The sequence below is a fragment of the Aethalodelphis obliquidens genome, unplaced genomic scaffold (genome assembly GCF_003676395.1).
Source record: "Aethalodelphis obliquidens isolate GAN/ISIS:26980383/991018 unplaced genomic scaffold, ASM367639v1 scaffold124, whole genome shotgun sequence".
Classification (NCBI taxonomy): domain Eukaryota; kingdom Metazoa; phylum Chordata; class Mammalia; order Artiodactyla; family Delphinidae; genus Aethalodelphis; species Aethalodelphis obliquidens.
In genome coordinates, this window is record NW_020838068.1 from 1,096,980 (window position 1) to 1,241,158 (window position 144,179).

Consider the following 144,179-nt stretch of genomic DNA (forward strand, 5'->3'; position numbering starts at 1 on the left):
GGAGGGGAGGTCCCTGTGAAGAAGGAGAGATGGAGGCCGAAGGTCCTCAAGTTCTCAGCGATGGCCACCAGGTGGCACTGTCCACCCCGAGTAGCCCGGCTACGGTCCAGGGCTGGCCTCAAGAGAGACGGAGGTGGGAGAAGCAGCCTGGGGGCGGCCACGGAAGGGGCAAGGAAACTGTCACCACCACAGCCGCGTCTGTTAACTCAGGAAGTCCCTAACCCGGAATGAATCCCTCACAACATCCCTTCTTGACAGTCATATGCCGTCAACAGTCAAGCTGGCCATAAACAGAAGAGTTTGTAAATCAGCAAAGGTCTGTGTGTTCACATAGCCATAAACCATGTGGACAGTTGTTTGCATAAATTCCCGATCTGTCAAAATCAAGAGAACAAATCCGAGACAAAAGTAACCAGGCCACCAAGCCCCCTTCCTCGGGGATGAGAGTGGAGAAGAATTCCTCAATTAGGGACTCGAAGGTGGAGAACGTCTCCCTGCAGAGTATCTTTTTGTTCTCTCTGCCATCCCTTGGGCATCCCAAATGATCCCTTTTATTGTAGCTTTTGCTCACTTCAGAATGGCCTCAGTTCCTCATGATAAAACAAGGGGATCTCAAGTGCTGGTTGCGAGGGAGGGCATGACGGGGTGGGATGTTCATGATGGTGGTCAGGATGGGACATTGGCTTCTGAGAAGTGAGAAGGATGCCTTGGGGGGACGGCTGGTGGGTAGACATGGAGCTCGGGAGAGGGGTCCAGTTGGAGCCGTGGATGCGGGGTCCTCAGGCTGCAGCTAAAGAGTGGTCAGAGACACAGGTGTGCATGCAAAGAGAGAGAGGGGACGGCACCTTAGAGAAAGCCATCCCTGAAGGGCTGAGTGGAGGAGAGGTGATTACGGGGTGGCCTAGGGGGCGCAACCGGGTAAGTCAGGGAAAGGACGCCTGTGTCAAATGCTAGAACACACGCTCCACAGTAGAGCCCGTGCTCAGCCACGATCCCCGAAGGCCCAGGGCAGAGCTGTGTTCAGGGATGGGGATGAAGGCAGCCAGTGGAGGCTGAGAGGCGAGAGGGGCAGAGGGAGCGTAGACTCTGGGTTATGGAGGGAAAGAGCGGAGGAGACCGCGTGGGAGGTGGGCCACTCAGCCTGAGAAATGCCTGTCACTCTGGAGACTGAGGGAGCAGCTGAAGGTACAAAACAAGAGCGGGGATACCTAGTGAAGGAGACCCCTGAAAAGCCAGGAAACGGAATCCAGAAGACGTGGGAGGACGAGGAGGGGAGCGGAGCAAGACATTTTAAACGACTCCAAGTTGGCCACAGGCTGGGCCAGGTGCAGTCATGGGGCCCCCAACTGTGGTTCCCTGAGAACTGGGGACGCGCACGGGGGCTGAGGAAGGATAGGGACGGGGGGGATCCTGAAAGGGGAGGCTGGGCAGCCCTGATCCTTAGCTAGGCCAAAGACCAGCCCTGCAGCAGGCCAGGGTAGAAACAGGTAGGCTTCCTGGAGACAGAGCTTGACGGTGGGCGTGGGGCTTATGGGTGGGCTTCATGTATGTCCCTGGGCCGGAAGTCACTGGCTCTGCCACCAACTAGCAGGTCCTTTTCTGTCTCCTTCGTTTCCCCAGCTGCAAAGGGACCAGCTTCATCATGATGCTCTGGGGGACCTGGCAGTTAGGACCGTGGCAGAGAGTCTCTCAAAGGCCCATCTTTAGTGGCTCGTGGGCCCCTTTAGAAAACTGAAGACAGCGTCAGACTCTCAGATACGCAGTGCAAACTTCTGCATAAAAATCCCTGGGTGTGGGGCTTCCCTGGTGGCGCAGTGGTTGAGAGTCCGCCTGCCGATGCAGGGGACACAGGTTTGTGCCCCGGCCCGGGAAGATCCCACATGCCGCGGAGCGGCTGGGCCCGTAAGCCATGGCCGCTGAGCCTGCACGTCCGGAGCCTGTGCTCCACAACGGGAGAGGCCACAACAGTGAGAGGCCCGCGTACCGCACAAAAAAAAAAAAAAAATCCCTGGGTGTTTGTGGATTCCCTAAGATCCACCCGTACACCCAGGAACCTGAGGTTCTAATCATACTCTAGGAAGCAATCACACCCGATGCCCCACCAGCTAGAAACGTGTAATAAAGGGAAACAGAACGCTCTTTCGGCAGCAGCCACGGCCCGCACACAGACCAGCTCCTAATGAGTCCTCCTGTTTGCTGATGGAGGACACTTGTAATAGAGTTTAATGTGGAAGAACAAGGTGCATTTAACCAAAGCTGTAAACATCTGTAATTCAATTTAAAACTATAGGGTGCAGTACATTAACATTTAACAACCGGACACTCAATCGGCGTGAAGTTGGGTGAGCTGTGTTTATTAGAAAGCAGGCTCCAGGTCGTCTTTTATCAATGACAACAGAAGCAGAAGCCCTCCGTGGCAAGTCCCCCACCCCGCCCTACGCGTTAATTAAGTCTTCTCCAAGTCTTCCACCCTGTGGAAAGACACCGACTGCTTTGGAAAAAATCCCCTGAGCAGGGCAGACGTGCTCAGCACCAAAGTCTGTTAGGCTTGTGCGCTCGGGGAACTGTTTGCCCCAGCAAAACAAATCTTTTTTAAAATGTGAAATGAACGATTAATTCAGAATGAGCAGCGGTTTAACCTCTATTCTACTTGACCGCTGCAGAGTTCACACTGCTGAGCCCCACCTCCTTTCAGAAACTCCCAGACACAGCTTTCTCCGACCATCTCCGACTCCTCTGAGCTTGCTCTGCTCTGGTCCCCGTCAGGCTCTTCGCCTGCTCTCCAGACCAGACTTGCGGGCAGGGGAGTACCCACCGCTCGGGCCTGGTACCTTCCCTCCTGGCTGAACTGCCTCTCTCTGGAGGAGTTTGCTCACTGCCAGGGCTTCAGCTGTGACCTATATTCTGAGGACACCCCCATCCCCCCGGGGTTCCAGATCCGCATTTCCCAACAGTTTACATCCTTGCTACTCCAAGTGTGCTCTGGGGACCAGAAGCATGGGCATCCCCTGGGAGCTTGTTAGAAACACAGACTCCCAGGGCCCATCCAGACTTCCTGAACCGCGAGCCACAGTTTAACAGAGACCCAGGTGATTCACGCACACGTTAAAGCTTAGGGAGAACTAGTCTATCCTATCCATCTGGACACTTCCCAGAGCCCAAATTCAGCAGGTCCAGGCTGAAGGCAGATCCTTCCTCCAAAACATGAAGTCCTTCTTTGTTTTCCAACCCAGCGAACAGCTTCTATCTGGTGTATGGGGCGGGGGTGGGGTGTGTTATGCTGGGTTGGGGGGAAGGTCAACATTCCCAGCTAGTGGCTGCCTCATCTTATAACAGGCTCCCTCCTGCCCAGGGATACTGGAAAGACAGGACGCTCTATGTGGAAGCCAGCCTAAACTTCAGGGCCAGCCAACACAAAAAGGCTCCCTCCAAGGTCCACATGACAGGGCTCGCCCTGTCAGGTCTCTACCCTGTGCCCTTCCCCTGTTGCCACCAGCATGGCTCAGTACTGCCAGGGTCCCTACTCCAAAACTGAGAGTCCCTCTCTTAGGAGAGCATCAGGCCTGAACCCTGATGGTCCCTCTCCATGGAGAAGGGCATCTTCGGAGCCCTGTGAGGGCCCCACTGAGTGAGAAACAGAGGGCAGCAGGAGCTCGTGGCTGCCAGTTCAGCTGCTGGATGTGATGGAAGTGGGGTCCTTGGATGGTACCCTCAGTAAAATTCTTTGCTTCCTGGGCTGGGAAACAGCTTTCATGCATACTGTATTAGTCAGAATTCTCTCCACTGCAATCTGACTAGCTTGAGCAAAACCAGGATTTAGATAGTAGGAGAAGTGGGTAGTTTATTGAATCGAAAGAAGATCTAAAGGAAAAAGAAGAGTCTGGGGGATCTTAGGGGCTGGGAGCTGGGATTCCGTGCTCCCAGGACCCTGTCCTCCCTGCTGCTTTCTCAGCATCTCCTTCATTCGCCAAGCCTTCTCCTCTTGGCAGGAAACATCGCTGTAGGTGGTTCTGATAGGCGGCATCCCAGCTTAGCTGCCCAAGGGAAAGATGCTTTCTTTTTCCTGAGAATTCTGATCTGCCTAGACCCGGCCTCATGCACGCTTTGGCCCATTTTTTTGTGGCCTGGGGCATGAGTCCCATTCTTGGCCCAGCCTAGGTGGTAGTCATGCGTATCAGGGGCTGAGTGATGAACAAGGCCGTGAGTAGTCCCTAAAAGCTTCAACTGGTTTAGCGTTCTTATCCCAAGTGAGTCTTGGGCACATCAATGTGTGGGATGATGGCTATGCGCTAAAAAATAGGAAGTGCCCCATGTCATTTTCACACTGACAAATGTGAGGGGGAGGGTTAGGCTTGGCTTCTTCTTCTATGCCCTGTGAGCTAACAGAGACATGATGAATTAATGAAGAGGTGACCTTAAAGAAATCCCAGCCCTGTCCTCCTACCACAGCTGCTTTAGTTCAGGGCCTGGGGCTTTGACTCGGCAAGACGGTTGCATTCGGGGAATACCCCTTTCCCTCTCCTTTCCTCCTGTGAAGATTCTGCCATGCATGGCCTAGGCCGAAATCCACCACCAAATCTGAGAGTAGGTGCACTCTGCCTGCAAGTACCACTGCATTCCATTCTGCGCAATGGGTTCTTTGTTCTAACTACTTAGATGCACAGGCCATTTTCCATGTTGAAAACAGCTTGTCTATAGTTGTTCCCACAGATGCTTTATAGCAAAACAAACTGAAGAACTTTTCCTAATTTCTATTTGAATGATGTGTATTCCTTTACTTATCTTTAGAAATGTCAATACAGATTTAGTGGTGTATTTGATAGAAAACAAATAAGTAGACCCATTTTTAAGTTTATTATGACAATCATATCAAGGTTTATCATCCCGAAGAAGCGTCAGGTGCAAGTCATCCATTGCTCCCAGTTCTGAGCAGGGCTTGGACAGTTTGCCTCTAAAGATAATAGTGGGACAAGCTCTGCTTAGATGTTGTCAAGAGCTTCCATGATTCCCTTGGGAAGCATTTTCAGTAGACAGTGATGGTCTTGCCGCCTCCTTTGATACCCTATGTCAGCAGGTCCCCCACTCACGCACCTCAGTGTGGATTTATGCAGCTATGACCAGAGTTTAGGAGAGTCTGAATTGAATCACTGAATAGCAATGACTTGTTGGACTTAATCTACAGTTACCAGCTCTTCAAAGCTTGTGCTCTTCTTGGTGGAATGCATTCACTTCCATATGTGATGGCACGGAGCTCCCACTGAATTTAAGGGGGTGGGTTTGGGGGTGATCGAAGTTCAGTTCTGCAGAGGCCTGGAGATCTCCTACTCCATGGCCCTCTTCCCACCATCGCCTCTTCACACACCCCAACTCTCCACTCCCACCCGGCACTCCCAGGGCCCCACCAGTCCAAACAGGTCCTTGTGCAAATCAGGGAATCATCCTCATTCCCCAAAACACCATATAACCATGTTCTGCCGGAAGACTGCCATGATAAAAATATGATAGGATGCTTAGGATAATTATGATATGAATGGTATACTAACCTTATATCCTCCTGTCCTAAAGAGATGCTCTGGGAAGTTCCTCCTCAAAAACTGCGCAGTTTATTCACTACCTTAGAAATCTGGCAGAGAGGGAGGGAATGAGACGCAGGTACAGGCTAGAGAGAATGACTTCCTCTTTGTAAAGTCAGGTTATTTTTGCTTCTGGAAAATCATTACCTGCTCCCGATTGGTCCCTTTCCAGTAAACTATCATGGGTCTTTGGGAAAGTTACTGTAGAGCTAAGTTTACGGACAAATATTTACTTTTTAAAGTTATTGCAATGAGAGCCTTAAATAGTAAAGACATTTTCATTTTGAAAATATGGACTGGTTTTAGCATGTATGTTAACATAGTGTACTTGTATAGCTATTTATAGTGTCCAGAATCTTCCAATAGTCATTATCCCATTACAAGAATTCTATGAGAGGTTAACTCACCTTTGTATAAACATAGAGTCTGAGACAATTAGGGGATGAGAAACTCAACCAAGTTCACATGGCTGTACAGAGGGGCACAACTCACACTCAAGGTTGTGTTTAAAATATATAATTTACCATATATACACGGTCCATTACAAAGCCAAACAACTTCTGTAGTGTGCACTAAAAATCCACCCAGACCACACTCACACATCAAGAAGTGTGTCCTTAACAACACAGCTGATAGGATGACTCTGTACCGGAACGGATCCACCTTCAGTGAGATCCTGGATGTCATACAGGCCCACAGAGCCACTTCCCATGGATCTATCTGCCGTACGCATCACTGCCTCCCAGCCAAGCTAATTAGAATTCACATGCAAAGCTGAGTCGGGCAAGGCACTTTATAACAGAAGCGTGTTCAGGACACAATTTTCCAGCCCTGCTTATACTTCCTACTCTCCTACCATTGGGGAACCAGGCAAAAGACTATGCTCTCACACGAGTGGACATTCAATTAGAGTTGGTAACCTCGGCACACTTCCAAGAGGTCCCCTTCTTCCATCTGTCAATCGATGGCAAACCCCCGGCTCCTTTGGAAAAGGGTGAGTGAGAACTTCTTGGAGAATATAAGTCTCTATACCAGGATAAGCCCCCCTGCCAAAGGGGTGGAAGCCCTTCAGAATGAAAGATGTTCTACTTGTCCAGTGGCCGTGGGTGATAGTGGGTAGAGAAACGGGCACTGGGGTATCCAGATAGTTCACTGTCAGCTTAGATGTCAGACTGCCTCACAGTCTGTCTCTCTGCCCTTGAATCACCAGAGTCAGTGCATCTATTTAAAACAAGAGATGCTATCTCGAGTGACCGCTTGCAATAAGCACTTTGCACCGCTCTGGGTGCCCTGGCAATGTTATCTGATCCTTTGAAAACCAATTAGTACATATCTACCATCTCACACTTGGGCCTATAATGGCATTTCCTCTAGCTATATACTATGAGCTTGATATCACAGATACAGGAAGGGTAGAAGATTAAAATTCAGATTAAAAATTATAAAACCCAGAGAAACAAGAAGAAACATGAAGGGGTTTGGCTCAGCAGAAAATCTCCTTGGATGGTCTCAGAATCAAGAGCCCTCACCGCTCAGGACTCAGACCCAGAAAATCTTGTTCTGGGAGATTTGTCCAAGGGCTGCAGCCCCTGCTCTTTTGCAGAGAGGAGCCTTGTACCTCTCTGAAGGCACCTGGGATGCCGCTGGAATGGGGCTCCCACCACACAGAAGGCACAAGTGAAAATACAAAAATAAGGACTTTGTATCCAAGGTTTCATAAATAACTGGGGTGGCGGATATTAAATACGATGCACAGTTACAGTTTGTTCTCCTCAAAGAGGATCTGGGCATAGACGGTGCTGGTGGGAATGCCTTTGGCAGCCTGGTGGGGCTTGATCAGCTCCAGCTCAGCATAGGTCAAGTTCTCTTCGGCAATCTTTGGCTATAAGACAAAACACAACACAATTTGAGCTGACTGCCGGGAGTTCAACATCACACATACATTCATCAGGCATGTATTTTCATAGCACTTTGGGGATTCAAAGGGAAACAAATGGACAAAAAATTTAAAAGGAAATGTAAAACCTAAATAACATAAGATAGACCTTGTTATCTTATACAGAACACTATGTCTTGCAAAAAACACTATGATTTATTTTTAAGTTGTCACAGAATACTAACAAAAAATTGATTAAACATGAGGCCACAAAGTAAACTTTAATTCTGAAAAGTAAAAATAATGTAACTACAGTCTCTCATCAAAAGGATAAACTAGAGGTAGAGACAGAAACAAAAAGTCCCCAAAATTGACAACAAAAGTAGAATGCTACCATCTAGAAGTTTTAAGTAACTTAACCTGTATAAAACTGAAATTTCAGCATATCTTGAAAATAATGATGAAGATATTACATGCCAGAACCTAAAGAATGTAGTACTCAGAGAAAAATCATATCCTTAAATATCTATATTAAACAACATGAATTAAATGGATCAAGCATCCAACTGAAGTTAGTAAAAAAAAGAAGAACAAAATAAAGAAAAGCAGAAGGAAGAATGAAAAAAATAAACACTAGACTGTATAAGTCAGAAAATAGAAAACAGAAGAATAAACAAAAATATCCAAAAGCTTGTGCTTGAAAAACACCAATGAAACAAACAAAAAAATTAATGCCGATAAAAAGGGAAAAAGCAATAATGAATCAAATAGGAAATGAGAAAGGAGGTATAATAAAATGAAAGAAGTTTTAAAACTTCAACTTTGTTCAACGTATTGCAAAAACCTTGAAATACAGGATAAAATGAGTACTAGTCCAAAAAAATATAAATTATGAACATTAGCTCCAGAAAATGTCAATGTACTAACTACCATCAAAAATAAAGAATGATGGGCTTCCCTGGTGGCGCAGTGGTTGAGAGTCCACCTGCCGATGCAGGGGACACGGGTTCGTGCCCCGGTCTGGGAAGATCCCACATGCCACGGAGCGGCTGCGCCCGTGAGCCATGGCCGCTGAGCCTGTGTGTCCGGAGCCTGTGCTCCGCAACGGGAGAGGCCGCAACAGTGAGAGGCCCGCATACCGCAGAAAAAAAAAAAAAAAAAAAAAAAGAATGAAAAGAAAGGAACAGAGGAAGGAAGGTCAGAAGGCAGGGAAGAAAATATTGTCAAAAGCACCAAGCACAGGCAGTTTGATGACAGAATTTCTAAGAGAGATTCCCTTAAGGAACAGACAATTCCAATATAATTAAACTGATCCAGAGCATTACAGAAAACGAAAAACTTCACATATTTTAGAACAATTTCATGTATTAGTATAAATTAGCATAAATCAGATTTACTCAGAGACTATGAAAAGGCACACTAAAGATAGATAATCATGTTCAGGTTGACTTTTTTTCCAGGAATGCAAAGATGGTTCAATATTAGAAAAATCTATTAATATAATTCACAGTAGTAACAGAGAGAAAAACCATATGGTTATCTCTATAGATGCTGGAGAGGCATTTAATAAAAATTTTAAAATTTTTGTTAAAAATAATTCTTGATGGGCTTCCCTGGTGGCACAGTGGTTGAGAGTCTGCCTGCCGATGCAGGGGACACGGGTTCGTGCCCCGGTCTGGGAAGATCCCACGTGCCGCAGAGCAGCTGGGCCTGTGAGCCATGGCCGCTGAGCCTGCGCGTCCGGAGCCTGTGCTCCGCAACGGGAGAGACCACAACAGTGAGAGACATGCGTACCGCCAAAAAAAAAAAAAAAAAAATTCTTGATAATGTAGTCATGGATTTTTTTTCTTACCATGATTAAGAAACAATATTAAAATAAAGAATAATTGGTGATCCAACTTCAGTCATATTAAAAATAAAGCTGCTATAATTAAAACACTGTGGTATCAACAAATGAATAGACCTCAGTGGGACTGATGAAAACATTCAGAAATTAACCCAAATATTATTTTTCAATAAACGGTGTTGGGATACTCGGGTAGCCATTTGAAAAAAATCATATCCTTTATGTCATTCTTTACATTAGATAAATTCCAGATGAATTAAAATTTTAATATGGAAACTGAACTCATAAAAGTGTTAGAAGAATGTGTGGGGAAATTTTCAAAAAAATAATCTCAGCATATGGAAGGTGTTTCAAAGTCTAACACAAAATCCAGGAGGAACAAAAAAAAGATATGTAAATTTTCATGCTGTATATTGCAGAATATTCTCTAAATAAAGTCAAAGGACAATTGAAAACATGAGCAAAATATTTGCAACTCATATGAAAGGGCCTTACAATTTAACAAAGATAATGGCCAACAGTCCATTAGAAAATTAAGCAAAGAACAAGAGACAGGACCAGAGAGTGCACAGGAAGAGAAACACAAAGGCTCTTACACATATTAAGTGTGACTCAACCTCTCTCAAAATCAGACAAGAGAGATTTAAAATCACTTAGACAGCAGTTTTTGTCTTTCAAGTTGACAAACAAACTAAAAGTTTTCCAAAAGAAACAGAAACAGGTCCTCTTGTATATTGTTGGTGGAAGTGTTTATTGGTACAAGCAAACAACTGCAAACACTTCAGTGGACATCAACAGGAGCCTGATGCATTCATAATGGAGTACCCGGTACAGTCTTTAAAAAGAATGATGGAGCTGTGCATGTATACTGTATGTTTTCCTATCATTTGTGTAGTGTATGGGAGTATATATACATGTATACATGTTATATACTCAGAAAACCCTTGGAACTCGCCTGGAAGTCAAGAACCTGGTCTCCAAGCTTCCCTCTGGGGAAGTAAATGGGGTGGCTGGAGAGAGACTCAACCTTTATTGTAGACATTTGTTGGTACCTTTCAAATTTTCTAGATGGTACATTATTTAAACAGCACATTAATTAATTTTAATCCACAATTAGAAAAATAAAAGCTGGTCACTAATTTATAGTCGTAAAAGACACATCACTTTCATTTAAGCAGCCCTGCTTTTGTGTTTTGGCTGCTTTGGCTGTGTTGTCATTGTTTTATTTTTTATTTTGGGGGCTATACCTTGGTTAACGCACCAGAATTCAGGACAAATAAATCGTACACATTCGATTTAAGTTTCTTAAGAAGTATGCCAAAAGCAAAAAGCCTCTTTTCTTTCGAGATAAAGCATCACACTAGAGGACAGGGAGCAAGAGACAAAGAGAGAATGTAAAGAACTCCTTACGGCCAGTACTGACTGGTCAGGGGCGACCGCCGAGCGACCTTCAAAATTGTCTGGCCCTTTTTAAATTTCAACGTTAAGGACAATTATAGGGATCAGAGCCTCCTGCTTGTCTTTTGATACCAAAAATCTTTACGTTGTTTCTTAGTCATCCATATCTTACCAGCCAACAAAAATACCATTTACATCTTGCCTTTCGGTTTAATTACATTTCACATTATAACGATTCCATTTAGAAATGCCATGTGTCCTCAAATAAGCACGCAAAAGCCAACTCATGTAAATTTTAGGACCAAGATTTATGAAATCATATTGTCCAGGTGTTTTATTACATTACTTTGAAATTGCATTGTTTTCTAGCGTAGATTATCTGTTTATTCTTAAGTTATTCCATTACGTTTGGATATGAAAAATAACACTAGCTTTCTCAATACAGGTCACCAGGCTGGTTTGGCTGATGTGTTGTTTTCATACATTTTTATGATGTTCCTATAGTAAACATAATTTAATAAAGCCAAAGCACACTAAATAAATAATTGCATCTAGAAAAGCAATAAAAACAAATAAAATTAGTACTTTCATAAGTGGAAAGGTACTTCAATTACTGCTACAAGCAACAACCCACCATAAAATATGTAGAATCATTTCCCTTATGCATATTTCTGGAATATAATAATTTGATTGAAGATATGAGGCAGCACACAGGAGGCTCTGAATTGTGAAGTGTATACAGTTTCCAACAGGAGATGCATAATATTAGCCCTTGGCACCTTTAAAGAACGTATGGTTTTTTTGGCATGCATCCTTGGCTATCCCCATCAACCATGTTCTTAATTACATTTCCCAGCTTGTTTAACTAGAAATAAATTCCTAACAGCCACTGAAATGGGCAAAATGTAGACTCCTCACCAGTTTTCACCCAGTTACCTTTCTTTGCACTGACGCTTTAGTGGAAGGTTTAGGTGCATTAAGAAGTAGCTTAGAGAAAATGAATGGCGTTATCAGTGAGACCAGGTAAGACTGTAGAACTGGTAGTAAAACTGGGAGCCAGGAGCAGAATGTAAAGGTTAAAGTGGGCAATTGCAATGAGGCAGAGGCAGGGTGAGGGACCTGCTGCAGGGCCCCACCTGTATGTCAGGTGATGTCCACCATCTTGCCAACACAAACCTGTTTGGATTTAAGATAAGGAATCACTCCTAATGCGTATGGCAATTCAAGAACTGGAGTACAGTGAATGGGTCTCCGAAGGTGAATCAAGACATACTTCTGTTAGTTCCCTGACAGCTTCTGGCCCTCAAATGACCCTCTCTTCAAGCCCCCGTCCTGTTCCTGGTGGTGCAGGAAGTACGTGCGGCATCAGCACTCAAGAAGACCAAGTTTAATACCCTTGAACTGGCTGTTCACAAACACGCCTGCAGCAGCTCTCGATTGCATTGGAAAACACAAAGGAAACTGTGGAAGGTACGGCTTCCAGGCCTCAGACGTGAGCTTTACACTTAGGTCTGCTGTTGCTGTGTTCCCGGAAACAGGAGGGGGCTGGGGACCAACAGCTGGAAGTTCTGGTAGGGTCCTTTAGAAGAGGCTCCAGAACTTTCTATACATGTGAGAAGCAATAGTGCCATTTCCTCTTTCCCAGGACTGTTTGGTTTTACTTTCTTTTCCCTTTCACCCAGCCTGAAGAGACTCCTGGCCCATTTCTCCTTCTATTCCTCCAACAGAGGCCTGGTATTTGTGTCAACTGCTTGGAGTCTCGTAGGTTCTAAACCCCTTTGTTTTATGTGCCTTTAATCTCACTTTTCATACATTTCCTCCTAGTCATGAAGAATCCACTCCCTAGTCTGGAATGGGATTCTATGAGCAAGGGGGGGGTGGAGGTTCGGATGTAGACACGTGTCACTGCACCCAAGGAAGGTGAGAATAAAAGGAAATGCTCCCGGTTCAGTGAAAGTGTTCACGGCAAGGAGGTGAGGAGAGAGGCCGTCACCCGGTGGCTGCCTGCAGAGCGTGGGTGCAGGAGGAATTGGGTCAAATGCCAGCTGTGGGACCTTGGGCCAGTTCCATCACTGGCACTCAAGGACCTACCCTGCCGATGTAAATGAAGATTTAAATGAGATGATGTATGGAATGATTCTGGCACCACTGGGCCTACCCCAGGGAAGACGCTAAACGCGTGCCTGCTGAATGAATAAATGTTCTGGTGTCATCATTTTTCTCTAGAGTGTCAGCTCAAATACCCATTTGTGTACCTTCTGAGATCTTCATGAGTTACCAACAACTATGTGAACTAAGTAGTCCTGGATATCTTCTGACACATAAGGAAGAGATTCTAGGAAATTAGTTGTTATGGGCTGAATTGTGTCCCTGCAAAATTCATATGTTGGAGCCCTTACCAGCAATAGCCCAGAATGTGACTATATCTGGAATCAGGGTTTTTAAAGAGGTAATTCAGGTAAAATGAGGTCATTAGAGCGGGCCCTAATCCGAGATGACTTGTGTCCTTATAAGAAAAGGACATTAGGACTCATATACATACAGAGAGAAGACCATGTAAAGATACAGGGAGAAGATGGCCATTTATCAGCCAAGGCCAGAGGCCTCAGAAGAAACTAGCCCTGCAGACAACTTGATCTCAGACTTCCAGCCTCCAGAACTGTGAGGAATATTTGTTTAAGCCACCCAATCTATGGTACTTTGTCTGACAGCTGAGCAGACCGAGAGATTAGTCAGGATGGGGACAGAAGAGAAGGAAGAGGGAATGGGCTGCCTTAGTGGGAGAGGACTGGGGTGTGTGCATATAATAAGTCACTGCATTTTATGTCAACATGGGAGGAGAGCCGTCCTCTCCCCCTATTCGGTGAGGAGCAACATTGGAATAAAGAGGCTCTAGGACTCTCTCATATGGCACAACTCCCACCCCTCAAGACACACACACACACCCCTCCCACCCCCGCAGCCCTGCCCCCCACGGCGTAGCTGGACCCTGGGCTGCAACAGACCTAGCTGCATTGCTGGGCCATATACCTATTCGCTTTTAGGAAACATGGGATGGGGATGCTGGCATTTATATCCTGCTAAGAAGGGCGCTTGGCTCCAGCCATGAGAAGGAGGCTACTGCAGGCAGCAACCGAGGCCCAGGCACGGCTGCCTCCATGTGAATAATGGGCTGCAAGACAGTCTTGCCCTCTGAACTGAATCCAGGGCACAGACAGAGCCCACGCTTATCCTCATCTTTACAACTGAGCAAACAGAGCTCTGGGTGTGGAGCAGTCAGCTTTATCGAATCAGGCTGCTTTTGCCCGAATCCCCGTGCACCCACCTGCCCCTCCCCAGCTCTCCCTGAAGCCACTGCTTTTGCTGCCATTTCTCATGCAGCTGATATAAGGAGGAGCAAACCTCAGGAAAAGACTTGGACGAGGTTTAGCAAGTGTTGAGTAGAAGACAGATTGAAATCCCACAGAAAAGGGCTCCTTGATCCAGGGAAGTGATAATACATCTGTGCGCTCAGACCTTCTTGGGCAAGGTGTCTTGTCTCTTCCCAGTGAAACATAAATGGAATTAGTTTTGGGACTTGCGGCAAAAAGAATGGAAACCAGGTTCCACATGCTCAAGATGGGGAGCCTCTTGGTCTCGGGAAACCAAGGCCCCGAGGTTTAGGTAACTGAGGGTTGAAATTCACTCCATGCTCAGCTTTCCCAAGAGGGTGCAGGGCTGTTCCAACAGCGCTGGGGAGCCCTTCTGCAATGTCTATTCAGAAGGAGCACTCTTCTATAATCTACCTAAAAGTGCCATATGCACTAGCAGTGGCCCCAGCCTATGCCCAGATATCTTGTTGTAAAAGACAAATAAATGACAATGTTTCAAAATAAAATGAAATACATAAAATAAACCATGATTTTGGAAATTCCTACTCCCAGGGCTAAGTGGAAGTGGCCAGATGGTGTGGGGCAGTGACCTGTGATCTCCGGTAGCTCTCAGCAATCATGGCAGCCTGGAGTCTGCTGCCTCTGGTACGGAGAAAGAGGACCCAGCCCGCTGTGGGTGTAGGATTGGGTGGGGCTCAGGATATGGGTGTCATCATGAGCCAGAAGCAGGGCTAGATTTATTCTTTCACAGTACCTTCCTCTCGGATCTTTCTGGTGTGTTGTTTGGAATATCAAAGAAGTTCTTTAGCAATACATGTTGTAGGTTGCAAGCCCCCAAGGGAAGACACTGATATACTTTGGACATCCTGCCACTGCTAAGAGTGCCAAGGCTTATGCTCTAGATGCAAACTATCCCACGTGACTTTCTTTCAGTCTTCCTCCCAGGTTCCCCTCCTGTAACGTCCCAAGCAGGCGAGGGGAGCTCAGGTTTCAATTTATGCTGGATCCCTCGGCATGGAATTCCCTCTCCCCTCATACACAAGGTGGACCCCTCCTTCTTCAAAACCCAACCAAGCCCTCGGTGAGGCCTCCCGGACACTATCTTTTGCCACATCTTCTCCACACCCCTGCCCAACCTTGTGAGGTCTTCTGAGATTGCACTGGGATCCACCATGACATATTCTCCATCTCTCTCTCTCTCTCTAATAATAGTTATCATCAAATGGCTCACTGGCCAAAGAATGAAGAGATTTTATAATAAATTCTTATTTATTTATTTACATAAATAAATATTTAAACCTTTCTAAGCATGCTCCTGAGCTATGTTCTCCAACACAGGCAACACCCCATAACCCCCCAGCCCACAGGTTCACGCACGCACCGTGCACCCCCAGCCCTAGGATTACAGATCTACTCACACCTCTCACTATGCCTTCCAGGGACATCAAGGAGATTTTTATTTCACTTTGCAATTTAATTTTCTTAAAAGACATGCAGTAAAAGTGACTTTTTAGGGGGATCGTTGTATGCACCTGAACACAAGTACAGGTTTCTGGGCCCAGGACACAGGACAGTCCCATCACATGCCCTCACGCTTTCCTCTGAGGTCATGTCCTCCCTCCAACCTGACCATGGGGGGCAACCTGATCTGTGTTCTGTCACTATGGTTTTCTCTCTTAGAGAATGTCATATGAAAGACATCATACAGTGTGTAACCTTGTGGGATCAGCTTTTTTCTCTCAGCATAATTCCCTCACATTTCATGCAAGTGGCTGCGTGTATCAACAGTTTCCTCCTTTCGATTGTAAGGAGTATTCCATGGTGTGTCACATGCCACGCTTTGCTTATACATTCACCTGCTGAAGAACATTTGGGTCATTTTAAGTTTTTGGTGGTTATGAATCGAGTTGCTATAAATATTCTTGGCAGCCTTGTGTGTCATGTGTCATTACTCCAGGGTAAACACCCAGGAAGGGGGTTGCTGGGTTGCATGAAAAGCACGTTGAACTTCAAAAGAAACTGTCATACTACCTGTCCGAAGCGTCTACACCGTTCTTCCCTCCCTCCAGCGATATCTGAGTTTTAATTGCTCTGCATACAGGACGGCACGTGGTGTTGCCCGTGTTTTTTACTTTAGCCCTTCGAGTAGGTGCCAGTGATCCAGTAATTACTATTTCACTGTCCCCGAGGGACTCACCAATTCTAGACTTGCGCTCAAGTTCTCACTGACGGCCACTGAGCCAGATTAAATGCCCACACAGCACGACATCCCCTCAGAAGAACTGGGAAAGGATTATCACACAGACCAGTTTTCTGATGCAGTGATGGAATCTTCTGGACACCAGGCGTAACAAAGTGAGTATGCAAGTTTCAAAGTCTGAAACACCATGTCTCCCATCCCCTATCCTTCTGTTCTGCCAGTGAGGAGACGCTGCTACAGCAGACGACGGCCTCCAGGCTGGACCTCCCACTTCTCATTTAAGCCCCACTTACCGCCAGTTTTAGGGTGATGATTATGGGACATTATCTATGGGGAAGGATTTACTGGATAAAACTAGCACCAGAAAAGTCGAAGGCAGAAGTTGTGTAACTCCTGGGAACACACCTCACTTCGAGCTCCTAACTGGAAGTTTCTTGAGTGTTTCATTTTGTAGGTGTGTTTCTGGGATTCAAGCCAAGAATGAACTTTCCTACTAGGAGAGAGAGAGATTTAACATTCTATGCAGACTCCTGCAAAACAACACTTTTTCACAGAGATCACAGTTGGACGTGCGAGTTGAATTAAATTGCAGGAATAAAAGAAAAATGCAATTGCAGCCACTGCAAGTTCTCCAATGTCAGAAGTTCAATTGGGTAATACCATTACCGCAGCAACAGATCAATAACTAGGACATGGGATGTTTATGCTAACGTCACCTTAGAGTTTAAAAATGTGATTGCAGTTCTACTGAGTTGCACGATCAGGAATCTATTTACCCAAGAGAGAATTACATATTATCCATATTATCAAGGGCAGACTTCCTCTTCCCCCTTTGAGATAAGTGCTCATTTTTTATTCAACAGAGGAGTACCTGCTAAAACAAACTTTTGCCTCCCAATATCCGTACACATGCAACTATGGCCACTGGGGTGAGGAATGCTGTGCATTCAGTGAAGCTCTATCTGATGGAGGGCCCTCAATGGATACCTGTAGGTCCCAACTCAGGAAAGAAAACTGTTGTGGTCCTTATATGTCCTGTAAGAATCAACATGCCTTGGAAATGAACTTGACTTAATTTTGAGTTCCAAAGTTCTGCTGACTGTTTATGTTTATATGTTTATTTATATTTAAACATATTATAGAAAGAAAAAGTAGAGTTCCCTAGTATGCACATTAAATTAAAATAAAGAATCAAACTGAACAAACAAGACACCTTTCCAAGACAGAGATGTTAAACTGTGGTATGAAGGACACAATCCAGAAGTGACTTTGGGAGGCGACAGAGGATGGGGGTTGAGAAGTGGTCCTTCCGAGACAGAACTCAGGAAATGTCAACTAATCTTCACCAACTCAGTCAATCCTCACATACCAGCCCTGAGGTATGTGAGGTGGAGCCAACGGCCATGCCCACTTTACAGAGGGGCAAACAGGCTTTAAAAGGCAGGTACATCACTCACAGTCCTGCAGCCATTGCTGGATGGGGTCTGGACTCAGAGCCAGGCAGGCCTGCCCAGAATCCACCCTCTGCTCATGGGCAGTGCCCCAAACTTACAAGTACAGGGCCAGCCGCAGTGACTAAGGCTCTGGTGTGGACGCCTGGTACCCAGGTGAGCCAACCAGGCAGACAGCAGACCTTGAAATCCCAAGGGGGAAAAGAGTAACCTTCCAAAGACAAGGGGGAAGCTTCACTGGCACAAATCTCAGGAGAGTGTGTTTTCAGAACAGGTCTGCACTGCTCAGCGGGCAGGTGAGCTCCAGCTAAAGGGGAAGTGGGGCAAAGAGAGCTGCCCCGTGCTCATGAGAGGCGTGGCGTGGTGTGGAGGGACAGAGTACTTGAGGGTGCGGCTCCAAGAGCAGACACGTGGTGCTGACACTGACGAGAGGATGATGAAGGAGGAGGGAATCCCTTCAGGTGATCACTTGTCTCACTCCACAGTCTCACCCACAAAGGACTCTTAACCTCCAAGGACGGAGCAAGTGTGCCTCTTACCAGCATGGGATGGAAGTGACAAGGGTGCAGGCTCTGCTTTGGCCAGACTGTGTGTGAGGTGGCAACAGACTCTTGATTAGAGGTGCCCATTGAACAGGCAGAAATGTGAAGCCAAGTGTCAATGGGGTAGGACTGGAAAATCCAGGGGAATTTTCCGAGGTACCCGCAGGAGCCACATGCCAGGTCTGCTCTCACTGTCTCCTTGGGGCTGAGGTCAGTGGTCCAATGGGACCTCTCCCTCAGAGCTGGGAGCTGGAATCCAGCTGCATTCTCACAGCCAGCAGGCAGCTGTGACTGCTGACTTAGATGCATCTTGACAATCTGAGCCAGGACCCAGAGACCAGGACCCTTCGTTTCTGTGCACGGAGATAGAGGCACTCTCTGAGGCCCACTTCCTTTGTTGTTTCAGCCATCTATAAGCCTTGCAATTATATCTGCCTACCTCACACCCAGCTTCCCTTCCACATGGTTACTCGGTGACTAATGGCCAATAACCCAGTGTTCTCTAGGACTCTGGAAGGCTTAGAAAGTCTCTGTAACTCAGCAGAGAAGCCTTGGATGGAGATGAAGATTTTAAAGTCTTATCCAGGCGTGTTGGCACCTTGGGTTGGATGAAGTCATTCGGAAATCATGAGCTGAGCAAATTCACATCATGCTCCTGAATCTGGAGAATTCAAAGGCTGTTTAGCAAAGTGCATTACCAGAATGAATCTGACATGACGGAAAGTCACATGCCCCTGGCTAATTGCTCTGAGGACAGACAGAAGTGACCAGCTTTAGAAAGTGCTGAAGCTTTGCACTGAAAGGCCTGAGGCATTACAAGTCATCAGACAGATGGATATCTCTAGATTTCACCAACATATGTTTTGGAAGCTAAAATGTGATTATAGATAACGCTCCTGGGGAGGGTCCTGATACATGAAACTTTCCACAGTGGCACAGTGAGAGCTCCATGATCTAATACAGTCACGTATTTTCTCTTCCCCGTGGACCATAGATGTATGTTTCCCCAGCTGCCTTCCAAAATTACTTTTCCTGGCAGTATTATTCAAGAGAATGCTTATGCTTTGAAAAAGAAAGTGTTTGGTTACCTACTACATAGGAGTCCACTCTGAGAGTCTTCAATCTTGAACACTCTTGATCTTCTAATCAACTGCAATCTTTAACACTTTTCTAGATTCATCGGATTGGGCAAGGGTCTGTCTAGGGGTACTTAAGAGCATGGACTCTCGGAGACTGAAAGACTGCTATTTACTGGCTGTGTGACCTTAGGTAAGTTACTTAACCACTCTGTGCCTCTGTTTCCTCATCAGAGGCACGGGATTCATAAAGTGGGATTAATAATAGTACCGATCCCATGGGGTTATTTTGAGGATTAAATGCATTAATATATGTAATGTACTTAGAAAACTGCCTGGTAGCTCAACAGTAAATGCTACACAAGGGCTCAACTATGACTATAACTTTTATCATAGAAACGAACAAGTGTTGCTTTAACAATTTCCCTTTGAAATATTTAGAGGCAGAGAACTGAAGATATTCAGAGGTCATTTGGAAAACATCATGTACCAGATGCTGCTGGATGCCATGGACCTCAGAAACCAAGGCAAAGAAATGGGAGGCTTGGGCTCAACAGCTAGCAAGTGACAAAGCCAGCGCAAGAGCTGGCCTATAACCACACCACTCAGGTCCATGGGAGTGGTGACTTTGTCAAACTTATCCATTGCTGCACCCAGTGGTGTGCAGGGAAATTGCCGAGCAACTGGCCCTCCAAGAATAAAACTCTCTTTTGTAGCATTTGCTGATTTACATGTGTAAATCCTCCCGCAATGGCTGATTTCAAGATGCCGAAGAGATCTGTTTTCTCTAGTGGACAGGAGTGCGCTGGGGCACGCCATTGTTTATAACTTAGCTCCTAGGAAGATACCTGACCCAGGTGCTACCTGGCACACAGGAGTTACTAAATGCTCATTTTTAAATGAATGAGTGAATGAATGAATAAGACAAAATGAAAGAAAACCAGTCTGACACTCATTAAAAACTGTTCTGTGGATATCCTTGGTCCCAGGAATGTAGGGAGGGGATGCTCTGAGAAATCATGGGCAGAACCATGGGACTCATTTCTCTTTCAGCCTATCTAGGGTTTCCATGAGGACAGTCTACTGAGAAGTAGGATGCCTGGGTTCTACTACTTGGAATCATATAAAATTTGCATATGGCTTTCAACTTTATGGTTTTAAAGATAGATGATAGATAGATAGATAGATGATAGATAGATAGATAGATAGATAGAAAGATATTCTACACTGGGGAGGGTATGAGGAAATGTTCACTCTCATCCTTTGTTGGTGGGAGAATAAAATAAGAAAACACTTTTGGAAGGTAATTGGGCAGAATCTATCAAAATTGAAAATGCAGATATACTTTCCCATCGTAATCCCATTTCTAAAAATCTCTCCTATAGAAACACCATTAAGCAAATTTGTATTTGAAAGGATATTCACTAGAGCACTGATCCAAAGAGTTAGAAATTAGAGTTGGGACTGATTAAAGAAACAATGATGCCATAACACTTTGCAGTCATGAGAAGAATGGGGTAGATCTATATGTACTGATACGGAAATATGAGCCTGATATATTGTTAATGAGAAGACAATTCAACGTGTGAATATTTTGTTTAGGATTGTTTTTAGGGAACACACAGAAATGGATTTGTCATAATCCGTGGACAGGACCTACAATGACTGTGGGTCAACTGTATATACGCTTTGGGAATATACACATATATATGGATTTAAGTTTACATGTACATAGAAAAATACTTAGAGGAATATAAGCCAATCTCCTAACAGAAGCCACCTATTAGGAGGCCCAAGGAAGAATTTTACTTTCTGTTTTAACAAATAGAGATCCTGAATTGCCAGCCTCTTGCACCCCACGCAGAATTACCATTACAGCTTTCATCATGAAAACCCATCCAGTAAAGTCAGGACAGAAAACACCCTCGACCCAGTGGCCTAGGACTTTACTGAGTGCTTTTGATGAGAGGCAGCAGACCCCAGAGTCCAGCGAGGAAGAAGAGGGACTGGGGGCCAAGTACCTGGTCAGATCCAGCTCTGCCAGGTCCATGGGAGTGGTGACTTTGTGGGAGGGGAGTTTGTGCTGGTCCTACTTCCCTATGCCTCCCCTGCCTCATCTATGAGATGGACACATTACAATGCATAGGTCAGAGTCATCCCAATGTCCATGTTGGTAAACACTGGGATAGTGCCTGCATGGGCAAGTGCCATCAAAGGGAAGTGTGGGTACCATCACCATCATCACCTTCATCATCACCATCATCACCATCATCGCCATCATCACCTTCATCATCACCATCATCACCTTCATCATCACCATCATCACCATCATCACCACCACCATCATCATCGCCATCACAATCACCATCATCACCACCAGCATTATGTTCTAGACACAATGTACAGGCAAGCATTAGGAGCAAATACAAAATAGTAGGAGGTATGCTAGCTTATTTGTTGGATTCATATGTAATATGGGCAATGGGCACATATGATTGAATTCATAGTTCGTATTCATCATCTTTCTATGCACACTGTAATCTTAATTCACAAGACTGTGTCTTATTGCATCACAGGTACTTGTTGGAATTTATAAATTCAGCTTTAGGAACTTCTAATAATAAATGAGAATTGAATCTGGCTAGGGAAACAAAATCCCTTAAATGTACCATTAGTTTGTCATGACCTCAGAGTTTCACACAGAAATTTTCTTCCTGATATTCTGGATGCCCGCCGTGATGTTACCGATAGGTTGATGATGTTTTTCTTCCTTTTCTTTTTTTCCAAAATGGCGCTTCATTTCTATATTCTCTATTTGAGACTGAAAAAGTCTTTTAAAAACAACTCTGGGGCTTCCCTGGTGGAGCAGTGGTTGAGAGTCCGCCTGCCGATGCAGGGAACATGGGTTCGTGTCCCGGTCCGGGAGGATCCCACATGCCACGGAGCGGCTGGGCCCGTGAGCCATGGCCGCTGAGCCTGCACGTCTGGAGCCTGTGCTCCGCAACGGGAGAGGCCACAACAGTGAGAGGCCTGCGTACCGCAAAAAAAAAAAAAAATGAAGTTTTAAATGAAATAGGCTTTAAAAAAAAAAAAAATCAAATGTGAGCACAAATGATATTGTTCCAGGAGATTACAAAAATAAAATAGAGTGAAAAAGTTAAAAAAAAAAATTTCCCAGCAGTGCAATGATCCCAGCAATGAAGTGCCCAATAAAGGCAGCAAATCAGCTGAGCCGAGATGTAAAACAAGCTACCGCTCTGAAGGGACATTCCCTGCAGACACACAGAGATGGCCCTGCCCCAGAGTGGGCCCAGGACCCCCGGGAGCAGGGTGGGCCTGTGCAACCAGGCAGGGTCACTCAGGGGACTGGACCCGCTGGGCTTCCGGGCCTGCCTCCAGCCTGGACCATCCTCGGGCCCAGCTCACCCCTCTGCTGCCTGTTCACCTTTGTCAGGGGGCTCCAAGGCTCCTGTCCCCATAGCGCCTCGTACACTGCCTGTCCACACTGAGTGGGAGACTGCAAAATGATCCAAGGGAATCTGTGACGCAGCAAGTTAGAGGAACACAGCTCCCAGGTGGTCAGTTCCGAAATCACCTCCCTCCTGAAAGCACAAGGCCACACCACCCTTCTAGAACAGGGCAAGGCAGACTCCCTCTGCATCACTTCTAGAGGAGTCCTGTCATCTCCCAAAAGGGGGTTCCCAAGGAGTGCTTAAGGTGCTACCAGTCTTAAAAGACTCCTGAAAGTAACGGCTTCACCTGGCCCTTTGTTAACAGCATCAGAGCCTCAACCAACCTCCACTGGCCTGTGATGAAGCTGAGAAGCATCCGGCCCTGTAGCTGCTTTTAGAGAGCGTGAAGCACAGAGGGGCCTCGGCACGGACCTCGTGGCCTGCGGGGAAGTGACGGCCCTGCATCAGGGCTGAGTCTCTAATATGAGATGTTCTCACTGCCACTTTGGGGAGGCCTGATCTCGCCTCCTCGGTGATCACATCCCACTTACGAAAGGCCCAGCCACCTGCCCTCCCCCGACTGAAGGAAGCCCATGAAACGAAATGACTTCTGTTTTCCCGACTCTCATCCCTTCCGAAGCCCGGGCATCTATTCTTCCCTCCAGTTGACACACGTAACTCCCCGTGACAATAATGGGATGTGCATGTGTACCGAGGGGGGCATAGAATTTTTATCTCTGTAAAAATGGTACTAGCGTGGTACAAGCAAAGTTTTTGTTTTCTTCCCAAGGCTTTTACTTGGGGAGATATATTGTTCATGTGCTGGTGGGTTTTTCCTTCTTTTTAATTTTAAATCGAGATTATGGACATATTTTATGCAGGTTAATATATGCTTTTCATGCAAAATTTAACTGAAACCAGTGCTAGCACACTTAACGACAACAAGAGAAATTCTTCAGCTTATTATAAACATCCTTCAAGAAACCTGAAATGCGTGTCCTCTGGAAATAATTTTGCTGGGATTTGGGTTATTATTAAAATCCTCTCAGAATTCTATCACTGGTGTCTAATGTGCCTCAAAGCCCTTTTCTGCTACTGATCAGAGAAAAACTCTTTTTGGACTTGCAAGTACACTGTCGATAGTGAAAACTGAACTGGAAGAGGGGGCTTCTTTCCTGACACCAGGCAAACACTCAATAGGGCTGGCATCTCAGTCCTGGGCTGACCACTGGGTGCAAGGCCCACTCCTAAGACAGGTTCCCTTCAACTATGATGGAATGAACCTCGTCCCTCTGTTTTAAGTGCTCTGATCTTTCAGATTCCATGAGAGGAGGCAGGTTTACTGCAGACTTTAAACTCAAGGGAATCCCAGACAAGAAGGTCTTGGTCACACATTCCCTACGTGTCAGAATTCTCTACCTGTGACTGTGAGGGGTCCTAGGAGATCATAGGACAGCTACACACAGCTGAGACGGGGATGAGCTATCCAGGAAAGGTTTACAGGAATGAAAGGGAGTCACAATACCCTTTAGAAGCAGATTCTCATGTTTAATTCTCTCTTTGTGGATAAATAAGAAAACCCACCATTCTCCTAAGTGGGCTGAACTGTCTCACTAAAATGTAAATACAACTGTCTCCAGAGGTGGCCGGGGATGACTCTGTCCCACCAGCCATGACCTAACCAGAGCTGGCTACTGTTTTTTAAGTTACTTAGAGCTGCACTTCTTAAACTTTAATGTTCACCAGATTCATCTGGAACCTTACTGAATTGCAGATTCTAATTCAGTAAGTCTAGGGTGGGGCCTGAGCTTCCATGCTTCCAACAAGCTCCCAGGCAATGCCCAGGCTGCTGGTCCGTGGACCTCACGTTGAGCAGTGAGGACTTAGAGCTCCTATCTCAGATCTCTGCCCTCAATTGTTCATTCATTCCACACATAGTCTGCAGATCCCAGGTCACCCACTGGGGACAGAGTGATGGGCAGGTTGTCGATGACTTTAAAACTAATGCTAATCAAAATTTAAAACTTCTGGGCATCAAAGGACATAGCAACAAAGTGCAAAGGCAACCTACAGAATGGATGAAAACACTTGCAAATTGTATATCCAAAAGGGGTTAATATCCAGAATATATACAGAACTTCTATAAACACAACAAAAAACGAGCAATCTGATTTTAAAATGGGGGAAAGACTTGAATAGACATTTCTCCAAAGAAGATATACAAATGGCCAACAGGCACATGAAAAGATGCTCAACATCACTAATCATTATGGAAATGCAAATCAAAACCACAATGAGATACCATCTCACACCCATTAGGCTGGGCTACTATATTAAAAAACAAAACAGAAAATAACAAGTGTCGGTAAGGATATAGAGAAACAGAACCCTTGTGCACTGTTGGCGGGAATGTAAAATCATGCAGCCACTATGGAAAAGAGTATAGCAGTTCCTCAAAAAATTAAACAGAGAACTACCAGGTGATCCAGGGATTCCACTTCTAGGTACATATCCAAAATATCTGAATGCAGGGACTCAAAGAGATATTTGTACATCCATATTCACAGCAGTATTATTCATTGGCTTGTCATTTTCACCTGGAGTCTGAGGGTCTGCTGGGAGTTGGCATGTGCGGTTGAGATGAGGGAGATGGAGCCTACAAAGCACCTAGCAGAGGGTTTGGCACACAGTAGGTGCTCAGTAAATGAGGGTTCTCGCTTTTTGCCAATGAGTCAGTGGAGGTGGCAGGCAGGTTGTTTCCTTGGGGTGAGCGTGTGTCAGTATCACTCTGGAAAGAGCGGCTGGGTGACTGAAGGGCTCTGTGGCCTGTGACCACTCCAGGAAGGATGCTTTTATGGATTTTGTGGCAAAATGCAACAATTACAGAATTAAACACCTAAACTGGTGCCAGACCCCAAAGAAAAGATGTTGCCAAATTATTTTCTAAATTACCCACTAAGGCCTGTGTGAGTCGACAAGTAGCTATTGACTTTAGTTTCGGCTGCCATCAAGACTTATTGATGTGAGAGAGGAATATTGACCAAATTGAGACCAAGGTCAATGCTGGCCTCCTGGGAAAATAAATCTTAATATTAACCGAAAACTGCAGACGCTAGGCCTGGTATTTTTGACTCTAAACTGCTGGTCAGACAGAGGTCCACTCAAAGTCAGCTCTTTACTTCACTGTGTATTGTTATAGGTGCAAACTGGTCTCCAAATGGACTCGTTTCTGGAAAATTTGGTATAAAAATTTCAAGCTTTTTCGTATCTTAAAAGATCAAAGGACAATTGGTATTTAAGAACTGTCATGGGTGATATTTCCACAAAACAAAGAATCCATTTTGAAGTGCAGATAAGTGCCCCGACTTACTTTCTGTGAAAATTAAGAATTTCCTATGTTGACTCTCCATCCAGAGGGGCATACCAGCTCAAACAGACAAAAACTCAACCGTAAAAACCTGCAGTTAAGACCAGTTATTTTTGAAAATGCTGTTGAATCTACTTTGTTTATAAGTGGCCCCAAATTGCTTAAGGCAAACTGCTTTTATAGCTGTGGACTCAAAAAAGTTGTCCATTCAAGGCTGCTGACACTGCCCCATCTACTGGGTCAGCAGCACTGTCTTCATGGGAGATGAAACACTACCCCCTGTGGGTTGTTGGAACTTACTTTTCTGAAACAGAGTGTTTGTGTGTCCTCACAGGCAAATCTGGGAGTCGGGGGACTTATTGTGAGATGACATGCAAAATATGTCCACGTGGTCCATGACACGCAAAATGCGAATATGATGACATGCAAAAAGTGCTTTTTCTTATATATCCCTGGGATATATCAATGGAATGTCAATAAAGAGCGGTTTCTGTTGTTACCAGGGGTAAAAGATTGGATTAGAAACAACAGGCCCTGAGCAACTTAGAACGTAAGATGGGGGAAATTTACAAAGTATAATCATTCTTGAGGTTGTTGATGAATATCAGGATTAAGAATAAAAGATCTGGAAAAGATACACACATACACACGCAGATGTGCAGTGATATGGACAGCCGGGAGAGAGTGAACTCAGACTATCTGGGGAAACTGACCTCAACGGATGGGATGAAGGATGTTCCAAGGAAAGTTGATAGTTTTAGCCTTTGTGTTCAGTTGAGTTTCCCAAAGTCTACTGAATGACCAGAAATCTATTAAAATCAGCAAAAATTCCACTGCTACATTTGAGGACAAGACAGTGTAGTCAACAGAGCAGAACTGATAAGGAATTTCTGATGATATGAACCAGACGGAATCACACTGTATGAAAAGCCCTTCAGGACCCACAACTCATTGCAGGCAAAAGGAGGCTTTCTTTGGAAAACAGAGGAACCATCCTGTCTAGGAGAACAGCAGAAACCTGGGCACAGACTAGGAAGGTCAGGGGCAAGGCTGAGCCATGAGAGGATGTCAGAATCATGCACAGAGATCCAGGTTCCACTCTGAGACAAGGCTTCAATTAAGCTGGTTAAAACCTTACACTCTGGCTTCAGAAGGACAAAGGTTCAAGTCCTGACTGCAGCCCACAAGCTGCATGACCTTGGGTTAGTCGTCCATCTGTCACCTTACTGACTCCGAGTCTCACTGTGCCCATCTACAAAAGCACAATGACAGAACCTACTCCACAAAGCTGGGGTGCAAAATCCCACATCCCCATCCTGTTGGACACTGCTCTGGTGTGGAGAACACAGCAGTGACCAGAGCAGACAACCTCCCTGCCTTCATGGACCTTGCATTCTGAGAAGAGAAAGGCAGGTCACAGATACATGTACGTCAGGGTGCCTCTCATGGGGAGTTCCTTCAGAGGGTGGGTGGTGTTTTATATAGAGTTTCAGGAAGGCTTCTCCACTGAGCTGATATTTGAATAGAGACCCTAGGGGGTGAGTAATAAGCCACAGACATAGCCTGGGGAGGACGGTCCAGGCATATAAGACAACAAAAGCCCTACCAGAACATGCTTGGTATGGTTAAGGACTAGCAAGGAAGACAGAATGATGGGAGGGGAATGAGAAAGGGGGACAGTGGTAAAAATGATGTCAAAGAGGTCATGGGGGCTAGATCATTATAGGGCTGCGCTGTCCAATATGGTAACCAATAGCCAAATGTGACTATTAAGCTCTTGAACTGTGGTTCTGAAATGAGATGTGCAGGAAGCATAACATACACACTGGATTTTGAAGGCTCAGCAGAACAATAAGCATTAAAATATTTCATTAATAACTTTTATATTGGTTATATGTTTAAATGATAATATTTTGATATATTGGGTTAAATAAGCCATACTATGAAAATTGGTTTCACCTGTTTGTTTTTACGTCTTTAATGTGGTTACCGGAAAATTTAAATTACATGTGGCTTGCATGATATAAGGCATTAGAGGCCACCGTAATGAGCATGGCATTTATGCTGAGCAATGTGGGAAGTAAACAGAAATGCACACCAAGTGCTTAGCATATTTCCCAGAACAGAGCGGAAAATGTTTAGGAAACTAGAATTCCATTCACAGACAAACTACTCAAATGTAAAGGCAAATATATTTAGGGGGGAAGACACTGGATTCAAGAAAAAGTAATAACAGAACGAATAAAAGTTAAGTTTAAATAATTGTTTGGAATGTAGTGATGACGTATAATGAAACTGGCAAGTAGTGATTATGGAAATATGAAACATAAAGTTAAATAAAAAAGAATCTGACAAAAAAGAATGACAGATAAAATTGGATCCATTCCTAAATTCCAAATGGATCAGAGAAAAACAGGCAAAAAAAAAAAAAAAAGGAAACCATGTAAGTATTTCACTGTAGCCATCCTGGTAGATGTGAACTGGTTTTCTGCTTCTAACCTCCATTCCATGACACCAATGAGATTAAATACTTTTCATGTGCTGACTGGCTATCTGTATGTCTTCTCTGGTGAAGCACATGTTTAAGACTTCTGCCTATTTTTTTGTAGTGTTGCCTTTTTCTTTTTTATTGATTTGTAGGTGTTCACAAATGCTAGGTAAGAATCCTTCACCAAATATACACGTGGCAGGTACACTCTCCCCATAGGTGGCTTCCCTTTTCAATCTTGTACTGATATCTTTCATCAGAATAGACCTTCTAAATTTTAATGTAATCTGAAGTTTTCAATCTTTTCCTTTATGGCTCATACATTACACGTCTTGTTTAAAAATCTTTGCTTGCCCTGACCTTATGTAGATAAGCTAATTTTAGGAAGTTTTATTTTTACCTTTCTTACTTAAGTGTATGGACCTTCTCTAATTAATTTGTGTGTGTGTGGTGTGAAGTCCAGTTTATGGATCATTGTTTTTCATGTGGAGATCCTACAGACCCATCACCGTATACTAAAAATATAACCCTTTCTTCACTGCACTGCAATGTCACGTTTGTCATAAAATCAAGTGACAATACATATGTAGGTATGTTTGGGGCTCTTTATTATGTTCCTTTGGTTTGTCTATTCTTGTGCTAATACCATTACTTACTATACAGCTTAACTACTATGGCTTTAATATAAATCTTGTGAATTGGTATATAAATTCTTCACTTTGTTCTTTTCCTTCAAGATTATCTTGGCCCTCTGCAAGGCCAAGATAATCTTATTATCTTACATACACATTTTAGAATTGGTTTGCCAGTTTCTCTGCCTCTCTCTCCCTTTCTCTCTTTCACACACAAATACACAGCTGCTGAACAAAATTGGCAACAAATAACAATACGATTACAAACTTAAAAGAAATGAAATCTTCATGCATCCATACTGATATAAAGAAATCAGTGAATAAGTCAATGAGGAAAGGGATCCAGCTCTTCCTTACAGAAGAATTTCAAGTAGTAAATGGAGATGGATTGAGGAAAACAGAAAATCACCATCGGTTCACCATAGTGATAAGGGCTGCAAGCAAAATCCATGGATGAACGCTAAAATGAGTAGACGAAAGTTCAAGGAAAAAAGGCTATTTGCACAGGCTTGATGTATCTCCCCTAAAATACCTATTAATTACTGTGCTGGTGGTCTTCATATGTGTCCACAAAGTCTCTGAGACCCCTCCCTGAATTCAGGAGGTGCAGCTTCACTCTCCTCCCCTTGAGTGTGACCTGGACTTAATGACTGGCTTCTAACAAATAAAGTACGGAAAGGGAAAAACAGTGACTTTATACTGAAGGAACCTGGTAGACCCACCTTCACCAAGTGGTCACGGTCAACATCATAGCACGTCCGCTCCATGGGACACTATGAGAAAGGCATATCTCCTCTGTGTTGTTCTTCCCTCAAATCCATAACCTCATTTCTAATCATCAGAAAACCTCAGAGAAACCCAACTCAAGAGACGTTGTAAAAAATGCAGCTACTACTCTTTAAAAGTGTCAAGGCTGTAGAAGCAGACAGATGGAGGCGCTGGCCCTGATTGGAGGAGACTAAGGAGACAAGACCACGAAATGCGACGTGACGGCCTGGATGGGATCCTGCACCAGAAAAAGAACATTCGTGGAAAAACTGCTGAAATCTGATCCAAGTCTGGAGTGCAGTTAATGGTAATGTGCTGATGGTAACTTCTTAGTTTTGACAAATACACCATGGCTATGTGAGAAGTTAACCTTAGGAGAAGCTGGGCGAAGGGTAGACGGGAACTCTCTGTACCATCTTTCTCACTCTTCCATAAAACTGAAGTTGTTTCAAAATTAAAAGTATAACATGTTTTCTGGAAAGTTCTTCAGCAATCTCTTCAGAGTGGTTATCAAGACAAGTTTATACAAGCTGGTCCACTTTCTATTTTATACCTTTCTGAGTGCGATTTTTTCCCTTCTTTTCAAAAAAGGAGCATTGATAATGAAAAGTAATTCCATTTGGATTTTTAAAAATCCACTCTGTGGGAACTAGCTATGGAGAAAAGCTGACTCAAAAGCTGGCCCAAGAAGAGAGAATGCCTTTGCTTGGGAACAAAGCCCCAAGAACGTGGAGCATGTTTTCAGTCAATAAAGGTACTCCTTGGACCAGCGTTGTGTTTAGGGCTTGAGGGGACAACACAGAGACTGTGGTTACTCACCAGGGCAACTTTCCTTTGTGGCTTCAGCAGCTTCGGTTTATGGAACGGGGCAGCGATGGGAGCTGTGGAAGCACATCAAAGGTTTAGTCTGCAATTCCTCCCAGGACTCTTAAAACCCACATATCACGAGCACCACGGACAGAGAGCCTCGGACATAGGGCCACTTCCTGTCCTCGTGGAGGAACTCTAGTTTCTGATCCAGGTAACAGCTGGACTGGTGCCCCTCGGGGGAGGGTGATCCTCTCCTAACCTTTGGATACGTCATCCTCTCCTCTCAACAAGGTCAACAAAACCACAGCATAAAACACCGCCAGCTACAAAGAGGTCAGATGTGCAGGTGAGAACCCGGTGCACTTGGTAAAGGCTGAGGCTGGGACCTTCCCTGGGGCTTCCTCCTAGTTGCATGCTAACGCTGACAGCGGTGACCTTTGACCCTCACAGCTGCCCTGGGAGGTCAGCAGGGAGGGTCTTATTGTCCCCATCTAACAGAGAAGGAAACCGAGGCTCTTATTCTAACATCATGTAACTACCTAGTATTTAGATGAATTGGGACTTGAACTCAAAGCCAGGCTCAACCACGTGGCTCTCTGAGTCTCATTTTCTTCTTCCGTAAAGTAGGGCACCATCTATGCTGACTGAATGAGGTGATACAGCAGTACAATGTCTGGCGCAGAGCAGGGACAGCTCCCTTCCCTCCCCAGATCCACAAGTGTCATGCCTCGCAGGACGCTCACGCCTCCCAGCCCCTTCTGTCCACCCAGTATACGTACAGTCTCAGCACCACTGCCTTCCACCACAGGGCGCAAAGGGTGCCAAGGGGCCATCCTGGGAAGCCCCAGTTGAGGGATAAAATGGATCCTGTCTTGTTCTTATTCACCTGGGCAACCCTTGTATTCCTAACTGTATATCAAATCCTTTGATGTAGGACCTTCTCCTAAATTGGCCAGTTATTTTAGGAACGATTTATAAACAGTTTTACTTCTCACCTCAGGAAATGTCCATCTTCCTCATTTATGTTGCTCTAAGTCGTAACTGGAATCAAGTAATAACCCTCATTTTAATCCCCAGAACAAATCCATAATAAATTACACACCTGGTTTTTATCTTTAGGAAAATCATAGAGCCTTCTTTCCCTTGAATGAACCGAGAGGATGCTGACACCCCCTTGGCCCACCCTGCTATGTGCAGAGAATGTTAGTACTTCAAAGGGAAATACACTGTGGAATAGCCTGTAGAGGTTGACCCCCGCTAAAGCCATGCGCGTCCAATGGCAATGCCCCCAGCCCACCTCAGGGACGGGGCTCAGTTATGACCAGAATCTAGGTGGGGTTCTCCAGACCATATAATCAGCGATGTCACATCCTCCACCTGCCTACCCTCCTGTTCTGATCTCACATCAGACCCCAGGTGCTCTCCACATGGAAGACTGCTGGCTGGCTTCCTACCTTTGGCAGGGACTGCGGGAGGAACGTCAGCTTTTTCCTTCCGCCTCTTGCCCTTCTTGGGCTGCAGTGGGACCAAGCTGGTCACGCTGGTGACAGTCTCCCCTGAGCTGGAGAAGAAAAAGGTCCTGGTGAAGGCAAAGGCAGGCTTGTTCCGGGGAAAGGAAAAGGAAGCAATAGTCTCCGGGTACCCCATGTACCTGTGTGTAAGGCAGGGCACTCTTAGAGCCGGACTGGGATCACTCTGTGCCTATCTCCAGGATGTCTGGACGTCTGGTACTGACCCTTGGCTAAGGACGATGAGTTGAGCTAGTTAGGGATTTGTAACATGCTGTGTAAAGTTCTAAAATCTCTGGAAAGACCCAGGGCCGGCTTGCCTACATTGTTTTGGGATGTATAGATTGTCTGTATAGACTGTTTACACCTGGTTAATGGGTTTACACAGTCTGGCTTGGTTACATCACCAGTAGGATATTAAGATATCACTAAAAACTTCTCCTTGAGCTCCCCTAAAACCAACGTTCCTTACACACATCTTTGTGGCTCACAATCCAGAGACAGAGCAGCACCTGTGCAAGTGAGAAGGGACCCTGGCGAGTTGCAGCTGGGAGTCCCTAGGGCGCCCCATGACTGTTCACACTTTCTCCTCCTGCTGTATGTACCTTCACCTTTAAGGTAAAGACTGAGTTAGACCTCAGGAGTGTTGTGAGTGTTTTCAATTATCTGGGGGGTTACCTGTGTAATCACTGTAGTATCAGATTCTATGTGTTACCGTTACAACCCGAAGTAATAGGTAAGCCTTACATTACAGGTAACAAAACCAAGATTCAAAGATGCTAAGTGACTTGCTCTAAGTGACACTGTTTGTAAGCAGACAACACGAAAGCTGCAAACCCAGACTGGCCTGATGTGAAACCTGTTCTCCTTGCTACCTGTGGGGTGGAGTCCAAGCACTTCCTTGAATGGCCATCGTCTTATTTCAAATGCACCCTATGGCTCCAGCAACCCAGAGGGCAGCCTCTTTTAGAATCTCTCGTCCTCAGGCACATATTCCAGTCAGGTAGGTACAGTTACCAAGATAGGCTTGGTAACTCCCTTGATCTCCCTAATACAAAGGATTTCTAGAAATCCATAAGATATGACCTAATAGTCAAAATGAATGAAGGTGGTAAACGGTTTTCACACAAGAGGAAAGGCTCGTACCTAGGAAAACATGCTAAAACTTCCTCAAGAAAGAGAAAGCCAAATTAAAATGTACTGCACTTTCTTTCTGCACATATCAGAATGGCAACAAACTTAAGGCAAAGCACTCTTTTGGCAAGGGTGTGAGGAATCAGGCACTCAGAAGTATTGCTGGTACAAGTGTAAACCCTTCCTGATGGAGAGTAATTCGGCAATCAGGATCACAGGCGCTATCAGAATCACAGAGGCTTATACTCTGTGACCCGGCAATTTCATTTCTGGGAATTTATTCTGTAGATATCCTTGCATGGCTACGAAATGTACATATAAGTCATTATAGTCCTGTTGGTAATAGCAATAGATTAGAAACAACCCAACTGTCCATCAGCGGGGGACTGGTTAAGGAAATTATGGTGAATCCACAAATCCACACACGGGGTCCTTTGTAACTGTAATGAGGGATGAGGAAGCTATTTATACAGGGATAAGAAAAGACACATTGTTAAGTGAAAAAGCTAGGTGTTGGACAATGTGTAAAATGTGTCATTTCTTTTGTATAAAAATACAGAAAAATAATATATATTAGCATTTATGTACACAAATAGAGAAACTTTGGAAATATTCACAAGAATTTAAAAATAGTGGTTCCTTAAAACGGGGGTGCTGAGGAAACAAACAGAAGGAAGATTGGACAAGGAGAATTATTTACTATTATTATTACATATTACATAATATAATAATAATTAATAATTATATAATATAATATATTATTATATAATAATATGAATTATTATTACATATATTTTTAAATTAATTATTTAACTTTAAATTTTAATTATTAAAACATGTGATTGTATAATCTTTGAAAAGCAGTAAATTAAACACTAATAAATATTTACATATATTTAATAAAAGAAAACAGACTATTCTAATATAGTCCTGGAGTTTTAAAAATAAACAAAGACTGAGTCACGTTGTGGGGAAATTTCCAAGAATACAGTTCACACTGAGAGTCCCCCAAAGATAGCTTATTTTTATTGGGAACAGAAATTCTAACTGGCCATGGCTTTAGAGTACAGGGTCAACTGTGTAAATTTACAAATAGCCAAAAGGGATGTGTGTTTACAAAACTCTGGCCACAAAGAGAAAACCAGGGATCAGAAACCCTCAGAACTGTTTAAATACACAACCACACATACAGCTTCATTTCCTAGCTTTTTAAACTCTTGAAATGTTTATTTTTTCTTTCCATTATAAATTAATGCACGTCCATGTTTTAAAATGGTAATTACCAGCATAGAGACGAAAGAAAATAAGTCTATCATAACCAAAACATGATCTTCATAAATATTTCCAGCCTTTTTCCTCTTCCTTGTTTTATTTTTTTAAAAAGACTTTATTTTTTAGAGCAGTTCTATGTTCACAACAAAATTGAGCAAAAGATACAGAGATTTTCCATAGATCCCTGACCACCCCCATTAGGAACATCCCCACCAGAGTGGTACATTTGTTTTAATTGATGAAACTACCTTGACACACATCATCACCCAAAGTCCACAGTTTACATTAGGGTTCACTCTTGGTGGTGTACATTTTATGGGTTTGGACAAATTTATAATGTAGCCATTACTGTAGTATCATACAGAATAGCGTCCATGCCCTAAAATTCCTCTGTGCTCTTCCTGTTCATCCCTCCCTCCCCCACCTCTGGCAACCACTGATCTATTAACTGTCTCCACAGCTTTGCCTTTTCCAGAATGTCACATATAGTTTGAATCATACAGTATGGAGCCTTTTCAGATTGGCTTCATTAACTTAGAAATATGCATTGAAGTTTTCTCCATGTCTTTCATAGCTTGATAGCTCATTTCTTTTTAATGTTGAATAATATTCCATTGTCTGGATGTACCAGGGTTTATTTATTCATTCATCTACTGAAGGACATCTTTTTTGCTCCCAAGTTTTGGAGATTATGACTAAAGCTGCTGTCAACATCCATGTGCAGGCTTTTTGGGGACATAAGTTTCAACTCTTCCTTGGTTCTTATACATTGTCTTTTTTAAAATAATATTGGGGCTTCCCTGGTGGCGCAGTGGTTAAGAGTCCGCCTGCCGATGCAGGGGACACGGGTTCGTGCCCCGGTCCGGGAAGATCCCACATGCCGTGGAGCGGCTGGGCCCGTGAGCCATGGCCGCTGAGCCTGCGCGTCCGGAGCCTGTGCTCCACAACGGGAGAGGCCACAACAGTGAGAGGCCCGTGTATTGCAAAAAAAAAAAATAATAATATTGTATTACAATTTTGCATCCTTCTTTTTACTTAATCTACACTTTCCATATTGTCACATCCTCCCACTATTCCAGTGAGAAGACATGCCCATAGTTTACTTAGCCTTCCCCTGACATCTAAACATCTAATTTGGTTCCCAGTTTGATATACAAATAACATTGCTATAAATATATTTGTGCATAATGGTTTTCCATTCTTAGACTTTTGTTTTTGGATTCTTAGACCTGGAAATACTAGTTCACAGAGAAGGATCATTTTAAAGGTTATTCAATACCCACTGTCAAAAAAAAAAAAAAATACCCACTGTCAAAATGATTTCCGACAAGTCAGTACTACTTTATAGCCTCTTGGTCAATGGATGAGGGCATTTATCTTTTCATCCTTTTTAACATCAGATTTATCAGTTTAAAAAATTTCTCACTTAATGAAGAAAAATGTGATATGTCCTTTTACTTGCATTTCTTTGCTTGCCAGGAGGAACATTTCCCGTGTTTGTCTGTGTTTCCTTATTTATGAATGATGTATGGACACCTTCTCCTATTATTTAGTAGGATTGTGAGACATTCTTATAGATTTGTTTGCATCTTTGACATCCACCTGACATGCTTATTGCAAACATTTCCCTACTTCTGAATTTTGGCTTTTTGTTAAATGCATGGTCATTTGTTTTTGCTAAAATCGTTTGATAGTTTCTTTTTGTCTATTGCCTCTGAGTTGGGATTATCTTCCCCAGTTGCACCTCACACCCCGCAAAATCAAATAATATTTCCCCTTCCTCTTCTCTTTTCTTGGCTCTAATTCTTTAGCTCTTTAATATAAAATGAAAATTTTGAGACATCATAAACGTAGGCCATTATGCCCAGGGCTTTCAGTAAGCTGAAAAAATGTCTGCTTTGTCATCACCATTCTCCTTGAAAACAGTAAAACTGCACTAAACTAAATTTAGTTCTACTTCATACCTCAATCATGAGCACTCAGATACAATGAGTCACCACAATGACATACGACAGACAGTGATTCCCTCAGAATCTTACGTCTCGCGTTGAGCCAGCAGGGCTGGTAGGAATTTTTGACAAAGTCCGTCTTATGATTCACTTACGAGAAAAGTTATTCTACATCTTGGGTTGCAACAGGACTGTATTTTGTGTCTGACACAAGGGAGTGGGCATTGCTGGAGCCAGTCAAACCAAGGAAGATAGAAAATAGGCCGGAAACTCCAGCTAAATTAGAGAGCTGTGTGATCGGAAAGAAGTGCTATTTGTGGGGAACAGGGCTGTTTTTCTGGCTCCAACAAGGGTGGGGCAGGAGGCGCACATGTGGGACCCTTGTTGTGACATGTACAAAGTTCCGGCCTGGCCGCCTCTCACAGGAGTCTCTGTCCCACAAAGACTGGGCACCTCTGCTCTGTGGCACGTAGTGGCTGGATCTAGCAAACGGGCACTGGACAGGGGCAGAAAGCCTGCACTAAATCTGGTTCCACTCTGACTAGAGAGGTGATACAGGACAAGTCACTCACTTCCCTGGGCCGCATCCCCCAACCTGTAAAATGGGAAGATGTACCCTTGATATCTATCTCACTGGGTCATAGTTAGGGTCAGATAAGAAAGCTCAGCCTCAATTAGATGGGGCATGAAATGGCTAAACAGCATGGACCCTAATCTCCAGCGTGTAGATGCAGTAGGGGGGTAGGGGCATGTCATGGTGTTACCCAGGGAAAACAATTTTGCTACTTGGGTATCTCATGATGCCAAGTCTTGGCCCTGAGGGGAAGCACAAACTTCAACTTAAACCTTGATCAGAAAATCTTTCTGCCGAGGGAGCACAGTGCACCCTCCTAGAGCCACAGACGCAGCAGTGCTGTACCAGTGCCAAGCAGGACAGAGCAGGCGAGCAGGGTGTAGAGAAAGGCTGAACCCCTGAGCAATGGGTGGCCACTCCAGGACACTAGGTAAAGCAGGCAACCTGGATTTTACCAGGCACTGAACAAATTGTGAGCAATCGTATTTTGCAGAAGCTAAAGTTAATAAGAGCTATGTCTGTCTACCCTGTGCAAAGCACTGTGAAAAGTGCCTGATATCCATAATCTCTGACCCGCCCAGATGGGAAAATTAAGCCTCAGAGAGGTCCAGGCAGGAGATCTGGGATCTGATCCGGGTGGACCTGCCTCCTTGGCCCTGAAGCTAGGACTCTGAGCCCAGCCCAGACAACAGAGAACAAGAGAACTAGGGAAGGAAGAAGGCCAATCAAGCCAGATCTACAATGGCTGCTCTAGGCTTAAGCCAGCTCCCCAAAAAGGTACCGGAAGGCGACATCAGCATTCCACTGCACTTTCAGTCTATACTAGATCCAGGACTGTTACAGCTGCTCGAAGCCCTGCCCTGGTGGGAGGAAGAGGGGCCATCCTGAATGCTAGGGTCCTGGAGGCAGGAGCAGTGACTGGTGCCCAAGACCAAGGGCCATCCTGGCCCAAGATTGGGCAGAGAAGGAGGGGAGCACATGCCTGTCCCTGGGATTGTCTGAAATAAACAGTAACAGCGGCCCAAAGGGAGGTGGGTGTGGCCAGGCCAGCCATGTGGAAATTCTGTGCCTCTACAACGAAGTGTGTCTGGGAGCAGAAAAAAAAACACGATAGTATAAACTGAGAGGACCCCACCAAGGAACATTTTTAAAATGAAGAACCAAACACCCAGGCACACCTTGCTTTCATAAGTGAATGTGAGCTCAACGTGCCCTCATACCGAACCACACAGCGCCTGTGCATAAGGAGTGCCACCCCTCCATCAAATAGCTGCCTCACTGGGACACACCAGAGGAGCAGTTAACTGTTCCCACCGAGGAGCATTCAGACACCCCGCCTTCATCCCCCAGGTGCCTGGTGTTTCCCTGGATCCAGGACAAGCTTTGTGCCTCCACATATGAACTATGCCCCCTTGGGGTCTGTTCAGCCCCGTTTCCGGCTGAATGAGCAGAGGATCCTCATCCTGGCAGAAAGCTGTCCGTCACATACTGCAGAGGGATTCAGTGTGGCCTGAACTGGGATGGCTGGGATGCCAAGTGTGGTCTGTCGGGCAAAATATCCCGACCCAGAAAGCCCTCCACGAGCAGGACTGAGGAAGATGTGCCAATCTGGCCCTGCCAGCATCCTTCTGGGCCTGCCCTCCCTGAACCCTTCCCGCTCCCACACCAGCTTTGAAAGTCAGTGTTTCCGTTGATTCATTTTACCTTCCGAAGTGTCCATGTGCTTCCTTTCCTCCAGCCTGCACACCTCAGTTCAGACCGTGAGAACTCACCAGGACCCCCAGAGGGCTTCCTCAGTTCCTCTCCGAGCAGCTCCAGGCTGCCTTTCCAAGACTGCCCGCAACACACTCATCACCCTATAACCTTGTAGCTTGCAATGTCAAGTGTGGAATCTTGCAAGAGGAACGCAGGTCTCAACAACTATGTTAGCATCTCACTGTCGTTTACAATGACAGGTCCCCCGCCCAAGGTAGCTGCCATTGATAAAGGCCAAGGACTAGTGCAAATAGGGCGAATTTCCTGACATCTCGCTCTAGGCTTTTGAAAGTGCTCCACGGGCTTTCCTTGCCACACGAGGTCAATCAACAGCACGTGCCAAGGAGCTGCCTACAAGTTACAGAACTTCACTTTCGAGGCAGACGAATGGTGCCTCCCTTGAGATGACTCTTTCTCATAAATGAGTAACACGTGTCAAGCACGTAGAACTGCATCTGGTACGTTGTGTCACCTATGACTATCTTACCAGCATTATGATCATCATTATTATGGAATCTGCTGTCCGAGTTCTTGAATGGGGACTGGACGGACACGGCAGGGTTCTCAGAAACCTGTGCCAGAGCGGGCGCACCGAGAAAGGACCTGCAGACCCCGGGGGACCTGATGCATAACTTTCTGCTGCTTTCATCCTATGTATGGCATTTTGTGAAGAGCACCAGTATAAAAGCTGCTCCTTCGTGAGGCAGTTGCCAAGGCACTCCCTGTCCACAGCCTCCCCATGGCCTTTCATCATAAACGGTTGACATCACCTCAGAGGTTCTGCCGGGCCTCACCGTGAGAGCTCGTCCTTCCTGGTCCCTGCCAGTTTCACAGAGTCTGCACAAAGGCTTGGAGGTGGTTTAGTCTGTAAGTTTGAAATCTCTGAACACTAACTGGTAAGGTCAGGAGGTGCTTCCTTAATATTGGGTGGGCCAAAAAGTGCCTTCAGTTTTGTAAGTAAAAATAAAAGACACATTTTTCATTTTCACCAAGAACTTTAGTGAAAAACGTATTCACCCTTTTGTTCCACTACCTTCTGCCATTTTTCAGGCAAATTCATAATTCCATCTTCCCAAAACTTTTTTTTTCTTAACATCCTTATTGGAGTATAATTGCTTTACAGTGTTGTGTTAATTTCTGCTGTATAACAGAGTGAATCAGCTGTACGTATACATATATCCCCATATCCCCTCCCTCTTGTGCGTCCCTCCCACCCTCCCTATCCCACCCCTCTAGGTGGTCACAAAGCACCGAGCTGATCTCCCTGTGCTATGCGGCTGCTTCCCACTAGCTATCTATTTTACATTTGGTAGTGCATATGTGTCCATGCCACTCTCTCACTTTGTCCCAGCTTACCCTTCCCCCTCCCCGGGTCCTCAAGTCCATTCTCTACATCTGCATCTTTATTCCTGTTCTGCCCCTAGGTTCATCAGAACTTTTTTTTTTTAGATTCCATATATATATATGTGTGTTAGCATATGGTATTTGTTTTTCTCTTTCTGACTTACTTCACTCTGTATGACAGACTCTAGGTCCATCCACCTCACTACAAATAACTCAATTTCATTTCTTTTTATGGCTGAGTAATATTCCATTGTAATATTCCATTGTGCCACATCTTCTTTATCCATTCATCTGTAGATGGACACTTAGGTTGCTTCCATGTCCTGGCTATTGTAAATAGTGCTGCAATGAACATTGTGGTACATGTCTCTTTTTGAATTATGGTTTTCTCAAAACTTTTTATCTTTCTGAGCAAAAAACTGTCCCAGGTGCCTTTTACAGTCTTCCAGGGAATTGAAATTTTTTCCATTAAGATAATTTTGTAAAGTAAATGGAAATCCGAAGGTGCAATGTCTGGTGAATACAGCAGATGAATCAGAACTTCCCAGCCAAGCTGTAACAGTTTTTGCCTGGTCACCAAAGAAACATGCGGTCTTGCATTATCCTGATGGAAGATTATGCGTTTTCTGTTGACTAATTCTGGTTGCTTTTCGTCGAGTGCCGCTTTCAGTTGGTCTAATTGGGAACAGTACTTGTTGGAAATAATCGTTTGGTTTTCTGGAAGGAGCTCATAATAGAGGACTCCCTTCCAATTCCACCATATACACAACATCACCTTCTTTGGATGAAGACCAGCCTTTGGTGTGGTTGGCGGTAGTTCATTTCACTTGCCCCATGATCTCATCGGTTCCACCTTGTTGTACAGCATCCACTTTTCATTGTCTGTTACAATTTGTTTTAAAAACAGAACGTTTTCATGATGTTTCAGTGGAGAATCGAATGTGGACATATGGTCAGGAAGGTTTTTTTCCCTTAACTTACGTGGAACCCAAACATCAAAGCGATTCACATAACCCAGCTGGTGTAAATGATTTCCACCCTTGATTTGGATATGTTGAGTGCGTCGGCTGTCTCCCACGTGGTATAATGTCGATTGTTCTTAATTATTGATTTGATTTGATCGCTATCAACGTCAGCTGGTCTACCCGACCGTGGAGCATCGTCCAGTGAGAAATCTCCAGCACGAAACTTCGCAAACCACTTTTGACACATTCAATCAGTCACAGCACCTTCTCCATACACTGCACAAATCTTTTTGTGCATTTCGGTTGCGTTCTTACCTTTCTTGAAATAATAAAGTGTAATATGCCAAAAATGTTGTTTTTTTGCTTCCAACTTCAATATTAAAAAGGCTACACAAAAATCCACCAATTTTGATATCTTTTTTTAAATGCATGCTGATATGACAGCTGTCACATACGATCTAACAAAATTGTTTCAAATGAAGTTAAAGACAACTAAGTGCTACTAGAGCCATCTTACGGAAAAAACCGAACGAACCTTTTGGGCCACCCAAAATTTAGCGGTTCTATGTAGTGTTGGTCTTAGGTCATAAGAATAAAAGCAAGGAGAGGTCCCTGGGATTACCTGCTCAGCATCCACTCCCTGCCCCCTAGGGCTGAAGGCACATGTTTGGGTGGCACTGACCCCCACCCCCTGCTCGGCACAGTTTTATCCTCTGGCCTTACTGCTTGTTTCAGGTTGGTCCCATAACAGTGAGTTCAGTTGTGTTTGTTCATTAGGAAGCAAGATGACTCCTTCATGAGGCCAGGGGTGAAAGCCGTGCTGCCACCGTTCCCTTCCCAAGGGGAGCTGGCCTGGCCTGAGGACACATCAAAGCCTGGAGGCAGCACTGCCCAGAGAAGGGCTGGGAGCAGAAGCCACTGCCCTAAGGACCCTGCGCCCCCCGGAGCAAAGCCCACCCACTGCAGCATCTCCAGTCAGGTGAGCCAGCCAAGTCCCTTCCTGGGTAAGACCATCTGAGCTGGCTTTTCTGTTACCTGGAATCAAAAGGTCCGTAAATAGTAGAGAGGGCTAGCTCTTCATCTAAGAGTTGGCAGTTTTATTCATGTTCTTAATCTGGGGAGAGTAATTTGTACCTTGCAGGGTTTTTATGAGGATCAGAAGTAAATCCCATAAAGTGTTCAGCTGCAGAGGTATTCGGGCGCTCCCTGAGTAACCATGAGGAATTAGTCCGCAGCCGGTATTATCTCACTGAATCCTCACAACGACCCTGAGCCACAGGGACAGAGGCAGGTTTGTGCCCATTTTGTGGAGGGTGAAATATTCCCAGAGAAGCTGAGTGACTGGCACAAGCTGCTGAGTGGCACAGCTCAAACTGACACTAAAACCAAGTAGATGTTTGTCACGTTATTCCAGGAATAACAACCGGGTCCCATCACACAGGCCTGTCCTCCTCATGCCTGCCTCTGCCTAGGGCTCTGGAAGGAGGGAGCTGAGCCTGAGCCCTGGGGTGGGGCGAGAAGACTGCACAGCAGTGATGTCAGGGATGCAGGAGGAAGGTCAGGAGACACACGCCCAAGTCTGCTATCCCTGCCCTCGCCCCCTTGCTTGCTCAGCTGAATGCAGACAGAGGCTCAGACACCCACAAATCCATGCCTATGACCAGAGGGATGCACTTTTCAAAGTCAAGGGATGCAGGGAAGCTGCAGCCACCCCCAGCATTGATAGCCAAACCCTTCCCGCTTCTCCTTCCACTGCCTTAACATTTCTGCAGCATCTACTTCTTGTTCATTTGTGTGAATGCCAACACCAAAGCTCTCACAGTCAGATCCAAGCTTCCCAGCACACCTATGCTAATGTGTGAGCCCTGGAGCCAGGTGGCCTGGGCTGGCAGCCCTCGCTGTTCTTCCTCTCACTGGCCAGGAGACCTCACCAACATCGACACTTTTTGTATTGGTTTCTCATCTATAGCATGGAGGTAATCACAGCACCCACTCATGGGGTTGTTGTGAGGCGGGAAGAAGATGGTGTGTGTCCCATGCTTAGCACTGTGCCAGGGCACGGCATTTAATAACAGTGTGGCTCCGTTATTGTTATTACTATGATGACTGCCATCCCCTGGCATCTGGCCCTGCCACCAACTCCAGCCTCACCTCCCTGCTGCTCTGCCCTGAATCTGCAGGGTTCCTCACCTCCATGGACTAAATCCCTTCATCCGCTGTGCTTTTCTCTCCCCAGTTCTGTGTGCTGCCCTCCCCCAACCCTCTTCTCCTGTAATGTTCTAACTCACCCTTCAAGACTTGGCCCAGATTTCACCCTCAGGAAGCCTTCCCTACCACCCACAGACCCCTGGGACAGGGTTAGGAGCACCTCCTCTGGGTGTCCGTGACAGCTCCGTGGGCATCCCACGGGTGCTGCCACGGTCTTGTTTCTCTGGGTCTCCCACTAGAGGCAGACCTCGGGGCATGGGCTGTGTGTTATTTCATCCTTGTCTATGGGCCTTACAAGCTTACAGAAGAATCAATCGTAAGTACTGACTGAATAATAACAGAACCATTTGCATAGAGCTCACCATTTACCTGTTGGAAGCACTTCATACAGACTAACTCATGAAATCCTCCCAACACACTATATGCTAGGACAATTATTGCCCTCATTTTATCAGAGAGGTTGAAAAATTAGCTAAAGGCATACAGCAATCAGTGGCAGAGCCCAGATGTGAACTGAGGCAGCCTGGCCACAGAATCTTTAACCATCACAGCAGATTGCCTTTCACAGAAGGAATTAAATGTTTATAACACTGCTACTATTCAATATTATACAAATGAAGCAAGTAGTTACATATCTTAGTTTTGAGCATATATCTTCATATTCTCTTTGAAATCACATCTTTGCCTTCACTCTAAATCCTGAACAAATCACTTATTAAATCCCATACTTCGACTGTGGGAGTACGTTTAAAAATCTCTGATCGTTCAGAAAAGACTGAAAAATGCTTTAAACTAAGCTCATAAAGTACAGTAAAACTGTGCCTGTAATTTATTCAACATGTAAATAGTCTATGGCCCTGACTCTTTATCCTTGAGAAGGTGTGTGCACCAGAAAACATGAAGAAAGCTTACACAACTTCAGCTGTAACTGCATCAGCACAGGTGACACAATGTCCATTTTAATTGCTCCCATTTGCAAAAATTTAGTATCTCAAACCCATAAGAAGAGGTCAAGCAAAAGGTCAGGAAACGTACTGGCTGCGAATCGCCTTTTAGGTGCCCCCGTCCACCCTCTTGACAATTTTCTTGTACTTGAAGAAAGGCACCTGAGTGCACTGAGGAGGTATCATGGTATGAAAACACATTATAACTCTATGAAATTGGTGGCATTTCAACTAAAATCTGGTTTTCCGGGACTCTGGGGTACAGTTTCATACCTACCAGTTGAGCTGCTCTCAGGGCTGCTTTCCCCACGGAGGGCACGCTTAAAATCTTGCAGAATCCTGAGACGCTCACTAAGGCCTGGGTCTCTGCTCCGGGAGACAGCACTCTGCCATCAGAAAGGAACTGTCCCCAGCCCCAAAGGTCAAGGCCGCCCCTCCCAGGAAACGGCAACTTCCGACTTCAAGGATGACACACATTCGAGATGAGACTTGTTTTCCTTCTGTTTGAGCTTCTCTCAATAAATCATGGAAGTCCCTAGAGTCCCCGGGTTCTGCCCCAGTCACTTGGCAAGGTCCCTGTCTCAGTGACCACAGCCTCAGCGCCAGCATGTGGCCTCTTCCTGAGGGTCCCTCCCCTGCCTGAGGGTTTCTGTTCCTGGCATCTTGTCCTGGTCCTGTGCTCTCTGCCCATTCTCCCTTAGGAGGAAGTGGTCAGAGGACAGAGAAGGACATTTGTCCCGATCACAGCTTGAGACTCCAGGGCCCGGCTGCCCACTGCCATAGCACAGATGAAGGAGCCAGGATCTGGGAGCCCTCTGGCACAACAGGGACGGAACAAACAAAAAAGTGCCTGGGCTGCAGAGGCAGAGAACAATTCAGGTCAAGGCCAGTTAAAATGGCAAGGATTGACCAGTTCACAAGTGAGGCCCCGTGGCAGGGAATGGGCTGCACTAGGTCAAATCAGCATGAGGTTCTAATAGAAAGATGAATGCAAGTCAGAAGGGCACCGCTACCAGGTTCATGGGGGCAGACCTGGCCCCTGCAGGGTCCTGGGGTGCAGTGGACTAGAAGAGGCAGGCTTTTCCAGAGGCAGATCTGTGGGCTGACCCAACAGGAGATACGCCAACAGGGAGCACTCAACTCAGGAGCCCAACCAGTTTCACTGACAGCACCAGCGGGTAGAGGGGGCAGCATTTAAGCGGGACTCTGTGGTCATCTCTGACCTCTGGCAGGCATCGCAGTGCTGGGGGAGACCAAACTCTAATGCCCACCAGGCTGGGGTGACATCTTCGCTGTACTTCCAGCCTCAGCACCAGCTCTGAATAGGTGCAACTGCAGGGGAAGGCCAGGGAATGGAAGGAAGTGGAGCCCAAACTCCCACACCGCTTGCTAAGAATGTAAGGCCAGATGCTAGACCACAGCATGCAGATCCTGAGAAACACTGGCAGGCTGGTCCCTCCACAGCCTCTGATCACCTGAGCCATAACCTTCCCCCACACCTGAAATGCTGGCCCTCGGAGCCTTTTAGGGGCATATGCTTTAAAAAAGAAACAAACTGCTTTACTGAAGCATAATTTACTCCCCATAAAATTCACTGATCATAAGTGTACAATTCAATAATTTTAGTAGATTTATAAAGTTGTGCAACCATCACCACAATACAGCTTTAGAACATCCCTGTCACCCCCCAAAACTATAAATAAATAGTTATTTATAGTTAATCCCTATTCAGCCCTAAGCAACTACTAATCTACTTTCTGACTCTATAAATTTCCCTTTTCAGGACATTTCAAATAAGTGGAATCACACAATATGTAATTTTTTGCATCTGGCTTAGTTGACTTAGTACAACGTTTTTGAGGTTCACCGCTGTGGTAGCATAGATCAGCAGTTTCTTACTTTTTATTATCAAATCGTATTCCAGTGAATGAACTACTAAATTTTGTTTATCCATTCACCAGTTGATGGATGTATTTAGATTGTTTCCAGCTTCTGGTGATTATGAATAAAGCAGCTATGAAAAGCTGCATGCATGTATTTGTGTGGACATATGTTTTCATTCTCCTGGGTAGATTCCTACGAGTGAAACTGCTGCGTCATATGGTTAAGTCTATGTTTAATGTTTTAAGAAATCACCAAACTGTTCCTCCAAAATGGCTACACCATTTTACATTCCCACCAGCAATGTACAGGGTTCCAGTTTCACCACAACATGGCCAACACTTGACATTGTCTATCTTTCTACGATAGCCATTGTAGTGGGTGTTTAGTGGCACCATGTTTTGGTTTTATTCACACTTCTCTAATGACTAATCATATTGAACATATTTTCATGAACTTGTGAGCCATTTATGTATCTTCTTTAGGGAAATATCTATTCAAGTCTTTTTTGGCCATTTTTTTAAATTGAGGTATAGCTGCTGTACAATATTATGTAAGTTTCAGGTGTACAACATGGTGATTCACAATTTTTTAAGGTTATACTCCATTTATAGTTATTATAAAATACTGGCTATATTCCCTGTGTTGCACCATATATCCTTGTACCTTATTTATTTTATACATAGCAATTTGTACCTCTTAATCCTCTTCCCTCTCCCCACTGGTAACTACCAGTTTGTTCTCTATATCTGTGAGTCTGTTCCTTTTTTATTATATTTACTGTTTTTTTAGACTCCACGTATAAGTGATATCACACAGTATTTGTCTTTCTCTGTCTGGCTTGTTTCACTTAGCATAATACCCTCCAAGTCCATCCATGTTGCTGCAAATTTCATTCTTTTTTATGGCTGAGTAGTATTCCATTGTATATATATACCACATCTTCTTTATCCACTCATCTGTTGATGGACACTTAGGTTGCTTCCATATCTTGGCAATCATAAATAGTGCTGTTATGAACATAGGGGTGCATGTATCTTTTCAAATTAGTGTTTTTGTTTTTTTCGAATATATACCCAGGAATGGAATTGCTGGGTCATGAGGTAGTTCTATTTTAGTTTTTTGAGAAACCTCCACACTGTTTTCCACAGTAGCTATACCGACTTACCTCCCCACCAACAGTGTATGAGGGTTCCCTTCTCTCTACATCCTTGCCAACATTTGTTATTTGTGTTGATTCTAGCCATTCTGACAGGTATGAGATGATATCTCATTGTGGATTAATTTGCATTTCTCTGATGATTAATGATGCTGAGCATATTTTCATATGCCTGTTGGCCATCTGTATGTCTTCTTTATCCATTTTTAATTGTGTTATTTATCATGTTATTATTGAGTTGTAAGTGTTCTTTATGTATTTTGTCCTAGCATCATTTGTTGAAAAGACTACGTTTTCTCAACTTTTTGGAAAGACTTTGTGAGGGGTTGGTATTCTTATTTTCCTTTAATACTTGGTATGCTTCACCAGTAAAGCAAGGTGGGCCTAGGCTTTTCGTGGCTGGAAACTTTTTAGCTAACAATTTAACTTCTGGACTTATTATATGTTTATTCAGACTATAGCTTTCTTTTTAAATCAGTTTTGGAAATTTGTGTTTTTCTAGGAATTTTTCCATTTCACTTATGTTGTCTAATTTGTTAGAATAAACCTGAATTATCAGGATTATAACCTTTTAATTTTTGTAGGGTTTGTAGTGATTCCTTTTTCTTTTCCTAATTTTGGTAATTGGTTATTTTCTCTCTCTTTTTTATTTTCATGGACAGTCTAACTTAAGGTTTGTCAAGTCCATTGATCTTTTCAAAGAACAAACTTTTGGTTTCATTGATACTTCTTTGTGTGTGTTTTCCATGCCATTGATTTCTGTTCTAATCTCTATTATAACCTTTTTTCTGCTTACTTTGGATTTCACTTACCCTGCTTTTTCTAGTTTCTTATGGTGAAAGCTTCTATTGATTTTAGACCCTTCTTCTTGTCTGATATAGGCATTTAAAGGCCATAAATTTTTCTCTAAGCACTACTTTTGCTGCATCCTATAAGTTTTGATATGCTGTGTTTTCATTTTTATTTAATTCAAAATATTTTCTAATTTTTCTTTTGATTTCTTCTTTGACCCCCATATTATTTAAAAGTATGTTGTTTGAAATTCAAAACATTTAGGAATTTCCCAGATTTCTTTCTGTCACTAATTTCTATTTAATTCTGTTGTGGTCAGAGAACAGACTTCATATGATTTCTTACATAAATAAAATACTAATTTTATAAAGATTTGTTTTATGGCCTAGCATGTGGCCTATCCTGGAGAATGTGCCAAATAAACTTGAAAAGAATACATTATGCAGTCACTGGGTAAAGCATTCTTATTTGTCAGGTAAAACTGCTTCATCTTCTGTGTCCTGGTTGATTTTCTCTCTCAGTATTCTATCAATTATTGAGAGTGGAGCATTGAAATTTCCAGCTATTACTCTAGAATAATTGAAAATTTTCATCTTTTAATTTTCTGTTTTTGCTTCATGTATGTTGAGGCTCTGCTGTTTGGTCCAATACAATGTGTTAAATTATCCTCATATGTTGATCTTTTATAATTATAAAACTTCTTTCTTTGTCTCTAGTAATATTTCTTGTCTTAAAGTATGTCTTATTAACTTAGCTACCGCCTCTCTTATTGTTCCTACTCGCATGGTGTATCTTTTTCTATCCTTTGGGTGCCCTCCACTCTCCTCTGCACATGCATGTTGTCTCAGCCAGAGATATGCTTGACCCAACTGTGACCCAAACCTCAGGCTAGCAGAACCACTGGGCCTCCCTGCTCAATACCGCTAAGACTGCCACTTCCACTGCCAACACTGCTGAACGTGGGCTTTGCACACTGCTCCAAGTCAAGTGAGCCCCCTTCTACCACAATAGAGAGGCTGATGGTCCTCCCAGCATTTCCTGCCATAAAAAAATCTCCTCACCAGCCAAGCTGGGAGGGGAGAATATCAGAGCTGCCCAAGGCCAAAACTCCACAGAGTACCACTGCTCCTCTCAGCAGTTCAGCAGTTTTTCAAGTAGAAAAGCCTCTCAGGTTAATATATACCTCTGGTCTTGCCAAAGTTCTAAAATGGTTACTTTTGTCAATTTTGTTAAGATTTATAGTTGCTTTTTCGGGGAGAGGATTTGCTAATCCCCTCACTCAATCATACTCAGACATCTCTCCTGGGGACGTACACACATACATTTGCACTCACGAAGGCAGGGATTTCTGTCTCTTTACTTCACTGCTGCTTCCCAAGCTCCTAGAACAGTACCTGGTAGACGGTAAGCTCTCAATAAAATAACTTTGCATTTTGATATGAGTAACAGGATTTCTGAGGATCCCAAACTCAATAGCAGGAACACAAAGCAGTCCAGTATAGGGACTGTTGGGACTGTAAACAGGATCCCCCAGAGATATCAAATACAATTGTTAACTGAAACTTTAACAGAGGTAATTGGACATTCACATACAGTCACAAGAAATAAAGCAGAGAGATCTTATGTACACGTTACCCATTTTTTCCCCGAAGGTTTCCTAAGAAACAGCTTTTTGTTTCATTGATTTTCTCTATCACATTGCTGTTTTCAATTTCATCAGTTCCTGCTTTGATCTTTATTATCTCCTTCCTTCTGTTTGCTTCAGGTTTATTTTGCTCTTTTCCTAATTTCCTGAGGTGAGACCTCAGAATGTTGATTGGAGGGCTTTCATCTCTTCTAATATAAGCGTTTAATACTATAAATTTCACTGTTAGCACAGCTTTAGCTGCATACCACATATTTTGTTACGTCTATTCTCATTTTTGGTCAATCCTATGTATTTTTTATTTCCTTCTAGACTTCCTCTTTGACCCATGGATTTTTTTTTAAGTGTGTTGTTTAATTTCCACATGGTTAGAGATTTTCTTGCTGTTGTTTTATTTCTGCTTTATGGTTTAATTCCACTGCAGTCAGAGAACACATTTTATATGATTTTAATTATTTTAAATTTGTTGGGATTTGTTTTATAACCCAGGATTTGGTCTAAGACAAGCCATATCTTATGGTGAATGTTGCATGGGGGATGGAAAAACATGTGTTCTGCTGTTGGTGGTTGGCGTGTTTGATACATATCAATTTGGTCCTCTTGGGTGACTGTGTTGTTTAGGTCTTCAAAATCCTTGCTAATTCTCTATCTAGTTGGTCTATCTACTGCTGAGAGGGGATGTTGAAGTTGCCAATTATCATTGTGGACTTATCTATTTCTTCTTTCAGCTCTTTCAGTTTTTGATTTAGGCATTTTGTGGTTCTGCTATTTGATATGTACACATTTAGGATCTTTGTCTTCCTGGTGGATTGACCCTTTTATCATTATTTAATGTCCCTCTTTATCTCTAGTAAGTTTCTTTGCTCTGAAGTCTATTTTATCATGTATTAGTATGCCCACTCTTGAATTTTTTGGTAATGTTTGCACGGTATACCTTTTTCCATCCTTCTATTTCAATCTTCCTATGTCACTGTGTTTGAAATGAGTTCCTTGTAAAGAGCATATATTTAGGTCATTTTTTTTTTAATCCACTCTGTCAGCTTCTGTCATCTGATGTATTTAAACCACTTACATTTAAGATAAATAGTATGTCAGCAATTAAGTCTGCCATTTTATTATTTGCTTTCTGTCTGTTTTCTGCGGTTCTCATCCCTCTGTTTCTTTGTTACTTGAACATATTTTAGGATTCTATCTTTATTATTCTATACTGTTTTTGAATGTACTTTTCATAATCCTTTAATAATTGCTTTGAGCATTGCAATACACACATGTGACACCACAGCCCACTGGTAAAAATGTTCTATCACTTGAAGTAAAGTGTGGAAATCTCATTTCTATTTAGGTCACTTACCCTCCTCATTTTTACATATCATAATGCTCTTCTTGAGTATCAGATGGTTTTATAATTTTTTGTTTCAATCATCAAATATTACTTTTTAAACTCATGAAGAAAAGAATAGTCTACTTATGCACCCATATTTCTGCTCTTTCAATTCTTCCTTCTTCTTTCCTAATGCATCACGATATTTCCTTTTATTTCAAGAATTTCTTTTAGCCATTCTTTTAAAGTAGGCCTGATAGTGAAACTAAAAATTCTTTTCGTTTCCCTTCATCTGAGAATGTCTTTATATCCCCTTCATTCCTACAGGATAGTTTTGCTGAATATAGAATTTGTGGGTGACATTTCTTTCCTTGCAGTATTTGAAAAATGGGCTGCTTCTTTCTGCCCTCCACGGATTCAGATGAAATATGCACTGTCATTCAAATTTGTGTTTCCCTGTAGGTAATGCATTGTTTCTCTCTGGTTGCTTTTAACATATTTCTCTTTGCCTTTGTCTTTCATCATTTTCTTCTTACTACCTTTCAGAGTCCTCCTTTGTCTGTCTCTTATATTATTTCCAGAATTGATAGTTGTGCTTATTAGCAGGGAAGAGCAGAGAGAAATTGATCTAATCCATCCTGTCTGGACCAGAAGTCTCAAAATTTTAAATACTATGAGTTTGCAATATCTACCATAACTCCATAACTATTGTTACCTGTAAGGTGTGTCCCATCAGCTAAAAGGCTAGCATCTTAGCACATGTATCACTAATGGACGCATTCTGTAGAGTAGGACATAGGACAAGCAGGCGTTGGTGGAAGGGGATCAGGAGTGTTTGTGGTCAAAAGGCATCAAAGTGGTTCAGTCCACCTGCCAGCTCCTTCCTAAACAGGGGAACAGTCATTCAAGGGCAGGTGTCAAGCCTCCTCCAGCATGTATGTTGGGCCAGCCTGAGCCACATGTTTGCTGGCCCCTCTCAGGGTGACAGTCAGAACATGAAATCTGGAAACATGCAAGTGCATGCAGAACACACATTTTAGGCCAATTTTTGAACTAATATGCAGACGTTAAGGTAAAGATATGAATTTAACCATTTTTTGGTAATATCAAAAGAAAGTAAAATAGCAAAGAGTTTTACTTGAAAACAAGAAGAAAATATTCCTACCTGTTCTGAGGGCATTTCACCAAATAGTGTCTCACTGCGAAAGGAAAAAGAAATAGAAGATGGTAAATAAATGCTACTTTAGATATATATTCTCCAGGAATTCCTAGGAAATGTAGGTGGCCAGGTATTGCCCAAACGTTGGCACAAACCACCCCTCAGGGCTATTATACTTCTCTTTGGGTGAGTACAGCAGAGTCATGGCAAGGACACCACAGTGACTTGATATTGTTCCATACCTGGATCAAGCCAGGCATGAAGCCATACACCTCAGGCTTCCTGGTTACATAACCCCCCAAATTCATTTTTTTTGCCAAGCCAGGTTGAATTGGGTTCTAACCTAGAGTTATAGAGTCACCCAACTTCTGAGCTCTGCCTTAGCCATGAGAAAGCCTTCCTGGGGCAACTTTTCTCCACTTAGGCGCTCCTGTCTATAAAATGGGTTTTAATTCTCTGATCAAAGCTCTTCCAGGACTAAGAGGAGGTCCTGGGAAAAAAAACAGCCTTTTTTTTTTTTTTTTTTTTTTTTTGCAATGACATCCTCCATAGTAGGTCTCCTTCAGAAAAACCGTGTTCTAGCTACAGAGGAAAAATAAGAATACCTAGGCAGTTATCCTAAAAAGTGTCCACTCTAAGCTCATCGTTGAGTTCACCTCAAATAGAAGTAAAGCTGAAACAGCCACAGGGCCCTGGAGTTGTGTAGTAGAGTGTTGCATCAATGGCCCCAATGAATCACACATTAATATATCCACATCCTTGTGTAACTCCCTCCCACACGGACTCTGAGCTTGGCCACATGATGTGCTTTGGCCAGTGAAATATTAGCCAATGAGTCACAAGCAGAAGCATAAAAGGCCCTGTGCTCTGAGGTTTGTGAGCTCTCTCTCTCTCTCTCTCTCTCTCTCTCTCTCACTCTCTCTCTCTCTCTCTCTCTCTCTCATTGCAGGGAACTCTTCTGCTATCACATGAAGAAGCTTGGCTAGCCTACTGGAAGATGACACCACATGAAACAGACACAAGTCATCCCAGCTGAGGCGCCGAAGGAGCCAGGCCCCAGCTGACCCACTAGCAGGCTGCAGCTGCATGAGTGATCCAGCTGAGGCCAGAAGAACAGCTCAGCTGAGCCCAGGTCAACTTGCTGACCTGCAGAATTGTGAGCAAATAAAACAGTTGTTGTTTCAAGCTCCTACACTTGAAGTGATCTGTGATGCAAGTGACCAATGCAGGCTCCAAACCAGAATGACAGAATCAGCTTTGGAGGGGTTTTTTTGGTTTGTCTTGTCCAACCCCCTAATAGTATCTGAACTCTTTCTGCATTCCATTTACTTAATACCTACTATATGCTGGATCATTTATAGATGCAATAATAATAAAACCATAGTTCATACTTCCTGAACACTTCATATGTTCCTGGCACTATTCTAAGCTTATTATATAGATCAGTGGTCTTTAGTCTGGGGTTTGCGTACCCCTGGGCACCCTTAGGAAGAATAGTTTTAAGGACATCTGTTTCTGGATCCTCACCTTCCATGGTATTCTTTACTTAGAATTCATTCCCCTGGAACTTGCCTGAGGTCTGGCTGTATTCCTTTCCCTCCCTCCCTGTTACATCACCCTTTCTACTTCATAAAATCAAGGCATACCTCTTACCCATCCTGACTTGTACTACAGAGACCTGTCCTAGGGGTAAAAGCCAGTGGGCATATCAATGGCCCCAATGAATCAATAAATGATTTAAAATATTGGTGTCAGTGTTGAGAAAGCAATGACTGGGCAAATAAACTTTTCACTAGAGGAAAGCGTTCCAATATTTTGCTTTCAACAAGGATTGAAATATGACCGAATCCAGTCCTCAGCTGGTAGAGTATTAAAATCATTTTCGATGATAGATCATTGTGACTTTTGACATAAAACTCAGAAGCAATTTAAAGTACTGAGTGGTATAAGGAAACTTCATCCATTCCTGCTTCTTTTTATATTGAACGAGGTATTTCAGAGGTAACATCTCTTAAAAATATAGGAATAGAAGTGATGCTGAATTCTATTACAAATTCATACAAGAATATAGGAAGTAAAAATAAAAATCCATTTCAATAAATATACATTTCCATTAAAATTTTACTTCTTATGATTATTTATCTAAACTTGTATTTATGTGGTTTTGATTAATTTTATATTCATTTCTAAATCTTTACTAATTGTGCAGTATTTACTGATAACTCAATCCAGGAAAAAAATTTAGCACCTAAAGACTTGTGGAATAAGGAAATTTTTAAAATCTTAATTTAAATTTTTATACACATACTATTTTACAGAGAAATATAATCAGTGATCAACAAAGAACTTTCAAAACAAAAATGTAAGAAAATAGGATAAAATTTTGTGGGGGAAGTGGATTGAAGATAAAAATTCAAAGAGAAGAAGGGACAATATAAAATTTATAACGGCTAACGTTTGTTTTGGAGTCTTTTTAAATCAACAGATGTAGTTAAATTCATGATACTTAGATGTAAAGGAAAGATTTAACCATTTCTTTTTTTTTTTTTTTTTTTTTTGCGGTACACAGGCCTCTCACTGTCGTGGCCTCTCCCGTTGCGGAGTACAGGCTCCGGACGCGCAGGCTCAGCGGCCACCGCTCACGGGCCTAGCCGCTCTGCAGCATGTGGGATCCTCCCGGACCGGGGCACGAACCCGTGTCCCCTGCATTGGCAGGCGGACTCTCAACCACTGCGCCACCAGGGAAGCCCCAACCATTTCTTTTTAAGATGTCAATATTTGCCTTGGAAATTACATCCTCTACAACAATTTATATTTATGATGAAAAAGTTTAGATGTCAAAAATAAAAAACGTTCAATGATGCAAAAATTTTTTAATGATTTTAGGGGCTATGCAAACAAAAATGTTTGAAGACCACAACTTTGTACTCTAATTCAATCTTCACAATAACTTTGTCATCATACCTATTTTACACTAGAGGACACTGAGGCACAGAGAGGTTAACAGCCTTGCCCAAGGTCACACAGCTAATATTATGGGCTGAGCTGTACCCCCTCCCAAATTTATATGTTGAAGCCCTAAAGGCCAATACCTCAAAATATGACTGCATTTGGAGATAGGGCCTTTAAAGGAGTGAGTAAGTTAAAATGAGGTCATTAGGGTGGGCTGGTGTCCTTATAAGAAGAGATTAGGGATACAGACATGCACAGAGGGAAAACCATGTGAAGACACAGGGAGACAATGGCCACCTACAAGCTTTGCTATGGCAGCCCGAGCAAACTAACACACCTGTGAAGGGACAAAACTGGGCAGCCTGACTCCAGAGCCCTCTTGTAACTACTCCACACCATTCTCAGAGGAACTGGGCGGCTGGTATTAGGGCTCCTACAGATGAAAAAAGTAGTGTCCAGGATAAACAGCTGGTCTCCTATCCCAGGGCTGGAGCAGGGCAGAGTCGGGACTGGGCCCTAGAGAACCCCATGCTCTGACCTGTTTGGGAAAGTCCGGTCCAGGGGCAGTAAGGCGGGTAGCCTGCAGATCAGGAAGCCAGGGAGCAGGAGAGCAGCTGCGGGGCTCCTTAGTAATTGGCCATGGGGGCGGGGGACTAACTCAGAAGGGCCAGGAGCCTGGCGAGGAGAGTCGGTGCCAGGCACAGGCCATGCACCTCGGCCAGCACTTGCCAACTGAAGCTTATGAGGTCTCAGCCCAGTGAATGCAGGGCTGATGTCCCTTTAATGAAGAGGGACAGCCCAGGGGCCAAAAGTGATCCTGGGCACCAAGGGGAAGAATTATGGGCATCTGAGAAATAGACCTTGCCTGGAATCTCCCTTAAATATGCATAGCATAATCACTGCTGATTACATAACTGTGTCACCTGTCTTAGCTAGGGGCTCCCAGAAGCAGAGCCTGTAAGACAGGGATTCAAGTGCAGAGTCTATGTGGGAGGTGATCCTAAGAAACCCACTGGAGAGTGGGGAAGTGAGACCAGGAAGAGAAGAAAAGCAATGAAGGGTAATTCTGGAGCCAGTCTCCACCACAGGCCACAGCCTGGCACCCAGGGCACTTGACCCAAAGGCTCCCGGCTCCACGCAAGGCAACCAACCTGCAGAGAAATGAAAACTCGGGACATGGTGTTCTTTAAGTGGTGACTTGTGGTCTTCAGGACTTTGAGGACTCTAAAAGAAAGGGCTGTTTTTCTCACCTCTTCTGATAGGAAGACATTTGTGAGCACGAGGTCCTGAGCCACCATTCCTCTGCCTTGTAGCCTCGGGCCACGCTGCACCCAGAGGCCACCGCATGGCCAAACCTCCCAGATGACATGTCCAGGCCGGAGGCCATCAATGCCACCTGGGACTGTCCCTGTCACCACTACCCACCCCACTATAGTTAATCTGGGGTGGAGGCAGCCATGCCCCCCATCCTATCACACTCTGTAGCAGTGTTAGGGCCTCTGAGGTACGGCTGACCTTCCCCCTCATTGCCCCCAACTTCATTGCCTGCACCTTCTTCAGAACCCCAGGCCTTGCAGAGACTCTGAGATAGGTCCTGTGGATATTCCTGCTCCATTCACAGAGCACTCTGCACGCACGGTGAGCACAGTGGCATCCCCTGCACAGGGCCCGGTGCATTTGCACGGTGCTCTCCCAGCATCCTCCCGCCCCAGCACAGGCAGGCGCCCTGCAGCCTGGAAAAGCACCATCTGCGTCTCTCTGGAGGGAGGGTCAGGACTGGGATGCCCTCTTCCTACCCCAGCTGTTTCCTCTGCGCAGCAGGGTGCTCCCGCCACGCCAAGCTCAAGGGCCAGCCCCTCCAGGAAGCAGCCCTGCCTTGACTACGTTTCCAGGCCGGCACAGTTACAAGGACAGGTAAAGCCGTCTCCCTCAGTCACCAGGTGGAAAGCGGAGGGGGAGAACCAAGTTTTCTACCTCCTGTTGTCTTGGTACAAAGAGCATTTTTAGGGCCACAGCCGTTCAGTGAAAGCACCAGTGCATAAAGTTCTCTATCTAGAGTCATGCTGTCCTGTATGGTAGTCGTGAGCTAGGGTGGCTATCAAGTACAGGAAATGTAACTGGTCCAGAATATGATGTGCTGGAACTGTGAAATCTTAGGGGCTCAGGATGTGTATTTGGGGCCTGAGAAGACCTGCTGGATTTCAGCCTTCATATGAAAAAAGGAATGTAAAATATCTCTTTCAGAATCTTTATGATGATGCTTGTTGAAATGGTATTTCAGATATATTGGGTTTAATAAAATGGATTAAAATTAATGTCACCTGTTATCTTTTTACTTTTTAAATGTGACTACTAAAAAAAAAAAAATTGTCCAACTATATGCACAGCCCACCTTGCATTTCTACTCGGGACAGTGCACAGGGGGGTTGTATCTGCCCTAGTCGTCGGGAGGGCTGAGCCACCGTCACCATGACTACAATGGAGGGATGCCACCCGGAGAGGTGGAGCACACACAGAAGAAGGTGGCCCCTGGAGCTGCCCAGGCCCAGGACTGGCAGAGTAACTTTTATCCCCATTTCACAGTGAGGACACCTGGGGCTCAGGACATTTATTTGGGGCCTGAGAAGACCTGCTTTACAACTAAAGGAGCTTGAATCCAGGCCCTAGGTCCAGCGCTCTATTCACGAAGCTACTGGGGAGGCTTCCGAGAACCCACTCGGGGAGTCGGGCTCCCTTCTGATGGGGCAGTGGGCCCAGGAGAGCTCATCGAGCCTTCCCACACGCTCTGATGACCAAGCCTGTGTCTCAGAAGTGTTTGGAGGGGAGAGCTAATGCTGGGGTGTCCCAGTGTCCAAGCTTCTCTGATGCCAGGCTGGTGAGCCCTTCATCCTCCCCAAGGTCCCAGGGACACCTTGTCCACAGCCACCCCATTCCGTACCTGGCAGCCTCCTCCCTCCACTAAGCGGGGCTGTGAGTGGGAGGCAGCGCCCCAGCTCTCTCTTTCTTGTACTTCTGGGAGAAAAGATCACAGGCCCTTCGATCCCATCACCACGGGTTAGCAAGCAGAGAGCCAGCATGTGGCAGGCAGATGTAGGTGCCTAGCAAGCCGAGGGGAGCCTGGCTTTGGAGCCAGGGTTTTAGCACCTCGAGTGCAAGCTAAACACAGTCATGACAAACGTGAGAGCCGAGACAAAGGGGCTAGACCCCTCTCCCTCTGGCTGCGTGTGCCTTCAAAGCCGTCCTTTTAAAAGCTCAAACATGGAAGGCTGAGGGATTGTTGGGGCCACACCAAAGCAGCAGGTATGGACTCATTCCGGAAGAAGCAAAGGCCTTTGAAACCAGTGTGCTTGAAAATCCACTAGAGTAACGCCACCAGGATTGGTGCATTCCAGGGTGACTCAGAGCTGCAGAGGCCCTGGGATGAAATTCCGGGCACCCCGGCACTCACAAAGATTAGGGACGGAGACTCACAGCTCAGAGGAAAGTAGAAAGTAAGTCACACGTGGTGCAATTAACTCCAGCTCTATGAACAATGAGCGCCCTAGGAGGACAGGGTGAGGGCAGGGCAGCAGGAAGGTGAGAGAGAAGGGGACTGGCCCTCAGGTCCCCTGGCTTCCAGGATGGGGTGTGTGTGTCTCAGGGGCTCAGCGGGAGATCACAGCAGGAGCAGACAGCTGCTCTGACATCCTCCTTTCAGACAGATCTTGCCGAGCAGGCGGGAGAGCGGGTGCCAGGCTGTCCTCTGCTTCCCACGTGTGTGTGAGGAGCCTGCAAACCTGCGTGCTCTGTGGCTCCCACGCAGGCAGGAGGATGCAGAAGGACCAACAAACACACACTTGCATAGGAAACCCAGAAAATGTCTATATAACAAGGGGGTCTGGGCCTGATTTGATTTTTGTGCATCCAGGGAGCACAGTTTATCTATGAGTTTCATTTCAAGATAGTAATGGGATCATTTCAAAATATTCATTGTAAAGAGAAGCGCTGAGTAGGCTAGAGTGAAAAAGAACTGGTTCTAAGGCCTTGCTACTCAGAGTGAGGCCTCCCATCATCAGGGTGGCACTGCCTGCACTTCTCATTAGAAATGCAGACTGTCAGGCCTGCCCTTACGCTCTGAATCGGAATCTGCATTGGAGCAGGTTCTCAGGTGAGCAGTCTGTTCCTGAAGGTTTGGGCAGTGCTGTTCTAAGCCTCTCAGGTCCAGGTGAGGGCTAACGCCAGGCCTAACATGCACAGTCCTGCCAGGGATACAGGATGCCAGCCTGCGGGCAGCGGTTGTACCAGACGGATGCCAAGCCCCCGAGGAGCTGCGGGAGCCGTGAACTGCTGTCTGGGGAGGACCTAAGCAACAACCGCATTGAAGGCTGAAGGAAAATTCCTCGGCAACGTCAGCCCCCAGATGGCTGAGGTTTTCTTGAACAGAAACACGGAGGCTGAGGATCGGGCTGGGCTTGGGCTCTGCCACTCCCTCGTTTCAGGACTTGATCAAGCTCCCCAGCTGTGTCCTCTGTCAAATGGGAGCAATATGGGCTGTCACTCGGGCTGGTGGTGAGGACTCAAGAGAACGTGGAGGGGCTAGCAAGGGGTCTGGCCCACAGCAGGTGCTCAGGCAAAGCTCTTGACAGCTCACAGGGCTTCAGACGCTGTGCACAGGCACACACGAGGCCATCTGGAGCCCACTCCCGGGGGCACGAGGGCAGCTAAGATCTGGGTTCTCAGTGGCTCTGTGGGAAGCCTGGAGCTTATGTCCCAGTCTGCCTTGTTGGCTTTGGAGGAGAAGGACTTCTCCTGAACTGCCTACGTTACTTTGTTTTCCTGCTCCTCCCCACGGCCTAAGAGGGCCTGCACTCCAGGCAGATTTCTCTATCATGCCCCTGAGCCCAGGCAGAGGTGCCTTTTGAGCAAAACAGGCTTGGAGACTGCCAATGTGGCATGAAAACTCCAACAGCTGGGAACAAAGCAGCTGGGAAACAAAGCCATTTGCCCACCATTTGTTGAGCAGCTGTCATGAGCCGAATTCCAAGGAGAATGGGTCAGATGCACGGTCCCTGTCTTACACACCATCCTCCTGGAGGGAGGCAAATACATCTGCACGTGTGCAACATGTGCCGCGAGCTCATCAAAGCCATCAAGTCTTTGGAACAGGAGAAAAGCTCGGGCACCGTGGATGAGGTATGCGCAGGCGTGGAGGGAGGCTCTCAGAGTGCAGCACAGACACACAGAGCACGGTGCGCAGGGCACGGGCTGTGGAAGAAGGACCTGGCTAGAGCTCTGGCTCTGCCTCCAGTGCTGCATGGCTCTGCACACCCGTCCAGCTCCCCATCCCTTCTCTCCACCCTGCTCGGGCCCTGGAGGCTGACCTCTGTGCACGTCCTCTGGCTTCCAGTCTGGGTGGTAGGACCAAAGGAAAGCAGCCGTGGGACACCTGAGGGCAGGGGGCAGGGAGGGGCTGAGGAAGGTAGGCTCCTGGCTCCCTCCCTGCTGCGGCCTGGTTTGGCATTGCCTGAGTCCCTCTTCTAAGGCTCTTATTGGTGACAATTCTCCCACAGCTGCAGCTCTCAAAAGTTCCAGAAACCTCTTCTCCCCTTGTCCCCTAAGCTCCCCCGGGTGCTGGTCCCTGAATGCCTTTCTCTCCCTCCCTCCCAGATTCCTTTAGCCCTGACTGCCCCTCTGGGGAGAGTCCCCTCTGGCAACTCTGCTCAGTTTCCCTGTTTAATTGTCCCCCTAAGCCATGACCACCAAATGTAATACTTCCCAGCTTTATGACCTTGGGCTAATAGTAATAATTATTATATATAACTATAACCATAGTCATCGTAAATGCAGGACACTTACAAGGAGCTGGAATGGGTAAAGGGTTTTATTTGTGGGGTTTTCTTTTTTTTCAACTTAATCCTCACAACAATCCTGTGAGACTGGTATACTGGTATTTTCCCCATTATTTAGAGGGAGAAGGTGAGGCACGGCAGGTAAGTCATCAGCTGGTAGGTGAAGAGTCGCCATTTGAACCAGAGTTATTCTAATTCCAGAGCCCAGCTCTTACCCAGATCATCTCTGGGAGCTGCAGGGTCCCCATCCGTTTCAGAAATTCTGAAGTCGGGGTGCACAGGGAGGGTATTTCAGAGGAAACAGGAGCTGGTGGAAACGCGACCTGGAGGTTTGGTGAGAGGTGGGAACTAGAGAGAGAAAGCAGGCAGCATTCACAGGGAGATAAGAGTCAGAGTCATGAGAACTGTAATCACTAAGGAAGAAAGAGTAAAGCAAGAAGGGGCTAAGGACAGAACCCAGGGGACAGGGACACCAATAAGAAAGGAGATGGAAGGAAGGGAACACTCAAACTGGACAGGAAGAGAAGGGAAGGGGTGCCTTTCCAGTCCCATCTGCCTGCCAGGCGCAGTGTCAGGTACTGCAATTAAATTATGAACACACAACAACATTCAATCTAAGGAAGGTGGTGTCCATCCCATGTCATTTAATAAATGAGGAAACCAAAGTTCAGAGTGGTTAAGGAACGTGTCAAAAACTCAGTCTTAAGCGGCAGAGCCAGAATCAAACCCAGGGTCATCTGACTCCACAGCCTCTTCTGGGAGGAGGAGAGAGGTAAGGGCCCTCAGAAACCACCGAAGGAAGGGATTTGAGAAAAGGGGGTACTGAAATGATGTCAACAGTGGCCACAGTTGATTTTAGCAGAGGCTAAGGCAGACACATCTCCTCACTCACACTGCTTACCAGTCACAGGTCAATAATCCCCGACTCAGGGTGCATCTTTCAACGAAAGTGATACTTTGCCCGACATCTTCCGCCTGTCTGTGGTTTGGTTGTGCTCCCACGCCACACATGACTCTTATCTGTTCTCTTACCTCTGGATTTCCTCTTGCTAAACACAGACTGCCAGATGATGGTCAGAGTGAAGAGCAGAACGCTGAGAATCCCCACACAGCACACGAGCACAGCGTACACGTAGAGGTCTGGAAGGCAGGGACACGCAGGTGATTGCCGGGACAGGCCACACCACGGGAGACGCTCCAAATAAAAAAACCTTCACACGTTATCAACACTCAACTCAAAATGAACCACAAGCCTAAATGTAAAAGAGAAACCAGAAAACTTCTGGAAAAAACACAGAAGAAAAATCTTTGAGATCTAGGACTAAGCAGAGAACTTTTAGCCTTGACACCAAAAGCACCATCCAGATAAGGAAAACTTGATAAATTAGAAAAATTAGATTTCCTCAAAATTTAAAACTTTGCTCTGTAAATACCCATAGGAAGAATGAGATATCCCGTATATTGGGATAATATCTGTCAGAACAGCCAAAATAAAAACTAGGACAATACCAAATGCTGACAAAGATACAGGTGAGACATTGCTGGTGAGAATGTAAGACGGTGCGGCCACTCTGGAAAAACAGGTTGGCAGCTTCTTAAAAGATACACCTACGACTATCATGCAACTCACCAACTGCTCTCTGGGGCATTTGTCCAGAGAAATGAAAACTTAAGTTCACACGAAAACCTGTACGTGTATGTTTGTAGCAATTTTATTCATAATAACCCAAAACTGGAAACAGCCCAGATGTCCTTCAGCGTGTGAATGGGTAAGCAAACTGTGGTCCATCCACACCATGAAACACTTCTCAGCAACAGAAGGGAATGAACTATTGCACAAAGCATTATATTGAGTGGAAAAAAAAATCCCCCCAAATTACATACTGTATGATTTTATTTATACAACATTTTTGGAACGACAAAATGATAGAAATGGAGAACAGATTAGTGGTTGCCAGGGGTTAAGGAGGGAACAGATGGGAGAAAAATGAGTCTTGCTATCAGGGACCCTTGTAGTGATGGGAATGTTCTGTATCTCGGCTATATCAATGTCAATATCCTGGTTGCAATGTTAAACTACAGTTTTGTAAGATGACACCATTGGGAGAAATTGGATAAAAGGGTACCAACTGGTACAAGGAATCTCTCTGCATTACTTATTAGAAATATATGTTAATCTACAATTATCTCAAAATAAGTTTGTTTTATGTTCCAATGATTCAATCATGTTCATGTGTATCTTAGTTTAAGCTGCTATAACAAAATACCATAGACTGGGTGACTTAGACGACAAACATTTATATCTCACAGTTCTAGAGACTAGGAAGTCCAAGATCAAGGCACTGGCAGGTGCAGTGTCTGGTAAGGACTCTATTCCTGGTTTGGAGACGTCTTCTCTTGGTATCCTCACGTAGAGGAGAACAGAGAGCAAGCAAGCAAGCTCTCAAGGATCCCTTCTTATAAGGACACTAATCCCATTCATGAGGGCTCCACGCTCATTATCTAATCACCTCCCAAAGGCCCTACCTCCTGATACCATCACATTAGGGGTTAGGATTTCAACATATGAATTTTAGGGGACACGAACATTCAGACCATAACAATATACATCCATTTCTTAAACTCCAGGGATCAACTTTGTCACCGATCTGATTGATACGATGCCCAAACTGCTCAGAAAGCAAAAGGGAAGCTAGAATCATTATTTTAATCTTCTATGAAGCAAAAGTCTGCAGATATTTGAACTTAGAAAATGTTTGAACTTAGCAAAAATGTTTCTCTGCTGACAAATTTCTTTAGCCAACAGACATATTCAGTCTGCTCTTAGGTACAAGAAATATAATGATGAACATCCAAAGGTCTTCTCGTCAAGAAATCAGAGGGCTGCATGGTACCTGAACCATAGAAATACGTGTCCAGAACCAGAAACACGCAGAAGAGGGACCCACCCCGGTTGGGGCGGTTGGGAGGGGCTTCCCAGAGGACTGGACCTCTGTGGTGAGTTGTAGTTAAAATAGCACAGACAGTGCAAAAATACAGAGAGAGAATAAAGATAGAGAGAGAAAAAAAGTCATCAGCCATCCATCACTTTGAGTTAACTACTGCTGTACTTTATGATGTATACATATAATTTTTAAATTAAGAGCCTACTGTTTTATATCTTTCTTTTTATTTAAATTTCATTTTCTCATTATGCTCTCTTCAAAAAGTGATTTTAATTTTGAAAACTATGATAAAAGTTTGTGGTATTAATACATCATCATGAGAGACTTAATATCTTATCACTGGCTACTCAAAGTGTTCCGAACGTCCCTATAATAAATGATTCTATGATGAGTATTCACAACCTTAAACCTTAATGAGTCTCTCACACTGTGTTCTCAAGATTAAAGTTCCTAGAAGTGGAATTACTGAGTCAGCAAGAATGCACTCGGGACCTAGAGAAGCAGCTGATTAAGTGCTTAAGCTGAAAAAGCAAGCAGTAAGCCTACTGGGGTGGCTGGCTTCCACGGCGAGCCTGGAGAAGCAGGTAAGGCTATATGGTCAAGGAGAGGGAAGGAGGGGGAATGGGATAGAATCAGACATCTTGGGTTCCCCTGGGAGGCCCGGGGATGTCCCTGCCCCTGGAGTGCCTCCCTTGGTCTCAGGTTCAGCCAGCATATTCACTTAAGCTAGTTAAACTAAGTAGAAAACACAATAGGACAAGGTTGCAGGTGAAGGGAGCACTTGCACTAATATTTAGGGAACACGGCAGGTGGGTGGGAACGAGAAAGAGTGTCCTACAAAGAGAGCAGGAGCCAGGAGCCAGTCACAGGAGCCGAGGAGGACCCAGTGAGAGTTCTAGAAGCCAAGAGAGTAGAATGCTGTAAGAAAGATTCTCTAACAGCATCACGTGCTACTAGAAAACCCCCACTGGGATTTCCCACTAGGAAGCTACTGGAAAAGTCCTGGAGGAAAGCCCTTTCAGTGTGATGGGAGGGACAAAGCCAGGTTACAGGGGTCGAGGAGCTCCATGGGGTATGAGGAGACTACACAGAAATAGAGAAAACTCTCTCCTGTAACTGAGATCAAAACTGCCTTTCTAAATAGATGCCTACGTCTCGGATGTGTGGGTCTTGCAACCTAATACAGTAGAGAACTCTGCAAGTGGTCAGTTACGAGACAGGCTTGGGCCTCCATTTAAACAACATGAAATTCCAAGGGACAGAGCAGAGGTCACAGACTGGGACTCAGGACAGGATACAGGACAGGACAGAACACAGAGAACATAAGGCTAGTCCTGGATTTACACACTGTTGAGCAAACTATTCTGGGAACAGGACTGCAGAGCCATTTCTGGCACCAGCGGCTGGGAAACAATGTGGTCACAGTGCCAGGCAGACAGAACGGGGGCTGGTGGGCGCAGCATCTGCCTCAAAAGGATTCCAGAGATTCGGGCCCCGGGACCAAAAGGCAACAGCGATTTGGCTTCAGTCTTGGGATGGAGAGAAGAACTATCTTCCTAAAGTTTCTGCACTGCTGGAGCGAAGCGACCTAACCCACAAGCTCCCCTCTTCATCAGAACTCTTTCTTTGGTTGCAGGAACCAAAGTGGGAACAAGGTCGCAGCGAGACTCTCCCACGAGTGTCCCCAGAAGCATGCTGCAGACATCTGTGGCCCACTCTCAGGCAGGAGGTGAGGGGCACCAGGAGGCCCACATGATGGTTTCAGATCACAGCCTCCTCAACGCGCACAGAGGGGGCTCGCCACGGGGAGCCGCAGCTGCAGTCATAAAACATCTGGCCTGTCTGGAAGGTTCAGCTACGCTGCCAAGCACACAGGCCCTCCAGTCTGTGGACACCGGCCAGCAGGCACCAGCCGCCCGCACGTGGGTCCCCACAGGCCTAGGATGGATCATGCCTGCTCTATTGTATTCTTGAAGCCACAAGAACATTAAAAAGTGTCACCTTGTAGGAGGAGGAAAAACTCAAGAAGAACACCTGAGTTTCCCTGGATTGGGCAGCAGCCACTACCCCAAGGTGCTGACTTTTTCCTCTGTTCCAATCATTCCTTTGCTGCACAAAGGCAATCTCCCTGCTGTATCTACTCAGAATGCTAAAACCACCACCCCTTTCTCTGAAAACAAAGGTTAAACCCTGAGTCATTTGAGCCGGGGTCACAAACTCCCAACACTCCAGGGATACATTTTGCCAGCAGGCTAGAGCCAAGCTCTGCCCCGGGGACACAGGCAGCCACAGTGCAGCTCCAGACATCGTTCTCAGGCTGGAATACTGGCCCAACGTTGCCCTATCTTCCGTCTTTTCCTTTACCTTTCATGTAAACACCTCTCTAATTATAAATGTGGGCCAGAGGTTTTCAAACTCAGACCCATCCAAACAATGCTTGTCTGGAGGCTGAATCCAAACCTTCAGGTTCAAATTGAACAAAACATCTGCACTTAACCAAATCTGGGTTTAGCTTTTAAAATACCACAGAACACTGAACACTCAAAATAATTCTAAAAATCTTGTTATATTCTCCAAATTCACTTGCAGTTTCGTCTTCTGCCATTGGACTTCCAAAGACATTGCTTCGTTGGACTCAACTGCAAGCCGCCATGCAGAAAGTTATCTCCCTGCTGCCCCCGGCCCGGGGCCTCCCTGAAGCAGATGGTTGGGCCGGCAGGCTGGAGCGATGTGCACGTGGCAGGGAGGCCAAGACAAGGTGCACAACGTCTGCATGCCAGCTCCCACCCTCCCAGAAAGCCAGGCCACACCAGGCAGAGCGGTCCCCGCTCTGCATACCTCTTGCCCGGCAACCCTGAGGCCGGCTGGAGTATTCAGAGCTGCTTTGAAACCCAGTGACCCCAGCATTCCTCAGCACAGGGAAGGAACCCAACTCCCCCCAGACCACTGAATCCAGAAGGTCAATGTCCATCCTCTACATTGCCAGGGCAACGACAAATACCTAGATCACAGTTATGTTGAGAAAACCTCGTACTTCTACTAATTTTTTTATCCAGCCGGTGATAACATCTTGCTCGGGGAGAAATACCTGAGCAATAGCCTTGAAGGATTTTAACTCACTCCCGCGTCTCACCAAGAGGACTGACAATGCTTTTGTGTGTGCTGCAGGCAAACGGCCAGGCCGAGCTAAGCCCCAGGAGGATGGATATCCGTCCCCAAGCCCTGCCGCAGCTCTCCCATCCAGGAACAAAAGGGCAAAGGCCTGGGATCAGGCGCTGGGGAATTTCAACTGTACCCCTGACCTCGCCAACGCTGCGGCTGGGTTAAAAAAGCAAAACCCATAGATGCTGCTGCCGCTGCTGCTGCTGAAATCACAGGGAAAGAGCACTTTGGACACAGCTGCTCTGAGGCAGGATACACAGTGAGAATTCCAATTCAGCCTTCCTAAAGGGACCCAATTCTCTGCGTTGAGAAGACAGTGCATGTTGGCCTACAGATTTTTTGTAGAGTTAGATCGAGAATAACCCTGATATTCTGTAGCTACACATGAATTTAAAAGTATCATTAATTATACAAAGCGTTTTAGAGATGCTGATTGTGCCACAAGGCGTGTGTGGACTTTTAAATGCTACAATCCTGCCAAATATATAAAGTCTGGGGTTTTGTACCATAGCATTTTCAAACAGTTCTTGGATCGCTTGCACCAGAAACACCTCAAGCCCTGATGAAGTGCAAATTCTTTTATCTCTTCCTAAATATAATAATCAGATTCTTGGTAGGGGGTGGGGCAGGGTGGGGGGGCAGCCCAGAGTCTGGGTTACTAACAACCCCCACATGATATCCTTATGCATCTGATGATAAACAGGGCTCCTGCTGTCACATCTGCCAGTGGCCTACCTTAGGGAGCCCCCAGGACATCTCCAGACTCCCACCTCTTCCCAGTGCCTGGGTCATAGGACAGCCTCAGAAATATGGATACATCAATTGCTTTTTCTACTGCTTCACTTTATGAGAAGGAAAGTCACACATCTCTTTGTTAACAAAGGCATTCACTGAATGAGAGACTAAGGGAGGGAATTGGGGATTATTTTACTTGGAGGTCATCAAGTAAAGAAAAAGCCATCTACAAAATGTGCAGAAGAAAAGGCAGGGAATACAAAGAATCACTGTTCAAGTGCAACCCGAGAAATGCAATATTTATGACCTCAAAACGAAACAATCCTAATGGCCTACCTGAGCGACACCTTATGGTTTGCAAACCATGTTCATAATTATGGTTACATTTTTCTAAGACAGAAAGTTCCTCAATCCACTGCTTTTAACTAGCTACTGGAAGACATAGGTATGAATCCAAGTGCTCTCCCCCAAGGGCAAGTTCCTACACCTGTTGAATTAACAAAAGGTGATGGTGAAGGCCCAAGGCACACGTCTCCTTAGATCCTTTTGGCTAGGTCCATACATCATCAAAAAATGCAATGCCTTCACAAGATGTAATCCTTCACAGTTTCTTGATCACATCTTAACATTAATCTGTTGTGTTTTGTTTTTTTTTACTGATCAAAGGTTCTCCCTGAGAACTCACAAAATACATTCTTTCATTGCTTATGGTCATAATCCTCAACCACTTTACAATAACAATTTCTGTGAGTTTTCCATACACTAAGGCCATACACTTTCTCAGCCTCGACACTCTTGACTTTTGGGGCCAGATAATTCTTTGTTGTCAGGGCTGACCTGGGCACTGGAGGATGTGTAGCAGCTTCCTTGGCCTCTACCCAATAGATGCCAGTAGCACCAAAATGCTAGTCGTGGCAACCAAAAATGTATCCAGTCATTGGCAAATGTTCCCTAGAGGGATAAACTCACCTCCGGTTGAGAATCACTGCTCTAAGGCTGCAGTCTGAGTGTACTTCAGAATCACTCGTAGGTCTTGTTAAAACCCAGATTGCTGAGTACCACCCCCTGAGATTCTGATTCCATAAGCAAGGGTAGCACTCAACACAGTGCATTTGTAACAGCCTTCCAAGTGGTGCTAATGCTGATGCGATGCTGATGCTGGTGGTCTGGAACCAGTTTTGGAAAACACCTCCCTAAGGTCATGGCTGCATGCTGGCAACCCATGAAGAGCTTTTAACAAGTTACAACTTAATCAGAATCTCTAGAGATGTGGTGCAGGCATTAGCATTTTTAAAGCTCTCCAGTGATGCTAACATGGGTTGAAAATCAATTGCTTAAGGTTTACAGATGTTTCCAGAATCCCAAACTCCTTAAGAAACCTGAGATAAAATTAGTCACAGTAGATGTAATTTGCATTTTTATATTACTTGAAGATCCCTCCCTCATATCACCTCGGAGCAGAAATTCTGGCACAAAACAAACAACCCCAAAGTATGCAGACTGGAGCTTTCATGTCTGCTTTTTCAACATCTGTGGGCTGATACCACCAGGGATGTCCAACCTACTCCTGAGTAAGTTTAGGGCAAGAAAACCATTTGATATTAGGGGAAAACTAAGAAGTCTATTCCTTTCCTATTATCTAAAAGTGAGGCTGCATCTTATAATAAAGAAATAAGCAATTACCTTCAAAAAATGCCCAGGTCTCTTTCTTTTTCTCAAACGATGAATCTTCAGACGCTTTCAGGGAAGTCACTGTAAGACAAAAAAGAAATGGCATAGCATGAAGTGGAGTAGCTCATGGACCTAGCCCACCTCAGTCCAAAATAATATCATAGGGTATATATGACACTTACATTTATAAAGTAATTTTCATATTTGCAAAAACCACATTTAATTGTCACAACCCACAAGCCAGGGGAAGGTGCAATGACTTACATATAACAAGTAAGAGACCAGAGAGGGGAATTAAGTTGCTGGTACTCAGTCCAGCAGAAGCCTCACTCACCCCATATATTTGCAAAATAAAGAGTTCCCCAGTGGGAATTCCAAGAACCAAAACATTATTTATTTTACCATTTTAGTGGACATCTTTCCAAAATGTAGTGTACTTGCCTGGGTATCCCTAGATAGAGAAGCCTGAGGTCATCTGATGACTCAGGGTCAGTGCTCTGAGCACATTCTCCATGTAAGACAGTCACAGAGCTGCAAGCATCTGATTTTGAGATTATTTTGTCTGCTTTCAGTCAGTGGTTGAGCACTGAATTCACTGTGTCTGCTTTCAATTGTCAGGGAAACAGAATTGAGTTACACTATGTCAAACCTTGAACATCATACTAAAGAGTCTGGAAACATGGGAAGGTTCCACATACAGGGCTAACATAATCGTAGGCAAAAATCAAAAAAATTAACCTGACAGAAAAATGTAAAATGTCAGGGAATGAGAGTATTGCCCAATAGAACTTTCTGAGATGATGAAAATGTTCTGTGTCTGCAAGGCACATACAGCTGCCACTGGCCACATGTTTTTATTGAGCATGTGAAACGTGGCTTATTCACATGGGACTAAGAAACTGAATTTGTAACTGTATTTCATTTTAATTAATTTAAATTTAAATAGCTACATTTGGTCAGTGGCTACCACACTGAAGAGCTCCAGAGAAGAGAATCTCTAAGACCCAAATAACAAGACAAAGGTGGCTAGAATAAAAATTGAATCAATATGAGAGGTAAGGAATATGGCAAAGATGGTCTGGAAATTTATTTACTGCCCCTCCCACAAACTTTTATATTATTATTGTCATGGATACCAATTCTGAATTTTCCATCTTTATTTTTCTCCAGGCCTTGCACTGGGTATTTCCATTGATCTACCACACAGATCACTAATCTTCTCTTCACCTGTGTCTAACCTGCTGTTAAAGCCATCTCTGAAATTTAAGATTTCATTGATGGATTTTTTTCAGTTATAGATCATCCACTTAATTCTTTTTATATATCCTAGCTCTCTGATGAATTTATCCAGCATGTTATCTAATTTTTCAACCATATTTATCACATTATTTTAATGTACATGACTGATATCTTTCACATCTGCATTGCCCATAGGCTTATTTTTATTACCCATTTTTGATTTTGATCTTGTCCCTTGATGTGCCTGATAATTTTTTAATTGAATGCCAGACGTCATATGTGGAAAATCATGTAGATTCGAGATAAAATTTTATTTTCCTCATAGGAAGTTAGAGTAGGGGGATGATCACCTAACCCAATGAGGATATGAACTGTTTAGAAGGTGGGTTTCAGTTTTTATAGGATAGGGTTTCTCTCTGGTTTGCCCTTACTTCAGGGATCCCCAGTAGAAAACCTCAAGTATTTATCATAGCGCTTCCAATTTTCATCTCACTGATAGAACTCTGCTCTATCAGAGGCTCTGCTTGCCTCCTAAACAACCTGATTGTCACTTTCTGCATTACTTTTCTCAACAAGCACTGCGAAAAAACAGCTGAATTTCTTAAAGAGTTAAGCGACTCTGACAATTGGTCTCATTCACTGCTCTTCTCTGCACTCTATCTATATAGTCCTTCAGAGAACAATTAAGATAGCTGAAATACATATGCACACAGACAATTGTGTAATTATGTAATACAAATATACTTATGAAATATAAATATATAATTAGGAAAGCTGAAATACAGATTTTTTTTTCAGCATTTCTAATTGTTCTCAGAAGGAGGGCTCTGTTCTGTGGGAAAGAACCCCTCTCCCAGTAGAACCTAAATTCCTCAAAACCAGAAGCTGGTCTTCTACCTCAGTATCACCATCTTGGGACACACTGCCTGGCAGCTGGTAGGTGCCCAGTAAATAAATGAATGATCTATTTCTTCCTGACGGCCCCTCAAAGGAAGAAATCTGGACATCCAGGAATGAACTCTTAGTGGACATTTGGTCTTGCGTGTGATATTAGACATGTCAGACAATTCATCCATCACCTTTCCTGCTTAATTTACCCCACCCACAGCTCCTGTAATCTGCTCACTGCCAGAGCAACCGAGCAGATTCCCCCATCAAGAATTTAAACTAAGAAACAGAGTACATATGGTGGTTGTAGGCCCTGGGGTTGAAAAAGCCTGTGGACTCTGGGGTGGGCAGCCGTGTTTGGAAAACAGGAAAGCAAACGGAGCTGAGGGCAGAACCTGCAGGAGGAATATGGAGGTGGGAGGATTTGACCTTGATGGTACTCTGGGTACCAAGAGGGTTGACATGTTATTTGCTGACCTTGCATTGCATGAGCTCCATATCCTTCAACCATCCCCACCTCTCTTCTGAATTAGCTTGAATGGGTTTTCATCTTCAACCAATTAAGCCTAGGCTGCGATAACCGCAGAGTCCTAATGAAGACAATAGCGAAATGAGAAAGAAGTGGACCTCTGAGGACCGTAGTTTTCAGGAGATCAGGGATGCCCAGCATGGTCGAGAGCCTTACTACTCCAAGTGTGGTCCACGGGCCAGCAGCATCAGTGTCACCTGGGAGCTTGTCAGAAGTGCAGGACTGTAGGGGACCCAACCCAGATCTACTGGATCAGAATGTGCTTTTAAACCCAGGTTCCCTGGATGAATTATATGCACTTTAAAGTGTGAGATGCACTGATGTACACCGGGTTGAGTTGCCGTTTGCTGGTTATGTAACCTTGGGCAAGTCACTTAACTTCCCACTGCCTGAGTTTCCTCATTTGTTATGCAGAGATGATAATAAGTTCAGGGTGAGTGTGAGAACCAGATGGGTTAATATATGTGAAATACTCAGAACAGTGCCTGAGACCTAGTGAGCCATTTTTATCCACAAGGACCTTAGCTCCATAAGACAGGGATTTGGTCTATTTTATTCACTGCTCTAATTCCCACACCTAAATCCTAGCATGGTCCTCTGCTATCAGTCCTTTGCCTGAGAATGTGAATCTCCAGTTGTCCAAATGGTCCATAAGAAAGAGTTCCCTGACCTTGTGGCTAAACGTCTGCAACTCAGTCGGGCTGCTACCCTTCCAGCAAAGGCAAAGGCCACTGCCTTTGGACCACTTTTGATTCATCTTACATTTTTTCATTTCAGAAGCTGTGGGCCCTTGATTTAGTCCAATTACAATTCCCTTTGCCTTATGTGGGATAGAAGGTAACAAGGTCTCCCCAGTGGAGTTATGGAGATGGGTGTTGAAAGAGCCAACAAGCTGGGATTCAAAGCTAAGGGGGCTCTAAGCAAGGAATTCACGGAGGTTCCTCATTTCTCTCCCGTGCAGCTGTTTTATGGGAAAGTGCAGCAACTCTGTTTGGCATACGATGATCAGTGACACCAGCCATAATCTTATCTGTTGCTACAAGAAAAATTTCTACATGAACTCTGCCAGAGCTTTTGAAATTTTCCCGAGGTTCCACGTAGCTCTCTTGTTTCAGCTGCTGATCCCGTGCTGTCTCAAAATGAATGCGATACATTGTCAAGCCGCACGTCTGCGTCCACAGACCATGGCCAATGCCCTGCTCAAGGTGGACTCTGTCTTGAGCCCAGCCTCTCAGCCAGGAGCTAATGTGGGGGTGGGCAGTGGGCACCCCCTGGGGAAGGTCCATTACTCCAGCTGCTGGGAGCGATGCCAGCCCTGCTTCCCGGGGAGCCTTGCCTCTTCCATCCTTCCTGCATCCAGAGGTCCCGTGAGGGAGGGCGGTACTGGGACCACCTCCTCCCACAGGGTGTGGGGCCTGGGACGAGGGTAGTGCAACTGATCAGAGAAGCAGAAGGAAGCCCAGCTTGGCCTCAGCACCAAACCACTCTTCTCAATACAGCTTTAGCAGAAAGTGGGCATTTTGACTTCTGACTCCCGTGCACATTCATCAATCGGTCTGGGCCACAGTAGAAAAGGAGAGTAAAGGGCGCTCAAAAGCTAAGTCATCAACTGACCTACTGACTGCTTTGTAATTTCCTGGGGACCCCGGCGCCCAGTGTGCAGAGCCTGGCTGACGTTCTTGTGAGGTGGTGGCCCGGATAACTGAGCAGCAGGCCGTCCTGGGTCCCTCCCCAAGAGAGCAGAATCCGATGAAATCTAAGAAGGAGTGGGGTGTGAGAGCCACCACGTCTCGGGCCTCTGGGAAGAACCGGTTGAAAGTGCTGCAGGATCAAACGGTCTGGAAGAACACAGTCCAGAGGCACCGAGACAAAGCGATCCTATCAGCCTCATGTCTGGAGGAAGCAGGTTGGAAAGAAAGAATCTTAGTCAAGTCCCCTTTGCTGGGACCTGAGGGGAAACCATCACTCAGAGAGGTGTGAAAACTGAGACCCTTGATTTCTGACTTGGACAGACCGTCCCACTGACTCCCCCGGGGAGGGCATGTTTCACAGGCTGTGGCAGACCATGTCCCCTGAATTCACGCCAAAGACCCTATGACAATGCCCTCCGGCTGAGGGACCTCCTGTTTCCTTCCTGGTCTCCTGTTCACTGATGATACAGAGCATTTACCTGAGCCTGCGCTGAAGGGCTGACCCCCGTCATCCAGTGAACAGATGGCTCGTGATTTTTAGAGGCCCTGGGAAGGCTCCCCTTCTCCCAGTATTCTTTCCTGCCTGCTCACCTATGCCTCCAGTTCCTTTAACAAAGAATCCTATAATTAAAGGGGCTTACATTGCAACCATGGGTTACACCCAAAGTAGGGTGCACCTTTCTGACACAGAACACCTTCCGGAAGGCAGAGGTTGACGGAGAGGAGTGCAGGGAGGGCCCTGGAACAGACAGAGGAGTGAGGAAGCCGTACGGGGCAGCGGCACGGATGCGGGAAAGTCTGGCCCTGAGTTTGAGAGACACACCTTCACCTTCCTATTTCTACTACCGGTCAGGCTAGGCTGAAGCATTCTCCAGATTGTGTAACTCCTGATGGTAGAGGGTGTTGCCTTCACCGAGCACCTGAAGACCAAGATTTCTAAAACTTTACTGTGGGGGAGAATTACTTAGGCCTCTTGTTAAAATGGGGATTCCCAGGCATGACCCCTGAGCTTCTGGTTCAAGGAATTTGGGGAGGGCCTGAGAACCTGCATGATTAGGGAGCACACAGTCATGGAAATTCTGAGGCTTGAGGTCCCAGGACCCCACGTGGAGAAGCCCTGGCTCACATACCCCTACTACAGACAGCAGTGGGCACCAAGTCCCAAGAGACATGGGAGAGGGGATTCAGGTCTTGAGGGGCCAGATCCTGGGCCTCAATCTCCCATCCAGTCTAGGTTGGGGTCCAGCACTCAGAACTCAACCAATGCTCTTCAATTTAATCCAGGGAAAAGGAGAGTAACAGCAAAACCTAAGGAATAAGCCTATCACATAAGTGTTGTTTACAAAGGACTCCCAAGGGGCCCCTTAATAACATGTCTCAGAGCAGAGGAATACGAGGTGAAGAACACAGCTTTCAAGAAAGTTGTTTTCAAAAAAGCAGACTGTCTATAAGGGCTGATGCGTCTCCCCAAGTGGCCGACTCAAACTTGGAAACTACAGAGAATCTGAGTCAGAGAGACCTTCCTCCAATGATTCTCTAATATTCCACACCCTCTGTCCCTGCTGAACACATTGCCTTAGAACGCATCACTATGCTTTACTCATTTCTCCGGTTCATTGTCCGCCTCCCCCAGCAGAAGGGAAGTTCCACGCGGGCTGGAATTGCATCTGTTTCCACTTCCCAGAATCCTTCTTGGCCCATGACAGGTCCTAGTTACGTTGAGCGCACAAATGAATGGAATGAATACGATGCTGTATTGGTGGATCAAGGTCTCCCAAAGAAAGCTTGGTGCTGGGACAAACTTATATTGTGGAAGGCTGGGAAGAAAGCCCAGGGCAGGGGACCCTGGCCTACCCAGCACCTGCCTTCCCATGGAAGACCTGTCTCAGAAGCAGGGGGAACACACTAGCTCACCAGGCCTTCAGGGCCGACTTCTCTGCAGCGCTCTAACTTTGGAGCTGCATGCTTTGGGTCTGTCGTGATTTACTTTACGGCCTCTGAGTTCTTAGTTTCTAACAGAATGGAAGCCGGAAGCCCAGAAACCTTAAGCATAAGATGATTAATCTCTTTTGAGTTGAAAGGAGAGGGGCACAAGTTTCAGGCCCTGGACCTTGCATGTAGACCTTGCTAATGTGCACCCAGGGGGTGCAGAAAGCTGGAAAGCGGACACAGCCTACCTCAGTCTCCTCAGGCAGCACTCTGCACACATCAGTGGGGAAGGAAAATCCCCAAGGACCAGAAGAGGCTGGGGATGTGAAAGGTGCACAAGGAGAGGCCCTCAAATAAAATAAGAAGGAGCCAACGCTTCCGCTCCGAATTCAAAAATCAATACAGTCAGTTCGCTGGCCCTTCTTATTCAATCATCAGATGGTTTCCCAAGGAAAAAAACTAAATGTAGCTGTGTCCCCACTATTTATAACTGGGTCAGTGTTCTCAAGAAAGGCAACTACAGCCCAGAGAGACACAGAGAACTTCTCTGTTTCTGCTTTCAGAAGTTTGCCTATTGCTTCCTTTTCCCCTTGCCCTTCCAAGACTCAGGCCAAAGGCAGTCTCTCTTGGGGCCTGGACAAAGCCATATATGTGACTAGGACCTCTGAGTGACTTGCACTGATGGAGCAGCTGATGAGAAACGGAAAAGCTCCAGCTTTGTCTATTTTAAGCCACTCTTTCCTTTGCATTCACTCTAAGACAAATTCTAGAAAACAAAGCAAAAAAGCAAACGAAAAACCATGTTAAACAGACTTCCCATTGTGACAAGGCAGTTAGATAAGAACTTCACATTCTGAGACGGAATCAGCTGCAGAATACAAAGGCCATGTGTATGTCCCCACATAGCGGTTAGGAAATACTAAACCTTAGGGCTTGGTAACGGGCCCTCTCCAGACACAACCCCAGGGTAGATCTATATATTACTCTCTTGCTACCACCTTCCACTCCTTGTTGCCATTAATTAAAATGGCATTATACCAAAGAGTTTGGATCACTCATCAGTCCTTCATCTAAAAATTTCGTGACAGAGCCCTTCTGTGTACCATGCACTGTGTCAGGCATGTGGGTGCATTTAAGAAGAATCTGGCAGGGTCCCTGGAGTCCAGGTCCCCGGGCAGGGCCACCACGCCAACCTTTCCTCTTATCCCTGCCCACCTTAGCCCTTACCAATCACAAACATGCATCCAACTCCGCTAAGTTATTTGCAAATCCCTCTTCTCCTTCATCCATACCTTTGCTCCAGCTGTTTCATCTCCTGACATGGCACGGCCCATAGTCGTGACATCCCTCCTCACCCTGTGGTCCCAGCGGAATGCCACATCCTCCAGGTGGCCTTCTCCTATTCCCCAAAGAATGTAACCTTGTCTTCCGCTGACTCCCCCGTACCCGCTTCACCCTCTTGTATGGCCGTTTCATACTCTCTTTCTATTAGCTTTGTCGATAATGTCTACCAAACCTATACCCATATTGACATATGTCTCCTCCTCCAGATTGTGAGGCTGGGGACCCCAGAGGGAGGGGATCAAACCTCCCCACGCATAACTCTCTTTGGGCAAAGCACAGGGACCACAGGCTCATAAACTGGGGCTTCATACATGGTGCTGAGCTTAAATTCCAATCTCTTAAACTCTTCCAAGAACATGGCAGTCGCAAGGAGCGTAGATACAATGAAGAAGTGTTTGAAGTGGTGTTTAAATTACACTCCAGTTATCAATTTGTTCCTTTTGAGTATAGGACCTGTTGACACTTTAAACATCATGATGTGAGCTTGCTTAATTAAGCAGTAGCACTAAATGTTTCATTAATCTCATTCCTAATTATCTGTTCCATGTTTCTGGAGAAAAAGGAATTCTTTAATTTCTGCCACTGAAACTTGAAATATCGGTTCCCTGTGGTGATACTTTCAGATCCAATTATTAAATTCCCTCTAATATTTGAGGTTAAATAGATAAGAAATTATATTATAATTTCATCTTTGCCCCCAAATACTTTTTAGGGTAAGCAGAGTTTTCTATTTGCTTTGTCCACTCCTAACATTTAAAGCTCACTTATATAATCTGAAGTCAAAGAACAATTTGGCTTGTTAAAATATGTTGTTTGGGGTTAGACTGAAATACTGTTTAAATTGCAGCAGACAGCCCTTGCAAATTGCTTCTCTTATTAGCATTTTCACCGTTGATGAAAACATCTCCACCTGAAAAGATGGAGATTCGGTTCTGCTCAGAACATCAGACTGCTTCTGAGTCAGTGGGTGGCAGAACTGTGCTGAAAAGCCATTGAGGATAATTTTGTACGCGGCCTGGGGAATGGGGAATCCAAGCGGTTGTACCCCTAAGACAAGAAGCTTAAAATGAATGACAATGTCACTCTTGAGAACCCCGGGGGGCTCACACTCCCTGGTGCCAAGGGCGCATGTGGTACCCTCAAGCAAAGCACCAAACTGGCCATGTCAGAGCTCAGCAACTGTTAGGGACACGTGGCACCCAGGACCGTGCCGCAGCCTGCCCTTGACCGGGAGCCCCAGGGACTCTCAGGCTTCATCCCGGAAATCCTCCGGAAGAAAATCCAGGCTTAGGAACTGGTCCAACCTCCCATTCCCACACCCACGCCAGGGCCGTCCTTGCGCTTAGAACTCTCCAGGGTCTGTGTGTCCTGGGAGGGACCAGGCCACATCAGTGCCTGAGGAGGACAGGTATGGGGGGTCACAGGGACATCAAGCAGGATGGAGAAGGCACAAAGGTAGGGAGACCCCCAAAGCTTGGGGAGCAGAGACAGCAAAGGGAGGTCAAGGGATTACTAAAGAAAGCGGGCACAAAACACAACGGGCAAGTGCCTGGACACGGGAACGTGGAGCAGACAGGGTGAAGGGCACGTGGAGAGGCAACAAGACCTGCCCGTACCAGCTCAGGGAAGACGGCGGGCTTAATTTAAACTGCACGCCTGGGCATAGCAAGTACCAGTCAGCACTGAGTGCAGAGAACAAACGCAGGGTCAGACACTACCTCTGTGTCTACAGGGACAGAGTAAAGCGAACTTCAGAAAGTATCACAATTTGCCAAAAAATTGACCACAAGTAGCTATCGGACTGCTTCTGAAATAATGAAAGTGCTTTTGCACCTATAGGAGAGATGCTAGCCCCCTAAAATAGCAAGCTTCAACTCGATTCGAAAGTGATACTGGAATTTACCCCAAAGAGAACAGCTTGTCTTCACGTCTAGGGACGTGTTATGCTCTCAGGACGTGTTAGGACAGAAATCCTTTTTTATGTTGTTGGACCCAACTACTTAAAAAGCAAAGCTGTTAGTTATTTCTTTTGGCCTAAAGGAACCAAGAACATTTGGAAAACTCTGCACTAGTCTATCTATGAAGCCTCCAGCTCAGAAAACCTTGAACAACCCAAGCATAAATAAGGCACCCCTTCGAGAGAGACCCCGCTGAGCAGCTTCGTCTCCCTGTTGGAAACGACCCCGAACCCCTGCTCGTGCCCTTTACTTCCATCCTGATTTCCCTGTTCCACCAACTCCAGCCTTGCTCAGCCTGCTCAGCGTTAGGGACAGGGCACTCAGGACCTGAGCTCCCCAAAGTCTTGGGTTCGGGCAGGGCAGGCCCACGCAGTTCACTTCCTCCTCTCTCACCTACAGCGAGACCCAACCCTGCATCTCACCTGCTCATGATAAATGAGCCAGAAGCTGTTACCTAGAGATGATTGTCACCAGAAAGGAGGACACAGGGCTCACCAGGCTGCCAGGCTGCCAAGGTCAATGCACCTCATTCCTGCCTGGAACACTGTGCACCTCTAGATTTCCCAAAGATTGACTTTTTGCACTCCTGGGAAGAAGCTGCTACATCTTCGCTCTGCAGTGTTGCTCTCCTACTGAAAACACCTTGCCTTTTCCAGACCACCAGGGGGCTGGCCCAGAGGAGCCCGTTCCAAACGCCAAGTCTGCTGCCCCGAATACTGGTGTTTCCCAGGGCTTCACCCTTGGCCCCTGCCCCTTGGGGATCCCCTTGGGGATCTTACCCACCCCCATGGTTTCACCTGCCTGACTCAGAATCAGTTGTCACTGCCCAGATCAGATGGGCGCTTCAGCTCTACATTTCTGTGTGCTTACTGGACATCAGTGCAGGATGGCCTCCAGCCAACCTCACTCTCAATTCCCCTGTGGCCAGCTTCATCTCTTATGTTCCCTTTGTCAGCCGTGGGCACCATCCTGCACACAGTGAGTGAGACTCCTCCTATCATCCCAAAGCTTTCTCCCTTACTTGCACCCAGTTATTCAAAACTTCTTATTTGACCTCCAATGTCTCTCCATTCCTACTGCCAAACTTTGCAACATTTCAAGCCTGGGAAAATACAAAAGACTCTGCCTCTTCACCCTGTAGTCTGATTCCCCCAAATCCATGTCCCAAACAGCCAACAGAGGGGTCTGTCAAGACTTTAAACGCTTCTCAGGGTTTCCAAAGACTAAAGCAGAGATTCCCCAAAATGCCTGATGATAAATCATCTAGACTGGATGTTAAATATTAAAATTCCAACCCAGACCTAATAGACTAGAATCTCCAGGGCAGATGCTTGGGAATCCGCATGTTAACAATGGCCCTGGAGATTCTGATCATTAGGCAAGGTTGAGAATACTGGCCTACAAAATCAAGTGTAAATTCCTTAATATTCAGTACAGGCCCCTCCACTATCAGCCCTGCCTGCCTCCCCTCGTTACCCACTGCTGGCCCGACCTTCTAGTTCAGGCTCCAGCAGTCCTGACCCACGGCTGTAGGGCCCTCCATCCGCTGTTTTACCGTCCCCTCTGGCTCCCTGCCCCACGTAAACAGCCAGTGTCCGCTCAACCACTGCCCCCTGCCTCATCCTTAGGGGCCTTCCTGTGCGTGTGCGCAGTGCTCCATGCACACCTTTACCACTGCACCTGACTCCATGACATCGTATCTGTTTCTGTATCTGCCACCCTCTAAACAGATCCGCCCCTGTGTCCCCAAGTGTCCAGCAGAGCAGATGCACCATAAAATAAATGCCCACTGAGAGATAAATGCATCTACCGAGCACTGCAGAACACTGTAGTCCATATTATTTTCCAGTGTGATGTGTTCGCTGAGCCCAGCAAGGCTCCCCCAGCTGAACTGATCATCTCTCTGAAGGCTGCCACTCATTTCATCATGTTTGCTACTCTTCTCTAGATTGAATCTATCTTTCTGAAAGTGAGGTTCCCCAAACAGACGGTGTAGTCCACATTAGTGTCTCCCCAGCACAGTACACATGACACAACCAACTTCATTCTCAGGGACACCAGGCCAACTTACTGTATGCAGATGGAAATAACACAGGCTGTTCCTGCTGCCGTATCACCCTGCAGATGCGCATCTAATTCACCACCGACATCACCAAAGTCCCTTCACAGAGAGCCTCCCGCTGACTCTCCAACACTGCCTGTGATTCGTTTTCCCCAAATGTATCACTCTGCCATTTTCCAAATTGAATCTCATTCTGGTATTTCCTGCTCGTATTTCTTACCTCCCTGGATTCCCTTTTCATTATGTTTTACTCCTTGCTGATGTTAAGAACGTCCCAATTTTGTACTTTCTGTAAAGTTCATTAAGGTGATGTGTGCCCGCTTTTCAATGTCATTGATAAAACAATTAAATGAAATCAAACCTAACATCAACCCTCCTGGAAACCGCTCCAGACGGTTCCAACACCATGTGTCACTTAGGGCTTTGGGATCCACGTTCTCTGCAGGCAGGGCTTCTGGCTCAGTGAAATGGTCACGTGGCATAAGCAACTGAAGAAACTGTGTAACATTCCTTGCCTTTCCTTCCAGCTCTGTGTGATAAAAATGACACTAAGTTCACGTGGTATGACAGGTTCTCTAAAATAAGCCAAGTGTGACTCCACTGTCACCCAGAGGATCACACATTTTCATTCTTCATTATTCATCATATCGTTTGGTACCAACAACACTGAAGTCAGGAGCTCTCCCCACCCACGATCTCATACATATGCGGTTTCCAGACAAACCCCAATTTACTACTTCCCCATTCTTCAAAATCCCCAATTCTCCATCATATTTTAATAATTTGCACAGTTAAAACATAAAATGGCAACTTATGCTTTGTCCCAAATTAATATAGCCAATATTTTTTTAGCCCCATACTTTCAGAGGTCTCTTCAGGAAAAAAGTCATGACAAATTTATTTATTAACATAGTTTTTTCCCCAATAATTGCTACTTTTTTTTTTTTTTCACCACACACACACGTGCTCAAGGACTTACTCTGATTTGGGGGAAACTCAAAAACACACAGAGTAAAATAAAGCAAGTAACACTGCAATTATGGGGGCAAATTGTTATTTGGTCTGTTCTTAAATTTCTGTTCCAGTTTCTCATTTTGCATGACGCTGGTAAAGCACTCTGCAAGCACGTGGCTAACGAGCTGGACTTCGTCAGGAGCCAGCATGTCGGGGACCAGCAGGGATGTGACAGGCTGCAGTTTACACACAATTCCCTGGACACGCCTTGTAACTCCACCCCTTCCTCTTCCACTCATAAGAGCAAATCAAAGTACCGAGAAGTGGGGAAAAGAGATTAGCTCCACTGAAGTCTTAAGAACCACCTCAGGTTTTTGCAGCACGTACCCAAATAAATGTTCTAGAAGGAACCCAGCTTCATTCACTGAAAGTAGACGCACATGAAATAACGGACTGGATGACGGCACTCACTTGAATGTAGGAAATCCTTTTAACTATTCTAACTGGCAGAGTGGTCGTCACTGCCGAGAGATTTACTACACGGTTCCGGAATACACCCAGACATAAAAACTAAAAGGGCAGATATAAGACCTTATGTTTCAGAGCCAAGTGATATCCAGAGTGGATTCCCTCCTTAGCCTGTGGTCATCCGATGTACTCTTCTATTTTCTGTGCCAAAATACATATTTATATTAATAGTCATTTGTTTTCCTGAATTAATTTGCTTAAGGAGAAAAAGCGCACAACATTTCAGATGATATATCATTCCGTGCTTAACAACATTAAAATAAGCAGACTCCAAAGACAAATGAAGTTGGACTATCCATGTAAATGATTTACTTTAACATATAGGATATTAAATATGCCTCTTCACAACTGAGTTTGATCCCTTTGACAACATCACTAATGCCTTTAATATCACATGACACGTATACAACAAAAGTAGATTCTTTTTCACACTTGGCATCATCAGCTTTACTCTGTGATTCTCTTGATCGTCTACCAGACCAAATTCAGGTTCCAAGCACTCAAAGATGTAATTTTAGTACACAGTAGCCGGTCTTATTAAAATTGTGAGAGGCGTCTTCTTGAATAGAACATCAGTGGCAAAAAATGATAGCCCTCAAATATGGCACTGGGTAGCTAAGACGTTCCGGAACGCGGCCCACGCCTCCTCTCTGTCTCCAGGAAGGGAGGGCCACCTCTGGTCCCTTGCCCACTTTTGGATGAATTTTTCAGTGAGCTGTTGCCGGAGGCTTGGATCAGTTCCTCTGGGCGATGGGTCAGAGCCACGGAGGCTGCCCTGCTCTGAAGCCTGGCAACTCACATCAGGCATCAGAACCTCCCAATGCGGGCCTCCTCCCATAGGTGCCCGGCACCCTGCCAGGTAAAGAGATCAAGGCTGTGCAGACCTGAGCTGGAGGCAAAGAACACAGCCAGACCAATCTTTCAGCTGCAAAACAGGTTTTGGCCAGGGGTGGGTTGGGTGGCATGGGGCCAGACACTTGCCCCTTTCTGTTCAGCCTTCCACGCCTATAATACACGTCAGCCACAGCAACCATGTAAAGATCTATCCTCATTCCCAGGCCTGCCTCATATGGCTTGGCCCTTAGAGGCCAAAAAGATGTGTTCTAGCTCAGCACAGCCGTCCTGGAGGCCACTGCCTGGCCAGCTGGAGGGAGGCCCACTGACCTGTCACCCTCCCACTCTCCCCAGAGAGTGGATGCACCCTTACCTCTCATTTCTGTCGCCGAGGAGCCGTTGGACCAAGCTGTCCACTTATTCCTGTGCTTGCTGATTTCCTGGACTTTGCAGACGTAATGCCCTTGATCGGCTGGCCGGAGGGTCAAGACAGAGAGGGTGTAGAGCACCCCACGCCGCTCCTCAAGGAGGCGCAGCCTCTGACGGTAGGCGCTGCGGCTGAAATTCCCATAGTACTGCACCACCCGGAGCTTGGTCATCTTAACCATCAGGGCCTCCTGGGAGTCCGGGCGCGCGAAGAACCAGCGCACGGCCAGCAAGCTGTCCTTCCGCCTCTTCTGGGAGACGTGGCAGAGAAGAGTAGCATTTTCCCCCTCCAGGTAGTCAACCACAGGCCCCGGGGACACGGTGACATTGAGGGCCCCACAGACCTCTGCAGAGAAAAAAGGAAAGAAGAAAATGAGGAAGGCCACCACCTTTCCCCAGGTGAACACACATGGCGTCTTCTCTCCAGGAGCCAGGTTGGTCTGCATGGCCAGAGAGGTGGGCCATCCCCATCCCCTCTATGCTCTCTCCGCCTTCTCGAAAGAGCCCTCCTTGGGGTGTGGAGTGTGCCTCTGTGGGCACCCATGTCCTCATCTATGAGATGATCCCAGCCAAGCGGGATGCCATGGACCACCTGGCCCAGATGTATTTCTTTTTATTTTAATTACCTGCTGACATTTAAAATTCAGGAGATATCATATAAAGATTTGGATTTGGGGAAGCTCTTAAAAATTTCCAGCTCACATCCAATTTCCCCTCCCCACCTGCCTCCCAAGGCCTGCTTCCATCAGTTTCATCACCTCCCTGAGTGGAAAATGCTGCAGCCCCTTTCCCTGTCTCAGGTATTTCAACTGTAACCAAGGCAGATTATCAGTACCGGTCAGGCGGGTGTTAAACCTGTACCAGGGAGCTGGAATGACAGGGGTGTCTCAGTTTCTTGCTCCGAGTCTCTTAGGACCAGGATCCACGGTCAAGGAGTTGAAGTGCAAGAATAAAGAATGAATGAGCCCAGGAGCAGGGAGGGGTGCCAGACTCTCCCAGCAACCCAAAAGATGCTCCAGGATTCCAGGCCCAGGCCGCTACTTCCTGTCCTTTGGCTTCTTAGTTAGGGCTGCCCCTCCTAGCCGCCATTCTGCCCCAAGCTGACTTCTGAGAGTGCCACTCCCTGGCCACCCAAGATCATCCAGCCTCGCCGCCCTCACAGAGGCCTCCTCCCAGGAGATGCGCTGCATGGCGTCTGCAAGGATTGTGCAGTGCGGCGGTGCAGCCCCGGAGCTCACGGTCGGGGGAACCTCCGCCTGACAGGCAGAGCCCAGAAAGGGACAGGAGGTCCAGAGCTTCCTTCTGTCCAAGCTGGGCTGTCCTCTCACCAGGTCCCACATCGTCACCCCTGCGCTGCCCAGCACACGACTCCAGGAAGCACCATTCCCTGCCCACTCCAGTGCTCGAGCAGGTGCCCCCAAGGTCATCCCAAATTACAAATGGCCCCCAAACACCACCTTCTGGTCACATGAAGGGACTTGGGCCCTGATGGCAGAGTCACCCAAAGCTTGGAACTCTGGTCAGTGCTGCAGGTAAGCAAGGAGGAAGGATGAAAAAGAGAGCAAAGGTTTGGACCTTCTACTGCGAAGAGGCTGTGAGTCAACAAGGTGAGGCCCTGTGTGTGTTGGGGTGGGGGTTACTGGGCGGAGTGTGACCTACAAAGCATCCTTCATTGTAAAAACCCAGGCAATAAGCTCATCCTTACGTACGGTTTCCGTTATTGATTTAATAAACTAAACACCTTGAGAGATATGACCTGAGGGTCAATTTCATTTCATTTTCTTTCTCATCTCTTAAAAGCCAGGCCACCAGGACACTCCAGGATACTCCAAGATCCTTAACTTAATCACACCCATGAAGCACCTTTTGCCATATAAGGTGACATTCATTGTTCCAGGGATGAGGACGCAGACATCTTTGGGGGTCATCATTCAACTCACTGCACTGTGATAGTCTTTTGTCACCATAAAAAAAAAAAAAAAATGATGGAAGTGAATTCAGAAGAAAAAGATTGATGCTTGGCTGGACTCAGCTCTTTGTGGACAAGAACAAGGTCTTCTAGGTCTACAGTGACAAAGGACAAAGCCGCCCAGGGAGATACTCAGGGAATGCAGATCAACAGGTAACCAAAGAAGGCACACGCTTCCGACTAACAATCTCACTGTCCACACAAGTCACTCAAGCAGGACAAAAAGAGGAGCAACTGCCCTTACCGTCTCCCCTCACCTCACTCACCCGGCCCCCACCCTGCCCACACACCATGTTAAATTAGTCCAAAAGCATTTTCCCCGAATGCCAGGATCCAGGCTGAAGTTCACACGGGTCCCACAGCAGGAGTTCCCTGGTGAGTGGCCACACAGCCGGAAACACCAGGCTGACCCCACTCCGCTAGCTGCCCGGGGGTTCAGCAGGCCGAGAGCAGCAGAGATGGAGCAGCTGGCTTCCAGAACTGAAGTCCCGCTCTGCCCGCCCCCGAGGGCTCCCCACTGGAGACAAGGAGAAGGCAGGAAATTGAAACAATATGGATGGGATGAGAGCACAGCCAGGACCCCACACCCTAGTCTCCTCCTATCAATGCTGCATGAAGGAGGGATTATTTATAGTGACTGAAACCAGGAGAACGTGCCAAGTGCTCCAGTCCCCATGAGAGGCCAGATTCCATCCTACAGGCGAACTAGTAACTCTTCCTCTTCTGCAGCTCAGGCCGAGTCAGCAGCTCCCAGGAAAGGAGACGGACTGAACTATCTTCCCCAGAAGAACCCTCGTTCTTTCTTTACTGGTGTGCCTCTCTGCCTTCAGTTAGCCCCATACTCTCTTACAAATGGCCCAGGCACATTTCTCCCACTGAAGTGCAAGACCCTTGTTACGGGCTGAACGGCGTCCCCTGCAAATTCCTATACTGAAGCCCGAATCCCCAGGACCTCTGAATGGGGCTGTATTGGAGAGAAAGCCTTTAGAGAGATGACTAAGTTAAAATGAGGCCCATAGGGTGTACCCCAATCCAACATGCCTGGTGTCCTTGTAATGAGGGGAGATTAGGACGCAGACACAGACAGAGGAAAGACCATGTGAAGACATAGGGAGAAGACAGCCATCTATAGGCCAAGTAAAGAGACCTCAGAAGACACCAACCCTGCAGACACGTTGACTTCAGACTTCTGGCCTCCAGAACTGGGAGAAACAAAATTCTGTTGTTGAAGCCCCCTGTCTGTGGCACTTTGTGATAGCAGCCTTGCTCTCAGGAAGGTTCATTTCAGGCCTAGTCCTACCACCAGCCCGAATATTTACACCCACTTTCAATGAGAGCGTATGGGGCTGGGACTGAAACGATGATGCTCACAGGCTCCTCGGCCGCATTAAGCTTTGCTAGAAGACACAGGCTCTCAGGTTGTGTGGATCCCTGTGCCTGCAACGACCTTTCTCAGAAAGCTGGTGCCCCAGCTAATGCCCTCCCCTTGACACTGGAAATGACTACCTTAAGCCCAGGGAACACAACTCGGCTCTCAGGCACGCAGCTGTGAGAAGTGGCATTGCTTGAGGGAGGGGAGAAACTGCAGATAGAGGACCCAGTGCTTGGCCAATGTTAGCTGAGCTGGATGTTTAAATACTAGGAGAGAGCATCACACAGCTTCTGCCCCATAGCAGTCATTAGGCTGCAGAGGGGCCAAGAGGCAGGCAGTGGAGGCAGGCTGACTAGAGTGTGGGGCCGGGGATGGGGGTTCAGGCCTTTCCCTTCTGGGTCTCCACACCTTGCAGGGCAGAGGGGCAAGGCAAGCAAACTACAAGACAGGGGAGGTGGGGTGTCACTAGACCCTCTGACACCAGGTAAGGTAAGGGAGCAGCCAGGGGCAGGGCAGAGTCTCCTCTCTCCCGGCCAAGGAGGGAGAAGCATCGGAGTCATTCTAGGCTGGAGAATTTAATTTCTTGCTTTCTGACCCTGCATTGCAGGGAAAGGAGGTGGGAGGTAGATCCCCTGCCCCCATCCCCTGGCCACCTCCACATTCAGTGCTCCGCTTCCTCCAGCTTACACCCCAGCTTATGCTTTGTTCACTTAATCACTCAACAAATAGTTGCTGAGAACTGCCATGTGCCAGACACTGGGAGAAGAAGACACATCCCTAACCTCGCAGAGCTGAGAGTCCAGTGGGTTAGGCACTGGTCATCAGGAAGAAGACACAGGAGAATGTTACTACAAACAGCAACACATGCTACAGAGAAAAGGTGTGGGGCTTATGAAAATCAGGGTGAGAGACTTCCCTGGTGGCGCAGTGGTTAAGAATCCGCCTGTCAATGCAGGGAACACGGGTTAGAGCCCTGGTCGGGGAAGATCCCACATGCCGCAGAGCAACTAAGCCTGTGTGCCACAACTACTGAGCCTGTGCTCTAGAGCCCGCGTGCCACAACTACTGAAGCCCACGTGCCTAGAGCCCACGCTCCGCAACAAGCGAAGCCACCGCAATGAGAAGCCCGCACACCACAACGAAGAGTAGCCCCTGCTGGCCGCAACTAGAGAAAGCCAGTGTGCAGCAACAAAGACCCAAAGAAGCAAAAAATAAATAAATAAGTTTATTTAAAAAAAAAAATCAGGGTGAGATTCTGATCTCTGCGTGTCAGGGAAGAAAGAGACCCTGGAGAGGTGACCCTGAGCTGAAGGCTGAGGTAGAATTCATGACATAAATTCAGGGCAGCAGTGAAGAATGATCTTCCTAGAAGACGATTCTACCTATGCAAAGGCCCTGAGGCAGGAGGAACATGGTGCAGTGTCCTCCAGTGAAGTGCACCACACCATCGCCCAGGCAGCCACCTGTGTTTGCAGACTGACCTCAGGAGGGGCCGTTGCACCTCAGTCAGGGCCCCCAAGACCAGTTCTTAAAGGAGGAATATAACAACATGGGCAGGAAAGAGACTGACCCAAAACAGAGGGTTGGGATTCCTGCTGCAGAGAACCATATTCCTTCAACAAGCACGTGCTCCATGACTTGGTAGGTGGGTGTGCCCGCCCCACCGTGGGCTGGGCGCTAGGACGCTCAAGGCCCAGAGCCTTCCCAGTGGTGTAGCGGGGCTATAGGCAGAGAGCCAGGGGTTGGAATCCAGCAAAGCCGGGCTGGAACCCTGGTTCTATTAGGAGTGAGGCCCTCAGAGCCTCAGTTTCCTCATCTCAAAAATAGGAAGATGATGCCTTGTGTGGTGGGTATAAGGCTCCAACAAGAAAGCACCTTGAAAATATCGATAAAATTTACACTCCCTGAGGGCGCAACAGGTGGGGATAACAGAAAGTGACACGCACAGTGACCTGTAAGCAGGATAGGCTTCTTGTGGGTATGATCTGCAGTCACACACGGCCCTATGCTTGGAGGGCCCCCACTTGATTTAATCTCTGCTGTTGCTGTCTTAAAAGCTTAAGAATTTTTAAATGAGGGGCCCCGCATTTCCATTTTGCACTGGATCCCACAAATTATGTAGCTGGTTCTGCCTATAAGTGAACATTAAGTTCCTGTGGATAAAATTTATGGGGTCTAATCCTCTTGATCCCATTTGGATAATGTTGTGAAAAGGACTAAAGCTCACAAAACAGCCTAAAAGGACATCAGTGTGGCCCAACAGTACACAACCAACTCATGTAGTACTCAACCTCCCCCTCTCCCTCCGTCCCTCTCTCTCTTCCTCTCACACTCATCATGAAGTGAGAAATAGCAACTTACAGGTGCAGGGGAGTATAGAACTTCTAACAAAAGCAAGGCACCTGCCTCACCTGGGACACAGAGGTAGCAAGGCTGGGGCCCCTCTGTTCCGACCTGGCTAGAGATGTGCTAGTGGCTCCGTGCTCCACACTTCTTCTCTGTCCTGAACGGACTGCCCCCCATCCTTTCAGGGAGCCAGGAGCTCCTGGCTCCCTGAATGCAAATTGTGTGTTCCAGTTGGCAGTGCAAATCTCATTCTTATTAAAAGGACAGTCTGAATTCATGACAAATAAATCTCTGAAAGAAATACAATTGTATTACTTAAAAACCCATGGCACTAGAAGCCGGTATTTACCGAGCACCAAGCAGAGACTCAGTCTATAGAGTAGGTAATGTGTTCATATTAAGGCGGTCACCTTAAAATAGCTCTCAACCAGGACAAACACATGGCCTTGACCAAAGATGAACGCTAACATTTGCTGGGTGTGACCTCTAGGCCAAGTACTGTTCTACTGTAGATGTATTTTCTCAATTTATCCTCATAGTATGTTTATCCCCATTTTTACAGACAAGAGGGCTGAGGCCCAGAGAGGCTAAGCCACTTACTCAGGCTCACACAGAACATGGCACAGCTGGAATTAGCACCTAGGCCATCTGGCATCAGAGACAACACACTCACCAATCTGGACCACAGCACGGCTTTTAGTAAATATTTGCCCCTCACTTTGCTTTTCTGTAAAATGATAGGTGGGACTAGGTAACCCCTGAGGTCCCGCTTCTCCCCACAATGGAGAGGCAGAAAAGTGTACCAGGTAAGAGTCCAGACTTAGGTATAAAGTGGTTCTGCCAGGCTCTCTCTTGAGGGGGAATATGATGAGGGATTGTGGGTGAAAAATTTAGAAAAGAGACAGTCACACATGAGTGCTGCACTAGCAAGGGCTGTCATCATCACACAGCCTTAGGCACAGCCAGGGTGGACTCTAACGGTTCTCTAATTCCGGCTCTCTAGGCTCCTGAGGTCTCCTGGAAACATGAGAATGTCTTTGACCCCCAAAAAGCCCCTCTCTGGGGACACCCTCTCTGACAGCACCTGCAATTAAGAAGGTGGTCATGGAGCACAGGCGACAAAGATCCCTGTGTCCCCTGTATCTCACTGGCTGCTGGCCACTAGAGCTGCCCTGGCCCAACCATCTCAGTCAAACCTCCAGTAACCGTCAGCCAAGACAGTGACAACTGTGAAAGGAACATTTTCCACAGGGCCGATTTCAAGTTCACTGGAAATTCCACTGCACTGGTAGCCAGGGGACAATGGGTAAATTTCTTCCCACTGTGATCCAAGTTCCTCCCCCCTAAAACTCTGGTCTATGCTGGCTCAAATGCCAGCTCCACCATTTGGTAGCTGGGCCACCCTTGGAAAATTACTTAACTCTACGCATCAGCCCCCTTACTTACAAAACACCAGCAACACAGCCTAGTCAGGCCTCCTGCGTTCAAATCCCAGTTCTACCACGTATAAGCCTTGTCAAGCGAGTCAACGCATGGACCTGGCCTCAGTTTCCTCATCTATAAAATGGGGGTAATAATAATAGCACCTCCCTCAGAGGCAAGCTTAACTGAGTTAATGTTTGCAAAGCACTTGGATATATATATTTACTCTCGTCATTATTACTTTTGGGCACTGTCATGATTATATGAGATAACTGTAGCTCCCAATGGACACCCAGAAAATGTGAGTGCCATCGATATATTTATTATTACTATTATTCTAGCCAGCACAGCCCTTTCAGCCTTGAGAAATAAGGAGAGAAAATTCTTCGGCAAATTAGAAGTGGGAGCAGAAACCCCAAATGAAAGCTAGCAATGCGGGTAGGGGCTGCCCTAAAGCACGGTGGTTTGGAAAAGGGTAAAGGGCCCGCGGCTCCAGGCAGCCGCGGATCCCCTATCTCCCCAGGCCTGGTCATCATGAAACGCCCGCGAACAAGTCCTCAGACCCCAACCGCCAGCGGCGCAGATCCGGCCCCTTCGGACCGGGTCCTCCGAGGAACTCTCCGAAGAGAGTTAAAGGGAAGTTTCTGCCCACACTAACCTGCCAACAGCTGTCGGTGCTGCCTGTTGGGAAGAAAACAGAAAACAAACCAAAACTAGGGCTCGCACGGTTCTGCTCGCATCTTCCACTTGGAGGCCTGGCCCCTGGAAGGGAACCGGGCTGCGGAGGGTCTCCGCGGAGCGCTGGGGTCCCGGCCGGGCGGGGAGCGAGGAAGGGGCGCAGCATCCCCGACCCTTGGGAGGCGCCGCTGTGCTCCGCCGCCTGGCCAACCAGACCCGGGCCCACGGACGCCGACGGGGACCGGGAGGGGACAGCCCAGAGGCGGCAGGGCCTCCCGGCCAGGCCCAAGCCCCGAGCCCCGGGCTCCCCGGCGCCGGCCGCCCTCGCCCCACCCGAGGGGTCCCCGAGGCGCCCGGTCCCAACGCGCTTACCCGGGGCCGGAGCCCGCGCCAGCAGCACGGCGGCCGCCAGCGCCAGGAGCCGCATCTCCCCGCCGCGCCCGGCGCTGTGACGCGGGAGCAGCGCCGCCGCCCGCCCGCCACCACAACCAACCCCCCCCCGCCCCCCCACACACCGACCCCACCGCCGCGCAGCCCGCCCCGCGCCCGCCCCCGGCTCGGCCCCGGCCCCCGCCCCCGCCCCCGCCCCTCGGGCCGCCTGCCCCCGCCGGGCCAGGGCTTCTGGGCGCCCCGAGCGGCGGAGGCGCGGGCCGCCGCCAGCGATCCTCTCTGTGATCTGTGGGCGGCTCATTTCACCACCCCCATTTCACAGATGTGAAAACTGAGGTTCTGAGAGGCGATGGCTCAGACACAGGACATACTAGATGCAATGACATTGGAGGTCACTTTGCATTACAGGCCAGTTATTGCTAAGGGGAGGGTGTCTTGGAGGTTGGGAAGAGGGTGGGGGGCGACTCCCAAATTCGGGGGCTTCCCTGACCTAAGGCTAACCTGCTGCCCAGGGAACCTCCTGCAGTCGCTCCACAGAGACCTTTGGGAGCCAAGGAGCAGCTGAATTTGGATGCGGGTGGGAGGGTATCAGGGATGGAGACGCTTGGAAAATTGAGAAGGTCCACACAGATAAGTTCAGAGTGTGTGGACACTATAAACAGTAATGGCTGCTTAGGGTGCCCTCAGCCACAGACCTGGGCTAGATACTTTGCACCATGTCACTAAATCCCGACACTGTGAGACCCTGGGACAGCTTTTCAATCTCCATGTGCCTCAGTTTCCTCCACCTGTACAATGGGAAAATTGGCATGTCCCTCATTGGGTGTTGAAGATCAAGTAAGACATTTCCAGTTACGGCACTGCACCTGGCCCCTGGCCTGTGAATGTCACCTATCTTTACTCTTATTATTACAGATAAGGAAGCAGAGGCAGAGAGATGAAAGGGCTGATCCTTGCCAGGATGTGATGACAAGGCCATTCAGCCCAGATTACTCTGAGCCAATGGTCTTTTCACCATGCTTCTCAGTTTGAGCCTGACTGATGTGCTAATCCAGCAACTCTACAGCAAAGAAAGTGTATATTAGGTATGTTTTGTGCGTGTCTGTCAGGGGAGGGCTTTGTGGGGTTCCAGAAAAGGTGGGCCCTAATTGGGACTGGGGTCCCTGGAAGAGGAAGAGGACATGGCACCCTCTCCTTCTCTCTAAAAGCAGTGAATGGGGGTGGGGAAGGCGTGGAGACAGAGGTGGTGCTGCCCACTGGTGCTCAGCCCCAGGGCACGTCCCAGAGGAGACGTCCACCCTGCAGCCCAGGCCAGTGGGTGTACAGCCCTTGTGATCTCTCCAAATGCCAGGAACTCCCAGGGGGCCAGGGGCTCCCTAGGGCTCTTCTAGCTGGAGACCCTCACAAGGAGCAGGGCCCTACAGGGACTGGGCTGACTGTCCAGACAGTCTGACTGGAGGGAGCAGCCCCACCTCTCACCACAAGGTGGGTGATGGAACTGGGGAGCCAACGGGGAACTGGCTGCAAGGCTGCTGGGTCTGATGCCAAGGACAAGAAGTGAGGGCAAGAACGGATGTCGAACTGGGTCCTACAGCCCAGGAATGCACACATTTCTGGATTTCTGGGAGACTTCCAGACCAGAGCTTGGAAACCACTTTGCATGTGTGAGCAACTAAGCCTCACACCCCATCCCTGTGAGGTCCCAGGCTCCAATTTATGGGTTAGTAAGCTCAGGCTCAAAGAGGACTGGAGACCTGTCCAGGGCTCTTGGGCCACAGAGTATCTGGACGGGGAACTTGGATTCTGACTATGGAAGACAGCGCTTGGTGAGACAGGGGAGAGGATGCCAGAGGAGGAGCGCTGGTTCTGAAAGTCAACCAACATCCCACCCTGGGTACCACTTGTGGGTCCTTGGGCAACACAACCTCTCTGAACCTCATTGTCCACATGTAAAATGGCATGTCAGCATGCTGCACGTGGGTAGGGCGCTAAGGAAGCGGCAGGACTGTTTGGTGTCCTCCATGACCTCCCACCTCAAGCTTTGTGCTTGCTATTTACTCCCCATTGGTGGAAAGTAGAAAGGGCCCTTTACACAGGTCAGTCACAGTTAAAGGAGCCAATGTTTGCTTTGGTCATTGTATCACTTTTTTTTTAAGGTTTTTTTTTTTTTTTTGGATATGGACCCTTTTTTTAGTCTTTATTGAATTTGTTACAGTATTGCTTCTGTTTTATGTTTTGTTTTTTTGGCCGCATGAGGCGCCTGTGGGATCTTAGCTCCCCAACCTGGGATTGAACCCACACCCCTTGCATTGGAAGGTGAAGTCTTAACCACTGGACAACCAGGGAAGTCCCCCATTGTATCATTTCTGAATAGCGTTCTCTCCTCACAGAACTGAGCAGGTATTCCACTCAGCATTAGTCTTAAATGCCCACCCTTTGCCTCGGTTTCTCTTTGCCAGAATTGATGCTGTGCTGGAGATTTAGGGGTGGAAAGTGCTTTTCTTGCAGTTCTGCGATACGTAACGTTGTTCTCTTTTCATCTGTGTGCTCTCTCAGTACTTTTCAGCTTCCCAAATAATCTACCAGACCATCTTGATAAGACCTTTGCTGCATGACCCGGGAACCACATCCAGTCTCCTGGGCAGACACCGCCAGTGACCCAGATGAGATGCAGTATTTCAGTTGTTCTGGACTACAATAGCAAAGACCTTCCAGATACTGACCTTCACGCTGCTGCCTGCTCACTCGCTCACAACCTTAGGACAATTTGAAAATCCTCCACCAACTTATTTGTCCAACCCCTGGCTCCATCAGGTCTATGTTCTAAATTAGAAGAATAACACAATCCAATTATTTTTTTAAGTTATCTCTTCTAAAAATCCCCCCTGTCTGGAGTTTCTAGACGAGCATTCAGACTGTTTTGAAGTTGATCCAGGTCCCGGTGGACACTAAGCTATGCGGAGGCCCTACTCAACTAATCCTGATTCTATCGGTCACCACTGAAAGAATCTTAGAAATCCAAATTCCCTCAAAATAAATGTGTTCTGCGATCACATGGCAGGCTGGGGAGTGGAGGTCTCCTTTTCCTCTTCCATTATTCAGTTGTTTACTAAAACCTGGTCTGAGATGAAAGAAGAGGGCACAGTTTTTTAATCAGCTTGATTTTGTGTATAGCAAGTATATTCCTAAACTAAAAGCACAAAAGAAAAGTAAACACCCCCTTCTAAGGTGTTCGGTGGGTTTCTCTGTTGCTTTTTCAGTCTGGATTTATACAAGTAATTTTTAAGGTCTCCTCCTCCTTAATGCTCGCAGGCATTCTGGAGCCAAAAGCACTTAGTTGCATGCTTGAATTATCACCAATAGGGAGTGAACAAAGAGTACACTCCGGACAGAAAGGGTTTCAGCTGTGACTGATGGAGGGAGGATAGGAAAGAAGAGATCATGGTTACAGAGGACGCATCCATCCAATCAGAAGCAGCAGCCATCAGCCAGCAATGGTGGAACTTTCATGAAACCTGCAGCATCTTTCCCATGCACAACTAGGGAAGGGGTGTGGAGTGCACTGGTTTTTCCCTAAAGGTAAGGAAATATGAAGCCATGAGGCTGGCAGTACATCTAGATAGAAATAGCTTCTCCAAAGCTATAGTATATAAGTTTGGGTCATTCCATGACCTTAGCAGTGATCGTCAGCTTGGTTGTCAGGCTCTGCAGGCTGGATGCAGAAAGAAACGGCCCGCAGATTCTAGAAGTCTCCAGATGGAAGGGACTGGAAAGAGGGTGGGATTGGGAACTGGACAGGTCATCTATATCACTGATCACAACAGAGCCCATGCCTGTTTCCTCTTCCTATAGTCCTGCTGGCAACATCTACCATGAAAGCAGCCCTTGAACTGAAAATTAAAGGATGCTGGGAGAGTCCCGCCAGCAGCGGGTGATGGACTGTTCCAGGCAAGGGAACATGTGCCAAAGCACAGAGGCTAAAGGACGCAGGACTTTCAAGTCCTGAAGGTGGCTTCTGGGGGCCTAAAAGACCAGTTGAGTCTGGGGAGTGAGATGTGGATGGAGAGACAGGCAGGAACAAAGCCCTAGCGGCCCCGCAAATGGCAGATCCAGGAGTTTGTACTTCATCCCAATGATGGTGGTTGCCATCAGTGAAGGAGGAGAGATGTTGCAAGGGTCCCCCAGGCATCACAGAGGAGGCACCACTAGGTTTGGAGGCAGGGGCTACGTTGAGTCTAATATCTCCAATGCTATTGACAATAATCCAAGAGAAATGTTGAATTTCAGAGTCTATACCTCCCAGTGAGGGTAGAGAAAAAGGAAAGACAATTGACTCAAGCCAATGTGAGATACCTTGAAAACAAGTGTCATTGTCCAGGATCTGAGACAAGAGAAGGGCTGAGTACTGAGCCCTAGAAAACCCATTCCTGCACAGTGCCCAGTGCATGGTGGGCCATCAGTATATATCTCAGGGGCGAAGGAGAAAGAAAGGAAGCTGTTTCTTGGGCTACCGTAACAAAGTGCCACAAACTGGGGGGGCTTAAACCACAGAAATGTATTGTACTCACCGTTCTGGAGGCTAGAAGGCTGAGATCAAGGTGTCAGCAGGTTTGCTTTCCTCTGAGGCTTCTCTCCTTGGCTTGTGGATGGCCATCTTCTCCCTGTGTCTTCACCTGGTCTTTCTTTTTTGTGTGTCTGTGTCCTAATCTTCTCTTATGAGGACACCAGTCATATCGGATTAGGGCCCACCCTACTGACCTCATTTTCATTTAATTACCTCCTTAAAGTCCCTATCTCTGAGTACAGTCACTGTCTGAGGTGCTAGGGTTTAGGACTTCAGCATGTGAATTCTGGGGGAGATTCAATTCAGCCCATAACAGCAGGGAAGAAGGGAGGAGGAGGAAAGAAGGAGGCAGCCAAAGAGGGAGCTGAGGAAGGCGGCTGACAAATCGAGATGGGGATACAGAGCCAGGAGAATAGAGACTCAGCCACCAACGTCAGCTATCACGGAGAGGGACAGCCTATCCCCAAACAAAGGCAACAAGAGAACCAAGCAAATTCTTCATTCGCTCACCCTAGCCTGGGATTGAAAAACATAGCCTGGGAGTCTGGGAGAAGATACTTCTCTCCTCTCGTGCATTTCAGATGTTCCTAACTAGCAGCCTTTATTGGGCCACAGAGGTCTGGAGCTGGGAGCAGCTCTCATGCCAGCACCCACCCCCTCAGCACCCCATCACCCCCACATGGGTGAGCCCATCCTGATCTCCCTGCTCCATCCCCTGTGCCCTGTGGGTACTTATTACTTTGGGTTAATCAAACAAGGAAAGGTCAGTGCTAGAGGTTGGCAGAGGCTGTTCTTGGAGAGACAACCTTCAGTAGGCAGCTTGGACCCCCTAGGGGGTCTTTGGAAATGTGTGGGACATTTTTGATTGTCACAATGATTTGAGGGGTGGATGAACTACTGTCATTCAGAGGCAGGGGCCATGACATGAATGCCCTACATTGCCCTGGGCAGTCCTGCCTGGGAAATAACAGTCCACGCAAAATGCCAATCATCACGCGCAGTTTAGAAACAGAGAAAGCGATGGGAAGTCACTGACGCAGTCACCAGGGCAACCGAGGGCTTCTGGGGCTTTGTGAGAAGAGGGTGTACAAGATTCAGAGTCATGTCCAAGAAAAACTGGCTGTTGATTGTCTTCCAGCAGCTCCAGGTCACCATGCTGTTCTTGGACTAGGCATCTTTCAGCCCAGTCTCTCACGGCCAGCCTGGCTTTCCTCTCTGCCTCTGCAGAGGAGTGCTGAGTCCAGTAAAATCAGAGTCAGGACTGCTCAGGCTCCTCCAAAACACTGGCCCAAATCGAGCCAGGGCTGGTCAAAAGGGAAGCCTGGCTGATAGCTCAGCCAGCCTCTATCTCGGGCAGGCCAGGTTGTACCTCCCAGCCTTCCTGTCTGGATGAGGACAAGATGCAAGAAGCTAGTGCTTTGCGCAGCATCTAGAGTAACCTCCTTCAGAGGTGAGTGAGAAGACATCCCACCCTACCTACCCTTTTACTCCCCTGAGGGCACAGTCACATGCACCCCACTCCACACACAGACGGATGAGAGATACAAGACATCTTCAGGGTACATTTCCCTCTTCCTGGCACCCACCCCTCCGCAGGTGAGCTCCAAGATCTGGTCCCACTTCTCTGCCACAGCCCTGCCCTAACTCCATTCCCATTCCCTCAGGGACTTTCTCTGAACCTCTAGCTAACTGGTGAAATAATTCACGTAAAAGGCTGATATTGTCTTAGTGTGCGCGCTTTCCAAGGATATTGTAATTAAAATAGACGAGGACAAGTCTTAAGTCAATGAATGGCTCTCTGATGATGAAATTGCTCAACTGTTAATTGCCTGAAGAGAAGATCATGGGGACAAAGGGATGAGCTCTCTAGAGGGCAAAAGAAACCCTCTTTTCCTTCTTTATAGTGATAGCCTTTATTCTAGAAATGCAGAGCCCCAGTCCTAGCTCAGTTTGGGATGTTTGGGCTAGTTGCCCCTTCAGGGGGGTGCTGGGTTTCTATCCTTTCAAGACTCTGCTTGAAGCGGTATCACCTCTTCCAGGAAGCCTTCCAAGCCCCCAAAGGCTGAGTTAGGTCCCCTCTTCAGAGCCCCCACGGTTTCCTGTACAAATCTCTACACACAGCATCGTAAATGTCCCTGCTGGACTCTCTGATACCTAATACAAGACACTGGCCATCAATCATCTCTGTGTCTTTCCTGCATTGGCAATGGGATGATCTCCGATGGTATAGCTTTACATACTGTCCACACTGGGAGACTGTGTCATCTTAGCATGCTGCAGTGAGAACCCATCAGCCCCAGAAGAATCTACCTTGTATTCAGTCCCATATTCATTTAGGAAGCAACTTGTTTTTGCAAACACCAAGCTCAGCAGTGACATAAAATTAATGTTGTTGGTTTGAGTTTTATTGCTGTTGTAATTGTGTTTGTATTTAATGTGTAAATGTGTTTTTATTTTTATGGTTATCAAGGAACTTATAAACTTGAATATTTGTGTTGTTTAAGTCATTGTGTAAGCAGCAATAACTAAGTCAACCCGGGCCTGTTCTTGGCCTTTCAAAGGATAGTATTCAAGTTTGCAAAATACTGCTGTAGGGAATTCTCACTCTCTTCTCCTAAGATTGATGGTACCTCACACTGCAGTTCCTGGGTGTGCCCTGGGAGGGGCTGCAGGAAGTCCGGCAGCAGAGCGGGTGGGATAGGGAGGGTGGGAGGGAGGGAGACGCAAGAGGGAAGAGATATGGGAACATACCTATATGTATAACTGATTCACTTTGTTATAAGCAGAAACTAACACACCATTGTAAAGCAATTATACCCCAATAAAGATGTTAAAAAAAAAAAAGCCCTCGGGGTTAGAGCATCATTCATGGACCTTCTCTGCAGGTCCTCGTGCTGCACCCCAGCCAGGCACAGCATGGCCCAGTGCACAGCAGCACATAACACATACTCACACACAAATGCACACACACGTGCTCACGTGTACACACAGGGTCTGGCTCCTGGCGCCGTGCTTTGAGCTCGAGACATGGCATTTTCATGAACTGTTTTTGTGAACTCTTGTTCCGTCCTGCCTACAGCTCAGCACATCTTGGTCCTTATCATCCCTGGCCCAGCTCATTTCTAGGTGGGGGCTTCCCGTCAGTCTCACTGACAGGGGAAGCAGTAGAGACTTAGAAGAGAATGGAAGGGAACATACTGTATTCTCTTAACCAACCTACATGCCACCACGCACACACACACACACCAGATCCCCTCTGATGGGAGCCCAAAGCACTCTGAGTGCTCAGGGCCAGTAATCCCACTCCGTATTTGCCAAAAGTCAGCCTCTGGGTCCCAAATTCAGTCATGCCATTCTGGGCATATAAATCGACAAAATACTGATTAAGCACTCACTGTGTGCTTGCCCTCCTGAGGGCCTGAGACCCGGAAGCCTCCCCACCAGAAACAGGGACTCCTCAAGCCTTCCTGGCTGCCACCTCAGCATCTGTATTCATTTGTTAGGGCTGCCATAACAAGACACTGCAGACAGGGGGGCTTAAGCCACAGACATGTATTATCTCCCAGCTCTGGAGGACAAGTTCAAGATCAAGACGTCTGCAGGGTTAGTGTCTTGGGAGGCCTCACTCCTTGGTTTGCAGATGGCTGTCTTCTCCCTGTGTCTTCATTTTGTGGTCTTTCTTCTGTGTGTGTCTGTGTCCTAATCTCCTCTTCTTATAAAGACATCAGTCATATTGGACTAGAGCCCAGCCTAATAATGACTTTGTTTTACTTTACTTACTTCTTTAAAGACCTTATCTCCAAATAAGGTCACATTCTGAGGTACTAGGGGTTAGGACTTCAACCTTTAAATTTGGGGGAGGGGGACACAATTCAGCCCATGACAGCATCCATAGCTGAGCACCTCAGAGACTCCCATGGAAAGGTCAGTCAGGACTCTGACATCTTTGATGGACCCTCATCTTCCCCCACCCAAGCCTCATACCTGGACCACCTTTGTGACGTCACATTCCCCTGTCGAAGTATCCTCCTTAACATCTGCCCTTTCTCTCTTTCCCCTTCTGTCTCCCTGCAAAGTCCCGTTTTCATGATCTTGTTTTCTTCCCAGTTTCACTATCTTTTACCCTTTCTTGCTGTTGAGCTCCCACCACAGTTTTCTCATGAGATCTCCCTCTCACTCACAGCTTTCAACCTTTATAAGAAATGAGGACACACCACAAAAAGAGCTTTGTAATTTAACTCTCTTGAGTTGGCTGAGTCCTCATTCATTATAAAGTCCTCTTAAAATCAAAGCTAATTTGATTCAGAAGAGCCAAGGATTAAGATGTCAAGAGCTGGGCTTCTCAGAATGTAGTCAATAGACCACAAATGCAGACACAAATGTGGACATGTCACTTCTAACCTCAGGTAATGTTTGATTAAATGTTTTATTGCCTTTTTATTATAAAAGCCATGCTTCCTCAAATGGAAAACAAAGAATACTGCATGTTACAGGAAAACCAAAATTTATCAACAATTATCAACTGGAGATAATCACTTTGATGTTTCATTGCACTTGCAATATTTCCAAGAATATCTGTGTATCTAGTGAATGGAATATTTTCCATGTTATTTCCTAATCAGTCACATTTAGTACATAGGAAATCTTTCAATATATATTTTGTCTCAATCCTTCGATTACCTCTTTTTTTTTTGGAAATTCATTTGAGTTTCCAAGGTAAGTATATTGTCTTTTTCTAAAAAAACGAACAGAATTTTCTGTCCATTATATATAACATTGCTGTTTCATGTTTTATTGAATTGGTTGTAACCTCCGGAATGATGTTAAATAAAAAATTGTAATAGATGCCATGTTTTACCTGATTTCAGTGGGAACACTTGTAGATTTTTTGCTACTTGGTTTAAGATAAATACTTTATCTCATCTGAAGAAAATTTCTATCCTTAGTTCTAAAAATAATATAGGAATTATTGTTGTATTTACTACATTTTTAATTGTGATATAATTTGCATACCATACAATTCAGCTCTTTAAAGCATGCGATTCAGTGGTTTAGAGTCTATCCACAAAGTGTGTAATCATCACTGCTATCTAATTTCAGAATGCTTTCATCACCTCAAGAAGAAACCCCATATCCATTAGCAGTCACTTCTCGTTCCTCTCCTTTCCCTGAATCCCAGGCAACCATCAATCTGCTTTCTGTCTCTATAAATTTGCCTGTTTGGAAATTTCATATAAATAGAATAATGCATTTTGTAGCCTTTTGTGTCTGGCTTCTTTCACTTAGAATAATATTTTCAAGGTTCATTCACGTTATAGCATAGATCAGTACTGAATTCTTTTTATGGCTGAATAATTTTGTTTATCCATTCATCACTTGATGGACATGTCGGTTGTTTTCACGTTTTTGTATTAGAAATAATGTTGCTATGAATATTCATGTACAGGTTTTTGTGTGGACATTTGTTTTCAATTATCAGAATTGCTGAGCTGTATAGTAACTCTATTTTTGACTTTTTACGGAACTGCCAGAATGTCTTCTAAAGTGGCTACACCATTTTACATTCCTACCAGCATTGTATGAGGGTTCCAATTTCTCCACATCCTCACCAACTCTTCTTATTATGTCCTTTTTTATTATAGCCATCCTGGTGGGTTTCTCATGTAGTTTTGATTTGCATTTCCCTAAAGACAAATGATGTTGAGTATATTTTCATATGCTTATTAGTCATTTGTATATCTCCTTTGAAGAAATACTTTTCAAATCTTAACCCATTTTTAAATTGGGATACTTGTTTTTTATCGTTGAGTTGTAAGAGTTCTTTACATATTTTGGATACCAGACTTTTATCAGATATGCGATGTGCAACTATTTCTCCCATTTTGTGGATTGTTTTCCACTTTCTTAATAGTATCCTCTGAACACAAAAGTTTTTCATTTTGACGGAGCCCAATTTATATAATTTTTGTTTGCTTGTGCTTTCGGTGTCATATCTAAGAGAAATCATTGCCTAATCCAAGGTCATGAAGATTTACACCTCTGTTTTCCTCTAAGAGTTTTATAGTTTTAACTCTTACATTTAGATCTTTTTTATTTTAATTTGTATATGTGGTATGAGGTAGAAAGCCAGCTTCACTGTTTTGCATACAGATATACAGTTGTCCCAGCCCATTTGCTGAAAAGATTATTCTTTCCCCTGTTGAATTATCTGGGCACCATAGGTGAAAAACAATTGACCATAAATGTATGGGGTTATTTTTGAATATTTTTCTTTTTAATATCTACTAAGACTATCATAAGATCCTTCTTTCAATATGAAGTATTGTTAGATTTAACAATTTCTGTCTTTACAGTCATGAGATGCCCAAACTCAAATCATGGTGAATTGTTATTTTCACACTCTATAAATTTGATTAGATATCGTTTTGTGTTTATAAGTGAGATCAATATATTGTTTACTCTTTTAGTGCCATCTTTGTCAGGCTTTGTTGTCACATTTCTGTAAATTTCATAAAATAAGTTCCATCTCTTTCTGTAGTTTGGGAAAATAAAGGGTGTAAAGTGGTTCAAGATCTAAAATGTTTGAGGTCCCTTGATTCTTTGGAAAGGTTCCCCTTACTCACCCTGATCCTTGTCTTATTTGGTGGAGGTCCCAGGTCTCTACAAAGTGATGAGTTTAAACCATGAATGAATACTTACCTCAGCTGAGTTTGAGATATGTTTTAAAAATAAGTCACTATCTGAAGAACAATTTTATCCCCTCCTTCCTCCATCCATGTCAGCTGAAGTTATCCTCTACATTAAAAATTTGTTTCCCCAATGTTCTTGTCATCTTTCATTTGTCCTTAATGCCCATCATCTTTCCCCCTGTCTGCAGCTGCTACTGCTTAATCTAAAGAAAATACAACCTGTGGAGTTGACATGTTTGCTATTCTGAATATCTCGCATCTGTCTTTATGTTAAAATTTTGCTTCTTCGTGTGATGGTTAGAGTGTAGGCTCTGGAACCAGGCTGCCTGGGTGTGAAGACTGATTCTGCTGTACACCAGCTCTATGACCTTGACAAGGTCTTAGCTTACCCACCTATAAAACAGGACTAATCCTAGGACCCACCTCATTGGTTTGTGGAGAGCATTACATGACTTATTATTCATGAAGTGTTTAGAACAATGCTTGGTCCTTAGAATATCCATGTTTAACACATAAATACACTTGTCTTTTAAAGGCTGAAATTCCAGAGCTTAGATGCCATGCCTCATTTTGTTCGCTCTGCAACTGATTTCTAAATAGAAATGTTCTCCTCCTCACCAGTGCTCACTATTTCTGGTTCAGCTGCCTCCTCTCCCCTTAGATAGTGCTTGGATTCTACCTGCCTACTGAGCTCCCTCCAACACCACACAGCTCTTCTCAGAAGAGCTTGACAAAGTTTGGACCATTGTCCTATCCTTTCTTTTCTTCCTGAAGGTCCTCCAGCCCTATTCACAGTGAATTGAGAAATCTGTGACTCTGCTGCATCTTGAAAATGGTGCTGCAATATCATCCCCACGGTTGACATCCATTCCAAAATGATCCCATAGCTTCTGCTGCACTGGGACTGGTACAGAGAATGCATCTAACACAAGGCCACGGAAAGGGCCATGGTAACCACACATACACAGATGACCACAAATCTATCTCTATCCCGTTTAACACCCTTCAAAGCCCCAGATCCTTCTAACTAGCTCCCTTCCAAAGGCTTCTATCATGAACTGAGCTTATTTAAAAGTGGGCTCATGGGCATCCCAGCAAATCTTGTCCTTTGGTGCTCCAAAATGGAACCCACGTTCACCAACCACTCAGGTAAAAAAAAAAACAAAAAAAAAAAACTTGTAAGTTGTTGTGGACAACTTCCTCTTACCACTCTCATCAAACACTAGCCCAAACCTGTGATTCGCATCTCCTAAATCTCTTTGAACTCACCCTGCCTACAGCTCTTCAACTGCACTCCTTGGCACCAGTGATGCTCTCTCATCCATTCTTGACCCTGCTCACCACAGAGATCTTTCACAAAGGCCAACCTGATTTGCTGAAAATTCCTCAGGAGCTCCTTGCAGTTTTCAGGGGAAAAAAATTCAAGTTCCATCCTCTTGGCCCCCAAACCCTACTTGACCTAACTTCCCACCTACCTACGACAGAGAACATGAAGTTTCTCTCGTCAGGGGCTGGTTTCTCCGTATCTGGTCAGGATCCAGCCTCCTCTTAGTTGGCTCTTCTTTCCCCATTTATCTTGCATTCTCCGCCTCCCTCTCTCTTTCGGATCGTTCTCACTACAAATAAACGTGCTCTCTCCCCACCTTTGCCTTTGTGTAGTCTCCTCTTGTCCAGCTAAGCCATCATTGCTTTCCTTTTCAGACAAGCTTGCCAGCAGAGCTGTCTAATGTTTGTGTCCAGTGGTTCTTTGTGTGCCCACTACTGCCCCATGCCCGCCTGGCCTCTGCCACCCTCAGTCCCTGGCACTGCTCTCATCACAGCCATCAGCAACCTCCATGTGCCAAATGAAAGCAAACATTTTACCCTCAGGTCACTCCCACTCACTCTCACTTTTAACATGGCTCACCCGCTCCTAGAAACAATCTTTCTTAGTTTTAATGACTCTGAAGAAAACTCCTGGTTCTCACTAATTCTACCTGTCCTCCCAGCCTTTGTGAACACCTACCTCTTTGGAACGTTTTCCTTCCGCAACAATCAGCATGAGTTTGGGGGCCCTCCGCTGGGCTCCCCAAGCCTCCTTTAGGTGATTCATCCCCTTGGCTTGCAATTGTCTGTCCTACCTGCCTCTCACTGCACGATTGGGGTACATGTCTCATCAGTATGCCTAACACACAGTGGGCCATCCATGTATTTTCTTGAATGAACGCAGACCCCTGTAAGGGCAAAGAAAAATTCTGTAGCAACATTTTAAAACAGAGTTGACATATCTGAACTCATGCATCAGCAGGACTTACCCAGCCCCCATCTCTACCCCTGGGAACCTGCTGTCTCGGGATGTCCGTGCCAGTGTGTAACCTTCAGAAATGGCAATTTCCGGTGGGTCCAATAACATGATTCACTCAGTTAGTCATTGCCTTAAACTTTGAGTTATTCAAGTTTAATCCCATTAAAATAAGACATAGAACTAGGGCCTATGATGAGTTCCTAACAATGAAAAAAATAGGGCTGATGCTTCATTTGCAGTTGGCTCTCCTATGAGTCACGACCCGCTAGACCCACCAGAAAAAATAAGAATTGCCTTGGCCACACGCTTGCGGGCTTCAGGTCTTGCACCCACCGTCAGAAACACTTGATTCGGGTTTTGAAATGGACTCTAGCTGAAACGCTGTGCCCTTTGGAGGGTGCGTTCCCTGTCCCTTCTCACGGCCCTCCCATCTCGGCACGCTTCCTTCCCCGGCCCTCATCCTCTCTCCTTGCACCCGTGGCTGTGGTCCTGATGGCCGGGAAAGGAGCAGCTGCGGTGCCGGAGGTGAGCGCAGGGCGGGGCACATCACCTCCAGCTCATTGCTTCTCTGACCGTGACTGTGACGGAAGCAACTTGACACGGGGTCTTGGACTTTCACTCCTGTCCAAAGTGCTCTGTCCCTCCCCCTCTGGGACTTGCTCCTGCACTTGGCCCCGGGCCCACCTTCTCTCCAGCAACTCCTCGTAAAAGATCTGGCAGCTAAAGCCCTCTTGGATGCCATATTGGACGTGCTCCAGCAGCACCTCCAGCGTGGGGAAGACCCGGCAGCAGGCCACACACCGCAGCCCGTGGTTGGTGGTGACCAGCCAGTCCGGGGTGGCCCGCAGCTCCTGCAGGCAGCACTCCAGGGGCACCAGCAGCTCTGTGTCGTCCGGCTCTGGGCAGGTGTTGTTCTTGCCATCTTCCAGTTCCCAGCGCAGGTCGGTGTTGGAAGCCATCTCAAAGGAGGAGCCTTTCCGCCTCTGCCTCTTGATGAACTCTGCTTCGTGGATGCGGGGCTGCCGACTGACCGGCTCAAAGCCACAGTCGGTCTCCCAGGCCACGGCCACACCCTGCATGGTCTACACATGGGTGTAGAAGGCGCACATGCTTTGCCGGGCAGTGTCCTCGCCACCACACGTGCTGGAAGAGCAAGACTGGTACTGGGAGTAGGACTGATACTCGGAGGAGGGCCGGGACGATGGCGAGCTGCTCCAGCCCAGCATGCCCCGACCCTTGCCCGAGAAGTAGATGTCCTCCTCGTGGGAAACGGCCAGGCCGGGCCGCGGAGACGGCTCCTCTCTCTTAGAGGTCCCTGGGAGGCAGAAGGACATTTTCATCGGTGCTGAGGGATCCGTGCCACAACCCACCTCAGGTCTCTGAAAGGATGCAGGCTCCAGGGGCCCCTGGGCAGGTACTTTCTGCTCCCTGTGCCTGTTTCCCCATAAAGTGGGGATGAAATGCCTTTCTCTTGGGGCAAAGATAAAGATCAAATGTATAAACAGATATACCTTAAAGTTATGGATGTGATGACAAGGATCAAATAATGTATGAATGTAATACCCAAGCACTCGACTAAACCCGAAAAGGCCATCAACTGCTGAATACAGACTGTGGGACACCTACCCACACAGGGCAACCCTCTTTGTTGATAAGAAGGAATAAACTACTGTTACATGCAAAACATGGATGAGTCTCTAATGCATTCTGCTAAATGAAAGAACTCAGGGCAAAAAGGTCATAGAGTATTTGATTCCATTTAGATGACATTCTAGAAAAGGCAAAACTATAGGGAGAGAGAACAGAACAGGGGTTACCGGAAGCTAAGGGCAGCAGGGCAACTGACTGCAAAGGGTCACTAAGAACTTTTAGAGGGTGATGAAAGTATTCTGCATCATGATCTTTGTGGTGGTTAAACAAATGTGTACATGTCAGAATTCTTCAAACTGTACACAAAATCGGTGAGGTTTGTGTATTTAAATCACAGCTCAGTAAAGCCAGTTTAGGAAACCAGACTTGGGAAGTGCTTTGGCCAGGCCACTCAGCCCAACCTTCCCCTTGGCATTTGTAACATGTCTCGTCTTCCCCCAGGGGCATCTCACCCTTTTCTTGAACATCCATTGGATCTCATCACCATATAAGTGCTAAGTGCTTGCCACATTTTAACTCATTTAATATTAAAAAAAAAAAAACTAAGAAATTCTATTGTTATGATTTTTGACAAAGTAAGAAACTGAGGCACAGAGCATTGAAATGATTGATGGAGCCAGAGCTGGTGCCGCTCACTCAGTCCCAAGAGCCAGTGTGACCCTTAGGTGCTGCCCATGGTCATTTCAAATTGATGTTCTAGATTAACTTTAATCTATTTATTATAAAGGAAGTTTTTACATCACTGCTGAAATCACAGAACTGACATGTCAATTCTGTTTTTTTCAAAGCACATTAAAATATATGACTAACATTTTAGGATTTCATCCTCATACCTTCTGAAATCACCTCATGTGCTCACAACAGCGGCCTCAGTCAGACCCACGTCCATTTTTATGGTCAACAAAGCACTTTGGTGACAGCACCAAGGGGCAATCTGGTGCCCTCCCCTCCCCATCCCCTCCAGGACCACCCTCTCAGGGACACATCAGCCACACCCCTTCTTTCGAGCTACATGACCAGTGCACTTCCACGCTCTCCTCCATGGACCCTGGGCTGGCCAGGCTGAGGACGGTCCCGTCCGTTGGTGACTGTTCTCCCGTATGGTCCGTGAAGTGACGCTTCATGATGACACCAGTGCCCAGGGACTCAGAGCTCCAGCTGTTGGGTGAGAGTTGGCTCGGGCAGTGCTGAAGCCCTCCGCTGGCCCCAGGCCGAGTGGCCTCTAGGCATCCATGGTCACTAGGATCCTGGCTTTATTCTGTGACCTCATCAGTGACACTGGTCTGTTCTGTGACCCATGGCAAGGACAGAGACCCAGCCAGGATGCCAAGAGAGGCTCCCCACCAGGATCTCATTCCCTGTCGGGACCTTTCCTGCTTTGTGTATTGTCAGGGACTCAAACATAAAGCACAGACACACACACATATAAACACATGTACACACAAATAGACACAAACACCTAAACACACACACATAGACACTTACACACATGTGAACACATGTATACTCATACCGACACACACATAATCACTCAGGCACACATACACTCAAACATACATAAACACACATTTAAACATGCAGAAACATACACACACATACAGATTCAGACCATATTCACTTAACCACATACATGCTCACACACGTACCATCATCACCCAACATCAAAGTGGGCCTACCTTGAACTGTGGCAGCAGCACGTGACCTGAAATCTTGCCTCCCCCCCACCACTCCAGAGTCGCCACTGCTGCCTCATTAGGGCTCTTGGAGCTCCGTGGCCTGCGTCCCCAGGCACCTCCTCAAGTCTCCCCTCTCTGTGCTCACCCTCACTCAGCTCCAGGGACTCAAACATACCAGGGATGCTCCTGCCTCTGGGCTTTGCATTTGCCCTACCTTCTGCCAGGAGTGCCCTCCCCTAGGGCCCGCATGGCTCACTCTGTCACTGCAATCTCTGCTGAAACAGCACCTATCAGAGCCACCTAGCATCCATCACCCTCAGACTCTATAACACATGCATGTATATACATAACAACTTCCCTGCATTCATCTACTTCTTCCTAAATGTCAGCTCCAGGAGGAGAGAGACGTCATTCATTTCCTCCTCTATATCCCTAGCATCTGGAATACACTGACACATTAACAAGCATTCTAGAGATAATTGTCAGATTAATGAATAAATAAATGATGAACACGTTGGACAGTATTTGGATGAGCTGACAGGGGCCTGCCTGCCTAGGGGAGCTGCCTTCTTTCTACCCCTCAGATCCCTGTAGCCCCAAGGCAGGCTGGTTCTCACCCCACAACTCGGAGTCCCCTCCTGCTTCTCCACCTGCACAAACCTCACTCCACACACAATCACTCTGGCACATATTCCAGCTTGCCATCTCTCTCTGCTCCAGGATGTCTTAGGATGCGAAGACACTTCCTCCAGAATACTTCTCCCCATACCCCCCCAACCCCTGCTCAGTCTCACCAACTCGATTCCTCTGGATCTCAAATTCTCAACAGCTCGAAAGGTGATAGATTGAAAACAATCCCAATATCCTGAAATCAACACCAACACCACAGGCACAGCCAGCATCTAGGAATATACTCCTCTCCAGAACTAGAAGCCACTATGTAAAGCAAAATACCACAGAGCTTTATGGAGCAATGGAAAGTCACACTTGCACCTACAAAGAGACAATATTCTCTGGCAGGAAGAGGAAACACTGCAAATGTATTCTTTCTTGCCTAATAAATTAAGAGACTTGCCTTTACACAAGGGGTACTAGCACAAAAATTAAATAGATCAATGGAAGACAAAGGTAGTCCAGAAAAAGATCACATGACGTATTTGAATTTTTAAGAGATAAAGTAAATAACAAAAGTCTGGGAGAAAAAAAAATGATGCTGAAAACTTTTATTCATTTAAAAAAAAATCAACTTTGGTATCACCTCATATAAAACAACTAAGACTATTTTTCACGGCTCTGGGGTTGCTTTTTAACTTAAAATGTTTAGAAAGAAAATATAAGTTAACATTTGTAATTATAGGGTGGCTTTTCTAAACTTAAATGTATCAATCACAAGCACTGAGAATCTTTGTCATCTTTTTTATTATTTTTTTAATTTTTGAATTTTATTTTATTTATTTTTTTATATAGCAGGTTCTTATTAGTCATCAATTTTATACATATCAGTGTATACATGTCAATGTTTTTTAATTTCATTGCTAAAAAAAAAAATCTCACTGTTTACATTTGCATTTCTCTGCTTTTCAGTAAAACTGAAATGAACAGTTCAGTAAAGGAAATGAACAGGCAATTCCCAGGAGAACAAGGGCAGATGGCTGATAAGCATATGAGAAGATGTTCAGCCTAACTCTAGGAAGGAAACTACAAATTAAAAACACATGCTATATAGTATATTGTTTTCACCCACAAGGCAAGCAAGAATTTAAAAGATTGACAGTTGCTAAGTACTGGTGAGAACAAAAGGAAATGAACACATTTACACTCTACTGGTAAGTGCATGACTTGCCTCTCTCAAAGGAAATTTGGTAGCACCCATTACAATTCAAAGTGGGCTCTTTCAGGGCTTCCCTGGTGGCGTAGTGGTTAAGAATCCACCTGCTAGTCCAAGCGACACGGAGTTCGAGCCCTGGTCTGGGAAGATGCCACATGCCACGGAGCAACTAAGCTCATGCCCCACTACTACTGAGCGTGCACTCTAGAGCCCGTGAGCCACAACTACTGAGCCTGCGTGCCTAGAGCCCGTGTTCCGCAACAAGAGAAGCCAATGCAATGAGAAGCCCGTGCACCAACGAACAGTAGCCCCTGCTTTCTGCAACTAGAGAAAGCCTGCGGTGCAGCAATGAAGACCCAATTCAGCCAAATAAAAATGATAATAAATAAATATTAAAAAAAAAAAAAAGTGGGCTCTTTCAACTCAGCAATTTACTTAACACCTCCTTCCTGGGAAACGTTCACATTTTGTGTATGTGGGTGAAATAGCACATCGAGAAATATTTATTACAGTATTATCCATACTAGAAAATAAAAGGAAACTTTTCAAAGAGCCATCCAAATAAAGAAGTAGTTAAATAAATTACAGCATAACCAAACTGTGGAAGACTATACTGCAATAAAGAGATCTACATGTACTAATAAGTAAATCCATGTTAAGTGAAAAAAACAAGATGTAAGAGAATTCCACTTATATAAAAACTAAATATGTATCCCCTCCCCCAAAAGCCCTAAACCAAGTCTATACTGTCTATGAATGCAAAGGCACAGAGGAGATAATCACACCTCACTGGGAACAGTGGTGACCTCAGAGAAAGGGGAAAAAATTAGGAGGGGCTATGGGAGATTGTAGGTATTTTCCAAAAATGACCACACCAGTGCTCCCATCCCATGTGCTCTTCTTACAGTGTGAAGTGGACAGTCCTCCATCGAGAGACAGGGTCCCTCTTCCTGAACCAGAGTGGACTTTTTAACTACCTCCCCCAACAGAATGTAGAGGAGTGAGGCTTGGAGACTTTCAATGCTAGGTCATAAAAGACAATATGACTTCCTCTGGGTTCCTTCTCTGTCTCTCTTTCTCTCTCCACTCTCCTTTGGACTCAGCCACCACATTGTAAGGAAGCCCAGGCCACATAGAGGTGTTCCAGCCAACAGTTCCGGCAAAGGTCCTAGCCAGCCATCAGACATGTGAATGAACCAGCCTTCAGATGATTCCAACTTCCAGCCTTTGAATCTTCCAGCTGGGGCCCCAGGCATCTCAGGGCAGGGGTAAGCCACCACCTCTGAATTCCGCCATCTCCTGCCTGAATTCCTGACCCTCAGAAACTGGGAGCATAGATTCACACACTAATTTGGGGGCAATCTGTTACTCAGCAGACTTTGATTTTCAATGCAATGTTTAAGTATGTTCTAGTGAGACAGCTCACCGACCAGCGTCTGGACTGCAGTGCACCATCCTGGCCCAGCTGAGCGCTGGCCCCCAGCACTACCTGGGAGGAAGGCTCCCACCACCCACTGTCCATTTACCCACTTGTTCAACCCCAGTATGCAGGTATAACAGCTTCAAAGTTGTTAGCCCTTGGGAAACTACTTTACCAACTAGAGTACAGTTTTTACACACAGTTCCTTTTGCCTTTAGCCTTATAGTTTCTAGTTGAAAACATCATTTTCCAAAGTTACTTGGGTCAGTTCCTTTTTGCCCCAGAATGTGCATATGTTCCTTCTAACCCTCTCAACAATCCCACCAGGGAGACACAATTAACCACATATTCAGAGGGAGGTAGAGACGCCAAGGGGTTAGATGAAGTACAGGCAGGAATTAGGAGGGTGGGGTGCTGACCCCTCACCCCAGAGGCAGGGCTGCTTTGTCAGACTGTCCGATGCTGTCCCCCCGCTCTGGCTGCTGAGCAGGGGCGGCTTAGAGCAAAGCCCCACCGAAGTGTGCCACTGTCCTTCACTTTCATGTGGGCTCTGGGCTGCTTCCAGCCACAAGAGGTCCTCTGTCCCAGCCCTGGTTCCTGCTCCAAGCAGATGTTTAGCCAAGGCCACCCATACAGGGTTTCTGCCCTCCCTGGGGAAGAGCAGGGGTGGGGGTGTTATGGCCCAGACCCACCCAGCCCCCTACGTCCCAGCCCCCTCAGTTTTCCAGCTGGGTCTCCAGCCTCGCCAAGAACTTCATGCTCCACTGCTGAAGCCGGCAGTGTTGGTGTGCAAAACCCCAAAAGGACCAACGCAGCACTTTCTCGGAGCTCTGACTCCTGGCCAACTCATCTCACACATCACATGTGAGTCTTAAACCTCATCGAGAAGGCCTGGAGGATTTTCCAGTCTCCACTTTTCTTCCAAAACCTCCTCTTCTCAGCACCGCCCCCCCCCCCCACTTATTTTTTTCTTAGCTGAGAAGAAGCTAACAGGAAATGAACCAGCCACAGCCCCAGCAGGAAGCAGAGATGCCACCTCTTGCTTCCCTTCACTTCTAACTCCAGAGATGGGCTTGTGCCACAATCCAGGCTACAGGGAGAATCAGATCATTCATCCCAGAGCCGATGCGCCTCCAGAAATAGCCTGTCCACTTGGCCAAGGAGCCTGATGTTACCTGGGGTGGTGCACCGGTCGCAGCATTTCTGCGGCTGAGCCGCTGTGTAAAGCGTTTAAAGTGGGCAACACTCCTCTCTTCACGCTAGAAAATAGGGCCCCCTGAGGGGACACCAGCCACCTTGTCGCTGCCTCTCTCAAAAAACTCCTATTATCAGACTTAACACCGAGGGAGGTGGGGAAGTGGTGAGTTGCCTTAGATGCTGCGGGCCAGGTATAGGGCGACCTCCAGCCTGGGAGTCCGTCCCACTGAAAGCCTATTCCCAGGAATTATTGACGGCCTCAGCCTGTGCTAACTCTGCAGAGAAAGTGCCAGAAGATAAGTTGAGGATCAGAGTAGGGAAGTATCATCTTTCGAGTTCATATTCTGTTGCTTCTTGTCACTATTTAAAAAGAAGTGAGTCAGTGGACCGCATAAGGGAAAACCCAGCCACAGAGAAATATAATACGAAGAGTTTTCCCTCAGTCTCCCCAGGCAAACAGGGAAGGGAGTTTTGCTTTTGTTTTCCTTCAGACTTAATAACAGTCTGCTGCTTCTCTGTGGTTTGTTTGGAACTGTCTCAGGGTTTTGACCTTAACCTCAGGACACCCACACAAACAGCCTAGGACTTCTCTGTCATCAGGGAGCAGGGTGAGGGACACCTGTGCAGGGCCCTCAGGCATGTCCTTGGCTGTGCTCCAGGCCCCAGAGCCCCAACCTGGCCCAGAGCCCCTCCACCCCAGCTCTGGCTCCATGGAACTGCAAAGGTTCAACGAGATTTTTGGATTCAGAAGTGTCTTTTCCCAACTTGTGTTTCCTTGGAAAGGTGACCTCAGCTGGGAGGAAGGACATCCCAGCTGAAGGCCATGCATGTGACCCAGGAGCTCTAGGATCGCAGCTGCTGGTCTCTCCCCCTTGAATGTTCTTAGAGAGCCACGTGGAGAGCTCTGGGGAAAGAGCTGAGTCTTCCTTCTCTCTATGTCCAAAATGTGCTGGCCATAGGTCACCCTGGACCCAGCTCTGAGGACATCAGCTGCTACCTCGTACTGAGTGAACCTTCTGGAAGCATGGCTCCCACATGGAAGGGGAGATCCCAGGACCCTAAAGACCAACAGTGAGTTAGCACAGTTTCTAAACGTGCTGGGCTTACCCCCATGCAGCCTTCAGCCAACATCCAAGGTATTTGCACGTCTGCTGAAAAGCAGCTCACGGATCACCAGAGCAGGACTAGGATGATTTATTTTTATCCCCATAATCAGAATGGCTATTGCAGACTCTTGTCTTAAGACTGGCTTTTCCTATCCCAGTCCTTCAGAGAAAGTGGCTCTTTTGTAAGATGATGCAGTTGCTTATTGGATGGTAGAGGTGTCCCAGGGGAAACCAGCCACTGTCTCTCCCCAACCTACCACCCAAAGCCTTGCAGCTGATCCCATGCCTTCTTCCGGGAATGCAGTGGCGGTAAGGTGGGGGATTTCTGGGAAGGCTGGATCAGGCTGCGTGAAATTACCACAGAAAAGTTCCCAAGAAAGGAACCCAAGGCCGAGACTTAGGGGCCGGCACGTGAGGCAGCCCATTGAGCCACACCCGTTGCTGCTGGCTGACCCCCGCAGTGCGGTGAGACTGGTTCCAGCTCCCCCTCCACAGTGGGGTTTGTGTCTGTGTGTTTTCAGCGTACAAACCCTGCCTTCCTTGATTAAAATTGATTCCTACGTATTTTATTCTTTTGGATGCTGTGTAAATGGATCTGTTTTCTTAATGTCTTTTTCAGATTGTTCATTACCTTTGTACAGAAATATGACTTATTAAAATTCAATTTTGTTGAATTTGCGTATTAATTCAAACAGGTTTTTTGGGGTGTGTGTGGATTCTTTAGGGTTTTTGATACGTAAGATCATGTCATCTGCAAATAGAGCTAGTTTTACTTCTTCTTTTTCAATTTGGACACATTTTATTGCTTTTCCTTGCCTAATTGCTCTGGCAAGAACTTGAGTATTCTGTTGAATTGAAAGCTGGCATCCTTGTCTTATTCCTTATCTTCAGGGAAAGCGTTCAGCCTTTTACCAGCGAGAACATCGCTGGCTTTTGTATAGGGCCTTTTTCGTGTTGTGGAAGTTCCCTTCTAATCCTAGTTTACTGAGTGCTTTTATCATGAAAGGATGTTGATGTTTGTGGATTGCTTTTTCTGCATCAACTGACATGATTATGTCCCTTCATTCTATTTATGTGATGCATTACACTGCTTGATTTTTCAAATGTTGAACCACCCTTGCCTTCCCAGGTTAAACCCCATTTGGCTTTGCTGCGGTAGACAGGCTGCTTCATGTGATCAGCATGTCCAGGTGGGTGAAGTGGAGGATCTCAGGGTCAAGGAGGCAGGACTGGGCTCTAGCACGCCCACAAGTGCACAGGGAATGGGCAGAAAGCAGCGAGATCAGTGCGCTTCCTACCTGTCACCTGAACCAGCCAGCATCCTTGGCGCTATGAGCACCAATCCTGGGGAGGAAAGAGAAGCCCCGCCAGTGTTGGTGAGAAGGAAGTCAGCGCTGATTCACTTCACAAGGGGACAGACAGCTCTCCACAGATGCCATCCCAAGTCCACTCTGGCTGTCAGAAATTCAACAAATATGATAAAGATCGGAGGGGAGCATACATGAATTTTTTATTGTTTGCAAGAGAAGACTAAAAGGATCTGCATATTATTTAAATTTTGAGTTATAGTTTTTATTTGGGTTTTTTTTGTGTTTTTGTTTTTGTGGTACGCGGGCCTCTCACTGCTGTGGCCTCTCCCGTTGCCGAGCACAGGCTCCAGACGCGCAGGCTCAGCGGCCATGGCTCACGGGCCCAGCCGCTCCGCGGCATGTGGGATCTTCCCGGACCGGGGCACGAACCCGTGTCCCCTGCATCAGCAGGCGGACTCTCAACCACTGCGCCACCAGAGAAGCCCTGAGTTATAGTTTTAAATGATTCCCTAAAACTTGAAGATAACCCAGCAAATATATTATTACTTTGTTAGCTACAACACATAATAGACTACTGACATAGCACAAATTCACAGGCAGTGGTGCATGACAGTGAAATAGCATTGTAGAGACCCCAAAATAACGTTTCATATTATTTACCTGCCTTTGTGAAAGAAGTATGACTAGCTCGTATTTGGACCACAATGTATACATAAATTCAAGTCGGCTTTTTGGAAAATGACGGGCCACAAACACTAGTAATCTGAGAAGAAGCAGTCACACTGTAGGATCCACCACCCAACGCACAACAAATTAAATTGATCACAATAAACCCAAACAAAGATAATTAAAAGGCAAGAACGGCAGCAACTGAAAACAGATCTCTCAAGACATCAGTGATGAGGTTCTGGAAACAAAGCCTGCTTCTCCCACATTGCTGGGTTTCTCTCTGCACCAGACGTATGCAGGAGGAGCTTGGCAGCCCTGCACGAGAGCCAAACGTCTTAGCAGGACCCCAGACCTCAGTCCTTGCACAGCTTAATGTTGGACTATTTTAATATATAAATGCCAAACCTTTGGAACCTTAAATAATTCAGATTGCCAGTTTGTTGCCCACAGCCAAATGTAAAAACTGAAGTCAGCATAACCAGGCATTATTCCTCCAGAAAGATGGAAAAGTGACTTGCATTTTTAATGAGCTCCCAGCCAAGAGGGGCATCCAGTGGTGTGCTGGGGCCACCTAGGACTGGCTAAGGAAAGCCAATCAATAAATCTTTCAAAAATTTTTGCAAGCCAATTGTGAAACATAGCCATTATCGCAATTAAAATTTTATAAACTTCCAATTAAATAGATTATATTATACACAAAAGTAATAAATATTCAGAACTCATCAATTCCTAACTATTTTACTACATTTCATGACACACTGGCAGCTTGTAAGAGGGCTTGAAGGGTGGATTTACACCACGGTAATTGGCAAAGGCTACAGTCAAGGCCTTTCCTACCACCCCTACCCCCACCCCGGACCCCACCACCACCCCAGGGAGGGAGCAGGTTGTTAAACATTTACCGTTGCACCACTGGAGGCTCCTACATTCAGTTAGTGGAGCCCACAGTTCTGGCTAGGAAAACAAGCCCTTTAGGAAAATTTCCCCCAGTAATTCTAACTTTCTGGGAGTTTCCACAATAGAGGCTGTTTCTTAATCCTTCAGGGAAGTGCTCAGACCCTCCCACCTGCATGTGGGTCACAGTATAGAAAAAGCACTTACTCCCACCATCATTTTATGATTCTCACAGCAACCTAGACCTGTGGGCAAAAGAGTATCCTTTCCCTATCAACATGAAGAAACAGCCGTGGAGCAGTGGGTGCAGTTTCCTGGGGTCATACAGCCTGTGGGAGGGGAATTCAGCTTCCTTAGCTAGATTAGCTAGATCAGATGGACACATTTTAGCTTTAAAAAAAGAATTAAATAAACACAAGGTCCAGAACTGGTATACTGGTTAGAAATATGAATTGAAACAAATGTTCTGCCAATACATAGCAACAACTTTAAACCTGTGATACCCTCAGTCTCAGCAATCTCGCTTCTAGAACTTTATCTTTGAGGAAGTTAACAGTATGCCAAGATTTCTCTGGCCTATTTTCAATACGGTGTTATTTATACGCACAAACTCAGAAGCAACCAGTGTCTGAAGCAAGGAGGTTCAATGGATTGGGTTACATCAGCCTCACCTCGGAATTTGTTAGAAATGCAGATTCTTGGGTTCCACCCCAGTACCTCCAGCCATCTGGGTTCAAATAAGCCCTCTGTGTGATTGATTCAGATGGCTGCTAGAGTTTGAGAATAAAATATGGGACAACCAAAAAAGGGATGCAATGCAGTTCATGAAGAGCTCAGGAAAATATGTTCCCAATATAGGAAGTACAACCATACACAATTGACCCTTGAACACATCGGGGGTGGGGTTGGGGGCACCCATGCTCCACAAGTTAAAAATAGGTCAGCCCTCCATATCCCAGGTCCCTCATCCACGATTCAACCTACTGCAGTAATTACGGATTCAACCTACTGCAGTAATTACTATTGGAAAAAATCCACGTATAAGTGGACTTGCATAATGCAAACCCGTGTTGTTCAAGGGTCCAATGTACCATACGATCCCAGTTATGGAAACCTAGTATATGTATATATATGCACGCTCGCATATGTAAAGTCTGGAATGATACATACCAAAAAGTGAGCAACATTTATCTTTGGAAAGGGGTTCTCCCATCCTTTTGCTTACCCTTATTTTCTAATTTTTGTACAATAAACATGTAAGAAAATAAGCAATAAATTACTTCTAGTTTTATTTAAATATTAATGATTTTTTAAAAAATACTAAATTAAAAAATATTTATATAGATATATGTAATATATATATATATGTATATATACACACACATATGCTCACAAGTAAGATTTTGCGAAACCCCACACTTCCTGCCCATCCATCCCCAGGATGCTTCATACCAGGTCCGGTGGGCACGTCCCTCACTCCAGGACCTCGGGACAGGTGTCAGAAGGCAGCAGCGTTTGGCTCACTGGGCGCAGGAAATGCGGCTGGGGCAAAGGGCCGAAACCTGGCCCTATCTACACAAAGATAAAATAAACTGGCTACAAAGAAGCCCGTGGGAAAGACATGACATTTGTTTGCAAGGAAACATAAACAAGGACGAATGAAAACAGAAAAGTGGCTCAGCGAGAGACTGATCAAAGCCAGCTGGGCAAGCAGGCCCCGACTTCAGGGAAGAGGGCAGCTGTAGGCGGGCTGGGGGCTGGCGGGGCGGGGGCGGGCCTGGGGGCAGGGCCGGGCAGCCTCTCTAGCCACACGTCGCCTGAGGGGGCGAGAGAGGGGAAATTGCGTATGACTGGGCTTCAGGCATTTTGAGACCTCAATTAGCTGTTCCAGTCACTTGGATGGGAGGAAAGATCACCCAGATTCTGTCTTCTCATCCCCAAGTTCATAAACAGAAAAGAATCAGCATCTATCTACCACCAACCATGTGCCCGGCACAGAGCGAGGCATTTCATCATGTCTTTTAATCCTTATGATGGTCCCGGAGAACCCCCAGGCCCTTCCACTCCTGCCAATTTGCCTAACTTGCCCAAGGTCAAGTAGCTGCTGAGCTGTGAACCAGGTGTCCAAACTAGGACCCGTGCACATCGGCACAGCACAGGCTTGCCCTATCACAGAAAGCCGGGTTGTCATTGGCGACCACCAGAGTCCTGCCAGTGCCTTCCCCATCTCTCTTCCCAGCCCCTCTGGACACCTGCCCCTGCCCACAGTTCCTCCACCCACCTGCCATCCACCAGTCCTGAGCAGACTGAGCCCCTTAAAGAGCTAGTGTGAGCCTCGGCCTTGGCATCATTTCCATCTTGCAAAGGCTAAGGCAGCTTTACAATGTTTATATTCAATTGTGCCAGGCAAATGCTAAGACATGTTGTAAATTATCATTAATTTGAAGAGATGTTTCCCTTGGAGAGACAAAATGCCTAGCTGATTTCATGAACAATAGCTGAAGCTTAGAAGTTACACTACACTTAAGTTTCCTCTTGTCCTTGGCCTAAATCTGACCTTCTGTTCCTCCCACTCATTGCTTTCAGAGCTCAGACATAGGATCCCCACTCAGCATGGGGGAGGAGGTGGAGGGGCTCCCTCAGGACCAGGTGATGTCTAAGAGCATGACCGGCCCTCAGCTGCAGGGCTCAGGCGTCAGTCAGCTCCTGTCACCACCCTGGGATTGTGCCCATCCCTCGTCCCCCTTCTCACCCCTCTTCCCTCATCTGGGTGAGTCATTGCCATCCTCATTTAAGAAGCTGATGAAAGGAGATGATTTTAGCCTGCTTGAGGCCAAGTCATGCCCATCTTGGCTAGCACTCATTTTTCTTTATCCGTACATCAAGGGTTTTACATGGCTCAACTTCTGATAAAGCTTCTTTAGATATTATTTCCTCTGAAAAGCTTTCATTTGCTTGGAAAAACTCTCTTTCTCTGAGGGCAAACTCCTTTCCCACCATTCTCCTCATCTGCCCACCTCCCTCTCTGGGGAAGTGGAGCCCACCCCTCTGCCTGGAATTTCTTGGGGACCAGGGGAGGCACCCACAATTCAGGTGCACGAAACCCTCCACATGGTCCTCTACAACACTGATGGTTCTTTCAGGGATGAGCCATTAATAAATGCATGGCCACCATGACAAGTTGAGAAGGTCTGGGTTCTGTGCCTTCCATCACTTCAGAGATTCCTATACTGAAGGCCTGTTCCATATGAGTCCATCCAACTGATGGAAATAACAGCCCTCATCTCTACGCCAGCTACTCCTCCCAAACCGGAGAAGAGACATCAGTGTAGCCCTGCCCCTCCTCCTGACACCCACAGGTCCCCCTCAGCCTGACTCAGCCCATACCCGCAGCTGTCCTCACAGCATCCCCACCCTCTGCCTCACCAGCCTCACCAGGCACTGGGCTGTCCTGTCCCCTACTCTTATTTTTACCATGTTGCTGCCCTTGCTGCCAAAGTGGTTTCACAGTTCATTCTGTCTGCTCCCCTACCCGAGGACTCTCTTGGCCAAGACCACTGGAGGCCACCCTCTCAGGCTGGCAGAAACAGCATTTATTTCTCTTACTTTCTCCCGGGGCAGTCTGGCATTGGAGCCAAGTCTGAGGTGCAAACGAGGGCAAAGGGGTCAGAGAGGGATGTGCTTCCATTGTGATATCTGGGTCCAGCAGCCTTGGAGACCAGGCTCCCCAAAATACTAAGGGATGATACCATTATACACAGTACTGCCGCTCAGATCATCTCACACTGGCCATGCCACACGTACGCTATATTTTTAGGAATAAAAATTGTATCTGCCCTAGAGAAATTCTCATGTCTGTGCCAAAAGAGTATACACAAGAATTTTCATTCTTCCTCTTCCCCTCCTCCTCCTCCTCCTCCAAATTCTTCCTCTCTTTCTCCTTTTTCTTTTCCCCTAAATGCTTGTAATTGCTTTGACGTTTTCCATCCCACCTTTTTTTCTTTTTTTGCAGTACGCGGACCTCTCACTGTTGTGGCCTCTCCCATTGCGGAGCACAGGCTCTGGACGCGCAGGCCCAGCAGCCGTGGCTCACAGGCCTAGCCGCTCTGCGGCATGTGGGATCTTCCCGGACCGGGGCACGAACCTGTGTCCCCTGCATCGGCAGGCGGACTCTCAACAACTGCACCACCAGGGAAGCCCCCCACCATTTTTTTTATTCTAGGAGCTCTTCCTGAATTTATGTTACACAAATTCAGTACTATATTTTTCTATCATTGGTGAGAATTAATCAATATTCTATTGATATATTATGTCCCTGAACAATATAATGCTTTCATATCTGTCTCCCATACAACCTCCCATATTGAGATCATGTGGGATTTCAATGTACAGGAATGGCAATGTATAGTAATTTTTAAAATAATCCCTACTTATTTAAATTTAAATATCAATTTTACCGGTTTCTTTACTCACTGCTACTTCTTTTATCTCACACATTCCTCTTAAATTCATTTTTCATTTTGCTGAAGTTCATCTTCCAGTCATTTTTTTCAGAAAGAATTTTGGGGTAGTAAATTTTCTGAGTTTTTGAGGTTTTTTTTCCTTTCACTTGAATGATAGTTTGTTTGGGAAGAGAATACTATGGTGCATAATCATATCCCCTGAGAATTTTGAAAATATTGCTTCTTTATCTTCTTTCATTCAGTTCTGCCAATGAGAAGTCTAATTTTGGTCAAAGTCCCATTTTTTTATAGGTCATTTGCTTTTCTTTGTTCTTGGTACTCTCAGATTTTACTTTGATTTTGCTGTATATAGTGGGGTTTGCATTTGTCTCGCTGCATTCTTCCTTTTAAGCTGTGTTCTAGTATCTTTCTGCAACTTTGGTCAATTTTATTCTCTCTCTTTTGATATGTCCCTGTTTTTGTTCTGTTTGCTCTTCCCTTCCAGAACACCTCGTAAATGAGTAGGACTTCTGGATCTTTCCTTCATGACTCTGAACTTCTAGTTCACCTATTCACTTACCGTCTTTCTGCAACTACTTTCATGAAAGAGAAAACAGACTTCACAAATCCAGACAACCGAATGGGACACTGTATCAGAGACTTCCTGACCCTCCTCCCACGCAGCCTAAGCCTGGGCACGGTGACTGTTTTGCCCTTTCTTAGCTTTGCCGTGGTCTTTTATACTCCTGGGTATTGGCACACCAGGTTCCAGAATGCTCTGCCCTCCTCCCTGACTCATAAACTCCTCACGTCCAGGCCTGAATGACTTCGCCGCAGTCTGCATACACAGCCTGGGAGACTTCTTTGTCATCCGATGATAACGTCCACGTGAAAAATCATATTCTTTGAAGGATGCTTAATTTATCTGACAAGTCTGGGATTATGACAAATGACTCGGAAGAAAAAGAATCAGTCAGTGGGAGGAGCCCCGAGCGCAGCCTGGCCTTGGCCCTTCTAGGCTTCATGTCACAGGCACCACCTGCTCTGCTTGCATCTTCAACTCAGCTCAGCTTCCCTCTGCCTAAGCAACCCCTCTGCACACTCCATCTCACCATAAAAGAGCCTTATGGCTCCTCCAGGCCGATTCTCCCCTGCTTTTTTCATGGATCTCAGAGCACATTCTAGAACAATCTCTGACATGTGTGTTTTTAACCCCAGTTCACAAGCTTGAACTCCTGTAGGAACGCGGGGTTCGCTCTCTCTCCAAGTGCAGCCCATCCTTTGGCTCCCTAAGAGCTGATTCAAGAGACCTGAGACCAGCTGCAGACCCTTCCCAAGGCTAGCACTCCCCGGGTCTTCCACATCCTCATAAATGGTACCAAACCCTAGCACAGAGGCTGAGTCACTCTTTCCCTCACCCCCGAATCTATGTGAGCAAGCCCTGGCATCTCCACCTCTAAACCCCATCCCAAACCCATCCATCCTCTGCATCTTTGCTGCCGGCACTCCAACCCCAGCCATGCTCACCTCTTGCTTGGACTGGGGCAAGGACCAATCTGGACTCTAGGGCCTGCAGAGTGATATTGACATGTCATGACTCATTCAAAAATCAGAATAACTGATACTTTCATCTCCATCTGCCTAAGTTGTTTGTCTGCCTCTCAGCTATTTCCAAACCTGGAAGATAAAAAGAGCTGTTATCCACCTACTTATTCAAACCCCCATATATTCTATGATGGAATATATTAGAATTCCACAGTATGTATACTTTTAACACAAGTGGAAGAGTATATACACATATTTATTTAATTTTTATGTGTTGATATATAGATTACATGTCAAATATATTTTTAACTTAACGACATAGAGATTGATACATATGTCTAATTTGTTGATCTTGCCAGATAACCTGATCCCATCTTACCTTCTCCTCCAGGTACTGAGCCCTGGAGGCAGCAAACCACAGCCATGCCTTTAGATCCTGGCTGGCTGCTGCCATCTGCAGCTCACTCCCCCTGTGTAGGGCTAACTCTTCCTCCTGGTATTTGAGTACCATCTGTCCCTTCCCCTTTGGGCAGGATGTTCTGCCCGCTGAGATGGGCTGTCTGGGATCTGCATGTGTTCTGGGGGCCCCTGGGCTGGGAAGGCCTCTGCTAGCATCCTCCCAAACCACAGGGTGGGGCAGGAGGAACGGCCCTTGCTCAAGACATCGCACCTACAGACACAATGACTTCTTGCGGTTGCTTCAAAAACATGTCCAAGGGCTCCTGCCCATCGGCACATTTATCCCCAGGAGCTGCTCCCAGGGCATGTCTGCCTTTATAAGCCAAGGAGAAAGCACTGGTCTTCAGCATACTTCTCTGTGTTCTTCACACAGGAGACCTTGTGTAGGGCGCAAACAAAACCAGAGCCCGGGAGTGGTGCTGGGAAAATATGTCATGAAGTGGGATGGTGGAGAGGATCCCACATTCTATTGAGTTTACAGAAATTAAAACGATTACTGAGAATCTAGATGCATTCACCTTCAGTTCACAACCAGCTGTCTTAATTAAAATGCTGCTAAAAGAAGCAAATCAATTAACAGATACCTTACAAGATGGTTTATTCTATCTTACACACAGAAAATTGCTTATGAGTATCGCATTACCGCTTTAGGTTATCAGTTAACCAAGTCTGCTAATGAGCTACATTGTTATCAAGTCAGATAAAAGATGCCCTGGGAATCCAGGCAAATTATTACAACACAGCACTTTGTTTTGAAATATAGCTCATCTTTCATCACACACAAGGAGGGTAACCTTATCTAAGGAGTGAACCAGTCCATAGAGCCACCGAGATTTCTGCTGAATGAAAAGGCAAAGAGTATTCCTTAATGCAGCCTGGAAATAAAGGATTAACATTACAGGGGAGAGAAATGTGAATGGGGCCTGTGCCACGGAGGCTTACGTTTACGGCAATAATCAAAGACGTGGGTTTCCTAAGCCTCTGCCAGCTGTGTCCTCCATGATAAAGTATGGACATTGTCACAGTCACCACAAAATAATTATATAAGCATAACAATAATTGCTTGCATTTGTGTAGCTCTCTACAAGGCACGGCAGCTGCTCTCTCATTTAATCCTTTGTTGGCTCCACCATTTGAAGAGCTACAGAGCTGCAGGCCCATTCCACGGCCATCAGACCCCTTTCTCCCACTCCAGCCCAGCCGCCATTTCATCCTTTGGAAGGTCTGTCTTTCATTTATAGGAATGGAGACTGCCCCATAGTTTCCATGTTTCAGGGCCCCTGAATGTTGACAAGGGTTTTCTTTTGGCAGCTGAGGTGAGGCCTACTGTTCTAGAAAATGCTGCTCACCTCTTGGTAAGATGGTGGTGCTGGAGAGGCTGTGTCTTGAGTCTGGGTCTCATTCCATGAGCCATTTGCTGCCAGTAAGATCCATTGACATGGACACAATGCCATCCTGAAGCATGACCAGCTCCAACTGGGGAACCAGGATAGCCAGTGAGCATTTATTGGCTTCCAAACTTTCTCACACTGGAAAGAGGGCTCTTACTTCCCTCTACGCAGTCAGCTTCTTGCAGAAGAGAAGTAATATTTTCCTTTAGGACAGAGGCACTTTAGACTCTCTAAGTTCTATTATTTGCCCTGGATTTTGAGTTCCGTGTGAAGGTCCATCACCAGCTTTGTTTGCTCAAACTTAAGCTATCTACAAGACTGCAAGCTTGGGCAGCTGTCTAGAGTGCCAAACCCCTCCTGAAGAGGCTGCTTTCTCAGAGCTCAATCACTTGTGCATTTCTGGAAAGAAAAAGAACCATCTGGAAGATTTCCTGACAAGAGTGACTATGCTGTAACTAATCCTGGCATATGCTAATGCACCCCACACAATTCAACAGGTATGAAAGAGTTCATCAGCAAATCTTAGCAAGGTGGGACATTTCCTTGTGTGACCTAGAAAGGGACCTGAAGACCAGTGGCTCTAGATAAAGGGGAGAGTTTTTCAGATAGAGCTCAACCTAGAGGTTGTTTTCTGCCTGCCAAACCAAGGCCACAAAACCTCATCCACTTTGGTGACAAAAAGGGAAGAAGTCATTCCCCAAGGTTAATAAGCATATCGAGGGGAAAGTGTCACTTTCTGTATTCGAAGAGTTTGCAATGACCTGAGCAGGTGCTGCAAGGCAGACAGGCTGATGGGAATGTAACTAGAAACTGATACCTTCGAGTGTGAACTATACACTGTTACAGAGGGTGAGACTTCTCCACACTTAGTGTATCAGCTTTGGCGTGAGGGAATGGCAGTAAAGATATATATTAAAAGCTAGGAACATGGAAGAAAAGATGGTCACTGAACCAGACCCCGATATGGTAGAGCTTGGGCTGAAAGTATGGCAGAGACCCTGCTGTAGCCACTCTCGGCTAAGGGTCTCACGCACACTTCCACGTTGAGGCCAAATTCCCACCAAAACTTCATTGTAGTTTCACATAAACATTACCCATAGTTATAACAGCATGACATACTTATGCTTACATTGTATACTTGTTTATTCCATTCCACTGTGCATATTCAGTCCTAATATCTTGAGTCTAGCATCTGCCCATGAGAGAAGGGGCAGAAATAGCAGAAAGACAGGGCAGAATGAAGCCTCAATGGGGCAAGCCAAGTCCACATCCGTAAAAAAGACAGCATATACCTAACTACCCCATGTGTGGAGGACCAAGGACACAGGTCGAGGTCAGGGTTACAAAGCTTGATGGCATCAGAGCCTACATGGAAGACAAGCAAGTTGGAAACAAGCAAGGATAGTGAGAGAGAGAAGAGGAGAAGGGATTCCAAGAGAAAGCCTCAAATGCTGTCAGGTTGTTGTGCTTCTCCTTTAAAGGATGGTAGGTTCAGAAGAACAAAGAGTTTGACTTGGCTGGTCTAGAGGTCCAGGGGCTTAACAGAAAGTTTATCCCTCCTATTACCTTAAAAAATTCCTGAGTTGAAAGGACCCTTTCAGGTGTCGCTAAGGAGAGGATCAAAAGTGGCTGGACCTAGTCATCATTTGCACTTGAGATACCGATGCCCAGAGAAGATGGGCAGACCAGGAGAGCAGTCTCCTCCCACCCCCAATGTCCCTGAGCTGGGGAAGTGGCAACCGTGAGTTACCACATTGAGGAACTGTTCTCTGACAGGAAAGGGATTCCTCTACAAACAGGTGTGCCACCAGCCCCTAGAGATCCAGACATAACCTGCAGGAAAAGATAAGCTGGGCAGAGGCTGGGATAGCATCTGCTGGCTGGACTAGTAAGTGAATCAGGCTGCAGACATGGACTGGGCATCAAGAGGAAGAGAAAGAGACTTTTAGAGACTCTAAGATCATAGTGGCGGCCTAAACACAAATCTTCCACCACATCCTCCAAAAATCATGCAGACCAAAAAGGACAAAAGGAAAAAGCTAAACTAGTAACAAGGTGCCTATATGTCCTGGTTTGCCTAGGACTATCCCAGGGTATAAATGCTGAGGATAAGTTAATGCCTGCTAATGCTGAAAAGCCTTTTGACCAAATCCCACACACATTTCTGAAAAACTCAGTAAAATCGGAATTGATGGGTGTTCCCGTAACATGAAAAGACATGCGTACTTTTGCCCTAAAGCTAACATTTTACTTAATGAAAACCACCAGAGGATTTTCCACCAAGATCAGGCACAAGACAAGTATACTCACTGTTTCCACTATTATTTAACATTGGTGGTTTTAGCCAATGCAATCAGAGAAGAGAAAACAATTAGAGGCTTAAGAATTGGGAGAGAAGATCTACAATTTGGCAGATGACATAATATGATGAAAACTGAAGGAGATCAAGAAGAAAATGAACAAAACAATAAAAGCATTCAATAAGGTAGCTGCTATCATGTTAACACACCCAAAAAAAAAAAATCCATAAGCAATCAAAGAACAAGTAGGAGACATAATGGGAAATTCCATTTACAAAAGCAACAAAAACATAAAATATTTAGAAGTAAACTTAACAAGAAATGTGAAAAATCCATAAGAGTAAACTCTGAAAACTCTCCTGAGACAAGCAAAAAAACAGACTTGTAAAAATTATATTTCTTGTCAGTGAAGGATAATATCATAAAGAAGTCAATTGTCTTCAATTTAATATGTGAACATAATGCAACTCCAATAAAAATACCAAGATGTTTGTTTCTGTAGCTAGATTCTGAAGTTGACTGTAAAGTTTATATGGAAAAACAAATGCACAGGAATAGCTAAAACAGAATAGCAGGGTGTGCAGGAACCAGCCCCGCCAAGTAATAGAGCATACATGAAGCCACCAAAAGAAAGAGTGTGGTAATAACACATGAATAATCACAAACACCATTGGAGAATACCATGAAGTCTAGAAGTATCCAAACATATGTGGAAACTTAGAACGTTATAAAGGTGGCAAGTAAAACACTGGGGAAAATAGGGTGGTTTTGAAAAATGATATTGAAATAACTGGATTTTTATTTGGGAAAAAGGTAAAATTGGAACTATATCTCATACCACATACCATACCAAATGAATCAGAGATCCAAATAAAAATAAACCCATATAAGAACCAGAATAATATATATTTATATATACATACATACATTACATGTATGAACATTTATCTAATTTTATAAACATTGTATATATGTAAAAAAATTTTCAATTAAATATATTTTTGTAAAAGGAACACAGGAAGAATAAAATGGGAACTATTGAGATTAATTACCTCAAAGCAGTGGGTGGGAGCAGGGTGGAGTGGACAGGATGAGAGCAAGACGTCTCTGAATTTACCTGTTTACATGTTTTTAGTTTTGAACCATATGCATGTTTCACATACTCAAAAAATAAAATTAAACTAAAAGGATTAAGATAGGAAATTAAAACCAGCATATACACTGAAACAAATGTCTCTAACACTATATCAAATTGATAGTGAAACCACATTGAGAAAATAGTTAATTCTTTTTGAACACAATACTCTGTACACATGGAGGACTAAATTCTAAGAACAAAGAACTGCAAAGAAATTTTTTTTGATTTTTAAAAAAATTTATTTATTTTATTTATTTATTTTTGGCTGCGTTGGGTCTTGGTTGCTGTGCGCGGGCTTTCTCTAGTCGTGGTGAGAGGGGGCTACTCTTCTTTGCGGTGCACGGGCTTCTTACTGCGGTGGCTGCTCTTGTTGCAGAGCACGGGCTCTAGGCACACGGGCTTCAGTAGTTGTGGCTCATGGGCTCTAGAGTGCAGGCTTAGTAGTTGTGGTGCATGGGCTTTGTTGCTCCACGGCATGTGGGATCTTCCTGGACCAGGGATCAAACCCGTGTCCCCTGCATTGGCAGGCAGATTCTTTCTTTTGTTTTTGTTTTTCAAAGCTTTATTGGGGCATAATTTACATTCCATAAATTAATCCATTGTAAATTTATAATTCAGTGATTTTCTGCAATTTATAGAGTTGTACAACCATCCCCATAATCCTGTTTTAGAACACTTCTGTTACCTCAAAAAATTCCCTCATGTCCATTCGCTTTCAATCCACTTCTTACATATAGCCCCAGGAAACCACTTACCTTTCTGTATCTAGAAATTTGCCCTTCCTGCATATTTCTTTCTTTTTTTAATAAATTTATTTATTTGTTTATTTTTGGCTGCGTTGGGTCTTCGTTGCTGCATGCAGGCTTTCTCTAGTTGCAGCAAGCAGGGGGCTACTCTTTGTTGAGGTGCTTGGGCTTCTCATTGCAGTGGCTTCTCTAGTTGTGGAGCATGGGCTCTAGGCATGCGGGCTTCAGTAGTTGTGGCACATGGGCTCAGCAGTTGTGGCTCTCGAGCTCTAGAGCGCAGGCTCAGTAGTTGTGGCGCACAGGCTTAGTTGCTCCACGGCATGTGGGATCTTCCCGGACCAGGGCTCGAACCCGTGTCCCCTGCATTGGCAGGCGGATTCTTAACCACTGTGCCATCAGGGAAGCTCCTGCAAAGAAACTTTTAAGCGAATTTGTGGTTGTACAGTGTTGTAATTCTGGAAGTACATATTTTGTGTGTATTATAGGGTAGAGCAAATGGGTAAAAATATTTATATGGTTGGGGAACAGGATTTTCACTTTAGAGGAGGTAAAGTAGAAATATGGAATGAGGAAATCTCAAGAAGAACCTTATGGTATTTAGTTTTTGATTTAAATATACATTTGCTGACTGTCCATTGAGAGGGCCTACAAGCAATGATGCTTCAATAGCCATGAGCACACATTGTGCCCAGATCTTGGTTTCTAAAAACTATTTCACATCAAAAAGAAAGAGGAGGAGGAGGAGAAGGAGAAAAACATGGATCGAGGGAAAATGGGTGATTCCAGGTCTGAGCAGGAACAGTACAAGGTGAGCCTGGGACACTGTGTTGTGTCAGAAGTCTAGGAAATGCTCAATGACTACCGGGGTCCTGTCTAAACCCACCAAGAAGTGACTTGTACTGATAACTTGTGACAATTTGAACATGAAAAAGATTCATAATGGTGATGAATTATAGTGCATTGAAGTCCATAGGAATAATGTTCAACAAGAAAGAGAAAGAGAAAAGGGGAAGAGGACAGTCTTTTTCTAGAAGAATGCAGCTATTAAATGTAGAAGGAATTCTGGAACTAGAAACTCAGTACTTTGTAACCCCCAATGCAATAACTGATTCAAACATGGATTATGAACAAATATAAAATCATTGGGTGGGGCTTCCCTGGTGGCGCAGTGGTTGAGAGCCCGCCTGCTGATGCAAATGACACGGGTTCGTGCCCCAGTCCGGGAAGATCCCACATGCCGCGGAGCTGCTGGGCCCATGAGCCATGGCTGCTGAGCCTGCGCGTCCGGAGCCTGTGCTCCGCAACGGGAGAGGCCCGCGTACCGCAAAAAAAAAAAAAATAGAAAAGAAAAATCACTGGGTGAAGAATTATTGGGGTCAGGGTGTTCCCACCATCTCAAAGTCCCACCCCTTCTATTATTTACTAATTACAAAGGCAGGGTTTTCTCTCTACAGTGCAGAGATGTAGCTGTTGCTTCCTTAACCAAGTGATCAAAAGCAGCAACACCAACCTTGAGAGAGACCGGGGGTCATGTGCCTCCTGGTGCACTGCACTGAAAGATACATACGCAACGTTACCTCTGAGGCAATCCTGACAAAATTCTCAATCTGCATCTGCTCAAGAGGAAACAGTCAGATAAATCCAGAAAATGGGACATCATGAAAGACGAATGGCTTACGTACTTCAAAACTGACAGTGCCACGCAGCGAGAAGGCAACATCGAGAGAGAGACTAAAAAGGGACAAAATCCAACACAGTGGCTCCTGGCTTGGAAAAAGAGAAATATAAGAGATGCTTGGGAAACATTTGAATACAGGCTGTGTCATAGATGATGCTATCAAATGACCACCCATTTCCATTCATTTCTTACCGTTCATGTTGTTGTACTGTGATTATGTGGGAGATACGTGGTGTATTTAAGGGTGAAATATCATGATATTTATATTAGTTTTTAAATGAATCAGAAAAAAGTTATATACACAGAGATAAAGCAAGTAGGGCAAAATGTTAATTTATGGATCTAGGTGAAAGGTGAGATATTTTTATTGCACTGTTCTTTCAACTCTTCTGTGGCTTTGAAGATTTTTCAAAAGAAGGACTATGAAAGCACATGGGTGGTGATGAGGTGCAGGAAAGCAGGACTAGGGGAAGTGAGTTGTGAACCAACCATTCAGATAAACCTGGAGGAGGAGCCTCCTTTCCTGGGGGCAGGGCTCCTTCAGCCAGCAGCCTAGGATCCTGTTCCCCTTCCTGAAGGCTGCCCTGCACACTCAGCCTTGTCCACTCTGAGACCCCACAGCCGCGTTGAAAAGCAGATACTTCTGCCAAACTGATAGCTTGATGACACAAAGAAAAGTTTTGGAATTTTTTTGTCTTCAAATGGACTGAGCTGGCTCACAGTTGATTGGCCTCTGTCAAAGAGAAGGTCTTGGAAAATCAAATCAAATAAGATAAAATTTATCTTGCTGTTAAAACCCAGTTTTCTCAGATCTAATCAGGCAAACAGCCCTCAGCTTCATTTAAAATCTTGCCAAAATACCCCCATATTAGCTGTCCCAAAGAGATGCTGATTCCTGGTCTCACAGCCATCCTGGCAACAGGACTTCTGGCCCATGGCTAGCAATCCCCCTCCCGTCCTGTGGGGGGCGTGCAGGAGCGCCACCAGCCAGCGCAGGACAAGAGAGGGAGTGCCTTTCCTCCTTTCAGTAAGAGCGATCCATCACTCTTAAAACTCACCTTTCAGAGAAGTCGAGGTTTAACATGCAAAACAGAAGGACAGCATGTTCACTGAATTATTCCTAGATGACGGAAAGCACGGGCAAAGTTCTGCTACGGGAGAATGGCTTGCTTGTCCTTTGCTTTTTCTTTCGGGTCTAACTTCTTCCCGACTCAGCCTGACTCCATCTAGTGTCAGTTTTGGAAACTTGAATTGTGCTCCCTTCTGTGCAGAGAAGCTCTGATGTGATACATGCTGAGAACAGTCCGCTGCACATGGTGGGGGAATAGATGGGGGTGGGACTCCCGTCCAGCCATTAACTCCCAGCCACCCGCCTCTCCCCATCCTTCATCCGTTCCTTCCCTTCCTCCTCACCCTGCCTTCCCCCTGCACCCTTCACATTCCCTTTCCTGTACTTCACTCTCGCAGTGCTTACTGTTGAATGACTACGGCAGCCACCTCGCCTGGATTATGGAAATCTCCTCCTAGAGCTCCAATGTATCAAAATAATTCAGAACATCCAAACATACAGAGCGGAGCTGCTCTCTAACACGATCATATGTAGGAACGTAAAAGCACAGTGACTGTTCATTCAACAATGCTTTTGAATTGGTTTGCTTTGTATTGTTCACAGCAGAATCTTCACACACACACATGTGCGTGTCAGGCCTTCATTTTGAGTCATCACATAATCGCCTCCCCTCCCCCCACCAGCACGCACATATGCATGTACACATGGACCAGGATTAAGCATTAGGCATTGTGAAATCTTTCAGTTTTGTGAATTCCATGACTAAGATGTCCCTGAATCAGGGTTTGCAACAGTTCTGGAAACTTCCTGGGGCACTGGAGCTTCCAAAGCACGATGCCTTAACCCAAAGTGTCCTCTGATGCGTGTGGGCGGTTTGGAGGGTCAAGACAGCATCGCTCACCGTGGGTGGTGAGATCACTCTGCCAGAATCTCTGCCTGTCCACTCGATTGTTCTGACACAGGACCAGAGCTGACCACAGCAGCCCGCAGCCGCACGCCAGGGTGCCTCAGTCACCCAGCAGAGGGCCCCTGAGACCACGCTGTGGGCAGAGTCTCCGCCCACATCCATCCCAAACTGACCCCTACCCTACATTCCCCACTCCAGAGACCCCAAAGGCCCCCAAAGGTGATGCAGGTTCTGAGCCTGGGGCTCATCTATGCATTCCCAGGTCCCTTCACCCCTACCATCAAAAGCTAATCCTCCATCCTTGCAGACTTAGTCTATTGCCTCCCCTGACCCAGGCTGCCAAAAGCCCTGTTAGAACCCCTGGTAAAGGCCGGTCTGCCCTGATTCTATAGTGGGAGAGCAGTCAGAGTGCTGCCCTGGGTGAGCTGGGACGAGGATGCCCTCCTGGCGAGTGGCGGCAGCTGCACCCTCAGGGGAACCCGTCGTGACACCAATCCCCCAGGGGCTGGAAGAAGGTAAAGCTGCCCAGGGAGAAGGGCCCTTAGGGCGGGGCAAGGGAGGGGCATTGGCTGACTTGGAATTCTACTTTCCTACATGAGTGGGTCATGGATTTGGTGACAGTTGGGAGCCGCTCAGCGTGTTTCTTCTGGAAAGAGAAATGGGACAACTTAGCCAGTGTGAGTCTGGGTGTGTGTGTGAACGTGTGCATATGAGATGGGACACATGGCATCCGTGGTTACCCCAGCCCCAAAAGCCCCCAATTCCACCAACATTTCCAAAATCCCCCGGAGCTGGGTACCTAACCCCTCTGTGAGAACCCTGGGTGCAAGAGGAGGTAACACTGCCAGTGAGAGGACAGCTGTGTGGCCACCCCAGGACCTGGAGACCATGCCTCCCAGGCCTCCCAAACCTAGGACAACCACTTGCTGATTTTCCTAGGACAACGTGGGTTTACGCCTATCATCCTGACACTATTATTAGTACAGTAGTGTCTCTTCTCCACTCTCAAAAAGTCCTGATTTGATGATAAGATACATGGTCACCCAATCACACCTGTCTCCCCCAGTCCAGGCCCCTGTGGGGTGGCCAAACAGACAGTAGAGGGGGGAAGACTGGAGACGGGACAGAAAGACAGAGAAACAATGAGCGTCAGAAACAGAGAAAGGAAATGCTTGGAGACAGAGTTGATGAAACATGCTTTAGGGCCTCATGCTCAGAAATCAGTGCCAGAAACTGGAAAGTCTGAAGGAGGGCAGATCCTTCAGAAAGTGAAAGTCTTGAAAAAATCCATTTCCAGCTCATCCCCAGGGCATCCCCCTGACGGCCGCATACCACACATCCATCTCTTCTCCATCCACAGATCTACCCATTTCTTCAAGAGATGCTACTTTGTACTTACCAAGCCCCAGGTCCCAGGGAAGCACTGGAGGAGGAGATCGTGCTTTGCATCCCTCTAAAAGCCCACCACCCTGTCTCAGCCCAGACATCTGTCCTGAATGCCAGACACTCACTGAACATCTCCTCTACTTGGAAGTCTCCAGAAGCCTCAGACTTACCATGTTCAAAAAAGGTAGTCACCAAGACACACACCCCCAGCCCACTGCCCACACCTGCTCTACCACCTACTTCCCAGAGGGCATCACCCAGCTAGGACCTCCCCACCCCGACAAACGCCGGCTGTTCTGGATTTATCTGCACCTTCACTCAGCCCCCGGGGCTGGCTGCCTCATTGGTATCACTCAGATCCTTGCTCCAGAGGCCTTTGCAGTAGCTTGCAGCTCTCTGGGTGCAGAGCACTCCATATGATACAAAAGAGCAAGTGCAAAGGTCCTGAGGTAGGATTGTCCTTGGAGCACATAGGCTCTATACAGAAGAGTAGTGTGGCTGGGTGGTAGCAGGGAAGCCAGGTAGCTGGGGGCAGAACACATGTGGTTTCCCAACTGGGACATGGCAGGAGCTCGGGACATGATCCTGAGAGCGGGGAATGCACTGGGATGACTCTGAGCAAGAGGTAGGGCAAAATCTAACCCACAGTGTGGAGAAGGGAGCCCAGGCTCCCTTTGGCTACCATACCCTGTGGGCTCCCCACTCAGATGAGTGGGCAGCCACCTACCAATTTCGGCCCCAGCAGGCTGGTCCGTTGCTAACACTTGAGCTGCTCCAACATCTACGAAGACAGAAAACCCAGAGTCTGGTTAGAATAGAACTTCTGGCCAAGATCAGGCCAGAGGGGTATGGGTGCAACCCCTGTCCCCAGCCACCCATGCCCGCAGGTCTGGGAAAGCCTAGCACAGGAAGCCCTCCCCCTGGGCTACCACCCTGAGGAGCACAGAGGTGGCATCTTGTCGCCATGGAGTGTCTGGGAGCCTTGCTGGGACATTAGAATCCCCTGCAAAACCAGGAGTGAGGTTCCGCTGAGTTCAGTTAAACCCGATCCTTCTTTTTGTCCTATTAGAAGACTGCTTTTTATTTCACTCGTTTTACAAGTGATTTTTTTTTTGGTTAACATTTTTTTTGAGGTGCAGTTAAAGTGAAAGCAGCTCTTTAACACGGTTTCTAAGACCTACACTGTGACCCCTGCCTGCCTCTTTTTTTTTTTTTACATCTTTATTGGAGTATAATTGTTTTACAATGGTGTGTTAGTTTCTGCTTTATAACAAAGTGAATCAGCTATAGGTATACACGTATCCCCACATCTCTTCCTCTTGCGTCTCCCTCCCTCCCCCCCCCCCCTAGGCCACCCCTCTGGGGGGTCATAAAGCCCCGAGCTGCCTGCCTCTTTCGGCTCCTCCTCATTGCCAGGAACCCTCTCACTGCAGCCAGATTGCACTGATTCCAGCTCCCCACTCAGGTGGTTCCGGCTGCCCTTGGGCCACGCCCTCTGCCCAGCCCGTCTTCTCCCCTCTTATCCTCCATCTCACCTTAGTTCTGTGTCACTTCCTCCTGACACCCCACACCTGGCTTAGCTGCCCCTCTGGGTGCTCCACAGCGGCTGTACTTACCCATCGTAAGTGACCACACCATTTATTTAAGAACATTACATGGCACTGCTGTGTGTCAGGCACTGTCCTCAGAGCTTCTCAGCTATTAGCCCACTGATGCGTCTCCTGGCTGGTCTCCCCACGGAGCTGTACAGTGCCCTGTGGCGTGTTCTACCTCTAGCACTTGACACAGTGCCTGGCACACAGGAGGTATTAGTAGACATTTTTTAAGATAGTTCTTTACTGGAGTACAATTGCTTCACAATACTGTGTTAGTTTCTGCTGTACAGCAAAGTGAATCAGCCCTATGCATACATATACCCCCATATCCCCTCCCTCTTGAGCCTCCCTCCCACCCTCCCTATCCCACCTCTCTAGGACATGGAACCAACCTAAATGTCCATCGACAGATGAATGGATAAAAAAGATGTGACACATGTTAATAGACGTTTGGCGAGTGACTGGCCGATGGTAATAGAGCTGCTGCAAGGCGCGTTTCAGTCTTCTAGCCTGGGCCTGAAACCTTAAGACAGGAGCCGTGGCTCACAAGCTGGACCTTGATCCCTGAAGATGGGCCCTAGAAAAGCTAAGGCAGAGCCGTGGGCTTTGGAGAGGGAAGTGTACATTAACTGGCCACTTACTCTGAGGGGGCAGAACTTGCATTGATACATTTAATACTGACAGCAACAGCTCTGTGAGACAGGCACAGTCATCACTGCCGTTTGATGAGTGAGGAACACGGGCATTGAGGACTTGATGATGTGCCCAAGGGTCAAGAGAAGTGGAAAGTGGCAGCCCTGCCACCCGTACCCAGAGCCCCGTGATGCCCTGCAAACTCAAATCCCAGGCGGCTAACTGATAGAATGATGCAAAAACCATCAAGGCCAAGGGCTGGAGGGCCGAGGCAGGGGCAGGTAGACGCTGAGGCCCAAACCTGAATCTCAGGTTCAAGCTTCCAGGCAAAGGCAGAAGCAGCAAAAACACCCCTGTTTCTCCTAAAAGAGAGCAGGTGACTTCATTGAGAGGGACAACATGTTCCCCAGCTTAGCTCCAGGAGAGGTCCGCCTCCTGAGTCCTGACCTCCTGGAGGTCAATGGTGACTGGAGCACTTGCTCACCAAAGCAGCAAGATGTCACACGGCCACGTCTGCTGACCGTGCTCAGTGCTGCCCAGGGGTCGGGTTGACACTCCACAGAGGACATCTTCACTCTGAGTGCATTGGTGGGGAAGGGACCATCGTCATGGAGTTTAGGGTTTTTCTGGTGGCCTCACGTGGTGGTGAAAAAGCTGGAGGATTCTGAAGCAAAAATACACAGCCTTGCTCTAATCACAAGTCTTCTTGGAAATCTGGTGACTTCTGTCATTGATGGGCCCACGTGGGGCCCATCCACTCACCCACACCTCACAACACAATATGACCCTGGTTTCGTCAGTTCTTTGAAGCCCCCATTGAGCTTCATTGCCTCTTTACATTAATTCTTCACCTTAATCCTGCCGCTCCAGTCAGGTTGTAAACCTTTCCAGGGATGGGACAAAGCCCTGTGTTTCACACATGGTAGGGCTGGGCTGCTAAAGCCACCACATGGAACCGACTTCCGGCCTGATGCCAGAAACACAGAGCTGTGTGTACTGTGTGCTCACACTGGGGCCTTTCTGACACCAGTCTGCTCTGCACCGCGTTTACTGGGCAGAAGACAGGGGACGGGGCAGGGCAGGCGCAAGTGCGTGAGGCCAGGCCCACTAAGGGACAGCCTCTCCCCTGCCCCCCTCACACACAGACATCTCTCCTGGGTCCCCCCTTGGGGGTCTTCCCCTGGTGACCATCACTCTGACCATCATGCAGCATAAAAGCTTTGTATGAGCTCAAGATGAAACTTGAACAGAGAAAGAAGAAAGGACACAGATCAGAAAAAGCGAGATGGAAAGAGTCAGAGAGCCAGAGAGATACAAGGAGACATGGGGACAGTGGGACACACACGTAGGCTCTGCCGGAGAAGCCCAGACCACTGACAGGCAGGCTGAGAAGGAAAGGGGAGAAAGAACAACTGGCGTCCAGAGAAGCGTGGCCTGGCCTCAGCGACAGCGCCAGGCCCCAGTCCTCACCAAGCTGCCCAGCATCTTTCATCAACCTTACCGACCGAATGCATCATCCTGAACGCCCTGCTCTTTCTGCCCCTCCCTGGCAGGGATCCTAGGCTCAGCTCAGCACCCACTCTCACTCCCAACAGGGTCAGGCCCCTTAGACACCTCCCTCCACGCTCCATCCTGGGTCCGCCCCAAGGTGGGAGGCTGCCCCTAGTCCCTGGCCCCAAACAGGCTCCCGGGCCTCAGGTCCAAGGTCAGAGACTGAGTGAGTGCCCTCCATGGGGCTGCTGCCCTGACAGCTGCAGTGGGCCACGCTGTGCACTCCACCAGCCACATCCCATCCCCGTAATCCCTGCTAGCCAGCCAGACAGCCACTCGGCGGCAGCCTTTCCCCTCCTCGGGGAGGGAAATCCTCCATGCCGCTCTCCTCCTGAGCTCCGCCCTGTGCTCTCAGAGCCCCTGGATGAGGATCTGTCAGAAGCACACTCGTGCCCAGCTGCCCACACCCCTGCCTCCTGCCAGGGTCATCAGCCGGGGGAGTCCCTCCTGGGCCGTAGACCCCTACGAGTCCCCAGGGCTGATTTCCCCTGGCGCCGCAAAGGAGCTGGAGGATGGATGGCCCTAGCAGGGCTGGTCTGCAAGCACAGCCAGAAGCCTCCTGACTGCTCCTGCGTGCAGGTCTGTGAGAGACCCATGAGGAAGCCACGCCGCACTTTCTTTGCTGAAATTCTCTGGGTTCTCTCGTGCAAACATGATTTGGGAGCTTAGCATCCAGAAGACAGTCTCTCAAACTCAGGGGACAGTCCAAGGGGGCAGCAGGGGCTGGCAGTACCAAGGCTGGTGTCCTGGGGGGCAGGCAGGGACCCTCTGACTGGTAGATTCACAGGGCTGTGGTAGGCACAGTGCTGCCCAGATCTGGCTTGACCACCGGCACTCCTGGCTAGGACCGTCCACACTGAACCAGGGGCAGAGGGCAGAAGCCACGGTCTTAGGGCATGGCCTTTGCTGCTGCCTACAGCAGAGAGCAGGGGGATTGCCTCTAGATGGGCCCGCTGAGGTTCCAGGGCCTCTACCCACATTGTCCCCATGTGTGCCACATCGGACCCAGGAGCTCTCACCAAACCACACACCTGAGGCTACCCCTGCCCAGAGGATGGTGCCTTTTGCTAAGAAGCACAAGGCCACTATTCCGGCTCTGAGTCTAGAGTCGCCCTTCCATCTCAGGCCCCGTTTGGACATGCTGCTGACAGAGACCTGACACTCCACCCCTCCCTGCAAAACAGCCAGTGTCCCACCCCCCTCTCTACAGCCCCTCCCACCTCAGTCCTGCAGAGCACAGCCTGCTCTCTGCAAGTGGTTTCACAACAGGAAGGAATCTCCTGCAAGCTGAACAGTCCTGAGGCCTGGAGGCTCCCTCCGTCCCCCTCCCCCCGAGTACTGGGGGGGCAGCCTTCAGAGGAAGACAGCAGCAGCGCTGCTCCAGAGAGCGAGCGGAAGGCGCAGGGTGGCCTGCCCAATCTCAGTTGGAATCTGACCCGCTGAGAGCCCATCCCTGCCATTCAGACCTCCCGTGCTGTCCACACCTGTTGGGTCCACCCTCCATGGGAGCTGGCCCTCTTCGACACCCTTATTTGGGCAGAATCAGGCTGTGTGTTTCCAGTTGTGGGGCAGTGGGCGTGCATGCACGCAGATGTCGTTCTATAAGTATCCGACCTAAAAATAGGGAGAGGCTGCCCTAAGTGTTTGTCCATTGATGCCTGGCCATTTTCATCTTGAAACTTAAATATTGCGGAATGGCTCCTAAGTTTAGATTGTATAAATTCCAATGTCCTCAACTCGAGGAAGGGGTTTCAGATGTCTAGAAAAGACATCCGTCCTCCCCTAACAGAATCCACACATAGGAATGAAGTACCTGCCACTGTGCTCCACGTGGCCCTGGTGACGAGGGGGATCCAAGAGCAACCCGAGACCCCGGTCCCCCATGAAGGAGCTTTTGCAGAGTGACGGGGAGACAAGATTTACACTGAAGAAAGGATCAGAGTGTCGTGGGTGATGTCCGGCATCTTCCTGCAAACCTCAGCCTCCAGGAAAGTCTGAACGGGGGTGTGTGGGCCGGCCTTGCCACACTTGTCTGCCCACTTTTCCTGGCCCCTCAGCTGCAGGCAGTACCTTGGCTTTCCTGTGGGGCACCACTTCCTTGTGATTCCCTCAAGGCCAGTTCCAGGACGGACCTGTGAACCATCCCTGATGAATCAGGTATTACTTCTTCCTGTCATCAGGGACTGGTCAAGGGGTGATCCAACTCAGTCCAGCGAGACTCAACTCTGGGACTTTGGGGAAAATATTAAGAAAGAGGAGTGCCTTCTGGAATTGGTAACTGAGGGGTGGAGGGAGGCCCATGGGGTGGAGGGAACCTGCTGAGACTGAAGCCTCCACAGAAAAGGGTCAGGCTGAGACCACGTTCAAGATGGCTTTTGAGCCCCTGGATCCAGCTGTGCCTGAAGCACCTCTTCTTGAATTCTCAGCCTCCTCAATAAGGAAACACCTTCTCTATCTTATAGTCTTATCTGAGCTACGTAAATATCACCTGCAATCAGAAGCATCCTAATGACTTAGGTAGCAGGTCCTTCACAGAGCAGAGGGTGCTGGCTGTGAACGAGGAGTTCACAGCACAGCCTCAAATAAACCCAACTGGGATCTGCAAGTTAAGCAAGGCTGTGCGCCTCTGGGCCTTTGCACATGCTGCGTTTTGATGTAATACCTTTTTTGTCCCTATGGAAAGCTCTTATCCTCCAAGACATAGCACAAAGCCACTTCCTCTGGAGGTCCCCTCCTCTCTGTCAGCTCAGGATCCCCCTGCAACCTTTTCACACCCCTGCCCTTGCCCCCGAAGGGTGTTCTGTGGCACGAAGGACACACTTCAGATAGCCCAAGTGAGCCGTTTCTCCCCAGGACCAGGATGACATGTGAGACTCCTTGGAACTTAGTTTCTCCTCCTGGGAGATGCAAGCAGAAGGTAAAAGGGGAGAATCTTGAACTGATGGGAAAGTTACCCCCAAATTACTGTTAAACCAGAAGTGGTTTGCAGTGATAAAATCAATTTTGTGGTGATAACAGGGCTCAGGAGGAAGTAAAGTTCAGCCACAGAGACACAAATCTAGTGACAGCATTGCTCCTAAGACTCTGAGACCAGGGACACTTGTGGAACACGTGTGCAACACAGATGGGGCATGTGGCTGCCATCAGTGTGGATGCACCTGAGGCCCCGGGTCCAAGTACCACACAGCCAGATCCCTCTGGGAGGGAGGATTAGAAAGGGGATTGGAAGTGAAGAGCGAAAGGGGCTGGCCCAGTTATGCTCCACACTGTGGTCTGAGCCTGGGCCTCACTCTTCTCACCTGAAAATGGGGAGTTCAGCCCCTGACACATAGAAGGGACTCACCCAGACAGCTCTTTCTTTTGCCTGTTTGTCCCGAAGCCTCCTCGCAATGGAAGCTGATCTTGGGTTCCCAGTGGAACCCAGGGCACGCTTCTCTAATTGGGCTAGTTTGGGGGCTGTGGGTGCTGGCCACCCCTTCCCTCTTCAGAGCTCACGATGGGTCTGCTTCTCAGGAAAACAAGGTCGGTGGACCTGGCCCTTTTGCCCCACCCTGGGGCTGTTTGTGCTGGAAATTAGGCCCAGGTACAGAATGGAGGCCCCAGTCCTATCCTGAGCAGGATGCCAGACTCTGAGTTGGCCTGGGTTATGCAGCAGCCCTGCTCCCCGCAGCTGCTGGGCTTGCGCTGGGGTCTAGAGCCTTCCTCTGACATGGCTGTGACTTGCAGGAACATCAGGCTCCCTGCTCACAAGCCTCGAAACCACCTTGAAATTGCGTTTCCTCAATACCCTCTTCCGGTCTCAGTAAAGAAGCTGCAACGGCCAAGCTTCAGGTCAACAGGACGTTGCCACTCCCCTCCCACAGCTGTCGGCGCTCCTCTCTTCCTGTGAAAGCACCTAGACTTGGGGCAGAACCCAAACCTGCAGAGCCGCACGGGTCTGAGAGATGGAAAGCAGAAGGAAATCAGAAGATCCAGGAGAACAAAGCAAAGACGGCTCCACGATGGGCCTGGGAGCTTGGGAATAGCGCCTCGGTTTTCATGGCTCCCCATCCAGGCAAGCGAGCACACCGAGCCCCAGCCAGCGCACTCGCTCCCACACCTAGCTCAGGACGGCCCAGGCCCTGGCCTGCAGTGGGCCCTGGCTCCTGGAAGATGGGCAGTGGGTCAGGAATTCTGGGCAGGGGGTCCCTGCTAACACACGGAAGCACACAGCTGTTAGCGTCCAGGGGGAACAAAGGGGCACCTAACCCAGCCTCGGGGCGTCAAGAAGGTCCCCTGGAGTGAGCACTATTTAAGTTAAAAACAAAAGGACAAGTAGGAGCTAGTGAAGATGGTGGGGGAGAGGGGAATGGAGGCAGGTAGGGAAGGTGCCCCAGCAGAGAAAGAGGTGTCAGCGAAGGCCAGGAGGCCCAAGGGGGTGCAGGGGCTTGGGAATAAAGAAGCTGGTTCAGTGGGTCAGAGCAGCGAGGGGGCACAGGTAAACTGCAGCTCTCCAGGCTTTCCAGAGGAGGGGGACGGGACAGGCAGCCAGAACACGGCCGCCCTGGGCAGGAGCTGAAAGCAGGAGATCACAGAGGGCCACCGGAAAGATGGAGGAGCCCACTCAAGGCAACAAAATACAAGGGAAAATGACTCCGGCTTCTAGAAATAACCTCATAATTAAGAGGAAAACAATAATGGTGGGTGACCAGACGGTATCAAAACTTATGCCCACTTTGTTTTTCCTGAGCAATCTTTGCTAATTAATTCTTAAAGATTCACACACTGGGATTAAAACACTCAGCTACAGAAGCCAAACTGAGCAATACCCTTCCAGGCTAATGGAGGGGCTGGAGGCAGGGAGCCAGCTCCGGCCCAAGGTAGAACCAAGGGTGCTCTAGGCCTAGGGAGTGCTCCCAAAGGGAGCACTCAGGAGCCCTGTGGAGCCCCAGGTCCATGCTGGCCAGGAGGGGTGACATGTAAATGCTATCACACCTGGCAGACAAGCTGCTGAAACCTCGAGGGAGTCAGAGGGGCTTGGGGCTGCCCTGGTGGGGTGGGCGGTGATGTCCAGGGAGGCTGGGGTCAGAGGTCCCACAGCTGGAACACCCAGCCAACTCTACACTCACCAGTGGAGGGGTTCGCTCCATCTTTGAATGTCTCTGGGGAGGGCATGAAACTTACCTCTGCCCCCACGGTGGGTGGGAAGGAACGATACTTGGAACCCCTCATGGCTCCCAGCTCGCTGGCCTCTCAGCAACGGGGGTGCCCATGGGAAGCCTGCCCGGCCACACACGGAGCGTGGCTGCGAGGATCCCCTCACAGGTTGGGGGGAGCACAGACTGAAGTGAGGGCAGGACCCGTCTTCCACGAGCACTCAGCCACCGGTTGACACGGGGTCTTCAGCTTTCCAGGGGACCAGGGACAGGCAGGGACAGAGCATACCAGGAGGCTGCCCTGGAGGGGCGCTCAGGTCAGAGAGAAGATGGTCCCAGCTCTCTGCTCTTGCCTCTAGAAGGCTGTGGTGTTTCATCTAGGGGACAGCCCACCCAGTCAACATAGGCGCTTCAGACCCGAGAAGGCCTGTCTTCAGGAGCGAGTCTCAGGGCCCACCTTTGCAGAGAGAGCAGGGGAGGCTGGAAACAGTGCAGAATAACTAATTAATGATGGTAAAGCATTGTGGAAGAGGAAAGCGTTTCATAACCGCTAAGTGGTGGGTTATTATTATTCATGCATATTCGTACTGTGCTCTTCAGCCTCT

The 144,179-nt window shown here is 46.6% G+C and overlaps 2 protein-coding genes across 5 annotated transcripts; both read right to left on the minus strand.

Moving 5' to 3' along the window:
• Positions 1-6,073: 6,073 nt before the first annotated feature.
• Positions 6,074-92,399, minus strand: VSTM4 (V-set and transmembrane domain containing 4). 4 transcript variants are annotated; one of them, XR_003431123.1, is made up of 9 exons: positions 92,295-92,399; positions 84,083-84,481; positions 69,766-69,834; positions 62,273-62,380; positions 52,467-52,500; positions 32,305-32,411; positions 30,860-30,921; positions 22,779-22,935; positions 7,357-7,455 (listed from the first exon to the last, which is right to left on the minus strand). XR_003431123.1 is itself a non-coding variant. In XM_027098523.1 (8 exons), exons 1-8 carry the CDS (start codon positions 92,347-92,349, stop codon positions 7,330-7,332), a joined length of 960 nt encoding a protein of 319 aa, XP_026954324.1. In that variant the 5' UTR covers positions 92,350-92,399; the 3' UTR covers positions 6,074-7,329. The 4 variants fall into 4 exon arrangements, 2 of the variants coding, with proteins under 2 accessions (XP_026954324.1, XP_026954325.1); XR_003431124.1 differs by lacking the exon at positions 7,357-7,455 and adding an exon at positions 21,708-21,722; XM_027098523.1 differs by lacking the exon at positions 22,779-22,935 and having other exon boundaries at positions 6,074-7,455.
• A 14,007-nt stretch (positions 92,400-106,406) lies between these two features.
• Positions 106,407-108,638, minus strand: FAM170B (family with sequence similarity 170 member B). The gene is given in 2 exon segments (XM_027098525.1): positions 106,407-107,164; positions 108,512-108,638. Coding segments are annotated over 2 exon segments (870 nt in total). The 5' UTR covers positions 108,624-108,638.
• Positions 108,639-144,179: the final 35,541 nt, after the last annotated feature.

Bases quoted from the DNA above. Each gene is read 5' to 3' on its own strand.
- VSTM4 (XM_027098523.1), bottom strand. From the start codon at position 92,349: ATGCGGCTCCTGGCGCTGGCGGCCGCCGTGCTGCTGGCGCGGGCTCCG. The intron at 84,482-92,294 runs GTAAGCGCGTTG...TTTTCTCTGCAG, and splicing joins GGCGCGGGCTCCGGCCCCGG to AGGTCTGTGGGGCCCTCAAT. The intron at 62,381-69,765 runs GTAATTGCTTAT...CCTGCCTTCCAG, and splicing joins GACCTGGGCATTTTTTGAAG to ACCTCTACGTGTACGCTGTG.